At 39.9% G+C, this 126,174-nt stretch overlaps 1 protein-coding gene across 4 annotated transcripts; it reads left to right on the top strand.

The window, feature by feature from the left end:
• The first annotated feature begins 32,971 nt into the window (after window positions 1-32,971).
• Window positions 32,972-114,641, top strand: PIK3R1 (phosphoinositide-3-kinase regulatory subunit 1). 4 transcript variants are annotated; one of them, XM_036887690.2, is made up of 16 exons: window positions 32,972-33,142; window positions 43,090-43,808; window positions 87,563-87,655; window positions 88,094-88,168; window positions 93,131-93,262; window positions 94,021-94,222; window positions 94,419-94,498; window positions 105,878-105,980; window positions 106,718-106,816; window positions 106,925-107,105; window positions 107,316-107,441; window positions 108,188-108,330; window positions 108,572-108,748; window positions 108,847-108,915; window positions 109,566-109,736; window positions 110,686-114,641. In XM_036887690.2, exons 2-16 carry the CDS (start codon window positions 43,475-43,477, stop codon window positions 110,873-110,875), a joined length of 2,175 nt encoding a protein of 724 aa, XP_036743585.2. In that variant the 5' UTR covers window positions 32,972-33,142; window positions 43,090-43,474; the 3' UTR covers window positions 110,876-114,641. The 4 variants fall into 4 exon arrangements, with proteins under 4 accessions (XP_036743585.2, XP_036743588.1, XP_036743589.1 ...); XM_036887693.2 differs by lacking the exons at window positions 32,972-33,142; window positions 43,090-43,808; window positions 87,563-87,655; ... (2 more) ...; window positions 94,021-94,222; window positions 94,419-94,498 and adding an exon at window positions 101,815-102,349; XM_036887694.2 differs by lacking the exons at window positions 32,972-33,142; window positions 43,090-43,808; window positions 87,563-87,655; ... (2 more) ...; window positions 94,021-94,222; window positions 94,419-94,498 and adding an exon at window positions 103,977-104,173.
• The last annotated feature ends 11,533 nt before the right edge of the window (window positions 114,642-126,174 follow it).

The following is a 126,174-nucleotide window of genomic DNA, read 5'->3' as shown; positions in this document are numbered from 1 at the left end:
GAGCATCAGAACAAAGCAAAAAGTGAAGGAACAAAACAGCAGCAGACTCACAGAACCCAAGAATGGACTAACAATTGCCAGAGGAAAAGGGACTGGGGTGGGGGTGTGGGGAGAAAGGGAGGGAGAAGGGGAATAAGGGGCATTACGATTAGCACACATAATGTAGTGGCAGGGCACAGGGAAGGCAGTATAGCACAGAGAAGACAAGTAGTGACTCTACAGCATCTTACTATGCTGATGGACAGTGACTGTAATGGGGTATGTGGTGGGGACTTGAAAATGGGTGGAATCTAGTAATCACAATGTTGCTCATGTAATTGTACATTAATGATACAAAAAAAAAAACCCTGAAATTCGTCTCAGAATAATAGAGGGAGGAATGTGTGGGAGCATGGAAAAAACAAGAGTGGACAGGAATTAATGATTGCTGTAACAGAGTGATGGCTGTCAGGGGCTCATCAGGTTATTCTCTCCCCTTTGGTGTATGTTTGAATTTTCCCCTAAGAAAAAGTTTTTCCTAAGAGATTGTCAGTGAGAAAATACATCATAAAGTAGTAGGTAGGCAGTAGTGATTCAACCGACGGCTGCTGGTAGCTAGCTGTAAACTGGTGGTTATAGCAGTAATAGCTGTTAACATCCTGTTTATTTTTATTAGTTAAACGGTCAGAAACAAAAGCCTACAGCAAGGCCATGGATTAGCAATATATGTGAGGAAAACCATCACTTCTGTTTGATTCTCCTGATGAAGTTCCCAGCTTTCTGACGTTTGGGGAGACACCAGCCAACACTCCCACTCCCGTCACAGAAGCATTCGGACACAACATTCACAGTTCTTGGGCAAAGCCAGACCCTGAAAAATGGAAGGCTCCTCACTCTGTTGTTAATGGTAGCAGCCATTTTACCACAAAACAGCTTCATTCTCAGCTTCAATTTTGAGCTTAAACAGTCCTAAGCAAAGCAGGTATTTTTTTTTATTAATGCAAACATACCTTTACAATCAAATACCTTATTGTCAGCCATTAATCTTGAAGAACTGGAAGAATATTTCAGTTACTGATGTGTGGCCAGTTTTAACTTGGACACTTATTAGTTAGTATTGGAGGAGCAGGGGTTTGGAAATACTGCCTTAAGAGAAAAGTTTCCCCTTAACTTATTTTTACCCCACCTCTGTCTCCATGGAAATAGGGTCAGAGGCCAAAGGGAGCTCACAGGGAGCCAGCAGCTGAGAATGAGAAGTCTCACTTAGAGATTTCAACTGAAAGCTATAAACTCCTTTACAAAGACCAGCTAAGTCTTCTGGCCACTATGGTCTCTGGTTTTTTACACTGATAAATAAGGTGGCTTTTTTTTTCCTACATGGAGGAGGAAGAGATGCTATTAAGTAAAAGCCATTTTTGCATTTATACTTCAACTTCTGTGCAATAAATCAAGTATAGAGACATTCCTTAACAAATTATTTTCAACTTAAAATTTTTAAATGATAGTGTACATTTGGAATTAAGTAGTTATCACTAGTTTGATCTGTCCTTTCAAGCTTATGACAATACTGGATATTTGAAGAAAAACATATGTTAACTTATTCATTGCATACTATCAGTGATGAATGATTCTGTCTAATGAATAACACCATAGCACAATTCAAAGTCAGTTGAATAAAAATAAAAATCTCAAGATTATGTGCAGTCAGTACCACTCCACAAAATGTTTTATGAATTAAAGTATAATTCACTATTGGCTATTTGTTTTTCTTGAATTGTTAATACAATTTTTTTTTTTGCACATTAAGTATTCAGTTTCCTTTCTTAAACCATATGAAAATATCTGAGAAGGCTGGACTCAAATACGCCAAATATTTGAAGTTATTTTTATCTATTATACATTATTATTTTATTCATTAACAGCCAAGTAAGTATTGAAACAATATGAAATATAAATTTAGGTTTGAAAAAGCATTGGCAGGTTAAAATTACTACATTTGCCGATGAGTAAGCCTTTCAGGCTATTCTTTTTTTTTTTTTCTTTTTAATATTCTTTTTCTCTTTATACCACACATCTTTACAGTTCAAAGTTTATATACTCAGCATTATTTCCATGCACTTTTGCAAAATTTCATCATTACTCTTACATAAAACATTCAGTTATTACTTTTAATCATTAATCACACTACTGCTCTGAATTTTCCAGAACTTAGTTTCAGTAAACATTAGAACCACAGCACCTCTCTCAGGGGCGCTTTAATGCCCCCACTTGCCCTTAATTTTGAGGTTAGCAATCTGACCAAGTTGCCTTTATTCTTTAGTATTTCCTTTGTCTCTTGGCCTCTTGCACATCTGTGCTAAGCCTTCCTCTGTCCTGGGCTGAGCCCCTCCACTTAGCTTTGCTCTCAGAGTGAACCAGAACATCGTGTTCCGAAGCTGCCCCAGCACACATGCTTCATGACTCTGCCAAGTTTGCAGCTGACCAATTGGCCTACTTTAGAGGACTTGCATTTATAAAATTTACAACCTTTTATTTCCACCACCCCATCACACCCCTTCTAAAAAGAGTGTGCCAAATGTACTGATAAATCAAGAGTCCTTTGGTTTTGTTGCAACAAAATGGGCAGCCATTCCTTCTCCCTTCTTGGCTCTCAGCCTTGCCATTCCCTCCTGAATAGATGGAAACAGCGATTGATGTGTTACACAAAGACATTTGATAGTGGCTGCCTCTGTATTAATAACTAGTTTTAAAAGAAATGTACTCGTGAAATGATTTGTGCTTCAATTTCTGAAACACTGCACTTCTCCATGAATTCCCTTCCAAAAACCAATCGAGGCAATTTTGTCCTCTTCCAAGTTAGGAAGACGGAGTTGGATCCTTGCATTTTCAGTGAGGTCGGGTCAGGCAGGTATTTTGTATTGAGATATTTTGAACACTTACTGGCATTTGAACATTCAAAGCTTTTTTTTAGTAGATTCAAGACCAAGTATGAGAGGGTGAGGATTTGATGGAGTAAAGAAAAGCTTTGGGAACTGGTTTCTTGTGAAGTCAGCGATATCTTCTGTTCTTTCTCTTGCTCACTTCTTCAGAAAAAGGTGCTCCATCAGAGCAGATCCAGGTTTTCATGAGGCTTGAAGCTTATCAAATACAGAGTACTCTTTATAAAAGAGAATATGAAATTAGGCTCAAGGGTATATATCCATTTCAAATGACAAAGAAACCACAACAAATTACAAATTTTAAAAAGCACCAGAAAAATAGTATTATCATTAATAGTAATTAACAGTTTTTGTCACTATTACAATCTAACTGCTTGACCCACCTGTATAATACATCTTTCCCCTATTTTTTTGGCTTTATACTCTTTGATCCTTCTTCACATGGTAAAAATTGTGTCATACCATTTTGTGTAGAGACAACAGGAAGATAATTTTGTCTTTCTTCTGCATGGTAGATAGCAGTGCATTTTTTTTTTGTTATTGGGGGTTTAGCAAAAAAGGTTCTTTCAGCTTCAGAACTTGTTGGTCATGCCACAACTGCAACAATTTCTTACTCTGGAAGGTGCCTGGTGTCCTAGGAAAAGCCCTCAGAGGCTCCAGACCTTTGAAGTCCCTGGTCAGGACTCCAGCTGGCTGGCTGGTCATTGCCCCAGCAGCTGGTCCAGCTCAGCCAGGTACAGCATCCTGTTGCTGGTCTTGGGCAGGGCAAGAGGGATTGCAGGGCACAAGGTGCTTCTGACCAAGCCTCAGATTGGAGGGCCCTGAGCAGAGAGTGGGATGGCATCTTACTGAGAACCTTCTCCTTGATGTCAGAGTTGGATCCTGGGTACGTGAGGAGGCCTCACATGGTGCTGGGTGTTGCAGGGTGTCACTGGGGGCCAGCAAGAACAGGAGAGGTTACTGGCAGTGCACTGACCTCATGCTTAGACCAGGCATGTAGAGGGCAACCCTCTGGCTGGGCAGAACTCCAAATGAACCAAAATCCCTAGAGAGGAAGAGGCCTCTGAAAGTAAACAGCCAGGAAGCTTTAAGTTCTTTAGTTTTACTGAGAATCCATCTCTGTGCTCAGTGCTCAGCATACAGTAGACATTTGTGGAAGTGAAAATGGAACTGAGTTCTCTGGCCAAAGTGATCCCTACTTAATATACTTAAAAGTATAAGCAACACAGGCAGGTTCATGGCTGTATCCTTACCATTTAGAACAGTAGTTGGGGTTCAATAGATATTTGCTAAATGAATGAGAAGCTGCTTTCTCTGAATAGTTTCTCATTTATGGAGGGGATCACAGTTATTTACCAATGCTTTTTATTTTCCTGGGTTAAAACAAGCCAGTCATCTGGAAGCTGCTGAATATTGCTTAGTTTTAAAGTCTTCATCCACCCCTTGAGATACTCTTTCTTACATCATCCAAGCTCCTCCCTGCTCCCCGCCAGATGAGTGGCAGGGACTTTAAAGCATAGTTTCAGCATCATGTCATTTTCTTTTCACTTTGTGTGCATGTTCTATTACTGCCAGAGAGTCAAATGTCAAGCCTTTTATACTAGGAGTCTTCCAGTTATAATGTCTGAACTTTCTCAGAGTCAAAATCTGTTTACCCTTTTTTTTTAAACATGTAAGCTAAGATATTGGGAGACTTCTAAGAATATGAGCATCTTTTCTTCTTGTTTCTTAAAGACTCTGAGATGCTTCCTTCGACCTATAAGGAGAAAATAATGCAGTCAATCTGTGGATTATTTTGGCCTTTTCACTTTTTGAACCTGCAAGTAACAAAATGGCATCTCCATGGTGAGATAGGGAGTAGATGGAAGGAACACGTGAGGCTCATAGTTTACATAGATATGGTTAAGAGTGACATAATGCAATCTACTTTATTAGAAAATTGATGGTTGGAGAGGTTACATGGATCATCCGAAGTTATCTTCATGAGTAGCACTAATCAGAAGTTCTGTAAGGCCAGCATAATAAAGCTATTCCTCAAAACAAGTTTTCAAACTTTTCTTATCTGTATTTTCATTTCCCCATCAGCTCTTACCTCTAATGCCACAATAACTAGGTCTGCATGAATAATGTTTGACAGCCCAATATTTTATAATAAGGTGCAGTGGGAGAGCAAGATAATCAGAGATGTTACCTTGGAGGAACTTGACATTGGCATTGGTGCTGAGTACCTCGTGGGCATTTGAAGAACCTTTACTGATATAAATTGAGTAGCTTGAATCCTTATCTCTGCCTATACAGTACTGCAAAATGCAGTCCTTCTAGTAATGTATTTGTTCAACAGACACTTATTAGACCACTGCTCCAAGGTGGGGCACTTTGCTCAGAGGGGCTATATTGATAATTAAGCCATGAACCCTACCTTCCGGATCACAATTCAGTGGAGAAGACAGATGAATAATGTGTGAGTTGCTGTTGCTATGTAACAAATCATAAATGCATCAACTTAAAACAATATCCATTTATTAACTCACAGTTTTATAGACCAAAAGGTTGGTACAGCACAAGTAAGTTCTCTGCTCAGGGTCTCACAGGTCTAAAATCAAAGTGTCGGGTGGGCTGCATTCTCATGTGGATCAGGGATCCTACTCCAGGCTTACGTGCTTGTGACAGTATTCAGTTCCTTGAGGCCATAGAACTGAAGTTCCTTGCTGGCTGTCAGCCAGTGTTCTCAGATCCTAGAGTATCCCTTGCCATGTGGCTCTCTCCATCTTCAGGAAAGCAATGGGTTATCTCCCTTGCATCAAATCGCTCTCACACTTCAAGTCTCTTTCAAAGAGCCTCATCTCTCTTCACAGCTGACATGATCAGGTAGGTCAGTCCCACCAAGGGCAATCCTACTATCTTAAGGTCAACTGATTTGGCACATCTGTAAAAACCCTTTTGCCATGTAATGTTACATAATCATGGCAGAATTCTCTCCTCACAATCACAGGTCCTGCTTAAATGTAATGGCAGGGGTTATACAAGGGGCTCATTGGGGTTCATCTTAGACTTCTGCCTACCACACACAACAGAACATTACCAGCCACCAGAGTAAACCATATGTTGAAGATAGCCACAAAGAGCTTTGAGAACCCAGATGAGGGAATAACCCTGCCTAGTGAATTCATAGAGTTAGGGTAAAAGAAGTTAAACGTTTGAGGTGATCAGGAAGTCTGAATAGGGGTGCGACAGACAAGGGCAGGCTCTCTTATGTGTCTGTTCTATTTCTTCCTTCAGTTCCTGGAGTGTGCCACCTCTGGGAGCTCCCTCCCTTAACCCCCTGGTACTAAGCCTAGTCATGGATTCATAACTAATGTTTAAGAAATATTTTGATTATCTGATTTTTGAGCATCATATTATATAATCTTGAACCTCTCACCTGCCTTATTCTTACCCATCAGAAGTTTTAAAACTGTACAATTTAAAGGCATTTGACAGTTGAGAGATCTGATGCTGATCTGATATTAAATGATATCAAGAAAGTAATTTTTTAAGTGTGATAATACTATTGTGGATTTTTTATCTTTTTTTATTGAAGTGTAGTTGATATACAATATTGGTTTCAAGCATACAACGTAGTTATTCAACAGTTACTACATTATTAAATGCTCACCCCAATGAGTGTAGTTACTGTCAACACAGAAAGACATTACAGTATTATCAACTATATTCTCTATGCTGTACTTTCACCCCTATGACTAATTATTAAATTGAGATTTTGTGCCCCTTTATCCCATTCACCTATTTCACCCACACACCTCAATCCCCCATCCCATGGTAACAACCAGTCTCTTCTCTGTGTCTATGAGTCTATTTCTGTTTTGTTAATTTGTTTTAGATTGCTTTTTAAAGAGAGTCATTTTATCTTAGGAATACAGACATATTTCTAAGTGAAATGATACAATGTCTTGAAAAAATAGTCAAATTTGATTTTATAAAAAGTTTTGAGATCTTTGGAGATAAGCCTTTATGCATACATACACAGAAATATACAACTGATTTTGTTAATTAACTTCTTTTAATTTCAGTATTTTTCACTTTTGCTTATTCTACCATTTTATATTAGGGATGTTCAGGAACATATTAAAGATATTTTGGCTTTAAGCAACAGAATTTGACTCTGTTTAATGCAAGGGAACAAGAAAGGAAATTACAAGAAAGATAGTGCTTGTCCAATTGCAGTAGCTAATCTCCAAAGCTGGCCCACAATGAACCATGCCTCCTGGCATTCATGACCTCATGTAGACCTACACTGAATCTGGGCTGGCCTTATGACACTTTGTTGTTGTTTGTTTTGTTTTGTTTTCTGGTTTTATTGAAATATAATTGACATATAATGATGTGTAAGTTTAAGGTGTAAAAAATAATGATTTGATATATGTATATATTGCAAAATAATCACCACAGTAAGATTAAAGTCTATCACCTCACAGTTATAATTTTTTTTCTTTGTGATGATTACTTTTAAGAACTTTTAAGATATTTTTAAGACTACATTTAAGATTATATGTCTATATATACACAACACAGTATTGTTAAATATACTCACCATTCTGTACATTATACCTCCAGAACTTATTTATCCTATCACTGGAATTTTGTACCCTTTGACCCCCTTCACCTAATGCCCCAAGCCCCAACCCCACCCCTGGTAACCAACAATCTGTTCTCTGTTCCTGTAAGTTCAGTCTTTGTTAGATTCCACATTCCCACTAACAGTGCACAATTCCCTTTGCTTCACATCTTTAATAATACCTGTTACTTGTGTTTTTGATCATTTTTCTTGCCAATTGCTCTGGGTAGGACTTCCAATACTATGTTGAACAGAAGTGGTGAGAGTGGGTATCTGTGTCTTGTCCCCAGTCTTAGAGTAAAAACTTTCAGCTTTTCAGTATTGAGTATGATGTTAGCTGTGAGCTTGTCATATATAACCTTTATTACGTTGAGGTGTGTTCCCTCTATATCTACTTTATTAAGGATCTTTATCACAATACTAATAGCCATTCTAATAGGTGTGAGGTGTTATCTCATTATGGTTTTGATTTGCATTTCCTTAGTGACATTGAGCACAGTTTCATGTATCTGTTGGCCATCTGTATGTCTTCCTGGAAAAATGTCTGTTCAGATCCTCTGACCATTTTTTAATCTGATTTTTTTTATTGAGTTGCATGAGTTCTTTATATATTTTGGATGTTAACACCTTATCATATATAAGACTTACAAATATTTTCTCCTATCCAGTTTAATTTTCTTGATGATTTCCTTTGCTGTACATATATTTTTAGTTTAATGTAGTCGCACTTGTTTATTTTTGCTTTTGTTGCCTTTGCTTTTGGGGTCAAATCGAAAAAACTTAATGCCAAATCCTTTGTCAAGGAGCTTAATCCCTATATTTTCTTCTAGGAGTTTTATGGTATCAGGTCTTATGGTCAAGTCTTTAATCCATTTGGAGTCAAATTTTGTGTATGATGTAAGATAGTGATCCAGTTTTATTCTTTTGTCTATGGCTATTCAGTTTTCCTAACACCGTTTATTAAAGAGATGGTCCTCTCCCCATTGTATGTAGTTTCCTCGTAAATTAAGTGATCATGTGTGTGGTTTTATTTCTGGGTTTTCTATTCTATTCTTTCTTCTATGTGTCTGTTTTTATGCTAATACCATACTGGTTTAATTACTGAAGCTTTGTAATATAGTCTAAAATCAGGAAGCATGATGCCTCCAGCTTTGTTCTCAAGATTGCTTTGACTATTCAGGTCTTTTGTGGTTCCATGCAAATTTTAGGATTGTTTGTTCTATTTCTGTGAAAAACACTATTGGAATTTTGATAGGGATTGCATTGAATCCATAGATTGCTTTGGGAAGTATTGCATTTTAACAATATTAATTCTTCCAATGCATGAGCATGAGATATCTTTCCAGTTATTTGGGCCTTCTTCAATTTCTTTCATCAGTGTATTTATGGTTACAGTGTAGAGGAATCTCATCTCCTCAGTTAAATTTATTTCTAGGTATATTTTATTCTTTTTGATGCATTGTAAAATGGATTTGTTTTCTTAATTTCAGTAGTGATGCTACTGATATTTGTATGTTGATATTGTGTCTTGGAACTTTATTGAACTTGTTTATTCTAACAGTTTTTTGGTAGAGTCTTTAGGGTTTTCTACACATGATATCATGTCATCTGCCAATAGCAAGTTTTACTTCTTCTTTTCTAATTTGGATGCCTTTTGTTTATTTTTCTTGCCAATTGCTCTGGGTAGGACTTCCAATACAGAAGTAGTGAGAGTGGGTATCTGAGTCTTGTCCCCAATCCTAGAGTAAAAACTTTCAGCTTTTCAGTATTGAGTATGATGTTAGCTGTGAGCTTGTCATATATAACCTTTATTATGTTGAGGTGTGTTCCCTCTATATCTACTTTATTAAGGATTTTTATCACACATGGATATTTAACTTCTCCAAAAGCATTTTCTACAGCTATTGAGATGATGATATAATTTTTATCTTTAAATTTGTTAATGTACTATATCACATTGATTTGCAGGAGTTGAACCATCCTTGCATGCCTGGAATAAATCCCATTTAATCATGGTGTATGATCCTTTAAATGTATTGTTGAATTCAATGTGCTAATATTTTGTTGAGGATTTTTGCATTTTTGTTTCCTGGGAATATTGGCCTGTAATTTTCTTGTCTTGTGATGTCCTTGTCTAGTTTTGGTATCAGGGTAATGCTGACCTTGTAAAATGAGTTTGGAAATGTCGGCTCTTCTGTTTTTTGGAAGAGTTTGAGAAGAATTGGTGTTAGTTCTTTAAATATGTGATAAAATTCACCAGTTAAGCCATGTGGTCCTGAACTTTTCTTTGTTGGGAGGTTTTTGATCTGATTCAATCTCTTTACTAGTAATCAGTCTGTTTAGATTTCTACTTTTTCCTGATTCATTCTTGGTAGGTTGTATGTTTTTAAGACTTTATTCACTTCTAGATTATCCAATTTTTTTTATGTATAATTGTTCATAGTAGTCTTTTATGATGCTTTGTATTTCTGTGGTATCATTTGTAATGTCTTCTCTTTCATTTCTGATATTGAACCCTCTTTTCTTGGTGAGTTGAGTTAAATATTTATTTTGTTTATCTTATCAAAAAACTAGCTCTTAGTTTCATTGATCATTTTAGTTTCTATTTCATTTATTTTTCACTCTGATCTTTATTATTACCTCCCTTCTACTAACTTTGGTCTTAGTATTTTCTTTTTCTAGTTCCTTGAAGTGTAAAGTTAGTTGTTTATTCGATAATCTTTCTTGTTTCGAAATGTAGGCATTTATCATTATGAACTTTCCTCTTAAAGCTGCTTAGACATTTACAACCAATACCACAGAAATGCAAAGGATCATAAGAGACTACTAAGTACAATCATCTCATAAGTGTTGTTAGATTGCATTTACATTTTCATTTGTCTCAAGAATTTTTTTTTCATTTCTCTTTTGATTTCTTCATTGATTCATTGGTTGTTCAGTATCATGTTGTTTTATCTCCACATATTTGGAAATTTTCCAGTTTCTTCCTTTTAATTGATTTCTAGTTTCATACCACTATGGTCAGAGAAGATGCTTGATATGATTTCAGTGTTCTTCAATTTATCAAGACATTTTTTTTTGTGGCCTACCATATGATCTATCCTGGAGAATGTTCCATGTGTGAGTGAGAAGAATGTATATTCTGTTGGCTTTAGATGGAATGTTCTGTATATGTCTGTAAGCCCATCTGGTCAAATGTATCATTTAAGTCCAGTCTTTCTTTATTGATTTTCTGTTTGGATGATTATCCATTGATGGAAGCAGTGTATCAAGGTCCCCTACTATTATTGTATTGCTATCTATTTCTCCCTTTAGGTCTATTGATATTTACTTCATATATTTTAATATGCCTGTGATGGGTGCCTAAATACTTACAAATATTGTATATTCTTATTAAATTAACCCCTATATGTAAATAGTTTATTTTTTCTCATTACAGTCTTCATTTTAAAGTTTATTTTGTCTGATATAAGTATAGCCACCCCACTTTTCTTTTAGTTCACATATGTATGGAATGTATTTCTTCATCCCACCACTTTCAGTTTATAGGTGTCTTTACATATGAAGTGGGTCTCTTGTAGGCAGCGTACAGATTTAAGGCACCAAACTATGATGGTCCTTATGGCCCAATCTTGCTGACTTCAGGGTTGGCATACCTTCCAATGAGATGGGGATTCTGGTGGTGTAGGCATTAACCAGGAATAGCACCAGGACTCTAGCCAGGTCGCCCCTCAGCCCACATGGAGTTCGCTCTGCACTTACTTCTCAGAGTTCTCTACAAATGTGATGAGGAAGTGGATCCATTGAAACTGGAAGTCCAGGTGGAAAAGCTCATCTATTAGAAGAGAAGACTTAGGTTAGGAACAGAGGGATGTACAAGGGAGGTATTTGGGGTGGGGAGCAGAAGTGTTCCTGGGGATTATTACAAGGCTATATACAGCAAGTTCTGCCTATATGTTTTCAGACATATATGATGCTGGTTTCTCAAATGTATATGGTAGCTGTAGTGTGCTTAAGTGATTGATAGCCCTAATTTGTAAGTCTTTTTCAGTAAATGGATAGTAAAATACAACTACTCTCATGAACTACTACCCATGAAATTATTTTGACTTTCAAAAGAACTTTGAGTTCTTGAAACAGTTGGAAACATTGGGCTATACCACTGCTTTTTAATTATCACTGTCATGTGCTTCAATCATAGGTTTATGAACAAGATCCCTTTTCCCACCCCCTTCACCACCAGGAAATATATATTTGATGTCCTCTTCGGAACATTGGACAAAACAAATCAAACAAATATGTTAAAAACTTCCTTTAAAATATCCTTCAGTATATTTCCTTTCTGTTCTTCCCTGGAGTGAATTTGCCTAATCCATCTTGCCTACCAGCTGCTGATACAGATTTGGGGGCAGATTCTTTTAGGAAAACTGGTGCTATGGCTTTCTGAATCTTCCCTCTCACATACACACAAAAAATATTTAGGCAATTGTGACCTACAGGCAAGATATACCTAAATAATCTGGGACCTTGATATTAAAAGGCTTGCCACTGCTAATATTGCTAGCTTGATGCAGTTTCCTTTCCACTAAAGTAAGCCAACTGTAAGACAATTTTTAGTTAAATTTCTAGTATAATTTTTAATTGTTTCAAATTTTTTAATTTATAAAAATATGCTGTAAAATATTTTAACAAGATAGAAATGTACAAAGAAAGAGTACTCTCCTAGCCCACAGACAAAAGTGATTAAAATGTGAAGTGTTTAGGAAAATAATGGTTGTGTTTACATCTAAGGTTATTTTATGGTTGTTGATTTTTTCTTTTCTCTTATCAATACTGTTGATATCCAAACAAATGCTTGTGTATACAATAACAGTAAAGAAATGAAACTTCCTCCATCTCAAACTTCTATCCTCCTCCGTCATCTTTGGCCTCCTCCTCTTCTTCTTCTCTCTCCTCATCAAAGATTCATCTATCCTTTGCATTTTGTCAAGAAATATGTGTGCACAGTAGATGTCTGTTCCTATAAGCAGAATTTGGTTCCTTGAGTTGAGACACAACATACGTGACCTGGGACTCGCTTCACCTTTCAGTCTCCTCTGTAAAAGATGAGGGGTACTTAGGACTTTGATACTGAAAACACTATGCCACTCTGGTATTATTCAAGATAAAAACAACTGGTCCCTAAAATAAATGTCAGGACACCCAATAAATTTCTAAATGTTCCATGGTGATTACCCCCTTGCTTTTGGGAAATATTAAACATGAAAGTCTTTCAATACATGTGTGTATTTCTGCTTTATCTGGTTATGAGATATCCATTCCCAAAAGGGCTAGGTGCACTTTACACTCTCTCCAAGCTCTGAAAGTCTGTGACTTGATAGTTATAATTTGGAGAGTAGAAGCAGAAGTGAACTGATCAATAAACATAAATGGTATCAAGTCAGACTAAGGAAGAAGAAATCTCTTGAGAGATGGGGAGAAATTAATAGGATTGTTTCAACAGTCAAGGAGCACCTCGCTTAGGTGTGGACTGTGCATGCTGACTTCCAAAGAGCACAGTACGGAAAGTGAGGGGAAAAGTAACTTTCTAGTGAGGAAACCTCACTACCAGTACCTCAGTCACTGCCTCAGCAAGCTGATCAAAGTCAACTCCAAAAATTGATCTGATACCCTTCATATGATGTGATGAAAATGACATTTTGCATCTGAGGTCCTCTACCTAAAAACCGATTACCCCAGTCTAATCAAGAGAAAAACATCAGACAAATCCCCCAATAGGGGCATCCTCTTACCTCTTACAAAGTCACTAGTATACCTCAAAGCTGTCAATGTCTCCAAAACCAACCAAAGCCTGAGAGACTCCTAACAGCCAAGAGGAGCTAAGGACACGTGGCAGCCAATTGTCATGTTGTGTCATGGAGGGGGTCCTGGAATGGGAAAGGACATCAGGCAAACACCAAGGAAATCTAATAAACTATGGACTTTAGGTAAAATGTGACATTAGCTCATTAACTATAACAAATGTACATTATTGGATGTTAATAATAGGGGAAACTGGGTGCAGGATAAATAGAACTCTGTGCTATCATCTCAAGTTTTCTGTAAATGTTAGGCTGTTCTAAAAAATGAAGTCTATTCTTTAATTAAACTACTGAGAAATTATTTAAAATAAGAATAATGACCTGATGGCATTGAAAAAACTTTTATAGACTCACCAAGCCCAGACTGGAGGGTTTTTTTTTGTTTTTTAAGAGTCAAGCAGGAGTCCCTCTGCAATTTTGCCTGATTCTACCTCATCTTAATCTTCCTGGAATTCAATAATACTGTTGAATATATCTACTGAGTATATAAATTGTTGACTTACCCTGTACTCCTATGGCCAACCTGCCTGCTTTAGGCATAGCTACCTGGCACCTTGAATTAAAATTGACAATGTATGAACTATGTGTGCCCCCAAGGAGTAAAAATTATTCTATAGGTCATATAAGATTAGCTATCTGGCTGTACTACTTAAAAGCTGTGTAATAATATTACTTATTGCTTTCTGAAACTCAGTTTTCTCATTTGTTGAAAAAAGAAAAACAACAACGTTTAGAAGTTGTGGTGAGCAGGAAAATGGACATAAAGAACCTGATCTGATACCTGGCACTTGAAAGTTCTCAGTAAGTGATAGTTAATAATAAACTGGGTTATCAATCAAATCACAAGCCCATCGCCTGCTTTGGTTACCCAGAAATGTAACAGCTCTTTCCTTCAAGCTCTCCATCCACTCTAAGAGGTCACACTGCATCAGGCATCTCGAAGGCGCTCTGCGAGCAGCTGTGCAGGTCTGTTATCTAAGTGAGTCTTGGTCATTAAGCAAAGTCAGGGTCTTTGTTACTGTTTTCATCACCACTGGCCGGGCAGGGAAAGACCAAGCTGCAGGGTACATTCTGCTTGCCAAGGTCCTGTATTCCTGAAACAAAAACGCAATGAAAACGGCAGTTAGTGTCAGACACTGAGGCCGGGCTTGGGAGCGGGTGGGAGGGCTCCTCCGCCTCCTTCTCCTCAGCACCTGTCAGGAGCCCAGGGATGGCCCAGGCTGGGGGCAGTCCTGCTTCCTCCTCCCCCAGCCAGCTCCCGGGTGGCTGCAGACCCTCAGCTCCCAGCAACTCCGCGACTAGAAAGCATCCATTGAAGGCTTGCAGCTGCCGGTGCCGCTTGCCCGAACACTAAAGAAAGCCTCAACTTCAGTTCCTGCGAAGAAGTCACTACTGTGCTCTTCCTGAGCTTCAGTCACGGCTATCACACATTCAAAGCAAACTGGCCGTCGTTAAACGATACATGTGTTTACACCCCGAATCTTGAATCACAATGGGGCGGCTCGAGCTGCCAAAGCCAGGGTTCTCTGACCCACCGACAGTAGAGCTGAGCACTTTGCTTTGAATGGGTGTTTGCTCGCAGAAACTCCAGTAGGATTTCTCTCCCGGTGGGGATGAAAGGCACATACTTGCAGAATCGAGCTGCTGTCTCCCGTTGGTGAGCTTTCAGAGGCTTTGCAAGCTGTCCCCAAAGAGAAAATCCAAGCTATATAAAATTAAATATATCCAAACAAACTAAAGGATACCTGGGATCCTTTAAAAAAAAAAAAAACCTCTTTGAAGAAAAAGTGGGGACAGAAAACTAGAAAGAATGATGGCAGTGTGGTTAAGGGGGTACATGGTGGATATATGGACCTTATCACACTATCGTCTATTCTTGAGAAGTAAAAATTGTATTCATTAAAAAAAACCTACAATAAAACCCCTTTGCACTCCCCTTTTCCCAGCCAGTAAAACAAAACAGAGATTTTCTTTCAAACCCCAGTCTACTCTTGTGTTTTTAACTTTTTCAGTTTTTTTTCCTTTAAATAAAATGTCAGGACTTTGTTTTTCAGGTTATAAAAGAGTACATTATCATTGTGGTAAATAGAGAAATACAGAAAATAAGTATTATGAAGAAAATACAAATCCTTTGACATTGAATTACTACTTGTTAATAGTTTTATACATTTCCTTTCAATCCTTGAGCATGTGTGTGCGCTTGCATGCGCGCGCGCGCGCGCGCACACACACACACACACACACACACACACACAGGAAGAAAGAGGGAAAAAGAAGTTAACATACCTGAATGGAATCCAGTTTTATTTAGCTTTATACCAGGCTTATCTTCACCTCTGGTGCCCATTCCCTGTGCCCTGAGACATTCTTAAAAGAATAACTTTTCATAACTTTGGAATATTTTCACCCTGTTTCTTGAGACCAGAGAAAAAGTTTAGAACACAGTTTTCCTTATACCATATTTACACACACAAAAAAAAACAGAACAGGATTTTTATAGCTAGAGATTACAAGGAAATGTATTTTGTACTAGATGTGTATCACTTTCTTCAGAAGAATTTGAGTTGCAGCTGGAGTCAGCATAGTATTTGGCAAGTACAAATATAGTAGTAAGATGAAGTTTCTCACCTTCAGCTGTGATCCAAAAGGGAATGAGAAGGAGGAGTGAAAATAGAGCAGAAGGGTCGGGTGTGGATGTGAGGAGCAGAGCCAGAAATGGGTGGCAGTGACTCAGCTTGCAGGTGCTCCAGCAACAGCAGGTCTTGCACCAGCTGATGTGATCTCTAAAACACTTTGAAATCAAGACTCAGAGGGATCTGGTGAAAACCACAAGGATGAAGAAGAAAAGACATATGACATATTAGAGGAACGGAGGAAACAAAGTGATGGCAGACAGGCTCAAAGATAGGCCCTCGAGCTTTGACTGAGTGGTGGCTACCTGCAGAGCTGAGCACTGGATGTGAAGAAGAGTGAATAAACCACAGCCCATCCTGGAGGAGACAGGATATAAGCAAGTTGTTTCAGCTCACCTTTGGAATTGCATGCACAGAGAATGCATGGAGACCAGTGGGAGCCCAGGAGAACAGAGAGAAGGATTCACAGAAGATCAGAAGGTCTCACAGAGGAAGTAACTTTGGACCCAAGTTGAGAAGAATGAGACCTCACAAACAGGGGGAAAGGATAAATAATGGAGGAAATTTGCACAGTTGGGTTAGCCAAGAAAAATGTATTTTACCACGTCTTTTGCTCATGGGCTTGGGGCCCAGTGTTATTTGATACAGACTTGCCCCTTTTTTTCTGTAATAGAAATATCCCTGAAAAGTTCTTCACAGGACAAACTTTGATATTTTTAAGGAACATTACAAAAAATAAAGGGACTTGCCGTTTTAAAGAAGCCTATTGTAAATTGGTTTATCTAGATTGCCCCTTATTTGTCTCTTTTTTCATATGGGACTTTACATACCACCTGTAGTTAGTGCAGCAATGAAAACAGATGTCTCCCCACTTGTTCCATTCCTTAGTTCCAAACCCAAATGGACCTTGAGTGAATTTATACTTATTTGCAGACCCCCAGCCCTTACTGTACACATTTGCAGATTCTACTTCAATAGTGAATATTAAAATTCAGGTGACAAAACACAGGGAACAACACAGACAAATGTGGTCAGGGTGAGTGCAAATTTTAAAGAGTAACCTTTTAAAAAAAAAACAAGTTTAGTTGATTTTGAAAACTACCATGTTAATTTTCAAATCTTTTTTTTTTTTTCGTTTACTAGTTTGCAGCCTCCCATAACCAACAAAGGGAGTGTGAAGGTTAGGACTATACTTACAACTTTGCAAATAGAGAAACCAAAACAAAGAGGCAAGGTTAGCTGTTAGCTGCTCTCCCAGGCAGGCACTAAAATTGTCACCTGTTAAAATGGCGACATTCTCTCCAGGAACTAGAGGCTGCTCTCCAATCATCAAAGTGTGAATCGGTCGTTAGGAGATGGATCATGCTCTACTCTCCAGTTGAATTCAAGCACTTGAGTCTTGATGGTGTTGAAACTATCTCTAAGTTTATGATGGGAGGATCACGTGCTCTGAATTCTAGCTGAGGGGGTGGACTGCAGGAGTCTATTCTTATCTTCCTTATTTTTCCTCTGATCACCAGGCCAAATGTGTTCCACTGTGGTTAGAGTAAATAAAGACTCAGGATGACTTTTTTTCTTCAAACAAAAACAAAAAATCCAGTTGTCCTGAAGAGCCCTGATAATGTGGAATAGGACAACTGTGGTGGCTTTTTAAAGGATCCTCTTGGTTTATTTCTCTTAAATGGAATTTTTGTTTTTCAGAATATAATGTCCCATGGATATGTTTCTAGTTTGAGGAAACTTAGACTGGTTTTCAAGGCTAACCTTTAAAAAATATAAGACATTTTAAAACATGGCATAATTCTGTTTGCGGGTTTTAGGTCGCTTACACCATTATTATCTCTCTGTCCTTGAGCATGGACCACATAACCATTGCAAAACAGTATTAGAATAGAAATGTTTCGATGGTAACTTTGATTCTAGACTAATTATCTTAAAGATAATTTTGGTGACGACGGTGTTCTTGTTACTACTGCTGCACACAAATTACCCCAAAACCAGTAGCTTAAAAACCAGTATTTTATTTTGTTCACAGTTTTGTGGATTGGGGATTCTGGAAGAGCTCAGGCTGGGCAGGCCACGCTTGGGCCTTTTATGTGATTGCAGTTAGAGGTCAGAGGTCGGCTGGGGCTCCCTCCATCCGGGGCTCCACTGTGCTCTCTCACAGGTGCGTAGTTGTGGTGTCCCCTGGGAGCTTGGCAGGGATAGTTAACAGCATGGCAGTCTCAGAGTAGTCAGACTTCTAACATGGTGGATGGCTTCCCTGAAAGCCAATGTCCCCAAAGAACCAGGCAGAAGCCATTTCCCACCTAACTTCTGATGACCCCACCACCACCACACACACACACACAATCGTAAGACTCAATTGGTTACAACAGAGCTGCTAACATTGGCACTCTCTTGCTGGGAGGAATGCCAAAAAATATTTTAAAACTGCCATACATATGTTATTACGTGTTTCTTTAAAAATAGCAATTAGTGCATGTTGTCTTCAGCAAGAAACCTGGATCCTTCTCAAGTTTGTGATCCCCACAAGTTTGTGAATTCATTTTGTACTTCCAGAGTCTATCAGAGTCTGCATTATAGCAAATGCTCCAAAATATCTGTTAAACTAATTTGAACGAGACAAGCTAAGAACCCCACCATCTGAATGAAGGAGAAGGGAGTTTGTGGTTGCCAATTTTTTACATTTGATAAGTTGGAAGGCTTATCATAATACCACACTATGCAGAGATAACAGAAGAGCTTGGGTTTTTAAAGGTAAAGGAATAGGAGAAATGCTGCGATCCCAACCTTTCCTTCCAGCACTCTGCACCACATCCCAGTTTTTCAGAGGAGGCCCAGATAAGTAAAGGAACACAACTGAATAACAGAGGTAGAGTCTTAGTCATAAATTCTACTCATTGCTCCTTTTTTCATTGTAAGACATTTTGCCAGTTACCACTTGCTGTTATGGCTTTTTCAGAAGTTTTGCAGGGTCACTGAGGTTTACATCTTTTTTACATATGAGGGTGAGTGAGATGAGTGGGGGTCCTTTTCCTCTTCGGCCTTTCTATCCATTCCACTGGGCAGAAAAAGCAAAGTGCCAGAAAGATCCATCAGAAGGCCACAAGACTCTCAAGTTGCTCTCTTCAAATATGTCAGAAAACAACTTCCAGACCCTTTCCTCTTGTCTTGCAATAAAATCTTGTAGTTTCTACATCTGGGTCAGTGCTGGGTGTGGAAGGCTTCTTGTGATTACAAAAAGCCTGTAAGGAAGTGGAGATGTCCCTGAGCCTGCCTAACCTATGACAATGACCTATTGTTATTTCCAGGTGGTGACCACCTCATACTATGAAAGGCATCCTAGCTGTTTTGGGTCCTGAAGGCAAAATGTCAAGCCACCTATTTTGCATCACAATAATGCATGCTGGTTAGAAAGAACAGTATTTTTTAAGTGACCGCCCAGTTAATTAACACAAGGAAAGAACTCCTATCTTCTCCTTTGAAGTTTCTGCAGCTTCCCTTAGCAGGAGTAGGACCTTGCATTAGCCTTCTCTTAAATCAGGGCCATGTTGGAGGCTATTTCGATTACTAAATCCCATGTTTACTGGGCTGGCAAATGATAGAGCTAGTGTCAGAACCTTGTTCTTAAACTAATTTCTTAGATCTTAATATTCCTTTAATTCATGAGACTGATGTTTATGAAAATGACTGGCTTATCTTGAGCACTCCATACATGTTAATTTCCCCTTTTTTCTCCACAGCATTGTATGACAAGTGGCTCATGTTCACAATGTTCAGTGTTTCTCTAAAATCCTCTGAATCTTTGTTAGCAGTGAAAATGTGAATAATATTTTGCCTTCTGAATTTACTAAGGCAGAAAAATCTGGCTCCTTATATTAGTCAGGGTTCTCCAGAGAATCATCAGAATATACACGTATGGAAAGAAAGTTATTATAAGGAAATGGCTCATGTGATGACAGAGGCTGGTGAGTCCCAAGATCTGCCATTGCCAAGCTGGAGTCCCAGGAGAGTTGATGGTTTAGTTCCAATCTGATTCCAGAAGCCTGAGAACAGGAGAACCAATGGTCCAGTTCCAATCTAAAAAAACCAGCAGCCTTGAGACCAGGAAGAGCCAGCTTTTTGGTTTGAGTCTGAAGGCAGCAGACAACTAATGTCCCAACTCAAGGTGGTCAAGCAGGAGGAAATTCCCTCGTACTAGTGGGAGGGTTGGCCCTTTTGTGCCATTCAGAGTTTCAGCTGATTGGACGGGGCCTGCCCACGTTAGGGAGCGCAATCTGCTTCCCTCGGTGTGCTGATGCAAATGTTAATCTTATCCACAGACATCCCACAGACATACCCAGAGCAATGTCCGACCGAATGTCCGTGCGCCCATGACGCGGCCCAGCGGTCACATGAAATGAACCACCATGCTCCTCCCCCAACAAGTGTTAGTCAGACTGAAATTTCAGTTACCACCTGGATGGGTCCAACATAAATGACTTCTGGGTTAAAAAGGATGTTTTACCAAGGACATGTAAGGTATCCAATTCTCTGAGCCTCCAGGTGTTACTGTGTGCCCGGAACCTTCATGCCAAGGCACATGAGTAGATGGGATGCTCCCTTATCCCTGTCCCTGGGAATGCATTTACATTCTTAACGCAGGGCCGAAGGCTGCTCTGCACAGCATAGTTGCCTCTGTGAGTGTCCTAGGAAGGGATGCCAGCACAACCTCTGTCTTCACTCCAGGAAGTGACAAACCTGCCCTTAGAGGTATTACAGGGCATGATTATAGCGCAGCTTCACAGACGCTCTCAGAGAGCAATAACATTTTAGTGTACACAGCTGGAAGGCAAAATCAAATCATATGCACAATTAGGATTTATCTAAAATTCAAGACTCATAAATATGCTGCACTTCGGTCTTATCCAGAAACGAGTAGCCTTTGCTCATTCAGAGGTAGAAAGTCCAGCAAGCACAGTGAAGACAGTGAGCCTCAACGGTTAAGAGCGGGCAACTGCCAAGGCTCCAACTACAGATCTGCCAACACAGAAGCAGAAATGGGGAGCCTTGTACAGTTCTTGGAGTAGGAATGAAATTATAAAAGCAATGGCTGAAGAAGGCTTGCATTAGGTAGAATTTGTGCTCACATTAGCTTGAATTCAATATATTTGTAATTACCATGCTAAAGATGTTATATCTATATAATCTAATATAAGATACCTGCTGTGAGATACATACTGTTACCATCTCAGTGCTAGTCTGAAAACAGAAGCATAGAGAATGTAACTAATTTGTCCTAAGGTCACACAGCAAGGAAGGGTGAGAGCTGCCTGCAGGGATCTGCAACTGTGGAGTCTGTTTCCAACTCTCACCACCAAACTAGATGTCTCTGGTTGGGTGAATTCTCTCTCTGCCACCAAAACAAACCCATAATCAGCCCCTAGTGACTCTACAGGGTGTGCTATCAGACCCCAGGCAGGGGTCTGTTGGGATGAATTAGAAGACCAGGGCTGGTGGGGTCAGAGACCTCTCTTTCAGACCCTTCACCTATCCTGACTTTTTTTTACACCCTCCTCCCCTCCATCCTACAGCCCACCATAAACCACAAACCCTTTAGAGTTTTGTACTGTCCCTCCCATTCAAGACTTGAGCTTCCCTTTGAAGTTTTTGTTACTTTTGTAACAAAAATACTGGTGCTGAATTTTAATTCCCACGGCCAGTTGAACAGCCTTGGGTATAAGTATTGCCCTTCTCTTACTTGCTCATCACTCAGAAAGGGCACCTCCTCTTCCAGACAGAAGCTGAGGACTGGAGACCCAGCAGCGAGCAAGGCAAATGTAGCCCCTGCCCACACAGAGTTTATAGTCTGGGGAAAGACAAACCTTAGTCAAAGAATCACCCGAAACTATACTGCGGCGGGTGCCATAAAGGAAGGGGGAAGAATTCAGTGAGCCAAGAACAGGGAGCTGACCTCCTCAGGGACGCCAAGGAAGTCCTCCCTAAGGAGACGGTACAAAATGGAGATGTGGAGAACAAGGAGAGGGTGTCACAGGAAGAACCTGCTCAGAGGCCCTCTACCCAGGCAGGAAGGAGTGTGCTGGTTTTGAGGAACTGAGAGAGAAGGCCAGCACGTCTGGAGAACAGAGGACGGGGATGTGGTATATGACGAGGGAAGAGAAATAAGCAGGGGCAAGACTGTGTACAGCCCAGGTGAAGGATTTTGGCCTGTACACCTAGAGCAGTCCTTGCAACTCTGCTTATGAGAATCACCTGGGGAGCATTTTAGAAATACTGATAAGAGGATCCCCTATCTACCCCGAGACAATTAATTGAAGCTAAATTTCTGGCAGTGAGACCCAGGCATAGGTATTTTTTTAAGCTTCTAGGTGATTTTATTTTGGAGCCAGGGATGAGAATCATTGCCCTGCAGTAAGGGGAAACCGGAAAGTGTTTAAAAGAGAACATGTGTGTTAAGTGCACTTAGGGGGAGATGGATGCCATTGTCCAATCTACATTTCCTAGAACATGGGGTTACGAATGCTGGGAATCAAGAAGCTTCACAAAGGAGACCAATTAAGTGACTAGTAAATGATGCAACTTTGGATAAGGGTAGCAGCAATGCAGATGAAAAGAAATGGATAAGTATGAGAGATTTCTATTGGGTTAAAACACTGGGACTGGTGGAATGATGCAATGATGGACTCAGTAGAAGGGAAATGAGAGAGAATGCTTACCAGGGTTCTGCTTACACAAAGGGCTGGAAGCCTGTGCTGTGTGGAGGATACAGTCATTTCATCTCATGCTTTACTTGTCTTTTCTCTAGGTCATCACTAGGACTGTCACGTAGCATTCCTTGCTGTTTGCTATTCATTGAAACAAACAGCAACAACAAGAACTATTGAGTCCTTACTAAGGCCGAGTCACTGGCCTGATTGATATGCCTTCTACTGTAACTTGAAGAGGCTCCTGGTGAATTAATAACTTTCCTGGCAAATACACATATTTCCCTAGCATTGTCAGCATTTCCTAGTTGTTTTTGTTTCATCTTCTCCTTAAAATTTTTCATGTTGTGTACTTAGGACATTTAGAGCCAAGTGACAGAAACCCCACTCCAATAAGCTTACACGAAAAGAGTATTTTATTGTAAGGGTATAACGGTATCTCATGGGATGCAAGGATGAATCTGCAGCAGGTCTGCAGGAAAAACTAACATCACAAACACATGGCTTTATGGTATCTCTCCTCAGTTCTTGCTCCCCACACATCTGCTTTGTTCTTTCTCTCTTCTCACAAACCAGCTTCCAACACTTTTCTTGTCAACATAAAAGAAAACATGGCAACTGACAGCTTTTGAGGTTTTGGTTTTAGAGCTCAGACATCTGGGAGGCTATCCGGACTCTCTCAGTACAAAATCCAAAACCCCAAGAAAGGAACTCTGTCTCAGTTTGGCCAAGTGTTCTCCCCTGGATCAATCAACAGTGCCCAGAGGCATGACCCAAGCAAAAGGTTGTGATCATCCCACATTGATTCATACACCCCACTGAATGGTGGCCAAACTGGAATGCTCCGTGATTGTCCAGGGGACTGTGTTGGGGTTGGGGTTGCAGGTCCTGGAAAAGCTAAGGTGGGGCAAGAGGCACAAGTTTGCCATTACATTCCAACTGAGAAGTTAACACATGTGCACCACAAGATCTAACTGAAAACAGTTCCAAGAAAGTTGATAATTTTACAAAATATTTCATCTATCTGAACTGGTGTTATGATGGCATCTGTAGTTTCCAAAACTTCTAAAATTTCATATTAGATAGTGCTGAACTTGAAAGTAATAGCCAATAGATTTGTATTTGCATATGGTTTAAATTGATTCAACAAAGCAATGCACTAGTATTGAAGTTATGGTTTTAAATATTTTTGTACTTCTTGAAGGAAAATTATATAACAAACCCTAGCTCTTTGATTCTTATTAGTATTTGATTAACACTAAGACTCCCCAAAGCCCTGAAAGAAGTAGGAGTTGAGATTTAGGTTGCATCTGTTCCCGTGGATGCAAAGGAGAACACGTGAGGGGACAAGTCACAGAGAAGCTGGTTTGACAGTGTATTCTTTGGAAACTCCAAGATAAAAGGAAGGCTTTGCAAATTACCAGTGATGAAAATGATCATAAACAAAGATCTCTTATGAGCTTTCTGTGGATGCACATTGAAAAACACTAGGAAATAATCAGGCCGGTATTTCCATCCTTACTTCCCAGAGTGTGGGCCCCTTTGCAGACTCTGTTCCGCATGTGTTTGTGACTGTGGAATGTCCCTCAAGGACTTTACAATCCAGCTAGATCTAAATAAACACATGGTTAAAAACATTTATAAAACTCTGCGTGTCCAGGAGGCAGTCTTCACTGGTTTAGAGACAGGTCAGGGGCTGGGAGTCAAGCAGAGCTGAGCAGCCCCACCAGGGCTGGCCTGGACACAGCCCGGAGGTAGGTGCACTGGGCGCTGGTGCCCTGGCCACCCCTCCGTCAGGACGGGCGGTGCTTGCTCCCTTTGGGCTCTCTGTGCCTTTAACTTCCTTCTCCATCTGCTGGATGGTACCTATAATTTGGTCCACTCTTGTTCTCAACTCATTTTCAAGTAATCCCTGCCAAGGTGTTAACTGAACACTGAGGTATTATCACAAACCTAGCAGAACTGGGATTGGGGGTTTGGATTTTAGGCCTGGCTCTGCTATTATCCCTCACTGTAATCGAGGGGTCATTTTTCCATGTCCCCAGTCCTCAGTTTCCTCATCTTTAAAACAATGGGAAAAACTTAGACACAACTATCTTCCAGATATTAAATTGTTAATGTATATGACAACAGCTTTCAGATGTGTTTGTATTTTTAAAAGGTGCAAGAGGAACAGTCTCTCTTCTTCTCCAGTATACTTCAGAGCAAAGGTCAGCAAACCTTTTCTGTAAGGAGTAAATATTTTAGGCTTTGTGGACCATACAATCTCTGTTGCAACTACTAACTCTGCTTAGTAGTTCATAATGGTATTGTGAAAGCAGCCATAGACAACAGCAGTTATTTATAAAAACAGGTGACAGGCTGGAGTCAGCCTGCAGGTTAGAGTTTGCAGACCCTTGGTTTAGAATATGCTGTCTGGAACCAACTTTCTTAAGTTCAAAACTCAGCTCTACCACCTACCTAATCTTTTTGTACCACAGCTTCCTTATCTGAGAATTGGAGAAATGGTACTATGTCTACGTCATGGGGAGCTGTGGGGACAAAGTGAATTCATATGTGCGAAGCACTTGGACCAGTTCTTTTGATTCACTATAAGTGCTGTTAACTATGATTATTATTCCTCCTCTTTGCAGCTGCATTTTGTGTTTCTGCACACTGTTTTTCTGTTGATGAGCTTGGCCCAATGACCTTTTCTTCAGGGGGTGGTACTAGGGCAAGAGCCACGCACCTGCCTGGTGAAACAAGACCTCTCCCTTCTGGGAAATTTCTCTGTTTGTGAACAGAAATAGATACCAGGTTTTTGTTATTACACAGGGATTATTGAGGGACTATTCCCTGAATGAGGGGAATATTAGGATATGGTTTTAATGGGGTCCAACATGGATGGTGGAAAGGAGGTGGTCTGGGTGGGCATGGAGTGGTGTGTGCATCACCATTCGCAGTCAGGTGAAATGGCATGGGAACAGAGATGTATTCTGTATTCCCTTCAAAATGAGTGACTGAAAAATAGCAGCAATTGTCAGCTCCTTTGCTAAGGAATTGTGTGGTAGAGTATTTTATAAGATTTCAGGTTTAAAGGAGTTTTGTTTAGACCTCATCTTCGGCCTGCATAGTTCCTCCTGTTTTTCATATGGCACAGTGCCTAAGTTATGTGCAAGATTATTAATATTTTACAAGGGAATTGTTGACAGACCATAATCATGTGTAAGAGTCATAAATCTTTTCTTCAGTAAGTCAAGGGTGCCTGTTATATTTGGCAAGTATTTACCAGGCACTAGCTAAAGTGGAATGGTGCCAGGGAGGCCACGGGCTAGGACAGCAAGGCCAGCGCCTGCATTCTGGAGACTTGGGGTCTTGTGCTTCTGCCACTAACTAGCTGTGTGACTTGGAGCATCACCTAACTTGGTAACAGAGAGACATTGACCAAACTTCTCTGAGACTCAATTTCCTCATCTGAAAAATAGAAGAGTTAAAGTACATATGCGTAAGGCATTTACCAACTCCATGATTTGATTCACTCACCCAGGGGGAGAGATGAGGTGGCCCTGGAGGTCTGAAACTGTGTACTGACAAATCCTTTTGGGCCCTTTCAGAGGTTCTCCTTGATTTGTGGTGATGATAGATTAGTTGATAATTACAGTGGTTAGATTGAAAGTTGCCTAGAAGTGGCATGTCACAGATTCAGCATACGGAACACACTAACTGGAAAGAAGGTATCATTAAATAAAGAGGCAGCATGTGCTACAGTCCCAGAGGCAGAAAGGCCGTGTGGAGATTTCATTCTGCTGCTTACATTCTAGGAGACTCAAGCCAAAGCACAGAGCATCATCCTCAGGTCTGTTTCTTCATTCATAAAATGGAAACCATGATGTGTGCCCTGCCTACAACTTGGGGCTGGTGCATCAAATAAAATAATTCATGTAAGAGCCCTCTTTAAAGTTTAAAATCCAATACAAAAGCTATCACAAGCATGACTCCCTTCTTAAAACAGAAAATATAAAATACTGGTGGTTTAACACTCTAGCAACCTAAAAATATCCTAAATTATGAGTAGTCATTCCTTCAATATGCATTTTACTCATAGCAGAAGAAAGGAACTTCTTGTTAACATTGTGATACATCCCCCCCAACAAAGATTTTGAGTGTTGAAATAAAAGATCCAAACGAATTTTAGAAAAACTGGTACTGTCAGAAAAGCCTTACCTGATCGAAAGTGTTGTCTTTGCACACACAGCTTGGCAAACCCCAGAGAAAAGGCTGTGTTGTAGGAGCTGGACTAGGGAGGCTGCTGGTAATAATGTGTTTCCTTTATTCTGTGAGTCAGGCTGAATACTAGGGCTAGGTTCTGTCAGAAGCACTGACAGTTCTGGATCCCCTCCAGTGGAGGGAACAAAGGCTGGGGTTTCTTTTGAAAAATTCTTTCTGAGCAGTGAGATTGTCCAACACAGTTTCCTTGATAAAGGGCTCATTATCTATCGGTGTGACTTTGCCCTTAATTTTTATGCTGGCAGTGCCAACCCGAGCATATTTAAGCAAATCCTTTCCCCCAGACAGCTGTAATAGCACTCTAACAATTTGTGCCAGTGCTCATAGCTTGGGTGTGGAATATAATTAACTACAGGCTAAATTTCCAATTAGTTGGAACCACTAAGAAATACAATTTCTTAGCTTCCTTTTCAATGTATTTGCACTTCTTGTCAGTTTTCAAATGCAAACTCATTTTCAAATAAACAATAGTAGAATGCTTCAAAATTGCTTTCTTAGCTCAATTGACACATGCTTATGGATCTAAGTGAGTTGCCTGTTTGGATTGGATTAAGGTGGCTCCAGAAGTTTGGGAAAAGGTGGCCTTCTCAAAAAGAAGTCAGTATTAACAATACATGATGAATCAGTCTGAGAGTCTGTAAATGGGGGAGAAAATCTTGTATCACCCAAGTCTAAACAGTGACTTAAGTTTTAGTCTGTAAGAGGCAGGATTGGAATATGATATTAGCTCAAGGAGTTGAAAACTAAGTATGCTGTAGGCTTTGTAAAAGATTTTTAATAAAGTGCAGTAGCTTCATGGAGTCCACACAAAGGGCAGTCAGAAAGTAAGAGTGAGAGGGTGCCAGGGAGAGAGTTCCTGAGGTGGGGGGGATAAACATTCTGCTCATGAGGGAGGTGTATCCACTGGGTGCCTGGGACACTTTAACAAGGTTTTCCAAAGCCAGCATGAAATATCCTCAAGCCTTCCACCACCATTTGTTCTGCATGTTTTTAAGATTCATCCATGCTATAGCACATATCAGAACTCCATTCCTTGTCGTGGCTGAATAATATTCCATTATATGTATGTATCACAATTTGTTCATCCATTCATCTGCTGATAAACACTCATGTTGTTTCCAGCTTTTGACTGTTGTGAATAATGCTGTTATGAACACTGGCATCCGATATATATTTGGGCCCTTCTCATAGTTTTCATTTCCATTTCCCTAATTACTAAAGATGTTAACTTCTATACATGAGCTTTTTTGCCATCCATGTATCTGCTTTGATAATGTGTTCAAATCTTTTGTCCATTTTAAAAACTGGGTTTTTTTATTGTGTTGTGAAAGTTCCTAATAGTTCTAACTACAAGTCCTTTGGATATATGTTTTGCAAATATGTTCTCCCAAGATGTGACTTTTTATTTTCATAACAGAGTCTTTTGAAGAGCAAAACTTTTTAATTTTGAAGAGGTTCAATTAATTTTTTCCTTTAAAGTGTTTTCTGAAATTTAAGAAATCTTTTCCAACCCTATGTCTTCTTTTAGGAGTTTTGTAGTTTAGGGTCTTAAATTTAGACCCATTTTTAGTCAGTCTTTTACATGGGATATCAGCATCACAGTTTATTCTTTCTTGCACACTGCTTTCCAGTTGCTCCATGCCTGAAAATGTTTTAACACCACATGTAGATTGGCAATGTGGGTGGCCTGTTGCTCTGTCCCCAGATCTTGATTTATTCAGACCCTAAGAGTGTTCTATCTCAAAGCACTAGTCTTCTGTTGTGTTAACAGTCACAGTTTCTTTAATCCTCCAGACCTTTCTCCCTTTCTGAGTGCTACTGTGTTCTAGGAAATCTATTAGCACTTGAGTTATACAAAAGTAAGAAGAGGCTCTTGCATTCAAGAAAGAAACTACAAAAAAATTCGCTTCTATGTTTCGTATTTTATCAACTGAATTGAGATTACTGTATTATAACTTTTTTAAAGTCCAGTGTCTTATTATAGGGGATTTTGAGAGTAGATATTGAGTAAAATTTTATGGAAACTATCACTAAGACTGAACATTTACTTCCATCTCTTCCTGATTAATTTATTTAACCATATTCCCAAAGAATGAGGACTAAGAGGTAAAAGAGACAGAGATGCCCAGGTCATAGGTTATGATTGGAGAACGTGGTGTGTAGGTAATCATGATCTGACACATCCTCTGGGGCACAGTCAGGAGTTGCACTCCTAATACTTCAACATGGTTAAGAGCTTGTACAACTCAGAAACAACAAAATGAGAATTATAGTACTGTTGGCCTTCTGAATTCCCACCCTGCTGGGAAGCATTCCAGCCAATCATTTTTTTTGTTGTTTTATGTCTCTCTTAGTATGTATTTAACCTGGTTAATTCACAGAAGTAGAAGATTGTAATACAAAGATTGATATTTTCTTCCTCCCAAACATTTCAGTTATCAGGGTGGGATAGAAGGAAAATAAAAATATTGGGCAAAATTCCATAGCGTTTTGCCCCCGGATCACTAGCACTGGTATCTTACCCATTACCAACTCAGAGCCATTGAATGCCTGCAATGTTTGCTGCTACAGAGAACAGAAGATTCAATATACATGGGCCTCTAGACCAATAGCTTGACATTCTAACATGCTAGTTGCCTTCTTGGGTTTCTTTTTTTTTTAGGCTAACTTAATTTTTGACACAGAGCATTATAAAACATAAACGTGTTCATCATGCTTATGTAGCCTAACTCAGATTTCAGAAAATGTTGAATTGCCAGTATTTACTAATTGGAAGATTGCCCATAAAGATATGGATTTCCAGCTTCTCTCTGAAAATTGGAAGATTTGGTAAATCTGGGCTCACATTCCTGTGAGGCAACAATCAGCTAAACTCTAGTACCAGCCACTCCCTAAAAGACCAGCCATTTGGGTTTTTACTCTCACTCCAGCTGACTTTCCTGATGGTACCTTTCCTACCTGGATTCTCATAGGCAGTGGTTCTTAAACCTGGCTTTACACTGGAAACAAGTTAGGAACTTTAAAAGCTACTGATGCCTTTATTCCACCCTTGAGATTTTTAAATATTCCACTGGGGTCCAGACCAGGCATTGGAATTTTTATAAGGTCCCCAGACAATTCTAAATGTGTAGCCAAAATTGAGGACCCCTGCCTAAGACAGAGTACCTCAAAGTTTAACTTGAATGTCAGTCACCTGGGGATTGTTAAAATGCAGATTGCGATTAAGTAGGTCTGAGATAGGGCCTGAGATTCTGCATATCTAACATGCTCCTCGATGGTCTATTGCTGCTGGTCTGAGGACCTCTCTTTGAGAAGTAACAGGCCATGGCATTTGCATTTGTTTTTTGAACTCAAAAGTCCATACTTAGGTTTCGAGTCTAATGGAAGTATATTCTTGCACTTAAATGTTATTAAGTAGCTGAAACCATGATGGCTAATGAGAGTATCCTACCAGCCCTCCTTTGAGAGGGCACACCTTAGCTTGCTATGGCCACTGAAGGCCTGTCACGGTACTGGGGGTCCTTGACTCCCTTGGTCTGACTTCCAAACCACCTTTACAGTCCTGTCACCAACTGGACAGGACACCCTGTTCGTCCTTTGGGAAACTGTACATCCCTCACATTTTGAGGTCCTTGATGGTAGCACCACCTGTCAGCCAACAGTTTGGCTGTTACTGATTGGACTGTGGTATTTGTGCATTTATTTGAGCATTTTATTGCAGTGATTTCAGTCTGTGTTCCCAGATGCCCTAGGCCTAGCACAATGTCTCTCAAACCCTAGCATGCATATGACCACTTGGAGGGCTTCAGCAGATTACTAGGCTCCAGCCACAGCATTTCTGATTCAGTGAGGACAGAGAATTTGCATTTTCAACAAATTCCCAGGAGATACTGACCTGGCTGGTTCAAAAAACCTAGAGGTTCTATTGCCCTCACCATAAGCTTCTCATTACAGTTACATTTCGGGTGCCCAGATAGGAATTTTATTAAAGAAAAAGTTTTCTTTTTTTAAATGTGAATACTGCTATTTAGTTGCCTTTTGCTTTATTATTTCATAGAAATCAATGGAAAATGAAACTAAAAATGCTGATATTAGTGATATGGGGGCAGGTATCAATTTAATACAGATGAAACAAAGACTGAAATCAGCTTATAGAAAAAGAACGCTATTTGTACTTCTATGGGGCACTCTGGCCTTAAGCACTCAAATGTGATGGGAAAAATACAGAAAATACAACACTACTAGAAATAAATTGCTGAAGACTACCAAAGAAAGGAAGCTTGATTAAAGATTTCATGCTATTTTTAGGTCTGGGGAAAGGAGAACCCCATAGTAGCAGTACCTAAGTCCCTTTCCAGGGACTCATCATGCACAAAAAAGGAGACAGCTGGAAAAGTTTCTTCAGACCCCAGCCTAAAGGAAATACTGTAAACATGACAGCAGTTACGTATGACCTTATTGGACTGGATCAAACTAATCTACCACAGGGTGGGACATCTCATTTCATGTACAAAGCTCAAACAGTATATGAGGCCCGTCATTTCACACAGGTGGGAAGGATGTGGTTTGGTAAACTTCATATTTACTTTTAGATAAGGTGGATTCTTCAAGGTATAAGTAGTTGTCTGCTTCTGTACTGCACTTCAAGAGACATGTTGGAATAATAGAAATGCCAGTGCCTGAACAGCCTAAAGTAGAACTTAACTTTTCCACTGGAATGTGAGTCACCTTTAAAAATGATTATATTTTCTAAGGACAGTCAATAAGCTTCAGGATGTTCATTCCTCTGTTTTCCAACGCCCACAGGAATAAACCAGCAAATTCAGTCTAACAAAAGTCTAAGTGCTTGGTTTTTAAAAAAATGTAATACCCTTGCAAGGAAATTGGGAAAGAGCTCTAAAAAAGGGCTCGAGGGCAAGCAAGCAGGCAGGGCGGATGCAGATCTCAAAACCGCTGAAAAGGAGTATCTGGGAGCTTTTCAAAAAGCGGACTTTTTAGATGTTACATAGTGAGGTGCAGAACACAAGTTGCTGACATTCCATTTTACCTCTCAGTGGAAGGTTTGAACAAGCATCAGATTTTTCTTGACCAGCTTAATAACTATTAAAGAATCTGAATTTGAAAACTAACAAATTTATGGGACGTCATTCACGTGAGCTTTCTCTAACCCCACGAGCACCGACGGGGCCGCGATGTGCCTGAACGACCTACATTTGTTCCGTCATCTCAGGACTGGAAGGGATCAATCAGCCAGCGTGCGCCCTCCTCCTAAAACTCTCTACCTTCTTGCGGACCCTCCTAGCTCCCGGTGGCGGCGGTGCTAGGTTCCTGGAGTTCGCGGCAGGCTGTGGGCGCTTGTCCCTCCGGTTCACCCTTTCACCCTTCCTTCACCCCCGGGAGCCTCGCGGGGTGGCGTGGTTTTTCCGCCCACTCCCGAGCCTGTTCTGCCGAGGCCCGGAATTGCAGGGCCTCTCGACGTTGGCGAGCCCTGGAATCCCAGTCCACCGCACCGCAGCTACTTCGCTGGGACACTGCGCTAAGGGCTCGTAAGAGGCTGGGGTTTGTTTCAAGACACAGCGCTTAGAGACGCAGCCTCTAAGTCTGAACTTGTTCTCGACCTCCCCAGGCCCGTCACCCTCTAGTCCCGGAGGCGGGCAGCAGCCTGGCCGGCCGGGCGCGAACCCCGAGCACTCCGCAGCGGAGGTAGCGAGCGGCCCGGCAGCGCAGGGCATCCCCGCGGCTGGGGGCCGAAGGCGAGCCCCACTGCAGGAAGGGTCCGGAGGGCCGGAGCTCCGCCCCGCTGGCAGCCGGGCCTGGAGGCCGGCGCGGCGCCAGAGGAGAGGGGCGGAGACGCGGCCGCCGGTTGGCGCGGGCTCGGGGGCGGGGCGCGCAGGGCGGGGCCGGAGGCGGGGCGGGAGCCGGGCGCCGGAGCTCCGGGCGCTGGCAGAGGAGTCGCGAGCAGCTGGAGCGGAGTTGGAGGAAGCGACGGCTGCGGCGAGCGGATCGGAGAAGTGGAGTGCGGATCGGGGAACAACCGGCGCGTCGGAGCCGGGTCAGAGGCGCGTGGGAGCCGTGCGTGCAGGAGGCCGCCGCTGCAGCCTGGGCCCCGCAGAGGAAGGAAGCCGGCCGGCCGGCGGGGGAGGTAGGCGGCGGCAGCGGGTCCGGGTGTGTGTGTGCCCGGGAGGGAGAGGCCGTGCGTGCGTGCGCGGCTGCCGCTGCTCTCTTCCTGTCACCAGCAGCCGCTTCTCCTCCTACGGAGCCGAGCTGGGGGAAAGCGGGCGGGCCGCCGTTCCTCCCAGCCGCCGGCATCTCCCGCGTTCCGGGCAGCCGCGGGCCCCGCTCACGGCCGGCATTCCGCATGCTCTTGGTCACCTCCTGGCTCCCGTTTCCCCGGTCCTCTTCCGAGCTGTTTTGCACGCCGCCGGGAGCATTCGTCGCCGGAGTTGCAGGCGATCTCGGGCTTCTCCCCAGCCCTTCGTCATCGCACACTTCTGAGGGTCTCCCGCTGTCGCCTTGCTGCAGTTTTCCGGGGCCCTTCCTCGGAGGAGAGAGCCCTGACCGCTGCTATTGCGTTAGCGGTTAGGAGCAATGCCTTCCCCGCTGCCCTCCAACTGCAACGCGGGTTGGTGCTCGGGCCCTTCCCCGGGGCGGGCGGGGCGGCGGGGGTCCCCGGAGCTCGCCCCCAGCACCCGCCACCGAAGTTTGCCTTCCTCCTCTTCCGGGGTGGGGGAAGTGCGCCTCGGGGCGGCCGGTCGCTGGTGCCCTAACTCGGCGTCTATGCCCGCCGGGCCTGTGCAGGTTGATGGAGGCAGGGTTAATGGGGTCTTGGAACAGCCCGGAAATCCAGCTTTTTGTAAGGCGGTCGGAGACTGGAGGGACTTGCTCTGCAATATGGAGCCGACTAGGGAGAGCAAGAGAACGTGCAAACCTGAGCTAAAATATCGTGGGGGAATTGCCTGGAAACCACAGGTCTAACACTTCCCAAGAGCAGAAACTACCCCGCCGATCACGAGACAAAGAAAACAGAAAAAGCTCAGGCCACCAGCTCCAGTACAGAAATGTACTTTGATAACCAGAATCCGAGCATGAAACGTCAGGGTGTGAGCGGAATGGCTGTTACATGTTGAACGCAGAATGTATGTGAACTGGATTTGGGGAAATTCTTAGTCTTCTCTGGGCGCTGTTAATAGCGGAAAGGTCTACTTCCACCGTTAATCGCCGGTGGAGCTGCAGCACTGTCGGTATCTGAATGAGTTTACTCTTTATTGGTTTTTTTTTTTTAATGACTTTTTTTTCTGTTCTTTTCCTCTTTGTCAGTGCGAAGTACGAATGGATAAAGTAGTTCCGGGTTTTGAATGCTGCATAAGATTGTCATTTCAATGTGATGAGGTTCAAGTTTTAGTTGTTAGGCAGGATATTCACAAAGCTTATTGAGGCAGGCTTACGTGAAATTGTACTTTAGTATTTCATTGGGAAGGTGGTTGTGTTGCGTTTTGGTAACTTTGAAGATGGTTAGATGTTAGCTAGAAAAGATCGAAGTAGGTGTGTATAGGAGCATTTATGAGGCAGGCTTATCACAGTAATGGGTCTTCAAGGGGCACTTCATTGGGAAGTTGGTGAGCTCTGCACAGAAGGCCCCAAATATCTTTATCATTGAAAAAAGGGCACCCCATTAGCTATAGTTTTTTGACAGATTAAACTGTTCTAGAAATAAATAGTTTAAAAGCAGTAGATAATAATTTCCTTAGAAACAAAGTTGCTTAAACTTTGGGAAGTGTTTTGGTCATTACCTAGAAAATGGCCTAAGAGTGTTTTTGGGGGTGGGTGGGTGGGAGGTGTGTTTGGTTCAGAATCAAGGTTTAAATTGGAAAGACTAGTGAAGGAGGCTCCCTGCCTGGTGGGAATGTTGGGCTATGTCACTGCTTGCCTCTTCAGCTTTCCTATGCCAGTTGCGAGTAGGTACTATAGAACCATACTTTTAGGTAGAAGTATACAGATTTTTACAGTTGAAAGGAAGTAATCTGTATTTGATATTGGCTTTCAGAGTGTTGTATGCATTTGCTTTCTAACTTTCATCTTAATTTGGGACCTGTTCTTGTCAGTTGCATAACAGAACTCTGCAGTGTCCACACTACTGCTATTTTATCTGCTTTTGTGGAATGATATCACTTTGGCTTTTCACATCTGTGATGCTGATAGCCAATATGAAAAAGCATTTCACTTCCCATCAACTAATTATATTGTCTTTCCTTAGTTATTTCTTGAAATATAAATTTATTAAGATCAGGAAATCCTCATAGCTTAAAATTGGTTTTGGGAAACAAGCAGCAGAGTAAGTGATATAGGTAATATGTATTTTGGTTATTGACAGTGGTGAGGTAGTTTGCATTTATTTTCTAGAAATGTCAATTACACCTAAGCTGATTTTTGAAGGGTTTTGTATCTTATATGCAAACCTACTCCACTTACCCAATTTTGTGCTGTTAAAAGTGTTTGCCGCACCTTTAATTAAACATTTCCATGAATGCTATGTAGTTTTTAGGTTAGTATGTTTGTCAAAATTTACTTTTTTTCTTAGTTCAGGGCAATATTCTAAAAAAAGCACCCACTCTGAAAGATTTTCCACATGCTCATTAAAAAAGGGACAATTTTAGTTCATTTTTTATTGTGCTTACATTTTATGATTTGCAAAATGTGTTTTATTGAATACAGAGATGGTGAATGAGCAGATTAAAAAATGATTTTATGGTCATTTAGGATGTAGAAAGCTGAGATAATGTTTGCATTTGCTACTTTGCTTTTAACTGTCTCACATCTGAGACATGCACAATGCAGAAGAAAATGGGAAGTTCTTTTCTCAGTGTATTACACATTTTAGTCAGATCTCCCTCTTTTGGAGGGCACAGGGATTTGTCAGTAAAGGAAAGAGAATAGAGCATCTTAGTAAAGTCCTCAGAAAAGTTGCTCACCAGTGGAAGGAAGGGGTTATCAATTTAGTCTTTACCTTAGAAGGTATAATATGAATTGTATATCACCTCTAATAAAAAACTTAGGTTATACTAATTTTTTAAATATTCATATTATATTGCTTTTTTCCCCATCTTCTCCACCTACACCCTAATGTGATTACTTGCCATGATTCTGCCAACACTCTTATTTCCTGTACATTATGCCAAATGAGCTGAAAAACTATGTAATTATTCAAAAACTTGTCTGTTTGACTTATGTTAGTATTTTTTTCTCTTTGAAAGGCTATAATAGTGTAGTACAGCTTTTGCTGAAAAAAAAAAAATCCTACTATAAAAACATCATTGGAGATTTTATCTTCCCAGCATTGTTTCTCTTAAAGTAAATCAAATACATACTCATAGGCACCTGTAGTCAAAAAGGTTTTCAAGTTAATGATCACCAGAGAGTATTGAGGTCAGAGCAGTCTGGCCTCAGTGTGAGGAGACTCCACCACTGGGCGGAGGAGGGAGTTAATAAAGCCAGGTGCCTGGGCTGGCATACCCTGCCCCTTGCCTTCCTCGCGGGACACCCCCCACCCCTTAGTCCCAGGAGCTAGGGGTGTAACCTGAGGAGGCAGCTGCCTCCAGTCCCTGGAGGATGGCATTAGTGCTGTCATCTTCTCTCTTTGGGGGCTGCTAGAGAGCAGCCACCAAAGCCTGTTGGAGAGGAGTATCAGCCCCTAACTCCACCTCCCGCCTCACACCACTGCCCCACATCCCTGGTCCCTCCCAGGGTGCCTTTGCCCTGACCTCTGCACAGCCACCCTCTATCTCAGGTAGGGAGAGAACTGGATAGACACATGCAGGCTTTATTTATTTATTCTGGAAAGGGGCTTAAGGAGACAGAGTTTTATTTGGCTACCTTCAGGATTCACTTAGAATTGTTTGCATTTAGAGACAATACAAAAGAAAATTGCAGGCAACTGTTCCTGTTTTAAATATGAATTATATAAGTGGCAGTAATGGCATGCCATTCTAATTGTAATAATAGTAACAACAACAATCATTATAATACAGTCACTACAATTTAAGAGCTGCACAACTTCTTTGTGCTCGTTTCCTCATCTGTAAAATGGGGATAATAATTGTACCCAGGATGGTTGTAAGGATTAAATGAGGTGATATGTGCGTGGCCCATAATAAGCAGTATGTCGGTGTTAATCATATTAAGTTCCAATTATTAAGCTTGGAGCTGAGTGCTTTATTTATGTAATTTCATTTAATCCTTGTAATAAACCTATGAGGTGTAGGTTTTGCTTATTGCATCTGTCTCACAAATGATAAAATTGTGCCACAGAGACGTTTAAGTAACTTGCTCAAGGTTAAAAGTCTAGGCCCTTAAGGGGACAGCTGCCTGAGTCTGAAGCTCACAGCGTATACTACCTTCTGTTGAGAATTTTACAAAATAGCATTGTGCTTTCACAAGAAGGACTTTAGATTTCCTACTTAAGTCCTCTCATTCCATGGCCACCGCTTCACCAAGAACCGGAATGGTCAGCCCCCTGGCCATTTGGGTGATAGACTGTTTGTCAGGCCCCGGAGGCCACCCTATGGGCCGGGGCACCACCCTTTCTCGCAGCTCCCAGGGATGACTGCTGAGCCTCAGTGCTGCCTCCAGTGGCACCTGGGCTCCCTCCCCTCCGTCCCTCCTGCAGTGCTCCCTCGCTCTGCTTTATGGAGAGGCCTGTCTCCTTGTTTCACCTGGGCTTGTCCTGAGACCCCAGCACCCTCCCACCAGCCCCAGAGGGCTTGTGGGCAAGACTCTGGCCTACAGACACCCTGCTTCCCCACAGTAGAGACTCTGCCCTGAGCCTGGCTGGCCGCTGCACATTCTGGTTGGTTTGAAAATGAAAGGAGATGTTTGATGGCTGTGACTTTGGGCTTAATCTGAGCCCATCATTTTTATTTTAATTGAGATAACATTCACATACCATAAATTTATCATAAGCCCATCATTCTAAATTGAAATCTATTATGTTTACTAGAAAATTTTAACTTTCTTCAATTTGACTTTCATGGTTTCCAGAATACCATGTTTGAAAGGTGGAAAGAGTTTTAAATTATGATTTTTTTTTTTTTAAGCCTGAGTGAATTTAGGTGGGCAGCTTAACCTAGACTCAGAGCTAGCACACTGAGGATAGGGAGAATACAGGGAGAATGGTGGGGGCCCCAGAAGCCCTCCGTAGCCTTTGTGGCTGGGTTGAAGTCCTGCTTTGCGCTGGGACCTAGAGCCAAGCTGCTCATTTCACTGTAGGATAGAATCATACGATCAGGAGAGACTCCTGATTTATTTAAAGTGAATTTAAAATATCCTTTACGCCTGCCTCACCTCCAAGTTTGCTAAGTCCTTGCCCTTGGTAAACAGTCATAAGTCAGTCAACAAAGTCAGATGAGTTTTCAGAGAATTTTGTTTGGATCTTTGCCAAAATGCCTGCAGGTTAGAGGGTTAAACTGAAATTTTACTTTTGAGCAGTTGCCTGGTAAGAAGTCATGGATTGCTACTTGTCAGACATCAGACATGAGTTTATTTTGAGGAACAGAGTGAGAATTGCGCAGTGTCTTAGCAGAGAGAGAAAATGGTATTGCAGGCAGTCTTGAAAAAGAATTCAAAGACTCGAGCAGTATAATTCCCATTAAGGAAATTTTGAACTGTTGCGTATGATTTTATATAAGAGTAAGTTAATTTGTTATTTGTTCATAGGATTGTTTTATACCTTTTGTTGCAGTAACTTAGATATGTACTAGCTTGGAGCCTGTATTATGAAACGGCCTTAGTTATTTGAAAACGTAAAATTATGGACAGTGGATATTACCCACTTACTAAAAAAACCTTTCTTATGTGAATAATTATGTTGGAGCTGGGTGAAAATAGTCAGTGGACAGGTATATGTAGTCAAATAGATTGGAGGCATAATCTTGTGAATGTGCGCAACATATATCCTGTCAGTTTGGATAGTTTGAGCTTCAAATGATGTCAGGATGGTTGCCTGGGCACTTGCAGAGCCTTAGGCTACTGTTGTCTTCTGTCCTGGGGAGGATTTGAGGGTGAGAGAAGAGAGACCTTGCCAGTCCTATAGGTGTGATAGCCCTTGTGACTGTGAGTTGACACTTCAAAGATCCCTTCTGGGAGGAGCTGAGATGTTAAAAATTGTGCAGTAAGGGACCTGGGACAGTGGCAGGGGCACAGTTACCAAAAGGGACACAGGTGGCAGAAGCTTAAGCTCATTGAGCAGAAATGGGCATGATTCCAGAAGTGGGCAGCCTTCCAGAAGTGATGTGCCCAGTATTCTTTTATTTACTAGTTTATGGACTTCCTTGGCAGGGATTAATTTAATGAAGTCTCTTTGGAAGAAAATTTACATGGTCCAAGCTGCTGAGTCTTGGACATGATGGAACTGCAGCCAAGTCATAATGACTTCTTTTTGTGCAGGTGTGTTTGTGAAAGAGTCACAAACACTTTCAGTAAAGCTGCTGTCACAGAGAGTAAAAAAGAGACATTCAAGGTTAATCTGAAAGGTCAGAGCATGCTGGCAAGTAATCTGCATCTTGACCCCAGGGACGTGTGTGGGCTGCCCTTGGGCACTGAAGCAAGTTGAGTTTAGGTAACAGGGTCTAATGGTAGTAAAAGCGGTGACTCTGGGAGGACGGTAGTACAGCATGGGGAATATAGCCAGTGATTCTGTAACATCTTTATATGTTGATAGATAGTAACCGCACTAAAGGGGGTGAGGATTAGGGGTAACTGTTGAACCACTGTGTTGTACATTTGAAACCAATGTAAGATTGTATATTAAGGATACTTCAATTAAAAAAAAATGGTAACTCTAGAGTCAGACTACCTGGATCTGAATTCTGGATCCACCTCTCAATTGCTGAGTGTAGTCATGTCTAAGATACTAGACCCTGCATCTCCATTTCCTACTGTGTAATTAGAGTATATTGATAGTATCTGCTTCATGGTTACCTTGAGTATTAAATGAATTGATATACATATAGTTCCCAGTAAATATTAGATGAAGATGATTGAATGGGTTAATACACACACAACTCCCAGTAAGTATTAGATGAGGAGGGGGGAGAAGTAGGATTGAATGGGTTAATACACATACAGCTTCCAGTATCAGATGACCACGATGGCCACAGTGACAGCCACAGTCACTACATTGGGCACGGCAGTCAGGAGAAAGTATGCAGAGTGCAGTAGGCTGCAGGTGTCAAGGCCTCTCTGTAGCTCACCACAGGACGCGTTCCAGCTGCTGCCCAGTTGGGGAGTCAGCTCTCCCTCAACTCCTACAACACGTGATTGGCACTGAATCATGGGCGACCTTGAATTGTTTTGATCGATCTTCCTGGACCTTGATTTCGGAGTCCTGGAAGGCAGGAATAGTGTGTTCTGCTTACAATCCTAGAGTCATAGGAGTTGGGGGTTATTTTTACCAGACAAGGGCCCAGAGTTCTGCATAGGATTCTTCTTAGAAAGTCAGGCTCTCCTTAGAACTGGGGAGGGATGCGGAATTTGTGGAGAGATACAGGTCTCTGGTCCATATGGGGGGGATCGTTAAAGCCATCAGCTTCCTCAGGGTTCTTTTTCTCATTGCACAGATTTAGCCTCAGGCCAGCATAAGCACAGTTTTCAGGTTTGTAAAACCTTAACCAGACATGGAGCCTTTCTTAACTGCAGTGGCACCTGGTGAGAAATGTGCATAGTGCTACATAGGTGAGCTGTGATCAGGGGCTTGGTGGTTGCTGAGGGCTATATAGTGGAGAGAGAGAGAATGCCAGAGGGAGAGAGAGCTGCACACATTGTATTCCCATTCTGTTAAGAATCTCACCAAACTGGCCCACCAGGTTGTTGAAATAGAGGGAGCCATAAGCAGCAGCTGATGGAAAGATCTACCCAGCCTACTGGTTAGGGTTTTTTTTTTCCCCCCAAAAAAGACATACATTGCCAGGAAAAGCCAACAAAAATTTCAAGGCAGATTTGGAAGAATTAAATTATTCTTAGGCATATTGCCTGGTTTCCAGGCATTTAGGGATATGTAAATTTTTATGTTCTTTCGAGTTCTGTGTCTGATTTGTACAGAGTACATTAGTACTAAAAATGAGATTTGTTCTACATTTTTGTGTGAATTTATGCAGTGAATATTTAATTTGATTTCAGAGCTATCATAAGGAAAGACTGTCTTTAAACATAATATAGTTTATTTTTCTCATACACTCTGCTGGTTGCTTTCATTTTTTTTCTCTGATGACTGAAATACAAAGTAGAATACTACCACAAATTATATTCTTGCTACACAAAGGTCTCCAGTGTTTGTTTTTGCTTCTTTTAATATGTAACTCTCCTACCAGTGTTACGGTATTACAGCTAAGAGGTTTTAACGGTATAATGTTGAACACTCTACACTTCTGAAAGCCAAATGACAATTAATCTGTGATTACGCTTTGCTTCTTAAGATGCCTACCCTGAAGAGTGGCCTATAAAACCCTCTAAAGTGTTTCACTCTTTTAAAACCTAACAAAAGCTCTCTTTGATACAGCACACCGACATTGTGTGGCTATTGTTTTATGGCTTTATTGTTCAGCCAGCTTAACTGAAACCCTTAGGTTGCTTTTGCTCTTTATGAAAAGAAAACATTGAGGAATGAATGGAGTTCAAAGTGTATACGTGTGCACACTGTTCTGTGGGTAGTCCACATGCTGACTGACTAACTCTAACTCAGAGAGTCTTTGACTTTCTAATTCCTCTGCCTCTACTATGTTACTAGAAAGAAAAACAAAAGGCTTTCTTTACCCATTTCCCTCTCCCAATAAGAGGAATCTCTGCTGCATCCTCAGTTCCTTCGCTCCTTCAATTCTAGCTACTATCCTCAATACTTCTAGACTGGAGTCTGCTTTCTCACAAGCCAGTCATGATTCCACGGTGGACAGAGCCCCAGATTACCTGCGGAGTTTCCCCTGCAAGGTTTAGTCTTAGGGATCACCTTTTCCTACCCACATCCTCTAATCCCTTGTTTCTGGGACATTGCATTGTCTCCAGACCTTGACTTTCCCATCTCCATTGCCTTCAATGAACCTCAGTGTTTGATCCTTGGATCATTTTTTAAACTTTGAATATTTTTCCTTGTGATTTCCTGCATTCTATTGCATCTAGCCTTGCCTTTCTTTTCAGCTGGTGACCCAGTCTCTGGTGTGTTCCCACACCTGAATTACACACCGGGTTTCAGCCACCCACCAGCATGACCTTAAGACCATCTTAAGGTCTCCTGGTTTCCCTTTACCTGCTACTAGTAGTAAAATTCTTCTCGAAACTCAGGATTGGGTACCTTTTGCTCTTGTCTTTCTTGACCCATACATAAGCATTGCCACCTACACACATGCTTCCCTGCAGGGGCCCTTACTTCAACCCTCCCTCTCCATACCTTCTGCTACCACTTTGGTTCATGCCCTCATGGCCCTGTGCCCAGACCACAGCAATACATGTTCCACAGCTTTCCTTGCTTCTTCTCACCTTCCTAGGCACCATGATCTCATTGAGATTCTTCAAGGGCAACACTGATTCTATTGCTCCCCTTTCTTTAAGCTTTTTCAGTGGCTACCTATCTTCCTAACCTGAATCTAATGCCCCCTCTTTGGCTTCAGATGCATTGGACTGCCTGTTCTAGCTCTTCCCAGAATAGGACATTTGCTTAGTCATATTTGTACCCAAGATCATGCCACTCATTCCATTCTATCTTCAGAGTCCTGCAGTTAGATGTGGTGTCTCCCTCATTGGAACCCAGTGGTGTTGAGTGTATGCCCGTCTTATGGCATTTACCTAGTGTTATGGTTCCATGTGTACCATTCTTATCTCTGATATATTGCCACATGCCAGAACCCCTCCCACCCATGCCTAGTATTCTTAGAAGGCAGGGACTGCCTTACTAATCTTTGTTTTGTATACTGAGTTGAGCAATAGAACGCTGGCTTGTGTACATCTGCCAAATTGATTAAGTACTTGTTGAATGGAAGTACAAATTCAGATTAACACAGATGGCAAAGTGTGATGTTCATTCATAGGTTCTTGTTTTTCCTTTGCTAGGTGAAGCTTGCATGTGGAGTACAACAGGAAAACCAGACGACAGATGGACAGCGTGACAAGAGTGTCAGAAAGGATTGGGCCTCGCTGCGAGAGTCAGTCTGGAGTCCAAGTGTTGACAAGTTGCTGAAAAAGAAGCCAGTGGGAGGACTGTGGGCTGCAGCCGAAGTGGAGCCCTGTCTTCAGTCGTACCATTGATGGAGGACAGATGGACAGCCGAATGGCCAGTCCCTGCTCCTCTTAAACCTTTGGAGAGTTGTCCTTTGTCCTCTGCTGGACACGTATTAGGAATCTTACCATACTCTCCGAATTCACTTTCCATAAAAACATAAAATAGACTCCAGTGTGTAACCAGACTCATCTGTTCCATGGTCACAGACCTGCAAACATGAGTGCTGAGGGGTACCAGTACAGAGCGCTCTATGATTACAAAAAGGAACGTGAAGAAGACATTGACCTGCACTTGGGTGACATATTGACTGTGAATAAGGGGTCCTTAGTAGCTCTTGGATTCAGTGATGGTCAGGAAGCCAGGCCTGAAGAAATTGGCTGGTTAAATGGTTATAATGAAACCACAGGGGAGAGGGGGGACTTCCCAGGAACTTACGTAGAATATATTGGAAGGAAAAAAATCTCACCTCCCACACCAAAGCCCCGGCCACCTCGACCCCTTCCCGTTGCACCAAGTTCTTCAAAAACTGAAGCAGACAGTGAGCAACAAGGTCAGTATTAATGAACAATGGCTTAATGACTCTTAATTTTATTTTTTTAAAAGAAAAGTCTTAGTTTGGGTTGGGCTGTAGTGCTCTGGCAGAAGTCATTTTAACAGCTTTACCTGAATGTATATATAGTGTGTAAAAGCTTGGACAATCATTCATTATAAAGCTAATTTGTGTTTGTGGGGTGGGAAATTGTAAAAATAGGGAGATGGTATCTGAGAACCTGTTTAGTGAGTGTCTTTAAACACTGTTACTATAGTTGCCATTGTATTAAACATCTGTGGCATTCTTACCCTTGTAATTGGTATTAATATATCCAAATAATAATTTTGAAAAAGTGGAGGGTAGGTCTAATGTAAGTATATTTAACATTAATAAGATTTATGTGGAAAAATGTAGAGTAATAAAGTGACCACAGAACTCAGTGGAGAAGAAACCATTGTTTTTTTAACCCAGTATCTATGTCTTGGCTTCCTGTCCAGAAACACTGTGGCTGAAGCTGAAACCCAATCCTGTAGTTAATATGAATGTGGAGAGAGTTTTCTTCCTTCGTGGGCAGTGTCATTTGTAGCATTAATGCCTATAGCATGCTTGGCCTTCAGGAGAAAAAAAAAAATCACCGATTATTTTTCTTAAATGGAACCGCCTTACTTTAAAAACCATTCATTGTTTGTTGGAGATGGTCCACACTCAAGCTTTGTGTATAGCTATTTGTTTAAGGGTTTTCTTCTGTTCAGTTTCACAGACACAAACCTTTTGCTCAGCTTTGCTGTTACCAGCTTTGTCAAATATTCTTTTCCTCATTAGAGTGAATCTCAAGCATTTTCTTTCTTATGTGATTGTTTTCTTCTTCTCTGAGACTGAGAAAGTTTTGAACAGTATATTTAACCCACGTGGACCCAACTGCAGTGGTTACATGTTGAGTAGAACTGACGGCAGCCTCACAATATATTTCTGGAAGAGATTCTGGTACTCTGCTGCCTTCTTTAATGTTGGCTTATTCTAGCACAACTGAGTGAGGGAAAGAGAATAAAGAAGCAGGAGACATGGGGGAATAACTGCCTTTCAGCATTGGGTAATAATAGGATTGGGAATATTTTGTAAATGTCAAGGACACCAGACTAATGATACTAAGGACACCTAAGGGAAGTGCTTTTCCTTCCCCACCTGCCCTATAAGGGACACTTGTTTCATAAACATACCATACTTTACAAATAATGACCAAATAATTTCTTTTCCCTGCAGTTCAGAAGCAAAAGCTCAATTTTCTTTGCCAGTGTGTCAGAAAACTTTGACTCTGTACATATATATGTAATTCTGTCAACCATTGTATTTTTTGCATAATCTTACTTAGCAGATTGAAGGTAGATACAGAATTGTTTTTCCCACCAAACTTCATGTTTTCAATTTGACTAGTTTTTAAGTTAGAAGCACTTTGTTTAGTGGGCTAATTCAGAAGGAAAAATTATTTAATTTTTCCTAGAATACAAAAGATTACAGAATCATAAAAATATCTGAATTGGATTAGAGAAGATTATTTAAAAGGTGAAAAAAGGGTACCTTGACAAGAAGATTTTGGAAGAATAATTTCTAAACAAAATTGTATTTGATAACTGCTGTCAGGTGTAACTTCTTTTAGATAGAGAAAATCAAGTCTTAGAAGAAAAGTGATTTCCTCTTTTTAGGTCTTAAACTATTTTATAATGCTTTCTTTCTTATGTAATGTGACAGTTGAGATTTTTTACAGCTTTTTCATTTTTCTTTTTAATATATGGAAAGGTAGGGTAAAATGAACATCTTTAGCAGAATTTAAGGAAGAGATCCATGACAATGTGCATTAATGTGTCATAAATAGCTGGCCTGAATATAAATCAGAGATTAGGAGTAACTGTAAGGTCTAAAAGGCAGTGTGTGTCAGGCTTATGTGGGAGAGTATAATTCTAAACATTAGATTTCCTAGAAATGTTAGCCTGGTATTCTCAATTTAAATATGATTCCTATAAAATGAGAATTGAATAGCTCCTACTAGCTGCATGTCAAGTTGATATGGAAAGAAATTCTAAGGACAAATTTGTATGTTGGAACCTATGAGGCTCTGATTTCTTTTGCCTAAGGGCATATTTATTTGAAAGGCTTTTGCTATGATAAATTGCAACCACAAGAAAGGGTAGGTCTTTTCTTACTGTGATTGAATTCTTTAGCCCTTTTTTCTTTTTACTCCCCCTACATGATTTTGCCTGTTTTTCGTATTTGACTGTCTTTGTTTTATTTAGAAGGTTATCCCTGAGGTCTAAGGACCAAACACAGGTCTCTCTTGTTGAAAGAGTGTGATGTGGATGGTCCACACCCCCGCATGGAGCATGGGGAAAACGGGGCTGGGGCATGGTGGCAGACCTGCCTGCGTGCTCATCCTCCTTCCTTTTTCCTGCTCTTGCTACCTTCTCTGTTTTTAAAGGAAAGTTGTAGTTCGACCCTGGCCAAAAGTAGACTGTATGTGATGGGATGGGCTCATTCTTATGTAACAGAACCTACTTTTCCACTTACCTTGTACATTTCTGATATTAAAGCCCTGAAGTTTAACTTTTGGGGGGAAAGAAAGTCAAAAACCCATTTGAATATCTGATAGCTCCCCTCAGGAAAATAAACTTTCTAATTCATTTTGCATATGGTTTTCTTAGGAAGCTGTGGCTATATATTGAATTAAATTTGTTTATTGAACATTTTTGTATTTATTGGAATTAAAGTCATCCAGTAGATGTGAACTGCATCCCTGTTTTGTGCTAGGAAGCAGGGATGAAAAATGAAATGAAGACTCTGGAGATGGCATGCCTTCTGAGGCCGTCTCCTGCCCCCTCCCACCTCAGGGCTGTACTTCCTCCCCTTCGCTTGGACAGCTCTTCCTAAGACACCCCTTCAGCTGATCCACTCTAACGCCTTTGCTCAAGTCTTTCTCTTGAAAGCTGGCTCTGCTCACCTATTTCATGTGGCAAACTGCCCCTCTGCTTTTGCAGAGCACTTACTGTCTAATCTACTCTAGAATCTACTTACCACATTGACTGATTATTGTCATTCGCTCTGGTGGAGTGTAAGCTCCTTGAGGTCAGGCATCCTGATTGTCCATTTTCCCAAGTATCTAGAATAGTGCTGTAGGTTCTCAGCAAGTGGATAAATGCTTGCTGTTGAAGCTCATCATCTAGCTATCTCATGTCCCCCATGGCTTTTGGGATTAGCCACGTGCTTCATATGTCATGTGCTAGTATACAAAGCTATAACAACCCATCCTGTTTTGGGAAATTATAGTTTATTTGTTTACATCAGTCACTTAATTTGAGGAATCTTGCAGCCTTGGTCTTGACCATTATATGCCATTATCTCCAAAACTGTTATTTTCTGTCTACCTCTTAGAACAGGAAGTTCTGCTGCTGGGAAAGTGTGTGAAGCTGATAATGCATTCTATCAGCCACTTGAGCAAAGTGAGGAGGACGTGTGTCATGATCAGCGAGTGTCCCCTGCACAGGGTTTACACCCTCTCTCCCCTCCTTTTATCTCCCTCCCTTTGTATGGGGGCTAAAAATGCCAACATGAGTTCATATTTCGATTTCCCACAACCCAATAAAGCCCCATTTTATCTTTTTTGGAGAGAGCTTCTTGCATGTTTTGTACAGGTGAAAGGTGTGGTGGGTGTTCAAATGGGTATTATGTGCTCCTGAGGAGAGGCATGCTATTACAAGACAATGCTCTAGCTCTTTCTGCAAGGGGCTGTTCAGACACTGGCGCTCCACTCCCATTCACACAGCCCCTTTCAGCTGTGGTTCCATATTTCCTCTGTACACAAGGAAATGAGTTGATGGAGGTGGGAATTTAGGGACGGGGAATGAAAATATATTCCTTTCTTTCATAAGTAAGCTGTCCACAGTTGGGCTCCTTCTTGAGATAGTACTTTTGAGATACAAGTCATGCTAAAGCAGAATATCTAGACTAGTGAGATTCTGTGACCATGTTAGTTTGATAGAGTGCTGAAATCTGCTAACTTGAGAGATACTTCTGAATCTGACCTCACATCCACCTCCATCCACCATCCACATACACCTCCCCTAGCTCCCAGTTCAGACTCAGCCAGTGGGTCCCAGGTCCCAGCTCTTCCACATATAAAACATAAAGCAGACATTTGGTGTGGCCTCTGTTTAAAATTTTGATCAAAATTTTTCCTGAACACAAAAAGAAAAAAAGCCTGCAACTTGTGTTGGTTTTCATGCTTTCCCCAGCCATATTATTTCTGCATTTCACAGTCAGCATTTGAGTGTCCCTGCAGGGTTGTCGCTGTCCATCCAGAAAGCAAGGCTTCTGACAACTCACACAGATTGACCATACTGTGCAGAGGTCACAGAACACAGCAACCTGATCCCAAATCACACACCTTTGCTGAGCGCTGTGGTCTTAACGTATCACTGCTGTTCACAGAAACAGCACCTATGAAAGTAATTTGCTTTGCTTCCAGATCCCTGCTGTTATGAATTCTGTGTTAGTCCAGAATATGCCTTGTCATAACTTTCCTCACCTTTCCTCCTCCTTGAGTGAGACTTGGCTGTGAAGCTGAAGGGTTGTCTTGTTAAACTAAATTTCCATTAACGGCAGGGATCTGACTTGGGGTACCAACTGCCTGCTCTGCACTGACTACTCTGCTTTGGTGAGGAAGCAGGGCTGGTTACGGGATGTTGGAAGATAAGGGCCGTTGGGCCCTGTCTCTGACTTCTGACCAACTGGAAAAATCAATGAAAGCAATTGAGATTTTCATCAGATATAAAAAGATTTTGCCCTTTGTGTTTTGGTGTAAAATAAGATACATTTCCAAAGATGTCATCAATATTACTGAACAAAAGAGTAGGTCTGGAGAAAACAAATGTGATCCTTATTTTTGGTAAAATCAGACGAGCCTAACCACTTCTCTTAGGATCACAGAATATATTACTCATGTATTAAATTATATAGTATAACCCAGTTCCTCTCTTTGGAGTAACAGAGTTTCTACTGTTTACCAAATTATTGATTCTTAAGACATTTTTCCTGTTTTTTTTTTTAATTTAATTATTTTGTTTCCCCAGAGATGTGAAAGAGTAACCCTGATTAACAATTTGTATATCTGAAAGACAGGTAACCCTGATTAACAATTTGTATATCTGCAGTTATTGGAAAAGGAAATTGAGTAGAAGAAGAAAGGATTTTCATTGTTGGTACTTTTTAGCAGGAAGGCTCTGCCCTGGGCTGGCCTGGCTGCTCTGGGAGCTTAAGGCAGACCCCAAGGGGGTGAGTAGGGAGCTCCCCTTGGTAGCCCAAAAAGGAGAGGAAGATACTCCTCCCGCTTTCTCTAGTCTATTATTTGACTGCCAGGACTTGATTTTCTGTCTCCTGAAGCTGTGGTGACAGTTAAGTTCAGGGTTACAGATAAGACATTATTTAAGGAAAAGCTTTCTGCCTGGTTATCATGACCCATGTCATTTAGAGCTGTGCAACGCATATTTCCTATTTTCTTACTTAAGAGAGAAAGATATTCAGATGCTTTCTTTAAGGCTTCTGGCTTTAAATGTGTCATTCTGTCTCCTTTTTCTAAAATGGGTAACGGGTCTAATGTCCATATCTGTACAATCTAAATAAAGCCTTCACACCTCTGGTTAGGAGTCATGTAAGTGGAGTGAACCTATTTTGTCGACTAGCAACCAAGCTAATGTTGATGTTCTAATTTTCTTTGCCATAAAAGTAGGACTCTGTATGTTAAGTGTTTCTTTTGTAGCTTAGTTGCTGGGAGATGCTCTGATAACTTGGATGTCAGTCTTCTCTGGTTTCTAGATGAATGCATCTTTGTCTAAAACAGGAGAAATTCTGATTAATAAGTACTTCTTCATTAAGACAGGGTTTGAGAAAATAATCAAATTTCTGAAATTTAACAACAAATGGTACCTTACACCTGCTAAGTAGCATCCGAAGAGAGGAGAATTTTGTACCTCTGGCAAAAAAGAATACTAAGTATGTGTTGCCATTTACATGTTTTTCTTAGAGAAAACAGATGTTAGCAGTACAGCTGTGGCTATTGCATTTATGTATGTCTCTGTTGATAACAAATTTCCATGAGGAATGACATCAAATTGGTTTGAAGGGAGAAGTAGAAAATAACTTGGTGTGATAGCTAGAAATGAGAAGGATAATTATATGATGAATTTTTTTTTTGAGAGGGCATCTCTCATATTTATTGATCAAATGGTTGTTAACAGCAATAAAATTCTGTATAGGGGACTCAATGCACAATCATTAATCAACCCCAAGCCTAATTCTCAACTGTCTCCAATCTTCTGAAGCATAACGAACAAGTTCTTACATGGTGAGCAAGTTCTTACATAGTGAATAAGTTCTTACATGATGAACAGTGCAAGGGCAGTCATCACAGAAACTTTCGGTTTTGATCACGCATTATGAACTATAAACATATATGATGGATTTTTATCTTAATGTTTTGAGGTCTTGATGGAGTTTATAACATTCAATATCAAAACAGTTCTTAGGCTTTCATTGAAACTAATCTCAATAGAGGAGGTCAAAGGGAACTAGAAACTGGCTTTATTTTAATTACTTGGGTGCAATTCTCCTAAAATGTCAAGTTTAACAAAATACTGTCAGACTACTTTATAAATGTGTTATTCCTACTTACTAATTTATGTAAACCACCACAATATTTTGTTTCTACTATGATAATTCAATCCACTATACACTGTTAAAATGTTCAGATAAAATATAACTTTGCAATTAAAAACAAAAACAAGCAGCAGAGCTTTCTGTTTAATTATGTATGCAAAACTTTCTCCCAGTGGCTTAATGCCACCTAAAGTATGGCTGTCATTTTTAGAAATGCCTTCTCAGGATTTCTGTTTCTTGCTTGGAGGTGTTTGTATGCCTCTGTTTATCTCTTCCCAGTTTGGTAGCATGTATTATGCAATGCCTATATATTTTTCCATTCTGTCACAGTTTGATGCATATTGAAGTTCCAGCTGTGAGTTTATTACAGTGTATTGCAGGCGACTCTTTGTAATTTAATGATCAAATCTGATATCCACAATAGTAAAGATGTAGGCATAAGTGAAATATAAATCTCTGTGATGTATTATTTGAGACAGAAATTCCGCTCTGCTTTCCTTCCTGTGAATTCCTTAACTCTTCCAATCCCAGTATTCTCTAATTGGGAAATAGGAAGTAGATGCTGTCTCTTCTGCATTTGGGCTGTATTTTTGTTTCAAAGTCTCACTAATGCTCGATTGGTACATGTTTCTCCATTCCTCCTACATGTAAGAATTGTTGGAGAAACAAAATCCAGAATACTGAAGTTCTCACTAGTAGTTTTCCCCAGTAGCACCGCCTAGAAGCGAGAAAAAGGGAAAGCAGTCAAGGAACTTCATAGAGAAACGAGATGAGATGGCTGGGTAGATGCACCCACGTGACCTCATTGTGAGATCTGAGTAGAAGTTGGTCTGCAGGATTATATGGGATTATTGTTAAAGTTCCAAATTGGTTCCAAGCTTTTGCACATCTGTGTACTGTATGATCTTAAGATACATTTCACCAGTGTGAGAATTTACACTCTCTGGCTGTTGGTGGGTACTCCGTGATCGCTGACATCTAAATTGGTTTGAGATTCTTTGAGTGTTACACGTTCCAATTCATGAGTTAATTAAAAAATATTCAAGGAATGCCTCCTTTATACTGCATCTGTGTAATGTAACTAAATTTGTGACATGGTATGCGCTCAGAGTTCCCAGGGATTTGCCTAGTGGGTTTTTTGTTCAGTTTTCCAAGGCAGGTAGAGGGTGCTGGTTATGAAGGTTTATTTATTCAGGCTTCTTCTTATTTATATGATAGAAGTATTAAAATCGGAACACATTAATGCAGGCATCAGGCCTTGCACTGTAAAGCCAGCAGGACTGTTGGGTGGCCATCATCATATTCCATACAGGCTTTCCCCTGAGAAGGGAAACTGGCACAGTGCCCCCAGACACACAGGGTACCATTGCCATAGCAAGAAAAGGTCAGCATTGGTTCCAACTTGCTACTGGGTTCTGGAAAAGGCAGTTTACAAAATTACTTAGGGTTGTTAGTAAGATAATCTATTGTGACTCTGCCTTAAACCCTGCTGGTTTTATTTTTATCCTATTTTTAGAAATAATTTTTAATGTTTAAGAATGTTGCTTAACCAGTAAACAGATCATTTGAATTGTGTCTTTCTAGCTATGTGTACCAACTATAGAAACATAGTTGAATATTTGTATCATTATTAATTTATAATTTCACAGTATTTCACATCATTGCTAACTCAAGCCGTACCATTTTTTTAGGTAGCAAAAGGTACATTTTCCATTTTTGAAGGAGGGAGATTCAGAGAGATTAGAGTGAGGTGACTTTATTGGTAAATATACTGATTATCTCCTGAGCACCAAGGAATGAGATTTAATGAATTTGGTTAGAACATGTCAAAATATGTATTATAGTCATTGTCCCACACTTCCGCATGGGCCTATTTAAATGTTGAAAATGCCTTATTCAAAATGTACATCAAAAGCTAGGCATTTTATAGACATTTTCCATTTGATCCTTACAAACCACTTTGCAAAGATGGCATTATTATAATCATTTTCCAGATTAAGACACTAAGGCTCAAATGATTATACAAATATTTAAAAAGAAGGAGGCTCCATAGAAGGAGCATTCAGAGGGTTCAATTATATGGATCCTGTTAGGCAGTTCTTAGTGAAGTTATCAGTAACTGAAGAAATCAGCTATTTTCTGCCTTTTGGGTGGTCTTTAATTATGTCTGTTTTATCCGTCACGTTTCATTGGCTGTTACATTCATACAACCACACAAGTTACCTTCACATGCAGTTTTACATATGGCTTTAGATAGGACTTAACATTTTCTCAGCCTGCTAAATATATTAAAAGGTTGAGTTACTAGAGACCAATAAGGCTATGAAATGAAAACAAAGTTTTGGATACATGTGTGTATTTGCAGTTTTTTCTTGGGAAGAAATGTAACTTGATCAGACACTCAAAATTTATGTACCATTGATAACAGAAATGGAAGGAAAATCATTTTTCTTTGAAGAACTTAAATGTCTTCTCCAAGTGCTTCCGTAAATTCAAATTTTCTTATTTCTAACTCATAATTATATCATTTTGATTAAATGGAGCACAGGCTGATTATTACCTGCTTAAAAGCCCAAAGGCTAAGGGTGTCCAGCTTAAGAATTACATGTTTCAGCATGTGGATAGTGGCTGCTTGAAATCCCTAAGTAAAAGATATCGTTAATCGACTCAAATGAATCTGAAGTCTTGTAACTGAATTCCATCAAAGTTTGAGTAAATGTCATTTTAAAGGACTGGCTAAATGACTAAATTCCTTTGAATGTCAAACTTTATTTCTCAGGAAAGTCATTCACTGCCAAGCTTATAACATAAACATTGTGTTTCTGTTACCTGAATTCCAAGGACAGGAGGGTAGATGAGGGCAAGTGAGAGGCACAGGTGAATTTTATTTCTTGGTATTTAAAAGGACACTGTGAATAGTCCAGAGGATAGTCTCTCAAAGGTGGAGGGTACAAGCAAAACTTCCTGGATGCTTTATTTTTGCCTATTTTTTTTCAGTTGAAAAAAGAAACTTACTTATAAGTTTCTTGATTTAAAAAGGTCTTTGCCTACAAGTCCAGACACAGCCCTTTGAGATTTCTCACTACAGTCCCTAAGAATAGAGAAAAGCATTCGATTCTAAACAGAAACGAACTAGTGGAAGAAATGTCTATTGCAAACTAAACAGAAACAGGTTTTAAAACAGGCAGAATAAGTTTTGACCACCTAAAAATAGGTAGGCAAAGCCAGGTCTCCCTCAGCTCTCTCCCTGTAATTCACCAAGAGCCTACACAATTCTCCCAGAATGTTCTTCCCTTCCTTTTTTCTAATCTCCCATCTTTTTAATCAGTTGAAAATCATAACTCAGAAAATAAGCAGGCCGAGCTGGGAGGGTGGGATGGGGGATATTACTATTAAATTCTGAGGATCCTGCTCCACAAAGTGAAGTGTTGGAGGTGGAGTGGAGTTCGAAAGGTCTGTGTTTACTGAGGATTTGAGTATCATTTGAGTTCTCCATCATTCAGAGCCTCAGAAGGCCAGGCAGTGAAGGCAGGAGGAGGTTTTCTTTTAGGCTGGCAAAACTACACTGAAATGAAAACCTCCCTGGGAATTGGCCTGGGAACATCTCAACCTGCCAACCAGCTGTTGGGAAACCAGCACCCAAGTGAATCAAGAGTAGCTCAGAGCAAGCACCAGGTCTGGGTAGATCTCTCCTTGCTTAGTGATCAATAAACAGGAAAAATGTAGCTGAGCCGACTGAAAAATGTTGTTCCATAAAGGTAAGGAGAGAGCATATTGAAGATTCAAAGAAAGAGCAGACCTCCAACAATGATTTATTACTCAAAATGACAAGTCTTTAGCAAAAGAGGGGCAGAAAGCATTAAGATGTTTATAAGCTGAAAAAACAATAGGGTGGGATGAAATGAGAGTGAAACCATACAAAGAATGATTGTAAAGAAATTAAAAATGTGACAACACATTGAAACCCATATGAGAGGCAATAAAGAGTAGAATTAACACAGCTGAAAATTAGTGTTGGGAAGGAGAAATGCAGATAAAGCTCTGCCAGAATCCAGAGAAAGAGATAAAAATGAGGGAGAAGATGGCTGAAATGAAGAAGATCTAACATGAGAATCATTAAGTGTTGATAAACAGGAAATCATATTAAGTGAAAAGGACAAAATAATAAAAATAAGTTTGCAAGCTTGTGCAGATTTTAAAGCATTCTATACATTGTTCTTATGAAATCAGTGAAAGGCCACCTATAGATAGATTTTGCCATGCTTTTTTAAAATTATAAGACTACTGTAAAGCATCTAGTCAGATTATCTAGTTAACTACCAAGAAACAAAATTCAGTTTCCTTCTCTTTTGTAACAGTAAATGCAAAAAGATAGCCAATTGTTTTCAATGCATAGGGTTTTGAGGAGAAAAAATGGTGCTCCCTTATATTTCATATGGAAATTCAGTTGAGAGACATTCTCTGATGAGCAGGAACTCAGAAAAATATATTAAACTTCTTGTGTCACAGGAAGGGAACTTAAAAGTTGCCTTTTTTTCCTTAAACCTTATAATTAAAAAGGCATAGGTTAAAAATACAATTCATTTTGATTACTTTAAAGAGTAAGTACCAGCAGAATATATTTTCCAAATACTTGAAATACAATGCATATTCCAAAATGTAGACTACAGAGAAAGTGTAAAACTATTTTTGACATGGGGAAGATGCTTACTATGAAAACTTGAAAGAAATACATACATATCTATATATGCACATATATATAAAATATAAAATGTAGATTTATACCAACCTATACTTGTGTGTTCAACAAATATTCTATGTCAGGTGCTGTGCTAACATTTTACTATATTAACTTGTTACTTTTCATAAGAATTCTGTGACACTGGCCTAATTATTATACCTGTTATAAAAATAAAAGAATTAAAATTAGTTAAGTGATGGCCCAAAGTCACACAACTAGCAGAGGAGTTGGGACTGACTGAGTAAACCATCTGATTGGCCCAGTGTTCTTAAGCAACTGACTGTACCCTACTGGATAAGGACACTCGGGTGGTAATGTTCATGCTGTGTGACACTGCTTTATTCCTAGACACAGCTGATCAGGCAGGAAGGCTCCCCTGAGCCCAAGGTAGATGATCCCCTGGCTTGCGGGTGACCTATGATGCAGCCTGATACCAGAAAATGAATTAAACAACAAGTTTTCCATTCTCAGGAAATAGCCCCAAGAAAACTAAAGAGAATGAAGCAGATGTGTGAGTTACTCTTCCTTCCAGTAAAAAGAACCTCTTCAGAAAAACAGGCTGGGAAGAGGTGATTAACTTAATGGCATGTTGGAACCTACGGTACTTCAAAGGTTGAAATATTAACCTTCTAGCTAGCCCTCCCTTGGCTAGTGCTTTGCAAAATGTTATATGTGTATACAGATAATACATTATGTATTTATAAAATGGCATAACATATATATAAACATTCACATAAAGTATATATAAATATATATCTGATGATACAATATATAAGGACATATAGAAAAGTCATTGTTCAGGAAATTAAGTAAATGCACTTTTATATTTGAATTTGTTATTCCAGTAAAATCAGCTTTAAAGGATTGAAAGCTAATTCTAACTTGCTACTTGACTATCCATCATTGTTGGTAGTTACATGTGCAGTTGTATTTTAACTGTCATTTGTAGTCTAATCTCCCCCTTAAGGGGAACTTGAGAAACCTGGTTAGCTTTAACATTTAGAGGAAGTTTAAACATATGGGAGCAGAAAATTCACAGTTGTTTAGGTTGAAATTCCATTTCCTGTCAGACCACATCTATCTAGCTCCTGGGTGATTGGAATCATCTAACTTTGGCCCACATTAAGGAAAAGTTTCACAAGATGCACAAAATATTTACTCTTGTGTTTCTTTTGTCAGCTTCCAGTCTATGCAGCAGACTCTGAGACCTCTTCTATCTCATGCCAGTGTGATCAAAAAACTGAATTGTCATTAGTTAACTTTTTTTTTTCTTTTAACTGCTTTTGGTGAATTCCAACCTAGTTGTTACATCCCTTTAATATTTTGAGTAATTTATATTCCATAACTAGACGGATGAAAATGTTTCTTGTTTTTTTTGGCAAGGGGAGGGTTTATAATTGTTTAGCTGTGAGACTAGTTGCTTTTTCATATACTCTAGAAGAGAAGAATGGGGTCAGTCTCATAATGATCTTTTTCCAAAATGCAAAAGTGCTGTCCTCTACCTCACAGGCAGTCCCACTCAGTTTTCTAACACACATTTAATATACACCAGAGGCTTTTGCTTAAGAATTCCTTAATTTGCAGATCCCTAAGGGACCATCTTTTGCCAGTGTTGGATGCTATGTTTAGTTTCCATTTTGAAATGTTTTAAATTTTTATATCCTAGAAAATGTAATCTTCAGATTATGTTATCTCACATTTCGCATATTTCCTAAGAGAAGGAAATGGAGAGGGTGGGAGTTAATAGTGACAATAATTAGATCTTCTTAAAATGAAGGGAAAATATCTTGTGTTTATAGTAGTTGACAAAAAGAGACCAGTACTGATTGATTGGTTTTAGCCTTTTCCAAGAAATCCATTTCTTGGAGTTGATGATATTTACTGTTTAGGCAAAGGCAGCATAGATTCTGATTAATTTTGTTACCTTACTCTGGATCTTTTATTTATGGGCATGTACCTGAATGTGATTACATGAATTTTTGATTGACTAAAAAGGTTTTATTTGTAATTTTTTTATATTACCGTTTTTAGTTTATTGCATCTAGATTCTATGTTTTTCTTGCCATAAATATATGCAATATTAAATATTTTACCTCTGAGATAAAAAGTTTGAAATTTGTTCAACATGAGTCTTTATTAATATGTTTGCTGGCATGCATTGAGCAAGCATGTTCTCTGTGCCAGGCGCCATGCTGTGTGCTCTGCCTGCATTATCTCAACCCTACTTACAAGTTGAGGCTTAGAGAGAAAAGAAAATGGGCTGAGAGGCAATGCTAGTAAATGGTGGAGAGCTAGGATTTGCAGGTAGGCTCTGACTTCAGGATGTGTGTGCTTTCTAGCATCACAATGAACACCCTCAAAGTGAAATGGAGGAGGAAAGGAACCTATAGCAGTATTTTCCCCAGAGGTCATGTCATAGCAAACCAATTACAGATTCTGAAAGCAAATATTAAATAAATAATAAGTAGTGGCCTATAAATTGTAGACTTTTAAATACAGTCTCATATCTCTGTAATCCTTACCTATATTCTAGTTACTGTCAAACTGATTTTAAAAATTTAAAGGTACAGATATTAAAAATGCTTCATTGGCCAATATCTTGTTTCTGTCGAGATTATATGCTTGAGTCATATATCAAACCAGAGACTTATTTGAGACAATTTTTGTGAAGTCATTAACTTCTTTAAAAGATTTCTTGTAGTAGAGAAGACTATGAAATATTGTAGGTTAAAGCACTGACCTTATACCATTCAGGCAAAAGTGTTGTACTCTTAGAACATTATCAATGTTTGAACCTAGGGTTGGACTCCTTTCTAGCAATTCCAGTCTAGAAGAATGTGCTTTTAACTGCTTGGTTAAGTAAAAGTTTAATCTTTACTTAGAGAAGAGAGAAGCTCTGACTGATTGCAGTTGAGGCCAGAACATGCATCAGGTGTCTGAACTTCTCCATGTGGCTTCAGGTTGAATCTTGCTCAGAGAACACATCAGTCAAACCTCAATTTGTATCACATCATGATGTATGAATCCAAAAGAAACTCTTAGGTGCTAGATGATTCCATTAAATCATCAAGATGGATTTAACAATTTTATTGGAAGCACTATTTCTGGTGAGTCAAGGTAGGGGGTCCCAGAAAGAGGTCTTTCAAGTGCTTTTCCAGGCCTGCCCCAGCAGATGGAGTGAAACCATACTGTAGTAATTGACATGAAGACAAATCATTCTACCCCTCTTAGGACTTACAGTATCCTCTGTAGCTGTGACTGGAGAAAACTCACTCCTGTGGAATGGGAGATGTGCTGGGTTGACAAGATAGTCCAAGGCTGAGCTCTAGCTAAGGATTTCTCAATTTGGGAGGCCATTCCTTGAGCTCGCCTTCTTTCAGACTTGACCCTCAGTTCCTCGGTAAGTTGGACTGTGTCTATAGGGAAAGCCCCTGGTTTGGATTCAGTTAAGCTTGCCAGAGAAAACTCAATCTGAGCGAGCGGGAATAAAATTTGCTGACCCCCGTCTCAGAGGTTAACATTTTCATTTATGTTTTACATGACTCATTTTAAATTACAGTGCTCTACAAATATAGAAAGAAGCCTTCTTCTTCCCACCTTCCCCCAGACACCACATAATGGAAAAAGCAAGAATTTTATGCAGAAGCAGGGCTTTTTTTTTTTAAACAAAAGCCAGTCTCTAATGAGACTGATGGAACTTTGTTCCTGCCAGAATTCCCACTGGTCTACTGTCGCAATTTTTACAAAAGGTTCCACAATGAAAGAGGAAAGCCCATTTTGAGGCCTTTGCCTCTGTGTTATGTGAAACATAACTTATATTTGTGTTTTCGGTATCAGAAGAATTATTCTTTAGCCTGATAGGCATGTGAATCCTAGGCTGTCTAACTGTTAAAGTATAATTTTGATTAAGAAAAGATTTATTCCGGCTGCTATGACTAGACACATGAAACTTTGAAAGGTTTTGATGCTCTGTTTCCTGTTTTAAAAAAGTGTGTCCTCTCTTATGAACTCCAACTAGATGAGAGGATTTTCCTCAGAGAAAATTCAGCTCTGGGAAGCACCATCCATGGAGGTCATAACCTAGAACATTTTTGAAGGTTTCAGTGAATTAAGACAAGGCAGAGTTAGGAATCAAAGTTCTTGCTCTGCCACAGATGTAACTGAAGAAACCTTACACTCTGGAGCCTAGGCAGTCCCATACTTTGTAGCAAACACGTCTGCAGAAGTCTCCAATGTCAGTTCATAGTGGAGGACAGAGGTAGCCTGGGGCCCCACTAGGAAATTGTACTAATAGTTGTATCTTTCTTTCCTCCCCAGAGAATTCACTGGGGAAAACATATGTAAACCAACTGGCAAACACACATATCCCTTTGCAGCCTTTCTTTTGCTTTAGAGGCATTTCAATCTGCTAACCAACAAGAAGTTAAAGTGAGACTAGCTCCTAGCCCAGGGCTTTAGCACAAGTGCTCAATTAACTTGGGTGGCTCAGGGGCAGAAGCAAGTCAGCTTTGGGTTCCAGATCCTGGATAGTCTGCCATTGAACGATCACGTGGACCAGATTGACAAGGGACTATTTAATTGAAACTACATAAAATGGTTCCTTAAGCTTCATGGACAATTGAGTAACTTCAGTTTCCTCTCTTTACTCTTGTTTACTTCCTGCTCTTCTATAATCAAACATTAAGTATTCTGGTCTCTTACAATGAGAAGATTAAACAGCTGTAGTTTAAATTAAAGCATTTATCTGAAGTGTTCTGTGGCTGCATTAATTATATCTTTACTAAGGTTACAGTCCTGTGGATTTGACAGATGTATATAAGCAACAGTATGGCTTATGCATGGCAAACCAAAATTCTGTTAACCACTGATCCTTGGTGATCTTTTTTTGTAAATAGACACCTTTTTAAAATTGAAATAATTTGACTTGATTTTTTGCTCCTTATTAGGTAGAAGAAAAAAATAATCTGAGCGCAAAATGCAGTTGTGAGAAGTGTATTTGCAAGGGCATAGGACTGCATGATGGGAAATTCTGTTCTTCCGTTCAGTGGGACTTAGCAGAAAGTTTGTGTTGAAAGTTTCTTACCTAAATGGGTCATACTTAAAGACTTTAGGATTTATTCCGTTTAATTCGAATATTAAGCTTACTCAGTGGTCCTTGTGAAAACTTTTCTTCTAACTGCATATTTTATATGGAGTAGTAAGTTAAATTCCTGTGGTGCATTGAAGAGTTTTTGCTGTAACCATAACTGTAACTCATGCTGACTGTATTAATGCTGCTATTCGCTGAATAGTTGCCTGGTCAGATCCATTGTTAATTTTAGGTTTTCTTCCTTTGTTTTCTAATAGTAGTTATTAAGACAACGTATGTTTTAGAAAAGTGCACCTCTCTGAACTTCTCAGATCTAATGTGGCAATCAGTAGAACTGGAAATAAGAAATAATAACTTTAACTGAACATCTAAAATTCTGTAATATTCTACTGTGTAACATATCCCATGGGTTTTATAGACAATTTCTAAGAAATCCAAAGTAGGATGCAGTTTTATCAACCTCCCAATATCCCTGTGGCACAGGAATTATTTTGGTATCAAGGGGACAAAACAGGGGTAAAGTGACTCATAGTTAATTGCCGGATTAAATTAGGCATCCAAGTCACTCTGCTTCTGCTTGATTCTCTCAGACTCAGCTGCTGTCTTCAAAAGGAAGAAATACATTTCAGCATCTGAAAAGAACACAGTGTGCAATCTGCGATGGGTTTTATTAACTATGTCTTGTTTACTAATTAAAAGAGCCTCCTGGTTGGAGGAAAATTTGAACTACTTTAATACATCAGCAAATCCTTATGTGTATTTCGTAATTGCTCACTGCATTGTAAATGAATGTATTTAACAGTGGTTAAACCTCTTAGATGTTTAGGAATTCTGGTAAATATGCTTGCTTGCTTTTTTAATTTTAAACTGGTTGAGTTTTGAATATGCTAAGTTTGAGTCCTTGCATGCGTGTGAAGGATATATGGGAGAAAGAGTTTGTTACTGATGTTACAGGAACACCCAAAGCAACAGTTGCACTTTTGTTCAGTGTCCTCCTGCATTGTTCTTGCTTAGGTGAAGCACTTGTGAACAGGCCAAGCTTCTTGGGACTTTGAACAATGCCTGTAACCAACCGCTAGCCCTAATTGCTGTGACTAATTTGCTGTGTGACCTAAAGACGGTAACATACTTAACTTTGGTTTTCTCATCTGTAAAAGAGAGTTTAATGACACTCCACCAAGCCAAGGATTTCCAATGACGATGCTTCATGGTCACATGCAAGCCCCTAAAAAACTAAGTCAAGTACCGAAAGCCAAACAGTCATTCAAAAATTTAAAGAACACATTTGGGGCTTGCACGCTTACACACACGTTCTTAAATTTAAATGATACGTTTAGACCTGAAAGACATGAAAGGAATTAAAATTGTTTAGCCACAGGAAATAAAGACCTGGGGCCAGTTTATAAACAGTTGAAGATTACATAAAGCATCGTTTTATGGAAATGGAAGTGAATTCTTTTTCAGTTCCTTTGAGTCTATCCAAAGAAGAAATGAGGTTAAATTACAGCAGAATTACGTAAGTCAGACAGCAACAGTGATGATCCTGACCAATTCTTTCAAAAACATAGACTTCAATGTTGTCTTCACTTTCAATGAAAGGGGCTCAGAAGTTCCAGACAGCTGTGTACATGTTACCTCAAAGGAAAGAACCACTGTCACAGTGCTCTGTTTCTTGAGACAGTATATTTTCATTCGTATTTATTAGTCTCGTCCCCTGGAAGATGTATTCTAGTTAACTTACATATTCTTTTTACATTTTGTGTCTTCCTTACCTATACTATTGGGATGAGAGCTATTCCACAGTCTTCAGTGTACCATGCGAGCGTATTTTATTCTGTACCTACGCTATGCCTTAGTTGGAGGTAATAATACTGTTAAAACCACTCTAGAGAGAAAAGTCTCATTTTGCTTTGCCACTTTATGTATTTCTCGTTAAGATTTTCAGATCGTCTTTTTCTCTTTACAAAGCCAAAATTACAGTGACTTAGTAAATTATAAGTATTTGGCTTTTGTGATTACTAATCATTTATCAAACAGCTCATTAGTGAAAGAAAAAAATTCTGAGCCTTGACAGGAAGGAAGAAAACAATCTTTCTAAACTGGATCTTTTGCCTCAATAGTCTTAGCAATAAAGATTGCCACCTACTGGTTAAAAGAAGAACTAAAACTAAAAGATGTTGGCCAGGTTTATAGGTACTGATTGTGATCAAAACAATTATTTTGCTGGTGTTCTTTCTTGGTTGAGGTATTTGAAAATGTACAATTTGATGAGGAACCTTTATTCCATGCTTTGAATTTCTCCTGGCCAGTCTCAGTAAATCACAGCAGATATTTAAGAAGGGGAGGTGGGCTAACTCTTGTGGTTGCTTTTAAGGGCCCATTTTTGAGACTGTCAAAATTCCATTTTAATAGAATATTAAGTGGATAAGCACATTTTTCATTGCACAAATGTTGGAGGCTTCATTTTAAAAACATTTTTTCTAACTCTTTTGTTAGTTTGGGCTTTCCTTCAGTCCAAGCTTTGAAATCCAGCATTTCCTCTCCAGTCGAAAAAGAATGGGGCTTAGTGACATTGGCCTTTCATGCCTCTTGCTGCCAGGCTCTGTTTTTCCAGATCCTGAGCACTGTATAAAGAGAAATGCCCGGAGAAATGTCACCTCAGAGTCATTGAATATCCTTAAGGTGAATTTGATAATAAAAAAACATTCAGATTTTTTTTTGTTGAAAAGTCTCAAATGGTAACAAATTGAGAAAATATTCTTTGTAATAATTCTTTCCCCAAATTCAAGTACTAAGAATACTTTTATTTAAATATAAAATGCCAGTATAACAATTTTTTATTGTTACATCATCTGAAATCCACCTCCTCTCTGTGTCCCCAATACCTAAACACCCTTCAACTCTTGAGAAAATTAAAATTTACATAGATTTGTCTTTTATCTGTATGTATGTATGCATGTGTTGGAATATATTCTAACCAAGTTAGGAAGAAAGCCACCACTATTCCTATACTGTGTCCTTAGTTTTTGCTCACATTTCTGTCCATATTTGGAATTTTAAGCTTTTTTATGTCAGGCACATCAAATAATCATTTGATACCTTTTGTTGGCATTACATTGGTTGTTAATTATTTTGGTAAAGGTTATTGACAGTCCCCTCCCTCAGTTGGAACCCTAATAGTAAAGAAAGAAATAGTACAAGGGAAATTGGGAGAACCATATGTTACTTGCTTTTTAATTTTTACATAGATGACCTATATATGTGTGAAAAAATATATATAAACTGTTAAAAAGCAACATATGCAGCATTTAAGTGAGTAGGCACAATAAAAGTAAAAACCAAATAAAAGAATGGTTGGAGTGAGGCTATAATAAATCAAGGAATGTTTTTTGAAGAAAGTTAAACATACTTATATTTTCCAGCCGATTCCTATGGATATCAGCAGTAAGCTTCTACCTGATGTTGCCGTATGATTTGAAACACTCAGCTAGAGGAGAAAAGGTAGCTTTGCAAATATTGTCAAGGAATTCAAGACATGAGCATTTTATGTAGAAAAGTTGAAATGCATTGTTATAACCAGTCTGTGTAATTTCCTTCTGTAAAGACCTGCCCATTTACCAGTAAATGATACCTTCTTTCTCTTCTATTTTTGTCGCTTCCTTTAGGAAAAGGAATATATGCTTACTCATTATTTAAAATTCAGAATCATTTTCCTGTTTCAGTTGGTTTTGTTCCTACCATTGAAGAGTAGAAATAGGTACACGTGAAATTTGTATCCCTTTTGAATTTCTTTTTCCAACTATGCGACTGACTTGTATACCTTTTAAAATTATACTCTTTCAACCATCCAGTCTCATATAATGGTATCTCTCTTTGGTCTGTTTGTAGTGAATTTCCATAAAGGCACATGTACTGGGCTTTTGAAATGCTGCCCAGACAAATTATCTACCCTGACACTAAGTGGTCTTGTTAAAAACTCCATTAGTTAAACACACATGATTGAATTATTTAAACTCAAATTTATTGTTAAAGAATATTGTATTGGGCAGTTGGTCTTTGTAACTTTCTCCAGATGACAGAGGTTAGTCCTACAGGCCATTCTAAGAATTCTGTTACTCCAGTAGCTCCTCTTACAGTGCTACTGTGATAATGACTTAATCCCCCATAAAGCTGTATTTTAATAGGTGTTTATAGGCATCACTTGCCAAGCATTTCAAGTACCTTTTGGAAACTGTTGGGAAAAGTTAACACAGATAATTCCCAATCAGGCCACCATTTGAACATTCCGCGTGGAAGGCAGCTAGTGGGCTTTTTGTTCCGTAAATGAGTAAATGGCTGACACCTAATCTCTTGCCAGTGACTGTCAGTTGTTCTTGTAGAGAACTGGAGGTGATTGCGTGGGCATGCCCGTTCACAGTCATTTATCATATGCTTACTCTGGGCCACGTACTGGGCCGCATCCTGGGGTCACTGTGATGAATAAGGCACCTTTCCTGCCTTCAGTAAAGCTCAAGACCTAGTGGAGGGAAGCAGACAGCATGGTCCCCCAGCTATGTGAGCAGGCACCTTGCTTCACCCTTATCAACCACTCCTCTAAGGCATTCTGCCTCTCTTCTCTCCAGGGTTGAGGATTCTGGGACTGTAAGGCCCCCTCCTCAGATTGCTGGAGCAGGAGGAAGGAGTAGGTGCCTCCCACGGGGTCAGGGGTCACTGTGACAGGTCCCATCTTGAAACCCAGGTGTTGGCGCTCTGGCAATCCAGACCTGCTCTGTGCCCTGCCTCCTGCCCATTTAATTTGCCCCTGCTCTGTCACTGCCCTTGCCTCTGGCATCAATTGCGAAGGGAGGCAGATTGGATTAGTCCCATTGGTCTTGACCTACTTAGATAACAGAAACTATCTTAAGTGAGTTAAGTTTCCATATTTATTTACTAAAATTTATATTACCCATAAGGTCACTGAAATAGGCCCATTTGCAGTCATCCCCAACGTAGTTCTTCAAAGTAACTGGAGTGAAATAGACTTTGGTGGTCTAATCCGGGGACCTAACCATCTTTTATAACATTACTGTGGAAAATGTGTTCTGAGTTTTGCATAACCAACTTACAAATGAGCTTTGGAAACACAATCCCCATGTAAGTGGGAGACCCTGCACTGACAGCCAGCCATGCTAGGGGAGCCCTGGTGTTGTTGGCACTTGTACGTCCCAGCCTTTGGTACTGTATACAGTGCCACTTGGAGATGTTGAATTGCCTGTCTTGGAGATCTCCTGGCTCAATACCCGATTTCAAAACCAGCTCACCAGTGCCAGTGGGCTAAAGGAAATGTAAGCCTTCATATCCTAAAAGGTCCTTTAAATCTAGAGTGTGTGTGTTTACCTTTCATGCATATACTACTAAAATTAACCTGGTGCTCAATTTGTTGCCTTGGGACTCCCCAGGGGAGAAGGGAAGTGATTAATTTCCTGACACAATAGTCAACTCTTAAGTATTAAAGATTTATCTTCAAAACTAAGCAGCATTCAGTGAGTTACTGCTCTTGCTTTCAGATAAGGATCCCATTTAAACTATCCTAGGACTGATTTATTTTTTAATTTTTCTGGTCAGGGAGATTCTTCAAGATAGACAATACAGTGGTTCTGATGGCTAATATTGCCTTTGTCATTATGGGAGTTAAAATTTCCAGAATCTAGATCTGATTTTAAAAGTTATTTAACATGTATGGTGGGAATATAACTCTTGATAAAAACTTTACAACACATCTCTGGTGGTCCTTGCTGTGCAAGAGATGACTCAAATTTTTGGTTCAGAAGATAAAAGGTATAAACAGTGCTTCTGAGTTAGTGTTTCAGCATACCCTGTTACATTTAAAAAATAGTAATTTTTATAATGAGCATGTCTTTATGACCTCTAATGGCCCTTGGTTTTTACTTGTTTGGCAGAACTAAAGGGACTGCTTCTATCAGCCATTCACTTACACAGGAAGTGCATAAAAGGGTGCTTAAGTCTGTCCTTAAGATACTTCCAGGTTGGGGTTGGGGTGTGCAGAAAGAGAGGTTCCTTTAGGCCTGAATTAATCAGCTGCTGATTTCTGGTGGTAGACCCAGCTACAAAAAGTAGGAAGCTCTTCTTGTGGGCTAGAACTATAAGTCCATTCTTTCAAATCTTAGGACCTTTTCATTAGTCCTTTCTTCAGATGATGCAAGTCTTGCTGTGTCCACAGAAAGCTCACAGTTGACAGTGCTGTGAGAAGGGGAGCGGGAGCAATCTAGGTGTCATCCAAGGAGGGACTCAGATCAGAAACTCCGCAGGCCTTCCTGCACACCCCAGGTTGGGGGCTGGTTGAGTCTGGGCTGTGTGTGGAGGGGATGGCTGACCCAGCCTTTGTTCTGGTTGGATCATGGGTTTGGGCTTGGAAAGCACTTCGTCAAGCTCATCAGTAGGAATGAGGCAGAACTCACGATTTGGTGTCTGAAGACCTTAGTGATTGCCAAGTCTGAGCAATCCCTCTCACCCCCACACTGAACTGAAGAGCTGTGACTTGTTCCACAGTGAGTCCAGCAGAGATGAGAAAGGTTGGCCCTTGCGTCTCTCATGTGCTGTTTAGACAAAGATCTAGGCCATCCTAGACCACTCTTGACACATTGTTCTGAACCCAAGGATCAGCAGAATTTTAGGCCCAATTTCAGGCTGACTTGAGTTTGTGTCTGATGATGGGCAAGTACCTACATGTGTCTTTCATTATTCCGTTGCCTTAGGAGATGCTGTTTAAGTTGGCAGATACACTTATTGAAAGCAAAGCTTGTCACTGGTAAGATTACTGATTTCACACACACACACACACAAAATGGATCAGCTGCCAAGGGAGAGAGAGGGAGAGGAGTGTATAGCATTTAAAAGTGTGGTGAAGCCATCAAGTTAACAAGAAAAAGTAGAATAAAATGTGGTTTCAATTTTTTGTACTGGGCTTGGGATGATAATGTTTCAGCAGTCAACTGTATGGGGAGAAAGGGCTGGGAGGAGATCTCTGAATTTCAACACCCTACAAGTTATTTAGAAGTTTTGATTTGTTGCATCCCCAATTCCATACTCTGATAGTAAATTAAGTTTTTTTCAAGGGACTTGCTGAGAACCAGAAAAAAGATTTATAATTCCTAGGCCAGAGGCCCTCAAACTCTTCTGTGGAGAAGAATTGGCTTTGAAATTTCCTGAAGCCTTTAGTTACTGCAGCAGAGCATGCAGAGATTGCAAGTAACCCATCCTGACTCTTAGCAACTTACCTTTCTGTGCAATGCCCGCTGCCATCCAGAGAAAGCTGCCTATACAGCATAGCAGTTACAAAATGTGTCTTGTTCTGCCTTTTCTTCTTGACCTTCCACCTTCCCACTGCTCCTAATTTTGTTTTGTTTTTATCCCTCCCAGATAATTCCTGACACAGTATTTGATGGGGCAGTGTGAGTTTGTTTACCTTGTCCTTTCTTCCTGGCAATACTAATTATTATCTTCATTGCTGATTTTTCTCCCCAAATTGGTAATTACATGCATACTTTTTCTTTGAATGTTTCTGATTCCTTGACTAAAGAATTAATGGTCAGTGATATTTCTGCTTGTTCTACTTTTGATTTAAAGTGGTCTTCATTTATATCTTTGTTTATGCTTTGAACTGTGGTTCCCCAGGTTCCATGTTTCATGACACTCATCCTACATTTCAGACAAGAATTTATGTGTCCCATAGGATTCGAGCTGGACCTGGAGGAAGAGCCAACTAGCAAATGGAATTATTCTTTCTTGTGAAAGGTTCCAGCCCTTTTAAGCTAGACCCAGAGAAACAGAAAACAAATATTCTTGGGAAGAAACTGGGTTTGTTAGTACTTGGCTAGGAATTTTAGGAAAGGAAAGAACATTTCCTCTGGCCTCAGGCACACATTCAGTGTGAAATATGACTGTTTTTAAAAGGGCTAAACTTAAATTTATCTTTGGGTCATTTATTTGACTTGAAAATAAATGGATCTAGTCCTTATTTTATAAAAAGGTTCAGAATCCTATTTTAAGTGAAATGATAGTTCGGTAAGTTAGACAAGAGACTCTCAACATTAGTTATTAACTAAAAACAGCTGTGACTTAACAGAGGTGTTTGCAGATATGTGCCATGAGCCAAGGATTGGCAAAATGTGATACAGGTTAGTTCCAGCTGCACACATTTGCCTTATTAGAGTTCTTTATGGTAGATGAAATGAATGCTTCTTACATACTTTCGTGTAGTCATCCTTGCCCCACTTGCTTAAGCAGGTGGAAAGTTTAGTCAGAGGAATGACTGAAAATAATGAACTCTAAACCCATGTATAGCCGTTCCAAGGAAGAACTATTAAATGTCTTCTTTTTATTTTCCCATGAATCCCATTTTTTGTTTTTATATTTTTATAACCTTTCCAGTATCTTGAGTGATTTTTAAATGTTTGCCACATTTGGTGATAAATGTGGCAAGTAAATGAAAGCCTGCACACTTGAATGTTATGTAAATCCCTTGGCCAGTCAGCGTTCAAGCAGATTGCTGATGGTGGCTTGGTGAACCCCCTATTCTTTGGGCACTGTCAGCAAATATAAAGCTAGAGCAGGGGAGATTTGTTCCTGACCAAAGAATGACTCTGCATCCTAAATGTAAACATGAACTATGTAGATGTTTCATTGTTTTGTATGGCCAATCCCCTTTTCTTATCCTTTCCCCTCATCAATTAGGATTGGAAAATTGAAAATTTATTGAAAAGAATTTTGAGTGGGATTTTAGATTTGAAAAGGACAAAGGGAACATCCTGTCCTACTTGGAAAAAAACAAAATTCAAAGAAGATGCATGATGTAGTGTCGGGACACTGGAATCCCTTCAGATATCGGGAATCATCCAAAGACATTTTCATCTTAGACCTCCACCCAAAAGAGCATCTTTAAATTTTCCACTGGGAAACCTCTTTACAAAGATGCTGTTTTAGTGACGTCTTCAATTTAAAAAAATTACCCCCATGCCAGGAATTCTAAGGATAGGGTTATGATGTTTCCAGAAAAAGTTGGTTTAATATTTAAGTCATTCTTACCTCGAAGCTGCCCTAAATGGACTAAGTGTGTTTGAGTTAGTCACCGTTTGCCATTTGTAACTCAGTTTTTCTGGTTTTGATGTGATTTAAGGAAAGACACCCTTGGAAGGGATTAGCTATGGTTCATACCCATCGTCGTGTTTCTTTTAGGTCTCAAAACTTTATATAATAAAGGGGAGTAGATTACATAAATATTCTTTTTCCTTTTAATAAGGTAAGTGAAGCAGTATCTTAAATTAAATCAGGTTTCCTGAGGTTCCAGAATCTTATTGCTTAATTTTCCACTGGGAAACCTCTAAATCCTTCTCTTGCCTTTGACCCTGCTTGACATGAGTCTAGCCATGATTTGTGCTCTGAATGGACACACACTGTCCTGAGTCTGTACTTGCTGAGAAGGAAAATCCTTTAAGGGAAATAAATCTGGAATGGCCTGGAACATTAGTAACTGGGTCGGTAGCTCCAGAAGCTTTTGAGAGTGTCTGAGATTTCTAAATGGGTGATGAAATTTAACAGCATCTAATTTTCTGAAATTACCAAAGGAGAATTGTTTCAGCCCATGATTTGCAAAGTACTCATTTTTTAGTCTTCTCAAAATTTTTGTCCAATAAGGATGTTTCCATGCCATGGATATGGAAGGAATAACCCGCTCTTGCTGATAAAGGGAAGTTAGTGTCATACAGGAACAAATGGTGAATTCAGGGCTTTTCCGGCATCTTTGGGAGTATTCATCCTTGACCAAGCTATATGCAAAGAGCAACTTTATCTGGGTCAGCCTCTGATGCAGCCTGATCATCTACTTCAGCAGTGGGTGATAAAAATGTCACTTGTTAGCGACTTCTTCATGACCCTATGGACCAAGCATTAATTTGAAGCCATGCTCAGGGAAGTAGTCCTTGGAGAAAGCGGGTTGGTAAATTCATAAAGATAATGGGGACTGGGGAAAACTCTTAAGCATGCTTAGAATGAGCTTATCTTCATTTTAATGCTCAGCTTCACTAGTCCCATGGCATTTTCTTAGGATCTAGCCTGATTCGTCCCCACTGCCCTTCTTACAACTTGGGAGACAGAAATGAAACCTACTGGCTATCAGCATGAGATAGCCACTCCCTCTCTAGTGTCAGTATCTGTGGTCACTAATCACTCTTGTAATGGAGAGATTATAATACGCACATGCATGAATGTTCTTCTGTTGTTTGGAACATTATTTGTGCTTTGGAAAATACCCAAGAAGTGGTGATCATTTGGGACTCAGTCAGCAAGACCTTTCACGTTAAAATGCTGATGACATCTTCAAAACCACAGACAAGGGCTTCGCAGGTTTAGTGACTGAGTGCCTTTGTGGTGTGGTTTTAGTCTTTTTTCCGAAGCACCTGGTTGCAAATAGTAGGACACTGAATTCATAGCGGCATAGTCACAGAAATCTTTAGAAGCAAGTATCTGTTCATTCAAAGTAGCTCATTGCTACCCCAACTCATAGTTAACCCAACTAGTTGCTTTTCTGTTCTTTAATGGAAAACAGCCTGCACTTATTTATTATCCCTGGTCTTTCTCCACCTTGACCACCCCCCCTTCTCTAACTAGGTTTTTTTTCCTCTCTCTCTTATTTGTGGATCAAAAAAAGTATAGAAATATTTTGTAGTCTGTTAGGTGCTACAGAAATTTAAGGTGTTATTGTTACACTTCTTAAGTTTACTATTGTGACGTGTGACTGTTGCTGAGGCACTAACGGGGCATGGTCAGGTGTCCTGAATCATCACCCAGTCTCAGCTTTGCCGGATCCACTTCTGACTAGAGCATCTTAATGATCTTAATTAGATTCATTCACAGCAAAGTACTAATGAGCTATAGATGCAGGTATATGTTTTTAGAAAGGATTATTCCTGGAATTCTACAACTAGGAAGAATTTGGCTGGAGAGCTGATTAAAATCAATCCCTCTGATATGATAGTGCATGAAGCTTCATTGGTCATTTCCATTTCTCTGTGATTGTTCATCAGACCTCTTCCTAAGAGGCTGGTTTTTGAGCAGGGGGAGACCAGAAAGACCACAGGGCACTGAGCAATCTCATGGACTGGGGAGGGGGGTTAGCAAGAGAGTAGAATAATGGAGGAAAAACATATTATAAGCTTGGGGAAAATGTGTGGGAAAAGAAGACGGAGATGCTAAGACAAGCCTCCTGTTCTTCAGTCCTGCCTGGGCCTTGCCCTGAGGAAGAAGGTACTAAAGATCTTGGTGGTATGTTATTTCAGGCTTTATATTCAGTATTGTTAGCAGAAATGCATAACAATTGCTCAATTATTTTCAAACACCAAGTTCAAAATAATTATTCATAGAGTGCTTGAAAGGATCTTAGCAATGATAACCCAATCCATGTCATTCATGTCTAAGAAAACTGAAGTCCAGAAAGATTCAACTTAAGAGGAGTTCAACATTCATTTAAAAAACTTCCCTGTGTCAGACAGCCCACAACGTGATAACATCCCCTCTGCAGACACTTACCACCAAGTGGAAAAGCAGCAGGTGTCATTTGCACCAGATCAAACTAAGTCCAAAGTGATTTCTCTTTCATTTACATTAAGTAAACTACCTCAGGTCTCTTAATCTCAAATGGCTCATAATCTGTCATAAATTTCATCTTCAAATTGAACTCTTAGACCAAGAGTTCTTAAATATTTGGGGATAAATGGACCCTTTATCAAAAGCATTGATTCAAGAAATATTCGTTGATCACATTGTGTGTCCTGCCAAATTGAGTGGCAGGAAAAATTCCACAAGTGACTTCTCAAAGCTTAGATTCTCTGGGTGATCTGGAGCCACCTTCTCAAAATGTTGGTTACATCTGAAATAAATCTTTTCTAGCTGTTCAGTGCAGTCTGTGTGTACCCAGTTTTATAGACCACACACTTCATCCTGAGAGCCAATTTCCTGGGTATCATCCTTAAGGAGCATATTATACCAAGGTGTGACCTGCATAGTCAGCCCTAAATCCATTAAAATCAACACCTTGAGAGCTCTGTTCTCTGTGTCACCTGTCTCATAAGGGGAAAGCTCCTTCAAGCCCCTCCTTAGAAATTCTGGCACAGTGCCCCCCACTGCCTTCAGACTCACAGGCTTCCCCCTCAGAAAAAGCCCAGTGGTCTAAGGAGATACTCACTGCAAATCTATTCTTTTCTTACTGCCTTTCCTGAGTAATAATTTTTGATTCAGTACCTTTTAGCTATTGATAATGTTATTATATAATCTGAGTTGGAAACTGCTTGTGCATTCCAGTTCTGCCACCCATAAGACATTTTACATTTGGAGAAAACAGTAGCAGCTTGACTTTATAAAGTAAAGAGTTCCTCTTCTGCTTCCAAATCGGAAGTAGGTATTTGAGCTGTGAAATTCATGTTTTTCTTAGAAGCATCAGTGAGGAGCTGGGTTTAAGCTTCCTATTCCACATACTTGGAAAGAGTCACGTTGTAGAGCAAGCAGCACGGGCATCAGCTGCAAGGGAGAAAGCACTGGGCAGCACGAGGTGTCGCTGAAGTCACAACACCCTCGAATACAGCCCCATGTCATGCTGCCTTTGTAGCAGGAGCTTGAAGCCCAAAATATACTTAATATTTTTACCAACATAGTTGAAAATGCATATAAGAATTCATAAATTGCATGTTCTGGAAAGAAAGATGTATTAGAGACTTTGAATTTGAAAATGCTTTGCCATAAAAATATATACTACTGAACCATCTCATGAGGAAGAAAGAACACTCCCTAAGGCGCCTGCCTCTGGCCCTGATGCTAGGTAGACATTTCTACCACCGTCCCTTGTACTTTGACTTATGTTCATTTGTCTTGTAGCCAGTATCAGGCGTGTTAATGATCACTAATTTGATAAATGAAATTATTACAGCTCATACTGTCAAGATGTGAATGTAAGCAGGCCTTAGATTTTCTAACTTAATAGCTGGACTGTGGCAGCCTTTCCCTCATAATGGAACCTTCTGTCAGCTACAGTCAGGAGACTGTCTCTAGCAGGAGGTACACAGACACATTTAATGCTCACTTTAAGGGTAGCCAGTAGCAGATGGCGAGCCATCACATGAAACAATGTTACTAATCACAGCATTTCTGAAGAACCGACTGCTAGGTCTGCCTAATGTCCTTGGTCCTGTCTTCTACCGGCCAGTCACTCATTCTGGAAGAGAGACCAGATACACATGAAAAGAAATCCAACATACAGCCAGCACAATACAAAGTAGTCACTGAGTAGAGCTGACTGAAGTAGAGTCAGGGACTGATTTAAGGAAGATAGGAGAAGCCCACCCTGAGACAGACCTGGGATTCTGCTTCCTGGCAGGCTTACCAGCTCCCAGAGCACCTCGACTAAATGCCTTCACTCTAGGCTTAAGCTTACTGCACACTAAGAGTGAGGAACACAGAACTCTTAGTTAACCCTCTTGGATTATAAGAAATGTGCTTCCTTTTTGTATATCTTTTCAGTTTTAATGTCAAAACTGACACACTCTACAGATAACCAAATTCACACTGACAAAAACTGAAGACTGTGTCTTCCAAGTGGTGCTGCCAGTACAGATCCAGCAGCCCCATGCCGCAGTCACAATGAGCCCCTGCAGTTGTGGCTGGTCTGAATTGACGTGTGCTATGAGTGTAAAAGAAATTAATGGGAAATACCTCATTAATAACTTTTACATTGATCGTATGTTGAAATGGTAATATTTTGGATATTAGGGTCAATTAAAGATTACATTTTTACCTATTCTTTTTTAGTGGTAATGTGGCTACTAGAAAATTTTGTACTATGCATATGGCTTACATTTGGGTCCTGTCATTACAGAGTACATAAAATCATCCTTTCTCTGAATTTCTAGTATAAACTCTACTTTGTGGCTATTTTGTATTGTATTAGCTGTATGCTAGATTTCTTTTCATGTTTATCTGTGTCTTCTAAAATGAATGATGAGCTGGTAGAAGACAGGACCATGGAAATGGTCATTCTCATACCATAATTTTCAAGATGGAGAGGCCTGTAGATGGCATGGCTGGCAAGTTCTGCTCTTGTGCAGTGGGCATAGGTCAGATGTGCTCGACATCCATAGAATTTGAAAAATAGGGAAATAGGCCAATCAAGGGTTGGCTGTTCTTGAGCTCTGTACTTTCTAGGGCTGTTATTTAACTAGAGAATTCTTTTCTAACTTTGTGGCCTGACTCTTGACATTCGGTTTCCACAGCAGTGTACTGGCTGCACCAAGAAAAGATGCAGTCTTTAAGGAAACCCTACGCCCTAAAGGAGCTCAGTGCAGTGACACTCAGTTCATAACATAAGGATCCCTTGGAAGGGAGCTGCCTTTGTATCTTCAAGACCAGATAACTACTGTCAGTTAAGTCCTGGCTTTGACTGGTACCGCTGTGCAAATAATGACAAATCACTTAAACTTTCTGAGCCTCAGTTTTCCCCTCTGTAAAATAGGGAAGGTGAAAGAAACTTCTTATATTGAGATCAGCTCAGTGAAGCAGCTTAGCACAGTACCTGGCACATACTATGTTAGCCATTACTATTAGCATCCTGGTAATGAGAGACTCAGATGTGAAGGGCAGCCCTTGGTATGTTCTGATCTTGTATGATTTGGAATTATTTCCTATCACCACATTTAAAAAAATGTATTAGTTTCTGAATGACTGCCAAGTCCTCTCAGAGGGGAGTGGATACACTTAACAAAGATCTAGGGTTGGGAAGCAGAACAGTTTCCTCTGAGGGTTATGACTTCTAATGATCCCCTTTACCTGTTTTATCACAGACATTTGTATTCACTGACTGTGTGAATACAATTTTGCACAGACCCTTACTCTTACTGTCCCTTAGAGCCCAGCCTGCATTGAACAGAAATCTCAAAATGTGAAAAGGGACTGCATTTACAAGCAACCTAATTCAGAACTCAGAAAGAACTCAATGTGGGAGTGATTGAGAGTAAATGGAAAGGGCCTTTGGGTTCAGACATATGTGGGCTGTGGCATCTGCCCTGCCAGACACTAGTCAAGCCACCTAACCTCTCAGTCTTCCCTATGTGCAGAACGAGACCAGTGCCCTTCACAAGAATGTTTCCATGATGAGAGCAGTGTCTAGGCTGGTGACCACTCACCCCACCCCCTTCCTGCCTCCTGTGACCTGCCTTTAATGCAACTCTCAGTTTCATGATCTCCACCCCTCCCTCTAAGTCATGACAAAGAGAACCCAAGTTAGGTTATATTCTCTGATTTGTAGCATCGTGACTTTGGAGTACATTTAAGAACATGTAGTCAGTTGCTTCCTTGAGGTCCATATACAGAGAAATAGAAATGTTTTAATCCTTTTGAATTTGTTCATTCTCACAAAGTGAAAGTTTCTCTCTCACTTGAAAACACTACTTCAAAAACAGCTTCCCATCCCCTTGTTAGAAATTAGAGGTTAAAGTAGCCCAATGAAATATAATTAAATTTGCTGTTTTCCTATTCATTTAACTTAATTTCATTTAATTTATCCCCCTACTTCCCATATTTGAAGTGGTTTTTTTGCTTGGTGTAAATTCTAGCCATGCTCCAGGTGCCTTCTGTGGTGTTCACTAGATTTGCAACACCACAGTGCCTAAAGAGAATAGAGAATTATTTTAAAGTAATTCCTGATTAAATATAATTTGGTAATTTTATATAGGCCATGTGAATTTCTTGATTTTTATGTACTGATCATAGCATTTAAGAACTAGAAATTATTTTAGAAGTTCTTAGCCACACCTACCACTTCACTGATATGAAAGCAAAGGTCCAGAGATGGTAAACGTTTTCTCCAACATGTTATTGACTGAGAGATCTAGTATTCATGTCCTCACCTGTTGTCTAATTCTTTTTCCTCCTACTGCACAGTGGCTTTTCAATTGTTTCTCATATGGTACAGTAACAGTCATGCGGAAGCAAGGTCTTTATTAATACTTTTTTAAACAGAAGTCGAAGGATACAATCTTATAAACCCCTTTCTAGTTTCTCCAATAGGTTACATTAAATGGCCCCAAAAATATTTTAGGGGCTAAAATAAATTGTGCCTTCAGCAGGATAATGCAAAAAGTGACCAACAGGGGGAAACCTAATACATCCTTTTGGATTAATTCACTCAACTCCTTGTCCCTTTTATAAAATTACCCAAGCTCCTGTTGAAGCCAGCAAAACACATCTGTTGTTTTATTTATAGCCACAATTTCTAAGAAGCATATTCTATAGCAGATGAAAAAAGAAGTTGACAGGTCATAATTCTTAAAGTCACCGAAGCCCAATCTAGTAGAACAAAATGTACAAAACTCCCTCCCCACGGTTCAGGCCCTATCGCTTCCCTTTCAACTGTAGACAGAAGTGGTGCAATCGAGAAGCAGAGCACAGGTTGTTATGGTTGTTAAGAAAGAGGCAACTCTGAGATGAGAATGCAGAAAGGAACGCCCTGCCAGGGATCCAGGTCTGCGATTACTGCGTTCACCACTGGGCTGTCCACCAGCCTGAGTCCTACTGGGTCCTTTGTCATTAACAACATCACCAGCACTTGCATCATTTCCCTTTTTGCTGGAAGTTTTAGCAGTGTGAGATCTACCAATGGTTACCGATGTATTTTCTCCCAAGAATCTCAAGTGTTGGTTAAAATTACTGATTGAATAATTTCATGTCTGGATCCAGCTTAATTTTGGACTTCACTCCTTTCCTTTCACCAGTTAGCTCTAGTGTATTTGACATTGCCGCTTTTTCCCTGCTGACTTTTAAGCCATTACAAAAATACAAACATCACCTATCTATATTTTTTAGCTTATTTCTGAGAGTCTTTTTGGGAACTTGGTCAGACTTCTTTGTTCAACATGTATTTTATATTTTGCTTCTGCTCTGTCTGTAACACCTCCTGTTTATCACAGGTTTTTTTTTTTAAGGTAGATTGATCTGTCACAAATAAGCATAATACTATTTATTACCCCAAGTTTATTTGAGACATAATGCTATGATCCAGTTGCTCCCCAGAGTCAGCCGTGTAAAATCATTATCCTTACAAAGAAAATCATAACCAGAATAAGTCTGTCAAGTTATTCAGCTGAGAGGTGAGCAGCCTCTTGTTCATCTCAGCAGTGATCAGAGTATATTGCAAGATAGGAGAATTGATTAGCCCACCAGAATTAATCACATTCTTCTGAGGTAGTGAAAAGATATTGCTTCATTTTTTTACAATTCCGATTTCTCACACAATTGTTAAGGGTTGTGTTTACTTTTATCTCAATATTACTACCCTTTATTATATATGGATAGCTTAGTTTTATATCAATGATTTTAAAAAAAAACTTCTTTTAATCAAAAAGCATTAGACTAAATACTACCTAATTTCCTTATGTAAGTTTTCTGCACTAGTTGATAGGGAATTTTCTGTTTACTACATTCTGGCTCCTTGTCTTTTTTTGCCTTTATATTCTTTTTCTTCCTGTCCCCACAGACAATTCATCTTTTTTCCTTTTCTCTCCCTCGCCTGTCATGAATGCTTTAACTCCCTTCATGTGTCTATTAAGCATATCTTAGTAAGATTCCACTTGGGAACCCTTTGATATGTGTCACAAAATGTATGTATTGTGTAAATTGTTTGCTGGGAATAGTCCATCTGTACCTTGCTGAAAGCGATGTTAGCCAGCCATATTTAGCTGACTAAAACCCATTACGTCCTTGGGGAAGAATGTGCTTAGTTTAGCCTTATGAGAAAATATTTAATAAATGCTGTCCTGAAAATATTTAGGCTGGCTGAACTGACTGGCCGGGGTTCAATCCTGATAAAGTGGAGGTGATGGCAAGATGCTGGCCTGCCAGGCCATGATCAAGTTGAACAAACGCTCCTGTTTTCACTCTGGGTTCCTGCTGTTGCCAAGTGCCTTTCCACTGGTATCCTACAAAGATTTTCCAGCCCCTTCCTGTGGCTTTGTGACTTGCAGGATAGCATCATGCAGTTGTCTGCCTAAGGAGGCACCTGAGATCCATGAGTGGTCTCAGCTGGATTTGAAGTTGCTCTGTTCTCTAAAACCCTACCTTTACCATTTATTGCTGGCTTGACTTTTGCTTCACTTTTCTTAACCTCAGTTTCCTCATGTGTAAAATGAGGATCATCATGAGACCTCACAAGTGCATGTGAAAGGAGACAGAGCACACAAAGCACCGAGCACATCTTCTGATACTGAGTGTTCACTATGTGAGAACTATCAGAAGCACTAGGAGTAACTTGTAGATCAGCCTTTCTGCTATTTCCTATGTGTCTCCACTTCCTCACCCCTCCACCCCCACCCCAAATTTCAACAGCCAAGTCCTCTTAAATGTGGAGAGGTGGAAGAAGCTCTGGTGCAGGAGAACTGAGTGCTAGTCCACAGCCCTTAACTGTGGGCCCTTGGCAAGGTACGACCCACGTGTTCCCTCTCCCCACAGCAGTGCACTGATGCACAGAGCAGCAGGACCGCTGCCAGTCTCACTGCTTTGCTGTCTAATCAGGTGTAATATCAGATCTAGTTAGATTGACAGCCAGAGCCTCTGAGTCACCCAGAATCCTCTGGCCCATGCATGTTTAGACGCCAAACTCCTGGGATCTGGTGTAAGACTGGCCCATGAAGCCCAGGGCTCTTAGGCAAGAAGCACAAAGTATGAAGGAACAAGTGTGAGGAGTAAACGTTGGAATTGCCTCCTGCAGTGATCCAGATTTGCTCTCTGACTGGTGGGCTCATCCTGAATCCTTGCTACTCAAAGTGCGGTGTGAGGAGCAGCAGCGCGGGCATCCCCTGGGACCTGGTTGGGAATGTGGAAGCCTGAACCCTCCCTCAACCTACTGAAACAGGTTATAATATGCACATGAAAGTTTAGGAAGCACTTCTCTTAGGAATCCTGTGACACACAGAAGATGTGTACTAAATACCTGCAGAACTGGTATTTGATACAGACTTTTTCCCTACACCTCATATTTCTTTCCTCTCTTTGGGTGTAGTCTATTGATGTATTAGGCAGTGTGGGCTGCCATGACAGAACACCATGGAGTGGCTTCAACAACAGAAACTTGTTTCCCAGGTTCAGGTCCCTGGAAGTGCAAGATCCAGGAACCAGCATGGTGGCGTCCTAGTGACGGTCCTTCCCTGCAGGCGGACAGTTGCTTCCTCTCTGTGTTCTCACCTGGCAGAGAGGGAGAAGCTCTCTGGAGTCTTTTCTTAGATGGGTATTAATCCCACTGTGATGGCCCTACCCTCATGTTCTCATCTAAACTTAACTACCTCCCAAAGGTCCAATCTCCAAATACTGTCACACTGGGAGTTAAGGCTTCAATGTAGGGATTTGTTGGGGGGCACAGTTCAGGCCATAGCAACTGATTTCTGCAGCTTACTTTGAAATACATCAGAAAAAGTAAGATGGCTTAATGGGTAGAAGTGTAATAAGACAAGTACAGATCTTCCTCAACTTATAACAGGGTTACATCTCAATAAACTCATTGTAAATTGAAAATGCTTTCATTTGAAAATGCATCTAATACACCTAACCTACTGAGTATCACAGCCTAGCCGAGTATACCTTAAACATGCTTAGAACACTTACATTAACCTACAGTTGAGCAAAATCATCTTAACACAAAGCCTATTTCATAATAAAGTTTTGAATATCTCATGTAACTTATTGAATATTGTAGTGAAAGTGAAAAGCAGAGTGGCTATATGAGGCCAGAATGGCTGATCGCAGGCCTGAGGGGAGCTGCCCACCATCACCAAGAGACGCACATCAGTAGCCTGGGGAGAAGATCAAAACTCAGAACTTGAAGTACAGTTTCTACAGAACGCATGTTGATTTCACAGCACCAGAAAGTCAAAAAATTGTGACTCAAACCATCATTAAGTCGGGGGCCATCAGTACTTTTGCCATAAGCACCTTTGCTACATAACTAATGGACCGTAAGGCGATTTTGCTGTAAAGATAAAATAACTGGTTGACAGTTTGGTTTCATTTCTCCATTGATGGAGTGCTCCCACTTTTATGTTATATAAATCTTAGCACTTAAGCGTGATGGTCTGTGCAGTGGCATAGTGTTTTGCACACGCATTTCCTGTAGAACTTTGGAACATCTATCAGTGGACAAGCAACAATATGCCAAGAATGAACAGCAGTGTAGAAGGCTTTCACAACACAATACAAAGGTCAGTTACAAGTATGCATCCTAGCATTTGGAAGCTTGAGACCTCTCTTAATGAAGGAAGAAATTTAGCAGAAAAAGAAAAAGTGTGATGCTGAACAAGGAGATAATGAAGCAACAAGCAAAGTGAAACATATAATACTATGAATGAAAACACTTTGAAGATAATGGTTTAGGTACAAGCCACAAAATAAGATCAGTTATTTGCGCAGAATGGCAATGAACCTACATCCATTTTAAATGTATTCAAATATTTTATATTTCACAATAAAGTATTTTTTAATTTGTTACTCTTTTTTTCATGTTTCATTAAGCCCTTTCTAATGAATGTCCCTCTTTTATTTTTTGTGATTTTATCTTTTGCAGCAGAATTGCCTTATGGCAAATTAGTTAGGTAGCAGAGATACTTGAGACAAGGATGCTTACAAGGAAAGTAACAGCCCCAAACCAAATGACTTTATTTCTCTCATTTCAGTTTACTCAGCTTTAAATTGTAAATGAGAAGGACTGTTTGTCTTTGAGCTGCTATGAATAATAAGTGAAAGCATGTCTGTGAAATACTTAGTATGGGAGTGTGCCTCCTAGTTGATGTTCAGTAATATTCTCTTACTCCTTGAACAGATGATCAAGCGCCCATTGTATGTGTGTCAATGTGATTTTCCCTTCTTTTCTTCCCTTTAGGGCCTGCCTCTTGCTCAAACTTCATATGCAATCTAAGCCAACAGACCAAACCAACTTGTCTTATAAATCTTTGGCCTCCGAAATCCCATGGACTCAACTGTAAATTATTTCCTGGAGGATGTGGGGAGTCTCTTTCTTCCCCATTTACCTCCTGCCCAGTGTTTTAATTTGCTAGACACTGTAAATTGTAACCTTTAAATGAGACTCCAATTTAGGTGATAAGAATCACAATTAATTAGGCTAGTGTGTCAAAGATTAAGTGAAACCTTGCTTCAGTTATCTCTTAACTCCCAGGTTTTAGCTAAGGCCCTCAGAAGCCAGGATGGAATGTCTGCTTTGTTTAATAAAATCTGTGCCTGCTGTTGGTTTCCTATGCTAGTCTGTTGTCTAGAAATAAAACTAAATGGGCAGAGGATCTCAGATCCCTTTTATTTTTAAGTTGTGGAGCAGAAGAGATAAGTTGGGAGAAGATAAACATAAAGATATTGAAGACTCATTAGTTGAGGATATCTGAAAAGGAGTTGCAAACTTCTGGATTAAATCTGTTGACAACTCTTTGAATTCCCTCTGACTAGTTCACTCTGAAAATAATGCAGTTATGACCGAAATTTTATTTTCACATCTACTCTTTTAACTCCCATTTTCACTTCTCTATTCTTTTTTCTTCCTCCTCCTTCAGGAAAAAGTTCATGTTTCCAACAAGTTCAGTAACATTCCAACTACATTTTTTTCTTTTATATTCAGAAAGCTGAAATATAATAATAGCTCAATAGTTATATAAATAATAACTCAGATTAGTATGATAGTCCTTATAGGGGAAAAGTGTAACATATTGAAAGTAATGTGATCATTTAGATAAAACTTCTGAAAAGATACTATTGAGTATATTTATATATAGAATGAAAGGTAAAATGCACGTGTCTACCCTATCGAATATGCTGCTGGTTCACCACCTTAAGAAAGTATTGAGAATTCCTTCTGTCTTAATTATAGTTATTGGTCTTAAAATTTGCCATTTCAGTTGGGTTTTTAAAATTCTGTTAATAATGAAAAAGATTAATGAATAATTCTGGGCACTGTGCTTACCATATTTATTTATATTATTCATTTAATCCTTATTACACTCATAATTATTCCCATTTTACAGCTGAAAACTGGGGTTCAAGTTCATTAACATGCTCAAGATTACACTCAGTAAGTGGCAAAACCAGGATTAAGGCCCAGATCTCTTTGGCTTTAAACCTGGCACTTCTAATAATTCTACTGCTTATGAAACAGGTGTGTTCCAAAATGAAGGAATCTACAACTGGATTTTTGCTCTGTTTTAGTTTGTTAGCTGTATTTTCTTAGCCAGCATTTGTTATGGCCTTGGCCATAGAGCTTACAAAGTTTAAATGTTCAAGGTATTAACCATGCTAGGCACCAAATAATAATGTGCTTATAAGATTTATTTAAGAAAGAATTGAGATATGTTAAATTTTTGCCTACCAGATTGTACACTTTCCATTTGATATAATGAGAGAGATTATTTCAGACAGAAATAAAAGTTTTGGGTCAGCAACAGTTAATAGACAAACATCTTGATTTAATATTGATCCCCACTTTGCATATACACTTTCTTTTCTGGTATTTGTGTTACAGTTTTTAAAGCTAAGTGGCAGTTTTTCATACACTTCCAAGCTGCTTCCATCAATAGTGAAATACTTGGCTTGGACAGTCTCTGGAGTCACAGAATTTCAGCTTAAACTTTCCATTTGTCTCTGCCAAGCACTAACTCTAAAATGTCTTTTTTATGGAGAAGGCCTCCAGAAGGTGCAGCTGTGTGCTGGTTTCATCTTGCACTTTGTAGCGGTGTTGGCAGCACCGAACGTGAGGAATGCCACTGTCTCCCACACACCGCCGGTGCCTGAGGGCTGTTCAGGCCTGTCCGCATCAGTGATGTGGGACGAGCCCATGTTTGGAGGGAAGGCTCTCTTATGGTTCATGGTTGTCACAGGGCAAAGGGGGAAACAGAGCTAGTGGGAAATGCAGCATCTGATGCATCATCAAAAATTCTTTCTACAGCCTGGGACACCTAGTTGGTTGGTGTTCTCGTCAGTGTTAAAGACCGATTCCTCTTGACTTTTGAACAATACATAGTTTGGCTTTACCAATTTTATACCTTTCTGCTGTTCCTTCTTGTCTTCTTTCTCCTTAAGTAATACTGATTTCTTTTGACGAAAAATGATTCAGCTAAGTGAAAAGCTGGTATTAGGATTGTAGTAGAGGAATTGAATCTACAAATTCACCCAGATTCTTAATGGACTTGGCTCTTCAGATTTATACACTGGCCAGAGCAGGATTCAAAACCAAGAAGCATTCCTCATTCAGGGATAGAAATCTGTCTGAAGATGAGACCTACTGAGAATTTATGTGTAAACTTTATGAGGATCCTGCTCTGCTTGTTTGTGTTTTGTTTGGTATTATCTATAAAGTTTTTTTTAGTTCAATTATGTTTTGGTTTATTGAACTGTATGATGTGCTTTATCACAGACTTTTTAAAGAACAACTTGCCGAATTTGGTAATTCCTAGCAATTGTCATTTCCTGTTGGAATTTCTTAAAGGAGATCTAATAAAAAAGTAAATACTGACCTTGTGTATGTAATAAAATTAAAGGAATAGTTGATTTTAGGATTGTTGAAATGATCATTTTGCTTTAGAATACCCTTTAGACTTTTTATGTAAATTGATCCTGGTGCCCGAAGTAGATGTGTACTTTAAAGGCTTCATGGGTAGGGTTTCCACATTCCTTACATTTAAATATTTTAAAGGAGAAATGGATTGAATCACAGATACTGTACTAGAGAATAGGAAGTCCTTCAATTGTTGTTTTTTTAAAAATCATCTCTCCTTGTGAAATTTGCCTTTTTTAAAACTCCCATTGCCAAACCTTGATCTGCTTCAATGATTATACATTTGGGTAATAAAGCTCCTTTCAATATTAAAACATTCAGTGGGAAATTCACTCAACATAGGACAAAACGAACGGCTACTTGTACTTCCTATTATGTGCATTTTTTTCTTCTTTTTAAAGTATTCTGGTGTGCACTTCGAGAAAAGTTCCAGTGTTGCTGCAGATACCTGATAGCTATCCCAGTGCTTTTCAGAGACTTCCTGTAACGTGTGTGAGTGAAACACACGACAATTTGTAGCTCAGGATACTGAAGGTAAACTACCATTTTGTGGCAAAGAAAAGTTGAAAGGACTAAGGAAAGAAGGTTTTGCTTTTTTCTTCTTCTTCAAGCTGAAGTGAAGAAAGAGATGGAAGCCCTTTTACATGCAGTATTTGCCAACCCAGGAATATAGCAAGTGCTGGGTGCATATTTCAGTCACAGTAGGTGAAATCTTTATCACTTAATTTAATTTTTATATTTGTCTGTAAAACTGATTGTGTTAATAAGATTCTGGAAAGCGATAAACCTTTAATAAAGTAATTCCATTTTCAGTTGCCAACTTACAGGGTTTTTTTTCATTAAAAGAAAAATGCCTGTGTAACTCAGGAGGTAAGGGAAAGAGGATCCAAGCATGTTAGCCGGACGACTGTTGTGTGGATTTGTGGGTTCATGTACTTACTATTTAATCTTTAGCTTTTTGCATCTTGGCATTAAGACCTAAAAGTTTGAGAGGACCAGAGAGAAATGCTACAGTGAATCCTAATTAATACATTTCTGCACACCATTTCTCCACCTTTATTATGTTTTCCTTCTGTTACATATGCTGATAGGATGATACTGTCTTCATTGTAGAAGGGCATTTATGGGGAAGGATATTTTTGTGAGCTGATGATCTTCAAAGGCAAAGGGAAGTTTTACAGTTTATCAGAAGAAAGGAAATGGTATGCTCTTTCATTTTATAGTACTTACTTTACAGTGTTTTTAATGAGAAATATTATATGAAACTTTCAAGGCATTTGTATTTTAAGTGCTCTTCAGATATATTTACATTTTAACGTTTATAGAGATTCAGGATATATCATTGCTGGTGGGTTAACCACATGAAATTGTTTATCATGAAAGCAGGTCCTAAAACTTACTGCTAACCCAAAACAGATGATGGGCTCCTTTCCTGGCTATTCCGATTCTGGGGTTTGTGGTAGTACCCTGGAATTTGTCTTCCTAGCAAGCTCTTCAGGTGATCAGTAGGCTCAGGCAGGTACGGGAAGTACAGGAGAGATCAAGTTCCCACCCAGCTGTCTGCATAGTGACTGGGAATTCAGTGGCACATCTGTCCTGCCTCTATGAAGTCCAAAATGTGTTCAAGGATGTTGCAGTAGGATACTGAGTGCAGTAGGAAATTAACACCCAAAAAATTGAGTAATAAGCTTTGCATGCCCTGAGCTCAGGTGCTGATTAGCCCTTTGTCCAGATGCCCTGTGTTCAGGGATGGCTTTATAGTGGGGTAGCACAGAGCCAACTCAGGAATCTTTCATCTGCTTTTGACACAATTTGCCCTTGCATAAGCCATAGGACTGCACTCTCCAATGCGGTGGTCACTCGTCACATACAGCTATTTCAATTTAAGCCATAAAAATTACAAATTCAGTTCTTCAGTCACAGTAGATACATTTTAAGTGCTCAGTGGCCACATGGAGCTAGTCACTGCTTTATTGGCTCGCACAGCTACTAGAACATTTCCATCACCACAGAAGTTCTACTGGGCCGTGGTGCTGTAGGGCTTTTTTCCATGATGTAGTTCTTCTCCTTTTATCCTGGGTAGTTGCAATGGCTAATTTAGTTAGGTGGCAATATCACATGTGTCTGTCTATTGCAGGGCACACTGCAATCTAAAAGGGTCTTAAATCACAGGGTTTAAGGTTTGCAAAATGACAGAAGTCATACTTAATTCTCTGGTCATATTTAACAGCAATTTTACTTTACTTTTGTGTCATGAATCTGTTGTTTGGTGCTGATTCTTAGTATTAGAAAGATGGACTCATTAGAAATTGCTTAACATGATATATGGCTTATGCTAGAGAATCACACCACCAAAATCTCACTGAAACAAAATTATAAATATTTAGTCTTTTGTAGATTATATAAACTACTCGTAGAGAAGAATGCACAGTGATGAAACTTAAGTGTCTGAAAGTCTTTTATTGATGGCTAATAAACAGGTTGCACATGTAGATATTTTCATAAAGACTATCATTTACCTTTATTTTGCAGTTTGATTAATTTAAGATGAGTATATTTAGCTCCCTCTTCTGGTGTATCATGAGAAAAATGTTTTCACTTAAAATAATTTCATATATTCTTGGAGTGAGACTACAGTTATCAGTGTAATTTTGAAAGATGTTATTTGTATCAACCAATTAGATGTTTTTTTTCTTTCATATCATTACAGTTGTTAAAACATGTAAATAAAACTCGGGAAAACAGTTTGTGAAAGCATTACATTTCTTAAGATATTAACTGACCAAAATAATATGTAAACAAGCAAAGCTTCAACAGCAGGTACACAGGCACTTAATTTGAGTGTCAAGCAGGCACTGATTGTTTGCACTGCCTTCCGCATCTGATACTAGGCCCAGCCCTGACATTTGTGGGGCTCAGGGCAAGAGTACAAAAAGAGGTCCAGGTACCTTGTGTCTAAGTTTTTTGAAGTTACAAATCATGTTAACAAACTGTTCGATAAAATGCGTCAGTCCTCCTACCTGGACAGGTAATTATTCCTTCCTAATGACCAGCAAGCCCGATTTGAATTTCGGTGTCTTGGGTTCTGAGTAGCACCCCAGGGTATGGAGGTAAGCGAGCCCTCACTCCCCTCCCTTGGCCCACCCCTGGCCTTGCCCTGCACTGCCAGGGGCCCCCACACACCCAAATTCCATTCTATCCTGAGCCCTTCGACTCAGTCCCAGGCCACTCCTCTGCCCCGAGGGCCACCCCAGCAGGGAGGTCTGCCTGGAGAGAATGGAGCTGGGGAGCAGTGCGGTGGCCATTTGGGCAAGGTATTGGGAGATTCTGGGTCAGTGTTCTGTGTGTCCCAGGAGAGAAGAAGTAAGCATGTCCCCTTGCCCCCGAAACTCCTCACGCTGTGGGAAGAGGCATAGCTGGAGGAGGGCCAGAGAGGAGCCTGTGAAAGTGCAGGGCCCAGCCCCGGGTGTGCTCTGGCTCAGGCCTGGGTTTGCTACTGTCAGATTGAAGTAAATTACTTTGTATTTAAGGTTTCTTCATTGTTGTCTAGTGCATTTGATTACCCCAAATTGAAACATAATCAATCATAGGATATTGTTTATTTGCAGCTTTGACTCTTCCGGATCTTGCAGAGCAGTTTGCCCCTCCTGACATTGCTCCACCTCTTCTTATCAAGCTAGTGGAAGCCATTGAAAGGAAAGGTAATCCAGGAGGTAGAGGGACTCAGTTAACTCATTACAACCTTATTTCATGGTGTTATGATTTATATCTTTCTCTTGGTCATTTACTAAATACATTTCTTGCTACCTGTGCTAGACACACAAGCTATTTATTGCTGTGTGCTGGGGAAATAATCTTGGTCTAATTTCTACCTCCATATCAACATGTAGTTACTGTATGGAAACTATTAAATTCTTCATAATTTAATAAATACAATTAACTTTCTCCTTAGTGACCAGATGATTTTGCCAAAATTATTGACATGCCAGATAAGATTAATAGTAGGAGTTGACTTCCAAAAATATTTGGTACACATCTAGAATAGATACTGGATGAAAACTGAAATGTTTCTCTGGCTGCAGGCTCACAGGTTCTCCAGAGAGCTGTGTTTTGCATACTCAGTCTGTTTTGTGTCCTAGGTCTGGAATGTTCAACTCTTTACAGAACACAGAGCTCCAGCAGCCCAGCAGAATTAAGACAGCTTCTTGATTGTGGTGAGTGTCATGGAACTAGAAAAATAAATGGGAAAGATGATTCTTTTCTGTTTCAGGTGAAGCACAAAACACTTGAACTTAACCCTGCAGCATTCTAAGTTTGAAGGGAGCTCAGAAGTCATGCATGATTCCCTCTGCCCTATTACGGTAACAGTGCAAACCAGAGTAGACCTCTGGGTCCTTTAGGAATCGCAGAGGAGAGAAACCACCTCTTGGGATTTCTCTTGCTCTGCACATCTTACCATCTTGCTCTGATCCTGCAGCTGGCTACATCCAATGCATCTGTATCAGTTTTAAAAATATTTATTTCTTTGTCACTGTTACAAACATCCCTTGTGACATTTTCCTTTTCCTTCCTCCCTTCGCCTCTTTTTCCCTTGTCTTTTTCCTTCCCCATTTCTTTCCTTTCTTGGCCTTGCTCCCTTCCTTCCTTCCTTGCTGTCATTAAGTTATATCATGATATTGTTAGATTCAGTAGTGTGCTGGTAAACCCACTGCCTGGGGGAAATGCCCAGATTTGTTGCATCTGCCCATTTTGGTGTTGTAAATATTGCTACCACGGGCAAGTTCAGGCTACCTATGGGTCATCAGTCAGCTCCAACTTGGGAAGAATTGAGCTCATTTGGCCCTTGTGATTTGGTACAAACCAGCCCTAGCACCATTGGTTAAATGATATCAATTAATTCAACCAGGTGGCAGCTTCCTTATTTATCTGCTCCCTCCTTTGCCATGCGGAAGATAACTATACAAATGTGAACAGATGTATTTGCCACCATTCCAGCAAGTCATCATCCATATCACCTTCTAGAATCTCTCAGATCCCTCGTTCCGTTCCAATACTGCTTCCTTTTTTATTTTTTAAGAAAAATAAATTTATGCCCCACATTATTTTAATCAAATACAAATGTCTGGACCAAAAAGAATGAAACCAAGGTTTGGAAGAAGCTCTTTCAGGCATATAATTGTACAAAGAACACCATATATTTAGTATATGAAAATTTCAAGTGTGAGGCATCTTCAAAATGAGTGAGCTTATGAAAATTTCTAGAAAAGAAGTTTCTAGGAACCAAGAAGGAAATTAGATCTTTGTCAGTAAATAGTTTCACTTAAAATACACCACCCAAATGTTTGAAGCTTTAAGAGAATTTTTTGAACTTTCATTTTTCCTTTGGACGTGGCAGTCAGTCTGAGACCCGCACAGGCATCCCGTTTTTGCTTCTCTACCTCCTGTCTTACCCACAGAGTAGGTCATTAGAGGTTGACTGGCAAAAAAACTCAAGGTGAAAAGACTTGTTTTTCTTTATTTCTGACAGCTTTACCAGGGTATGAGGAAACACTGAATATTGTCCTTAGTCAATTGAGATAGAGAAACATGTTTTGGTCAGAAAATTGGTCAAACTGAACACGTTAAAAGTCACGGGAAATGTTTAGACATCAGAGACCGATGCAATGAGAGTTATCTGAGAAATAGTGGTGAAGTTTTTTAATGTGACCAAATACGAAATGATGCAGTTTAGCTTTTAAAGAAAACTTCACACTACCTCTGAGGTGGAATAAATAATCCGGATTCACGTCAAAGATATATTTTGACAGACAACTTTCCTTCACCATTTGAGATAGAAACACACATGTAGAAAACTGGTTTCATTTGGATTCTGTGCTATAAAAGTAGATTTTGTGGCAAAAAAAAAAGGGTAAACATTATTTAAATTTAGGAGTGGATCCTCCAGGACTGTTTCTAGCTTGAGGATTTTTCAATCCATAAAATTACTGTAATATCCTGGAGGAAGCTCAGAGATAAGTTATTTACACTTAAAATAAAAAATCAACCAACCTATGAATTTTTAACCAACCTGTGAATTACCAGTGTCTGGAAAGGACAGACATGTGGGACAATAGCCCATTTTTATTAGCACCCACGAAGTTATTTTATTTCACCCACATATTAACCTTCTGATACAAGTATTAATTACTGCTGAAGGCAAAGCTATGACTTGCACCCAAATTGTTTTAACTAAAAATCCTTATTCTTTTTCTTTTTCATTATATTGCCCTAAAATGAATTATTACTTTCCTGTCTCATTTGAATGTTAATGGTGTGAATTTTCTCTTGAATTTTTTTGTTTGTTTTGTTTTAACTTGAATCAGACTTTTTCTTTCAAAGTTCTTATCACAAGAAGAAAAAAATTAACTATGTAGTGTGATAAAACTAGATTTATTGTGGTGATCATTTCACAATATATATAAACATCAAATCATTATGTTGTAAACCTGAAAGTAATATAATGTATGTCAATTATATCTCAATTTTTAAAAAACAGGCTTTTCACTATTGACATTTTAGGCTGGATAATTCTTTATTGTAGGGGGTCTATCCAGTGCACAATAGGATGTTTACCAGCATCCCTCCACCTGCTAGATGCCAGTAATATCATCCCTGAGCTATGACAATCAAAAATGTCTCCAGATATTGCCAGATAGCTCCTGGGGATAGAGGTGGGTAGGGAAAAATTGAGAACTCCAGTTGAGAATTACCCTTCTAGGTAGAGATCACTTGGGGAGAGGACTCCATTCCACTGGGAGGAAGGGTGAAGTGTTGGACAGTTTACTGGTTACCTGTCATGAGTAGATTCAGTGAGAAGTCACTGGGAGAGGATCTAAACTCCCCAAGCCCAAATAAAGATTATGCAGCCCTCACCTAACTTCAAAAATCATCACATGACGGCTGTGTAGGACTCTTCGAAGAGCCCGTTAGGATAGTTGAATGCAGAAAAGGAGACTTACAGAAGTCAGAAACCCCAAGGAGCTTTAGAAGTTACATTCAAAAGATAAATAGAACATGTTATGTCATCAACTGTAGTGGAATTTGATACAGGGTAAGCTTATCCAAAGACCTGAAATAAAGTTATGTCATTCAAAGGCTATATGGGCTCTTTGGAATACACCTCATGTGCTAGAGAAGGGCTTCAGGGAATTAACATTATTCTAAGGGTTTTTTATAGTTAAATCCACAAACTTTTAACAAGCATATTCTATGCACTGGTGGGCACTGAGGGAAGGAGGAAGAGCAGCTACGAGCCACATGCCCACGAGGTGGTCTGTGTGGGAGGGAGACATATAATTACCATACTGTCTGGGAAGTGTCATGGTAGAGGTATGGCTCATCAGCCCTGCTCTTGCACAGAGAAGGCAGCAGAAACCCTGCCTGAAGGAGGGACATGTGGAATATTTAGTGTCTTAATGCGTATGCATGTTTCAATAGTTTATCACTTTTTTTTAGGATGAGCAAATTAAGTAATAATTTGCTAGACAAGAAAAACATTAAATGAAGCATACAGGGGGTGAAATATATAGGGGCTAGCAGTTTGCCAAATAGTCAGTGGCTAAGAAGTTTCCTATAGTGATGCACACACAATTCTGTTTGACAGTGACAGTCACACTAGCAATCGCATTACTTTCAGCGTGGATCCTTTGTGCAGAGGCTTCACGTTGCCTTTCCCATGTTCGTTAGGCATGTGATATGTCCCTGGTTAGTTCTTTGTAGGACTTAAGTGATCTAACCCTTTGCCTTGCCACCTTTTAAGTTTAGTCATTATTTTCCTCAAACTAACCTATCACATTTTCTCTCAGATGGGCTTTCCTGAACTTTCTGGTGTTACGTGATTATCTTTTGTAAGATCCACCTTGTTAGTGGGACAAGTTTGGCTTATGATAATGGTGTGTCGAAAGAACTTTTGCAACTTCAGGCTCATCCTGGAGTAATTCATAATATTCCCACTTCGTTCACAGGTAATCCAGGCCCCATCTTTTCCTACTCATGCTCAGACAGCTTAGATAAACTTTCTTCCTCATTCTCTCTGAGGTCACAACCCAATCCAGTCAGTCACCAAGTTAAGTTCGTTCTTGATAATGTCTCACACATTTCTAACTGCATTAGAATTCAAATTACCAAAAGGGTTATCTTCACTTCCAGCAGTATTCCTTTCCAACTTATTTTTAACACCATAATTAATAAACCTGTTTTAAAATTTAGCATTTTGCTCACCAGCTCACTCTTTCTCCATTGATTACCCAAGTTACAGATAATTTTCCTCATATTATCCTTCACATCACATCTTTCAGCAGCACCCAAATGCATCTCATTTCTAGATGTCTGTCATCATCCCTGCCCCACCAGCATCACATCTTTCTGCCAAGGGCTGTGCCTTTCTTTACCCTAACCACTCAGAGAGTGTTTTTGATTAGTATCACCCCATTAGTGAGTTGCCGGACTTCTTTTTAGCTAAAGGGTTTACTAGAGAGACATGCTCATCTTAGCTTTCTTCTGAGATAGTTAACTGCCTACAGGTTAGATTAGTAATACCCTAATTAGAATCCCCTGTCAGAATTAGGGGCAAGCACTGTAAAGAGGTTCAAATTTTCTTTATGGATATTCTTGAGATTGACTGCTAAAAATGTATATTATCTGCATATACCCCTGGTATGTTTTTGTGTGTCCAAATTTCCTCTTTTTATAAGGATACCAGTGAAACTGAGGTAGGGCCCACTCTGCCCACCTCATTTTAACTTAATCACCTCTTTAAAAGCCCTATCTCCAAATGCATTTGCATTCTAAAGTACTGGGACTTAGGGCTTCAATATATGAATTGTGGGGGACACAATTCAGTACATAATGCCATTATTTTTTGTTGCTCCAAAGTCTGGGATGTGCTCCTGGAATCATGGACAGGGGCCATCAAGTTAAATGCTTCCAGTGTGAGGGACAGACCTAAATGAAAAGAAATTGTTCTGTTCAAAATACCAAGAGCAGCCCCTACAAAAAAAATGCTAATAAATACTCAATTATCTTGTATTTGCCCTAGGTTGCATCCTTCATGTGTCACATTTAAGTCAAATATTCAGAAAATTGGTCCACCGATGTATAAAATGTCTGAAGCATTTTTTTAAATGTTTCTCTGATAGACGCCGCCTCCATGGACTTGGAAATGATCGATGTGCAAGTTTTAGCAGACGCTTTCAAACGCTATCTCCTGGACTTACCAAATCCCATCATTCCAGGAGCTGTTTACAATGAAATGATTTCTTTAGCCCCAGGTTTGTATTCTCTGAGAACTTCATTGAACGTTCAGATGGGGATGTGCTTGTCAACTCTAATAAGTGCTGCATATAAAGAGATATTTTTTAGAAAATATTAGTAGGAATCCTCCTTCCTTGATCAGAGCATCCAGTAGAAGACCCAGATTCTCGTTTACTTAGAAAGACTGTCCACATGTTAAAATGGCTCATTGTTGACCTTTTATCAGTATTGGCAAAGTTCAGTATGTCAGCAAAGACCACAGGGTGCCAAGTGCCATCTTTGGATTCAGGGAACCAGGACTGGGTCCCAGTGACAGGGGATGTTCTTATTTTCCTCGAGTGGCCATTAACAAAATGTGTTGAGGGAAGAGGACTCACAGTTTTAAGAGCTAATGCTCAGTTAAAGTACTTTGGGGACAGGAAATTGTGGTTCGTAACCTTCAAAGTTGAAACCTGCAATGCTTATCTCATGCTCCTCTGAATTAGCCAATCATGCTCAAAGCTGCTCAATAGAAGGCAGATTTCTGCCAGTATACCCTGAACCTCTGTGGTTTTTCACACCATGAGTTTCTTGCATTTCTATCTGACTTGAGATTGCTACTTTCTTACAATGCCTTTTCTAATGAGAGCTGCTTCTGATGACTTTGTTTTAAATGACTCCTTTTGTAGGTAGAACAATAAAAATTTTCTAGGTGCTTATTCACTGATACCTAGAAATAGTCTCATTTTTTTCTCTTTTCTATCTATCTTTCTTTTTTTTTTTTTTTGACTTACAGAAGCACAAAGCCCCGAAGACTATAGCCAACTGTTGAAGAAGCTCATTAGATCGCCTAACATACCTCATCAGTATTGGCTTACGTTTCAGTATTTGCTAAAACATTTCTTCAAGCTCTCTCAAACCTCCAGCAAAAATCTTTTAAATGCAAGAGTACTCTCTGAACTTTTCAGCCCTTTGCTTTTCAGATTCCCAGCAGCCAGGTGAGTAAAAGAATGGAAACGTGTATTTTTGGGTGATGAGGGTAGTCCTAAATTGGGTTGATCATTAAATTTAGTCTGAAGGTACTTGTTCACAGATGCATGTGTATACATCTGACACATGGTCTTGAATGTGTGTAAGTGAAGATGAGTTTGTTGTTTAGAGAGAAGGTTTCTAATAAAACTCTCTTTTCTGTAGCTCTGAGAATCCTGAACACCTCATAAAAGTTACAGAAATTTTAATCTCAACTGAATGGAATGAACGACAGCCTGCACCAGGTAATGCCTTTTGAACATTTCAGATTCTCTCATTCATTTTTTAGAGCCTGAGAAATGATGACTTTAGACTGCCTCTCAATTACCCTAAGTTTATTGGAGAATCAAGATCCATACTAACATGTCACCTCGTGATTTAATGCAAAAATATCTGAGTGGTAGTATGTATGGTAAATATTACCCTGATTTCAATATTTGTGCATTTTCAATGGTCTTGGATTTAGCTGAGGGTTGTTGGGGAGTTCCCTATTCCCATCAATTTCTACCCTTCTGGTTGTTGCATAAATTATGGAGTTCATTTTAGTTGTTGACATTGTGTTTTTCTTTCTAATACTTATAAAGTAGGGGATTTATAATTACTATATAATTTAAAGTATTTTGGAATGTGTTTTTTGGAAACAGGTATGCTGAGAAATGTCTGTCAAAATAAACATTTTCAATAATCCAAGCATTATGAAACTAGGGTGTTCGCTGCAGCAAGTTAGAGCAAGCCAGGTACTTTTTTGAAAGCAGTCTGGCATTCAATTAGCCATTTAACAAAGCAGGAAATGTAGACCATGTCAGCAGTGGATTTAATTTAAACTGATGTATTTTTCTTCTCCTGTGGAAAGTCTAAACAACCTTACTTTGCTATATACTGGTTAATGGTGCTGGTCATAGAGAATGGTGATTAGGACCCTACAAGAGAAGTAAAGTGTTTCAGGACTAGTAGATTTTGCTTGTAGTCTTAATTTATGCCTAGAAGTTAAGGAAGATGTCAAGAATTTATTCTTTATTCTAAGTAACTCATGCAAATTACCAAATTTGTATGATCAGGTACAGAGACCCACTTGGCAGTGTCACCCAATGGAGAGTTGTGCTTCTCTTTTTTAGGTATCACATAGCCAGGCTTGGTTGTTTGTATCTGGATGGGGCAGACTGAGAGAGGTGAGGGTCTAGCCTTAAAATCCACCTGATGAATGGGATACAGGATGGGAGAAGGTAACCACTTGTAATGTGGGTGTTGGGAAGGGCTTCCATGGACAAGCCCACAGGATGGTATCCAAAGGTGAGAGAAGTTGGAGACATAGTACATAAGGCAAGAATGATGAGTTCCAAATCACAGCAGGCAGGATGTTTAACAGGGATACCCCAAATTGTAGGTACACTACTTCAGAGAAGTCTGTCAACAGGTATGGCCTGGGACTTTTGAGTCCAGTAGGTTAGCCACAAGGTTTCATCTCGTGTGACTGCTTCAGTCATTTGTTAGTGGATTTTGGAGCTCTCTGTTGGTGTTTGTAGGCTGCCTTTGGGTTCAGTAGGAAAAAATGCAGTGATAGAAGTGCCCTATGATGAGGAGATGGGGCATGTGTGGAACATGGCACTTGAGTCATTTATCGACTACTTCCCTAGATAATCACCTGGGTGGGGAAGGAAGAGGACTCGCAAGAACAAAGCAGGACCCTGAGCCAAGGGGCCGAGCTATGATTTTCACTTCCTCCTGACTCAGTGGAGGTATACCTCAATAACCAGGGAGGACTGGGCCCTGCTTGCTGCGAATGGTGAAGTGGTGGGGCCTGGTCCTCTCAGTGGGTAACCCTGGGAGCTAAAGCCAGGCAGGATTTGATAGATACCCACAAATGAATTTATCACGTGGAGTCTTTGAGAATGTGTATCAGAGGTATAGTAGGATCAGTGATGGAATTCAATTAGACTGGTGTAAACTAGTTAAACATCTTTCTCAGTTTCAGCCTAATTCCACCAAAGGAAAAGTTTATCTGCAAATCGTTTTCATAACGCACACCCGAAACTCCTTTATATGTCATAGAGCCTGCATTCATTCTTCTACTAAGAAATTAGTGTGCCAGTTTCAAACGTGAATTAGTTCCATCAGCTCTATTGAAGAATGATAAATAAAGCTTTGAACATTTACCAGACCATCCCAGGATTCATGCAGCCTCTTCAAAAATACTGAATCTGAGCAATTTTTAAACCCTCATTTGAACCATTTTTCCCTTTGTATAATACATCTTAGCTATTCTGGTGTAGACTGGTATAGGCCCTTTGGAATTAAATGGATGCCTCAGTATCTCTCATTTATAGAATATACACTGTCCATCCCAGGAAAAACGGCCTCATCCTGAACACCTTTGTATTCGGGAATGGCTGCAGCACAAAAGATGAGCAGGTCACCCTGGATTAGAGAAGTGATTTCTTGGGCCTGGCCGGAATGCAACATGTCCGTGGAGTCCTTCATCACTGCCCCAGCATGTGCTGTTACCAGGAGACTTTGGAGGCACACCACCAGCGCATCTCCACCGAACAGTCCTAAATCATTAATTTAAAGTGACCTCATTGTTGTGAATTGAAATGAGTACTTGAATGATATTTGAGGGGGCCAGGGAAGCAAGGCTATTATGGGGCAGATAGACATCTTTTCTAGTTTTTACCAGGTGGTACTTGAGATGATAGGCTAAAGTGCTGATGTTTGAGGCAATGTGTCAGTTCAAGTAAGACCCATTAGTACTTAGTATCTAATTAAATAATAGAGGCAGGAAGGCACTTCCTGCAGGTATGCAAAGAACTTTTAGAGGCATGATTGGTGTGGTGACTTTTTAGGGTAACTGAGTAGACAGAAAAAACTTACAGAGAAATAGGACTGGAAATGGGCTTTGAAGAATATGTACAGTTTGAAAAAGGGAAGGAGAAATAGCATTTCGATTCAAGGAGTTTCAAAGATTTACTCAAAATAAGTTGCAGAGTATGAAAATACTGATTGGCTATTTTTACTAGATTTTAAAAAGCAGTAAATATTTTAATTGACAGTATCACCGCTTTACAGTGGAAAGCTCTGACCAGTTCTTCATTTGCACATGAAGAAACCGAAGCCCACAGAGGTTGAGAGTTTCACGTGCTGCCCGGCCAGCGTGTGCTAGCACTGGGTCTGTGAGAGGACCTGGTTCTGGCCTCCAGCCTGCTGCTCTATCCACTGCATTGCTGCCTGGGTTTGCTTTTAGTGTTCACTCAAAAGGTCCTCTGAAGTTGCCAGCAAGTAATTAACTGAAAATATGTGATATTTGCACATATGGGTCACATAGAGTAAAGAGCCCCAGTCATTTTTCACAGCTTTTGTGGGAAGGGCCACAGCCACTCCATACTCCATGCAGTGGAAAGAACAGTGTGAGTCAAATAGATTTGGGTTTAAATCTCAATTCTTGCTGCTTACTTGCAGAGTTGATCATCAGGCCTTTCTAAACTGGTTTCCAGTCTGTGAAATGGGAATAAAGCCTCTCTCCTGGGGTGGTTGTATGAATTAAATGAGATGCTAACCACTGAAGCCAATGACCTGATAACATGTCTCTCCTGTCTGTGTATCCTCTCTAGTTTTTAAGGCCCTGCCAGAGCTGGCCTCATTCTGCAGCCCCAACTCCTCAGCCCACCATTCCTAGTTAGTACTGTCAGGCCATTCTCACCACTGAGCCCACATTCCCAGCCAGCAGAGCTAGGCCACTGGGGGCTTTTAGGGGCTTTAATGCACTGAAAGAGACTGCCCCATAGGTACATTGTTTGGAGAGAGCAGAGTGTCTTAGTGATGCCCTTTCCTCTGTGTGCAACTTGGGGAGTGGAGGGCCTGGGTTTTCGGTGCCAGGTGCCTTTACACAGTGCACAGACCGTACAGCCGTACACAGCAGCCCCACACCATCCCCTCTGCTCCATCTGTACCCAATTAGGTCTTTCCCTACTTTATGTGCAGATTGTCAACCCAATCAATGTTTATGCCCTGAAGCCCTTGTCCTCTTAATTATTCTGCATCTCTTCCTATAATTTTCATCTGTCCGTCTACATTTCTCAGGAGCAAAGGCTTCTTTTGAACTCTTCCTAGCATACAGCATAGAACTATAATCATCATCCAAATGAAGTTTTTAAAATTCTTTGATAAGCTTTCCAACTTGCAAAGAACTTTCACGCACCCAACTCACTTAATGCTTCCAGCAAGCCTGTGAAGCAAGGATTTTCCCCTATTTGGAGGAAAACTAAGGTTTGAAAGGTTAAGCACAAAGTTAGTTCTCAGAACTTTGTGGATGGTCTGCTGTTCCCTTTGTTACTAAAAGTCTTAAAAATATTTAAAGCCAAACAACAGGTTTTCTTGAATGATTTTGCATGATGTTTACCCTAATGCTTAGGTAGCCAAAGTAGATTTCAATAGGGCAACGAAGGTAAAAACAGGACCATTTAACACAGGGTGCCTTTGAATGAAACCCATTATAAGTTTATTTACATATTTCAGATTTCATGGAGATATTCAGAAATATTAACTAGCATAATTGAAGTCTAACATTGCACCCTCAAGCCCAGAGTGGAAAATAAATGACTCTTTCTCCCTTCTGGCCTTCTACACCTGTCAGAGTTAATGTTTAACCACTGGCACATTGCAAAACATTCATCCTGAAGAGCCTGATTCATAAATCTTGTTTTAAATGCTTGGGCTTGGTTTTCAACCAAACTAAAGCAAGCGCTAAGGCAGAGGGAAATGACTTTCAAAGAGTTTTACTTTTCTCTGATTTATTTTTTTTATTGGGTTTAAAATGTGGTCTGACATTAGAGGGTTGTTTCAGAGGTGAGACATGAAACCTTGAAAAAAATGCATATATTTAGATGGCTAGGAATAAACAGAGGTAAGCTGTGCTAGGTTCTGTTGAAAAGTAGGAAGTTTTATTTGTTCTCTGAAAAAAAGTCCTATTTCGGAGTGCATATAACAGTGGGATATGGCTCAGTTTTGCTATTGTTTTCAGAGGGCAGCTGTCCCTTTCAATGAGCAGCATTTGAGAGGGACATGACTGGGAAGAAGCTCTTTATTCCGCTAAGCAACAGGCGCACCTTTTCAGATACATTGAAGCATGTGTCATATGTAAACCTGGCTTTATTTGTAAGTTCAAATGGACATTTTGCCTAGCCACTAAGAGCACTGGATATGGATGGAGTAAAGAATTTGCATCATCCTGAAAGGCCCTTCTGTCCTAAATTGTCTTAAGTTAAAACTATGAAGGGAGGCATTCATTTAACCCTTAAATGAAGATTTTGGTTCATTTATTTTTTTCCTCACTGCCTTTTTTTTCAAAGCAGTCTTTTGTCCATAAATGAAGGCCCACAAAAAACATTTCAGAAGTTGTGCAGGGTGAAAGTCAGTTGTAGAACATTCACATTCTCTCTTTGGTGGTGATTTGCACGTATGAAACACAGTGTGTAGTCTATAACATTCAAAAATATTTTAATGAGTAAAGGACATTTTCCTGACTAGATCACACCTGCTGAGAAGGGAAATGTGGCCTGTTTTTGTGTCTGAAATGAGTTTTGCAAAACTCCGAGAAAAGGAAACATAATGAGATACATGGTTTTGAAGAACCCAGAAGGTAAAGTTAGTTTTCAGTTTGCGGGTGAGTTTCCAGTGTGGCTGAGCCTTTGGGTCTCAGATAAACACTGAAGCTAGAATGCAAGTTTCCCTTAAAAGAGCTTAGCAGCACATGAAGAAATATTTCCCAAGTTGCTATGACACCTATGCATTTTATTTATTAGTTATTTGTTAGTGAATTATATGGATTAAGTGACAGTTGGACACTTAACGTTTCTTTGTGTGAAATTTTGGACGTGGTGTGAGATGAACAAAATATACATTGATTTTTCTCCTGAACTGAAGTTACTGAGTTTGTTCCACCAGCAGAGGGCTCCCTGTTTAAGCTAATAAAGAGCATGTGTCTTGCAGATGACTTTTCAAAGACAAATTGAATGGGAAAAGACTCAGCTCACACTTTCAGTAATATAATAGAACCTCTATGGTAGCTGATTGTACATATTGTAAGAAATTTGAGGCAAAGTTCCCACATCCATTTTAAGACTGGCTTTCTGTAAGTAGAGGGTATATTGCTTTCCAGTGGATAAATCTCTTCTAATACAGAAAACATACTGTTGGACTAGAAAGCATTTTAATCTGAGAAGGTTTTGACATGAAATGTCTTGGGAAGCTAGGAAGGTATGCTTAAGAGACTGATGCTTCCAAGTTTTCTAGCTTTAGAAAGACTATTTTTAAAAGTAGGGCAAGATTATGCAGCTCAGGATACAAGGGTATTCTCTGAACTAACCATATGTCCCTGTGATCAGCTGGCTAGATCTAGAAGATTCACTTCCTGCCTTCCCCCACCCCCACTGGAAAAGTAGTTTTCATATTATATCCATTGCACCAAAGGAAAGTTTGTAAAAGCACTTCCATCAGGAGCTTAGCAGGACTTCAGATACTGCAAGTAATCCTGAAGCTGGTTCCTGCCTGTGTGGATTTTAAGTAGGCACCTAGATCTTCCTTTATCACTGATTCTGACTCCTGGGTCACCTTCCCATACAGAGTCTAAGGGTACTATAGACAGAACCAAAGAAAACCAGAAGGTAGCTTTTTTTTTATTTAAATAAACATAGAAAACAAAATCAGTTTTGTTGTAGGTGTGAAATCTTTTGCATGTGGCTTAAAAGAAATTAACTTCAGTTTCATTTGTTAATTTTTACTTTCTCTGGCAGAGGGAAGTGAGGAGCGGGGCCAGTGGGGTGGAGGAAAAGGAGGTTAGGACCAGACATCAGCAGGCTGGGTTCTGCTGCAAACCACTTTACCCCTCTGGATCCAGGAGAGAGAGAAAGTCAGTCAGTCAGTCATGAGGGAATTGCTTGAAGTGATCTCTAAACTGCTTCTGGCTTTATAGCTAGTGATTCTGTGTTACAGTTCTTGGCATAATAATAAAGTCATCTATGCTGACGCAAGTGAAAATTTTAATTCTTAAATAGTAGCCAACAGCCCTAAGACTGGTCCATTGTAGCTTTCTCAAAGGACAGAAATCCTCTAGAGAGAAATGCCATTATCCTTGTCCTCCTATCCTTTGCTCCTGGTAGCTAGCACCCTGTCATGTGAACCTAAGGCAGACACACCTTTTAATTATCAGTCTTGTGCGCATTTTAAACGTGAGTTGAAATCTACTTAATATAGCCAGAGAGTGGTTTTCCTTCTTAATCTCGTGGTCGTGAGCATAGTATCCACGCAGTTGCAATAATTTTCCCGAGGAGCCTCTTCTCCTCCTATAGAACATTTTTCAAACCGTTCCCCGCGGAGCTGCTGCCCCACAGGGCTTTCCTGAGACACCTGCGGGGCTGTCTGTGCTAGTGTGTGGGAGGGGGTGGACACGAGCAAGGCACGGTGTTCCGGGCTGTCCTGCGAGGTTCAGGCCTTCACAAGCAAGGCTTTGATTCTATTTTTTGCTGAACTAGCTCAGCCACTTCCTGTGTTTGGCTGCGCATAGTGCCTCGCTTCACTGTGGCCACTTGAGCCCCGCGAGCCGGCGAGCGCGCGCCGCCGCAGCCGGTGAGACTATTTTAGGCCCCCTCACAATGGCCTTCTCATTTCCTCTGCGAAAATGAGCGAGAGGGGCTGGCTTGGCCACTTGTTAGCCGGTGACAACTTTGACTTTGACTCGGGCTCCCCTCCCCCACCCGAAATCCCTAGCTCAGCAAATATTTGAACCTGCCCAAGTTAATCATGAAGCCGCGATCCTTATCTAAGAGCCGTGCGAGCGCCTGGGCTTTTTCCCTGGCGAGCACAGCACCGGCCGCCAGTGGGTTTCTCAATGGGGAGCCGGCCGTGAGCGGCGCTGCCGGGGCGGCGCGCTCGTCCTGGCCGGCGGCGCGGTGAGAGCCCGGGGTCCCGGCGCTGCGCGCGCTCGGCAGCCGGTCGGCCCGCGGGGCTGGGCCCGGCGCGGGTGGAATAGCTCTGTGGATTTTCCTTTTTTCACTGTCGGATGCAGGCATTTCAAAGGGAAACCGCTGACATGCATAACCTGCAAAGTAAGTTGCCTTTTATTTGTGTACTTCTGTGCCCCTCGCTGTCTCACTGTTCTGTACTAATGTGAAAGAAAGGGTTATTTCTGCAGTTGCCTGCATGCGTGCGTGCCAGGGAGAGGGAGAGCATTGCCCGGGGAGGGCAGATGAAAGATTAGGGGATACACTCCCCCATTTCCTCGAGGGTCATAGTGTGAGGGAAGGATGGGGTTCAGGTTGGAAATGGGGGGTGGTGATTACAGACTGGCTGGACGTGGGTGCCCTGCCAGGCCTGGGAGAGACGTGGAAAATCACTTGCCTCCCTGCCCCCCACCCCGGGTCGGTTTGCCCCACGGGACCCACCAGCGCGACTGGTCTGCACCAACTGCTTCCAGAGGCGTGGGGTGGCCCTGGGCTGTGAGACCGTGTACAGTTGCTCGGAGGACTTGTCCCCTTCCCTTTTGGGGAAGGATCAACATTTTTCTTATACTAAGAATCTTTTTCGGAGTCGTCTTATCCAAGGCCATACCCCACCCCCACCCACCATTTTTACCATTTTTATGTGAATTTGGGTGTAGGTTTACTTAAACCCTGAGGCAAATAGAAAAGTGTGAGAGAGATCCGGAGGGTGGAGGTGGAGTCGGCCTTCCCTGTAAAACTAGAGAGGGGACGCAAATGAAGAGTGCTCAGAGAATGGCTTGCCTTTGCTCTGCTATTTTATATGATTTATGATTCCAAATTTGATAGAAAGTCTGGGAATAAATTGTAAGAGCTTCTGTGTTCGGTTGTAACACAAATGTGTGGCACGCATATGCATATAGATCACAAAGCCCACTATAGTTTTTTAAATAAGCCACATTTACATGGGAGGGGGTAGCTTTCTCCCCCTTCCCTCCTCTCTGATAATATTGTAAATGTGAAGAGAGACTGGGTCACAATGGACAGGTATGTTAGGCTCCAGTAAAGGTGACAGGATTATAGGTAGAATGGCTTTAAAGAATGAAAATTAATACTTAGCTTTATAGGGGACTTGATTTTTTTTATATTAAATGCTATGAAGGAGGAATAATCTTGGTTCCCAGAGTGAGGCATTTGGAGATGGAGGGGGAAAAGCGCCCCCCCCAAAGTGATTACATCACTCTGCCCCTCAGGGAGCACTCACACAGAGTGGGTTCATCAGTGAAAAATATTTTGCAAAAGATAACTACCTCTTGCCCACATTCTCAAATATGACCTCTTTATTTTGGAAGATGCAGCCAGTGTATGGTGGCCAGTCTTGTTAGGAAATACCACTAAAAGTCTCACTAATGGTGACAATTATGTTTATTATTTCTGCTAATAATAGACATCTTCAATCCTGTAAAGAATTTTCGTTGTCATTCCATAGTCTTATTTTGACTTGGCAACGTTTGGTAGAGAAAGAGATTTTGCCTATACAGTGTCTTTTAATTGTGCTTTCTAATGTGAAGCATTTGTGGCAGTGTTCAAGTCCTGAGTGTTTAGTGACTTACATAGGACTGAAACTGAGTAGCTAGAGTTCTTGATCCTTTCTGCTTGTAATGTATATGGGATGTAGGTAAGGACTGTAAGATATACCTTACATATACCATTTTGATGCTTCTGTAGGATTTTTAGACCAAGAAATGACCAGACTATCTGTAAGCCCAGATGCACTAGGGGGAAAAACAGCTCCGTGCTGCAGCATACCACCTTTTGTCACCCTGCCAACAGCGGAACATACCAAGCTGCAAGGAGTAATAAAGAAGGAATTAGAAAACTCACTGCGGAGAACAGTCAAATCAAACACCTTTTTCAAACGATGAACACATACACGTTGCAATTCTATTAAATGTAGGTTCTTAGTGAGGTGGGACTGTGTTAGGGCTGGTACAGAAGAGAAATGATGAAGCAGGAGTGGTCTGGTGACATTTTTCTGACTTGATTGGCTGGAGTGTGTGATGTAATAGGTTACAGTGCAGCCCCTTATAGGTTTTAAAATGAATTCCAAGACACCATTACAAAGAAAGCCGGACTCTTTTCTTGTAACTGAGCTCAGCCAAGGAAACTCTCGCACAAATGTACAACACTGTGTGGACTATGGAAGACCTGGATTTAGAATATGCTAAGACAGATATAAACTGTGGCACAGACTTGATGTTTTATATAGAAATGGATCCACCAGGTAATACTGCAGTATTCTTGTAGAAAGCTAGTTAATTTTTTTGGCTTTTTTTTTTTTTTACTTGTTGGCAACTGCTATAACAGATCCTCTTTAGAATACTATTTTTATTAAGTTCTAATTTTAAAAAATTAGTTTGATCATAGCTTGAAAATTGAATTGTATGACTGCCTGTGGAAGCAAGCTGATCAGGCTGTGTGTGGTAAATGCTTATTCTTACTTGAATGGATATGAATTGAATTCCGGTGACTTTTGTTAATCTAGGTCCTTTGATATTTGGATTATTGTATGTCTTTCCTTTAATTAAAATGATGTATCCTCATGCTGCTTTTCTCTGTTGACAGTGGATAAAAACAGTGTGGTACTTTGCAGTGAGAACACTTGGTTCTTTAGAAAGCATGTAAAATGTAGCAGTGATTGCAACTCAGTTCTCGGTGGCCTGAAACTATTCTAAATCCAGTGTTATATTCAGATACTACACTGAGAAAAGAAGTTTGGCTGTCCATTATCTGGTCCTCATCTTTAGAAAATATTCTTGATAGACTCCTGAAATAATATTTGCATTAATTAAAATAGTAACAGTGCTTCGAAACTTAAAATAAGCCTAGAGTTCTTAGCAAAATTGTTTTCTAAATTATTTTATTCCATTGTTAGCCCTACACCCTGTTAAACTCTGCAGTCGTTTATTTGCCACCACTTGGTAGAGGAATACTGATTTGACATTGAGGAAGAAGGATATGGTTTTTAATCAGTCTTAGCATATAGAGCACAGTTTATCCAATAGAATATTAACATGAATACTAAAGAGATTTAGGTCACAGAGGAGTGTCTTAAATTGGCTTTTGGCAGAACAGTGCCTGAAATACTAAGACTAAAGAAACCCAGTTCCTCCTCTTAAAACATATTGCTGTGGATGAGCTTTTTCATTCCCTCCACAGCATTTGTGGAGGACAGAAAACTAAATTTGCCTTTATAATTAAATAAGAGGAAATTTAAGCCAAGTCATGTGACTCCCTCTGCTCGTATGTCTCTGATTTCTTACATTAGAAGGATGTGACCAGGCATGAAACTTTAAGATAACCAAAACCTAGAAGGAGAAAATGATTTACTTGGAAATTCATTCACATAGCCAGCTCCATTTATCACTCAGTCTCTAAGCTAGTCTCCCTTTTTCTTTTGATCCATACTCTGATTTTTTTCTTAAGAAAACTATCTTCCATGTTTCACAGAATTGTGAATTATTGCTCTGTTTCACAGTTAACTGTGATCTTTTCTAATGGAAATGTTATTTAGCTGAAGAAACTTAGGTCTAATTTTCAATGTCCAACTGTAGTCGGGATTGCAAGCAACTTTTTCTTTCTCCTTAATCTCTACAGCACTGCCCCCGAAGCCACCAAAACCCACCACCGTAGCCAACAACGGTGTGAGTAACAGTATGTCCTTACAAGATGCGGAATGGTACTGGGGAGATATCTCGAGGTAAGGCTATAAAAACTCAGAGTTTTCACTTGCAGTAGAAAAGCACCAGCTTGCTAAGTTCCATTTTTAGGATATCAGCCAATGTAAGCATGAAGCATACTTGGTTCTCCTCCAAAGACGACCAGAGAAGTCGCTCAGCACATGGGACTGGGTGCTGGGTGCCACAAGAAATCAAACAGCTGAGAAGTTTCGTATTGACAGAGATGTCAGGGAAGCACCAGGGTGAAGAGGTACTGCCTACAGGCAGAGTGTTAAGTCACTCTCTATTAGGCAGAACTCTCTAAGAACTAATGTTATTACTTGAAACATAACAAAATAAAATGTCATTTTTATTTAGTTTTTTGTTTTTTTGTTGTTGTTAAGGGGAGTAAGGACTTGGGTGGAGACCTTTTTGGGACCATGACTTGCTTGTGCTGATTTGTCAGAGTGATGAGTTAAAAAATAGAATTTGTGACATAGACACACCAATAGGGAAAGGGGTATGCTTTTTTTTTCTTAAACTCCCATGTACCTGTCTGTATTGACATGAAGGTCATAAAATTTCTGTATAAACAAAGAATAATTATTAAGCTCTGAAAGTGCAGTTAATAAATGTAAATCCATACGGCCAAGGGGTATTTAGGAGCTCCACTTTGTTTAATTTTGCTGTGAGCCTACAACTGCTCTACAAATAAAGCCCATTCAAACAATGTTCAAACCCTGGAAGTAAGCATCATCTTGTGTTCTTTTCGCTTCAGGGAAGAAGTGAATGAAAAACTTCGAGATACAGCTGATGGTACCTTTTTGGTACGAGACGCATCTACTAAAATGCATGGTGATTATACTCTTACGCTAAGGTGAGTGAGTGAGATAATGTAGCTAACATTGGGGCATTCAGGTTCATGACATTAAAACATTTCTTTAAGGAAAATTGTAATGCCACTATTTTTATATTGTAATTACAGGAAAGGAGGAAATAACAAATTAATCAAAATATTTCACCGAGATGGGAAATATGGCTTCTCTGACCCGTTAACCTTCAACTCTGTGGTTGAACTAATAAACCACTACCGGAATGAATCTCTAGCTCAGTATAATCCCAAACTGGATGTGAAATTACTTTATCCAGTATCCAAATACCAACAGGTAATCAAAACTGAAACAATCATGTTGTTATAATATTTAGATAACATTCTGAAGCAAATGAATTGCATGTAATGGAGTTTGAAGAACTTTACACTTGTGATCAGAAAATTAACAAAAATTACCTGACAGAAAAATCCTTTCACAATTGCTGTTGATTAAAGGCCTTATCAACTGAATTTTTCTTTTTCTTCCAATCTCTAATCCCCTCAGGATCAAGTTGTCAAAGAAGATAATATTGAAGCTGTAGGAAAAAAATTACATGAATATAATACTCAATTTCAAGAAAAAAGTCGGGAATACGATAGATTATATGAAGATTATACCCGTACTTCCCAGGTGAGTTTTCTGCAAAAATCAGATTAAAATTTCAGAACTCTTAGTTAGAACCAAGCACATGTTATGTTCAGCTTCAAAGAAAATAGAAATGGTTGAGTTTCTGCAAACTCAGTTGGGGGAGAAGTCATTCGTTTATGAATTATTGTTGATTATTCTAGTAATTATTCATAGTATCTGCAACCCTGTCAAATGAAGCCTATAAGTATCAGAATAACTACATTCCCATGTTAAATGAAGATGTTGCTGTGAGTTTTAGTTCCTGATTGAAGATTTTTTTTTTAGATTGGAAGCTAATAATAACTGGAAGTTCCACAAACTTGTCTAATCTCTGAAATGGAGACTTAACCAATGTATTACCCTGCCATGAAACGTAGAGGCTACACTTACTGCAGTGACTTAATCTTCTCTAGGCCCTCATGGATCTGGGACCACCAGAGGGAGCAGAGGACAACCTGATACCATAAATTACTGATAGAGTGGAGTGGCATTTTAAAAAGATGAAAACTATAGGAAATTGTCAAGCAATCATCTTTCATAGACTGGGAAAACTCCCAAAGGAAATGTGTACTTCTGTGATACTATTTTAATGGGTTTTTATGAATTAGAGTTCTACCTTGCTAATAGTACTTACTTTCTAGCTTGCTAGGTAGCCATGTCAACCAAATGTCCCAGTTGTAGTGTCTTAAAATAAGAGGTGACCTATCCTGTCAAAGTTATGACATTGTCTTATTAACATTGTGTTGCAGGAAATCCAAATGAAAAGAACAGCTATTGAAGCATTTAATGAAACCATAAAAATATTTGAAGAACAGTGCCAAAGCCAGGAGCGGTACAGCAAAGAATACATAGAAAAGTTTAAACGTGAAGGCAATGAGAAAGAAATTCAAAGGTTGGTGAGCTATGAGTGTTTTTCCACCCTGCTTGTGCTCGAGATAACCAAAATCCTCCAAAAATGGTTTAAAGGTGACCTTGTGTTGTTCTGTGGTTTGAATAATTAAGAAACAACAGCAAAAGAAAACATTCTTTACCTGCGGAAAAAGGCTGGAAATCCATAGTGAAACTTGCCATAAACTTTGGGAAACCTTCACGATGAACCCAGGTAATTACAGATGCATTTCTCTTGCCTGTAGGATTATGCATAATTATGAAAAGCTAAAGTCTCGAATCAGTGAAATCGTTGACAGTAGAAGAAGATTGGAGGAAGACTTGAAGAAGCAGGCAGCAGAGTATCGGGAGATTGACAAACGCATGAACAGCATTAAACCTGACCTCATTCAGCTGAGAAAGACAAGAGACCAGTATTTGATGTAAGCATTGCAGGCAGAAGCCCACAGGGAACAAGTGGGAATTGCTGAAAGTAAGGAAATGTTATGAATGGCATTTTCTTTTTAAAACTATTTTGCAGGTGGTTGACTCAGAAAGGTGTTCGGCAGAAGAAGCTGAATGAGTGGCTGGGCAACGAGAACACTGAAGAGTAAGTATAGTTACTGCAGCTGGGAGGCAGCACAAGAGGTTTTTCAGTTTAGGGAAATGCATGAGTTGCTTTGTTTGCAGAACAAGTGAGGAATTTTACTGAGTTTGGAACATCTTACATAAACTCAGTCTCATTATCCAGAATTTTAAAAAAGGAAAGTTTAGCGAAGGAGGATACAGATTTATTTTTTCCCTGTAGTGCTATAAAGTGACACTGGTCATAATAACGTCCCTGAACATCTGAAAAATCCCAGCATATTTTTGGAACAGTCAGGAGGGGGAAAAGACAATTTTCTTTCTTATATTTTTAAAGCTTAAGTATATGTTTTGTTTGAATTATTTGAAAACTGGCATTCCTCCTAGTCAATCAATTTCCTGATCTAAACTGGACAAACAGGATTGTTTAATACCGTCCTCTCTGCCCACACCTAACTTAGAGCAGCTCTTTGTCCAGGGAGGTTACATTGAAGGCTAAACCTGAGAGGAAAACTCAGGCCAGAGAAGCTGGCTGGGTCTGACTAGTGAACAGGGCCCAACTTTCCCGGTCAGATGGGCAGAACTCGGGTGAAGAGGACCCTCCTAAGGGGGCAGTGGGGCGAGCTGGAGGCTCCCATGTGCTGCATTAAGAAACCTTGTCCCCTGCCCCCACAGCCAATACTCGCTGCTGGAAGATGACGAGGACTTGCCCCACCACGACGAGAAGACGTGGAACGTTGGAAGCAGCAACCGCAACAAGGCTGAAAACCTTCTCCGAGGGAAGCGCGACGGCACCTTCCTGGTCCGGGAGAGCAGTAAACAGGGCTGCTTCGCCTGCTCCGTAGTGTACGTAGTGCCAGCAGACCCTTTCTCCTGTCAGGTACCCCTGCTGGCAGGTGTTTGAGAAAGTTCTCATCTCGGAGACTCTTACAGCGTAGTAACATAGTAGTGGACAGATAGCAAATATTTTACAATCCCAGCAGCAGTATCCATTAATAGGGCCCAGTAGGGTTCAGTTGGAAGGCTGGGGTTTGGGGCCCAACTCAGCAACTACTTAATCATGAAGGTCTTTTAAGTCTTTTTTTTTTGTGCCTCCCATGGCCAATGGAGTTAGAATCTGAGGTAATTCATAGGAGAGCACCACCGCAGATAAGGGATCCTAGTCACTGTCCTGGAGCTGAGTATACACAGGAGAAGACATTGCCATCATATGGCATAAATAGTTTGGGGAGCACTTTGAAAAGTGATTCTGGATCCCTAACATCATCAGAAAAGTAAGTATCCTCTAGGAATGAATGGTTCTAAAAAGGTACATACTCTGTGATGTACCTCCGTTTAAGCAGAGGAATATTCCTACAAGAAATAAAATGAGAACAACTTTGAGTAAGGACAGGGAAGAGAAGAATACAGAGTAAATGCAAAGATGGAGAGGTGTGTGGACACTTTGAGGCTAGCTTCAAAGAAGGACTCTTATTGGCAGTTGGAAGCCTGTGCATTCCAGGCATTCTGTCAAGCACATCCTGGACGTTAGTTCACTTCTCAAAGCCTCCCAGTAACATACACATTCCAATAATCTTCCTTTTAAACCATTTTAAAAACACTCCGTGATGCTGAGCTACCTCCCCAGCCGGTAAATGACAGACCCACGGCCACAGTTAACCCAGGCCTGTTCCCCACGTGCAGACAGGCCTGCATAGTGTACTTTCTCATGATGATGATTTCATTAAAAACACTTTGCAGAGTCACAAATTGTCCTGGACAAGCTTGACAGGCATTTGTTCTCTCTCCTCTCTAGGGTGGACGGGGAAGTAAAGCATTGTGTCATCAACAAAACGGCGACTGGCTACGGCTTTGCTGAGCCCTACAATTTGTACAGCTCCCTGAAAGAACTGGTGCTACATTACCAACACACCTCCCTCGTGCAGCACAACGACTCTCTCAATGTCACACTAGCCTACCCGGTATATGCGCAGCAGAGGCGATGAGGCACTTGCCGTCTGATCCTTCTCCTCAAGTTCAGCCACCCTGAGGCCTCTGAGAAGCGCAGGGCTCCTCTCCAGCCTGACCTGTGAATTGAGCTGCCGAAGCAAAGCCCTCTGACTTCAGATGGGACTCCAGCTTTCGAAAAAAAGTAGTAGAGGAGACATGCAGCCTCGCACTGTGCGATGACCACACATTTCTTATCCGGAGTGCTTATCCTTTCTCTCTCTTTTTTTTTTTCTGGTTTAATTTAAAGCCACACCACCACACAACACAAAGAGAAAAAGAAATGCAAAAATCTCTGTGCGCAGGGACAAAGAGGCCTTTAACCATGGTGCTTGTTAATGCTTTCTGAAGCTTTACCAGCTCAAAGTTGGGACTTTGTAGACTGGAGGGTGGACGGGCTGAAGAGCCCTGGCCCAGGGACACTCGGGCCGGCCTGGGTGTTGCTGTGCACAGTGGACTCAGACAAATCGCACTGTGGATTATTTCCTTTTCTAACAAATGAACGATATGTAGCAGAAAGGCCCTTCGGCTCACGAGGGGCACTCACAGGAGAACGTCAGCTCACGTACGTTCGGAGGAAAGTCTGTTGTACCAAGGTGTCAGAAAGTATTTGGTTCAAACTTTTAGAGGAAAAAAAACAACCGGCCCCACTAACAGAAAAATGGAGCTTGGAAAACAGGACTGAAAATGACATTCAGTATATAAAATATGTACATAATATTGGATGACTAACTATCAAATAGATGGATTTGTATCAATACCAAATAGCTTCTGTTTTGCTGAAGGCTAAATTCACAGCTCTATGCAATTCTTAATTTTCATAAAGTTATTCTCAGTTTTAAATATCATTTCAGAATAAGCTTCCCCCGCTCCAGTTTTTGTTGCTTAAAAATATTGTCCCTGATTTTTTTTTTGTTAATATTCATTTTGTTATTTTTTTTTTTAAGAAATGTACAGAATGCCAGTTTAAAAAAAAATGGCTTCAGAATTAAAACTATGAAATATTTTACAGTTTTCCTTGTACAGAGTACTTGGCTGTTGGCCCAAGGTTAAAAAGTTCATAACAGATTTTTTGGACTAAATGTTTTGTTGGGCAGTGCCTGATAAGCTTCAAAGCTGCTTTATTCAATAAAAAAAAGAAAGCTATATGAATATGACAAAGTATTGCTGAGTTCAACAATGTTGTTTCAAGACTCATAAAATACGGTACCTGGAAATGTTTGTTTCATAAAGAATTGTGAACTTCTTGAATCTAGGGAGGGGGGACGTGGCAAAGGGCTGTACAGGTGGGGTGGAGGGAGGGGCAGCAAGACTGTATGCACTTTCTCATGATTACAGAGACGTGAGTAACTGCAAAGTTAAGTTGCTTATACTTCAGGCTTTTCCCACTTTGCTAGTTATTATATATTAATAATTACAAACCTACTGGAACTCTAACACAGTGCAGCTGGTCAGATATTTCAGTTCTTAGGAAGTTAGGCTCCCGGAACAGTGTTCCCCTTCGTTTGGAACACTGATTTGAAGGTATAATTGCTACATTTAGAAAATGTGTCTCATTTTAACTTTAGACTACCCATTATAACCAATATTCATTTTAGAAAAAATGTGAGTTGAATATTTTTATCTGGATATTTGTTATTTTCCTAGCTTTCCATTTAATTTAGATCATAAAGCACATAGACATGATCATAACTGTTACTGCTCTGGGCTGTGTAGAGCTCGTTAAAGTCATGGCCATTGCAGGAATCATAACAGCTGCCCTTCTGTTCATCCGAATAATTGTATGTGTACACTTCACTGTGGGGAAAAGGGGTTTTAGAGCATTCTTTCCAATTTAGGGCAAGAGTGAGGTCTTACTCCCTGATTTCCATGTGGAAAGTGTGTTTGTTGGAAGGAATAAAGAATCATTATAATCATGGTCATTACCCTAGGAGATTAAAATGGAATCTTACAATTTCAGTTTTCCTTTCTCAACATTAGATTTCATTTCTCTTCCTTTAGAATTCTAGGGTGAGGGTTTTTTTTTTAATATTACTCCTTTTAAATTTCTTTTGCAAGAATCAGCTTAGCAGCTGACTTAACTAGAGAATGTATTTTTTTCCCTCATTACATGAAGCTACTCATATCTAGAGCAATAGTCTTATAGCCAGACTGTCAGCCCTCAGATTTGACTGTACTGATCTGACCATCTCCCTCTCATCTCCAAACAATTGATGATTTCCATGGTTTTTGTCTGCGAACATCTGCTTTGGAACTATCCTTCCACACCACTAAGTATAACAATTAGTTATTAAATAGTTTATATAAACTAGGGTTGGTTTGGGATTTTTTTTTTTTTGGTAGCACATCTGTGTATACTATTAAGTATTTAATTACTAAACTATACAATCTGAGATGGAATGTTTCATTGAAAGCTAATTAAACATTTTTGCTCCACTCTTCACAAAATGACATATTTAGGCACTTGTCTTATTTTTGCATCTTAGAAGCATAAATGCAATTGATTTTTTTTTTAAACAGGAAAGGCAGAATTCATCTTTCCATATCACAGTAAGTTCCAAGATACCTCTGATGTCACGCCTCTGCCAATGCCTTTTTGTGTGTAGCATGCCCACATTTGCCCTAGATGTTTGACCAGCAGAGCTCCGTGGGTTCAGTCATCTAACATCATTGTCTGAGTGGCTCACAAGTATGAATGGATACAGCAGAGGCATTCCTAAATACATGCTTTTGTCCATGCATTGATATTCCCCACCCAGTGTAGCATCCTAAAGATAAAAACCAGAAGCTAAGCGTGCTGCAGAGAGACTGTGATAGGGCTGTATAAGTGGGAGCTGATACCACACACGAGAGAAAAAGTCATAACCAGGTGAAAAGGCAAAAAGCACGTGTTGGCAACATCTGACTTCACAGCCCTTGATATATGTATATATGTATATGTGCATGGACTGTGTTTCCAGTACACCTTTTCAGCCAAAACAGATCCACAGTCCTTGAGTTCAAGTACATAACAAGCATATGTCTAGAACTATTCTCGTATATGTGTATGGGTTGTGTTTCTTTGAAGTTGCTTTGTTTTGTCTTATAAAGGTGAAAATTGCTTGCAAGTGAAGTGAGAAGTTCATAATTCTTTGGCTTTTTTTGTTTTTAAAAGTACTTTTGAGGAGCTGGTCTGGATGACTCGCTTAACTTGGAAATCCTCGTTTTCGGTGTGCTGAGTCAAAATGTGTTTATGTGAGCTGTCACTGTGGGGAACCAATTGCTTTGTCATATATAGCTGGTTATAAACGTAATGTGTTTGGGAAGTCCTACTGATATTCCTTACTGGGAGAAAAATTCTGCTGGTTTTAACAACTGCTTTTGCTATGCATGGGATCCAAGTAGTTGGAAAGCAGACCCTGAAACTTGAGTTCAGGGTCATTTTGAGAAAGGGGCAGTTTAAAGCACAATGCCTCACATGGGACAAAGTTTCAAAATGCCAAATTCTTATTTCTTCAAAATCTAGTTATATAAAATACTAGTATTATGAATAGGGAGGGAACAGAATTGGGCTCACTGAAAACACTATCCAACTTAACATTAAACTTGTCACCATGAGATAGCATTAGCTGCCCAGGATGCTGCTATTTAAAAAAAAAAAGGGCGGGGGGCAAAACAAAAAAAAAACATTTATATATGTGTATTTTTTAAAGCTACAATCTGTTCAATGTTTTTACAAATCTGTTTATATGACATTGTTAAAATAAAGTTGGTCTTTTGACGAGAGGGAGGATGTCATGGTCAATTGTAATTTTGCCTTTACAAGGCAATCAGGGTGGGGGGTGGGGGGGATGTGCCTCCTTGACATTTGTTCAAGCTATAGATTCAATGGAGCTATGTCTTGTTGTTTTAAGTTGCTTTAATGCATTGTATTAGGTCTTCAAACAGAATAAAGGTTGTTTTGAAAGTTAAGTTATGGTTTGAAATTTCAGTTATCACCTCAGAAGTATTTCTAAATGGCTCTTACTCTTTTGGTTAATAAAGGTCACTGCTGTTGCTATAGCCTCCCACCCACCCACCCTCTTTCATTCTGTTGTCACATCATCTCATTTTTGTAAAGTGAGAAAGACACAGAGTGGTCTCATGACTGACAGCCCAACATTCTTTACAAAATTTCACTGCATCTTTAATGAAGAAGAGAAATACCTCTAGGTGATGTCATTTCAAGGCATGAACTTACTCTAAGGAAACAGTAGCCACTGTCCCTCAATCCCTCCCACTTACTATCCAACCCCAAACCAGAATTGTTCTCTACAAACTGGTTCGTTCAGTAGCTGATTTGGACTCTGTTCTGCAGCCTGCATATTTTGAACACTCAGTGCGTAGATGGTCTGAGGCACTGGGCAGCACCCAAAGCTGTGACATGGGGCTGTAGACAGGGAGCTAAAAAACACTCCAAATTCATAGTCTACACTATAGCATTTGGTCAATATACACGAACATCCCTAAAAGGGAATCATTTCCCCTTGTTTCTATTGCTGAATAAATTTATGAGGATGCCACTTTGCATGTATATGGTACTCAACATGTAGGCACAGTGAGGGTCCGAGAAGGTCCACTAATGGAGATGAGAGAGGCACATATATGTAGTCATGGCAGGACTAACATACAGAGTATGGTAGTAACTGAGATTTGTTTCCTGCTTTTCCCCGGCTCTCTTCTGTATTACACAGAACTATATTCCCAGGGCCTTTTGCCCTCTGGCTTCTAGGTACTGGGTCTCCTCCCTGGCTCCAGCTCCTGCCGACAGTCCCTTTGGGGTCTGGGCGGCCGCCCCACTGTGCTCTCAGTAGAAGCCTCTGGTTTCTGAGCTCTCACAACAGTGCCTCCTGTCTTCACTCTAGGCCAAAGGGTGGTAGCAGCTTTCTGCTGTTGGGAACGGTATGGTTTCCCTCACCACCCATTTGGGTTCTCAGCCCTTTTATCCCGTGAGTTACCCATTCTCTTTATTCAATCCTCTCTATAATAGCTATACTAATTTCTTTTTTCCTGACTGGTCTCTGATTGACAGACCAAGTGAAATCATTAAACACTTCATATGTATTACCTGATTTAATCCTTCCACAATTATGAGTTAGAAGACAATATCCCCATTCTATGGATAAGAAAGCTAAAGCATTGACATTAATGGCTTACTAAGATCCTGCAGCATCTGGAGCAGAGAGTAGAATTCCTGGGCGGTCTGGCTTATGCCAGAGTTCTTCACCCCAATGCTCTAACAGCCTTCTCGTGGGAAATGCACTAGAAAGTGAAGAGGAAAGTTCACTAGTCACTCTTCCTGCTGCAGATCTAACCAAGTGTCTCGCAACTGGTAGACAGCGCACAAGCGACCCCTAATGAATGGCAGGAAATGGCATGGGTTTGCCCTAGACCGGGGGTTCCCAAAATGTGGTCCTAGAATAACAGCTTTGGAAAACTATTAGAAGTGCAACTCTGAGGGCCCCACCCCTAACCTAGTAAGTTCGAGAGACGGACCTAGCAATCTGTTTCAATAAGCTCTCCAGGTGATTTTAATGCACACTGAAGTTTGATAATCACTACTTCAGATGACCTGATTATTGAAATAGTACTTGTAATATTTTAATTAAGAGCCACTACCATTAATGAATAATATAAATACATTTTACTTTATGATATAATTAAACTCATAGCATAGACTCTGTAAAGATAATAGACTGATGTACAGTGTAGGAGATGCAACCTGGTCTTAGCTCTGTCTTTAACCAGCTCTGGGAACTTGACCAACTCAGTCCACCTGTCTAGGCCTATAGCTCCTTATCTGTAAAGTAAGGTTATGAGTCTAGTCTTCAGGACTTCGAGAACATATGTTCAGATTAGGTGTAATGAATGAGACTACTCAATTACCTAGTTCTCTATTCATAACATGGCTACAATTACAGTCCATAACATGACTGGTGACTGCAGACAACTACAGGTGATTAAGTACTGGTCCTTTGTGTTGTCAGTGACAATGGCCAAGAAAGCATTAGCAGAACTAGGGGCCACTTAGCTTGCTGATATCTCAAAACTACACTTCAGGTAAACAACTTCAGTGTTCTAGAACACTGGAACACCCCTCCCCCCTCAGCACACATGCCACAGGGACCAAGACAGACTGCATTAGGCAAGTAAGAGTAATGGGTGCACACCAACCGCACTGCCCACTCCCAGGCCAGCACAGCACCACATGAAGCTCTCCCAAGCCTGTGGTTCCTTCAGTGGGAAAAGAGAGCCTAGGAGTGATATCCAGCCTCCACAGCATTGTAAGTTGTTTCTTGGGAGCCTCTACTCTGATTTTGCCCTGTGGAGATCATAGGGGAATCTGTGAGGCTCAACCACTGGGAATCTGGCTGTGACAGAAGATGGGGACGGGCTTCAAACAACCAGCACTTGGATATTGGCAGACTGATTTCTACCTCCAGAGCCACATAGTAGTCCAACCACTGGCTTTGCTTATCTGAAAAACCATGTCCCAGGCGCAGTTTGACCAGAGTACTTGCCAGCGTGTAGGTCTGCCTATTTCAGGTCCTCAGACAAGACGTCTTGCAGGCCCGGAGCTTGGTCTGTACACACCCAGGCAGAAAACCTGAGTCACAGCCCAGTCCCTGAAGAAAGTGGCCTTCAGGCCCACCTGACAGGAGAGGCTGGTGAAAACACCTGAACGCTGTGTAACCCAGCAGCCCTGCACCCAAGAGGTGGGCAGAGCTGACTGCCCACAGAGCAGTCTGTAGTCTTGTTTGCCAGGGAGCTTGGGGGGCACAGGTCACCTTGTTTTAAGCCCACAAGCAAACAGCCATAGTGGCCGTGGAGCTACTTCTGCCACTACTCCAGGCCAGGAAACTATTCATAACCCCTCTTATCCTGAACACAGCCTTCAGCCTATCAAACTAGGGAAACCTACCAGAGCACACTGTAGTTAAGCCCTTGTCACAGCCCTGATTATAGTAGCACTTGAACAGAGAGCACAGCTGGTGGCCTCACCAGACCAGGATGTTCAGTACATATTCTTGCCCGGTTCAGGACCGCAAACAATGAGTTGTAAGGCCCTGGGTCCCATCCTGCTACCCTTCCAGAGCCAACCAGAGGATCCAGGCAGCCGTGGAGCTCATCCCACAGCCTCACGTGGGCAGGAAACCAAGCCAGCAGTGCTATCCAGCTGTTCTCAGCCAGTGGCAAACACCCCTGCCCTGGCCTCACAGCTCAAACAGTTGCCTCACCCAAAAATAAACCCTAATACCAGGCCCCACCTGCCCAGGGACATTACTATCAGTCATGTCCAGAAACCCAAACTGAGCTGATTGGTAAAGAACTGTCTCTGCCAAAGAGAATCTGTAGTTTGGAAGAGGAGATCACTACTCAAATGTGCAGACACCAATATAAGGAGGCAAGGATCACAAAAAATCCGGTGAATAAGATGCCACCAAGGAACCCCGTAAAGCCCTTAACAACTGACCCTGAAGAAACAGAGACCTACAATTGTCAGAAAAGAATTCAGAATAATCCCCTTAAAGAAGTTTAGTGAACTATAATAACACAGCTAAATGAAATTAGGAAAACAATGCATGAAAAAAAAATGAGAAGTTCAACAAAGAAATAGAAACCATCAAAAATACAAGCAGAAATCCTAGATCTGAAAAATACAATAATTGAAATGAAGAATTCAATAAAGACCTTCAAAAGTGGACTTAACCATGCAGAAGAAAGAATTAGAGACTTGGAAGACAAGACATTTGCTCTAGTCAGAGGAGCAAAAGAAAAAGAAAAAGAGTGAAGAAAGCCTATGGGATATAATTCACATTGTGGAAAGTCCAGAAGAAGAGAAATAAGAGGGGACAGAAAGTATACTTAGAGTAATAATCCTAAAAATGCCCCAAATCTGTTGAGAGAAATAGACATCAGGACTCAAAAGGCCCAAATGGCCTCAAAAAGGTTGACTCTAAATAGATCTAAAATGAGACACATTATAATTAAATTGCCAAAAGCCAAAGATGAAAGAATTTTAAAAGCATCAAGAGAAAGAAAGAAGTTAAATACAAGGAACACCCATAAAACTATCAAAGGATTTATCAACAGAAACTTCTCAGGACAGGAAAAAATGGGATGATATATTCAAAATATTACGAGGAAAACAACTGTCAACAAATACTATACCTGGACGTACAAGCAACACTGCAGAAAGAGCCTGAACTCACCTCCTCCTATATACACACTATTACTCCTGAAGAAGAGCAATTGCTCCTGAAGAACTGAGGGCTCAGTGAAACTTCTACCCAACAAAGGTTAGAAACCACATAAAAAATGGAAGGAGACAGAGACGTGACAATAATGAGAATCTCATCCCCAACACAGTGACTGGCAGTAGAGACCTGCATGCAGATTTGCCTGCCCTGGGACACAGGAAAAACAAACATGGTTTAAAAAACAACTAGACTATAAGTGAAAGCAGCTGATTTACTAAACTAGAGCACCTGCCAAATGGCAGGCGAACTGTTGGAATTCTCTCCAGGATTGGAGGGGATGGTAAGCACCTTTGTTTATGTCCCCTGTCATACTGATAGCACAAATTCAGGGTCCAGACACCTAATTCAGTGAGCCCAAGGCCCCAATCCCACACCAGTTCCAGATGCCCCCTGAGGAACCCCCATCCCCCACACCCAAATGTTCCTGCCCAAGATCCCACACTCCCACCCATGCAGTGCCAGCAGAGTGCACAGCAGGACACCCTTGGCCCATGCTTTCTTGGCCTCCAGCCCTCCTGCCAGGGTGCCCCATGCCCAGGGCGCACCTGGACATAATGGCCAATGTCCATCCAGCCTCTGGCCCTCCTGACAGGGTGCCCTCTGCTGTCTACACCTGTCCAGCCTCCAACAAGGTACACACCATCTACCCAGGGGACAGTCCTACATGAGGCCACTCCCTCAAGACTGGGAGAGGTAGCTGTTTCACCTAATTCATAGAAACAAACACAGAAAGATGAACAAAATGAAGAGACAGAGAACATACTCCAAATGGAAAAATACAACAAAACTTCAGAAAAAGAACAAACTGAAACTAAGTTAAGCAATCTACCTGATAAAGAGTTCAACATAATAGTTATAAAGATATATACCAGACTTAAGAGCAGATGAATTCAGAACTTCAACAAAGACAAAATATAAAAAAATCAGACTTGAAGAATACAATAAATGAAATGAAAAATACACTATAGGGAATCAGCAGCAGATAAGAGGATGCAGAAGAATGAACCAGCAATCTGGAAGACAGAGTAATAGAAAGGAATCCAATCATAGTGCTAAAGAAAGTCATCTCTCACAAGTTGGACAGCAAAAAGAAAATTTTTTAAATGACGGTAAGGGACCCCCTGGGCAACATCAAACACACTAACATTCACATTATACAAGTTCCAGAAGTAGAAGAGAGAAAGGGGTGGAAAACTTAGAAAGTAGCTGAACATGTCCCTAAACAGGCAAAGGAAACAGACATCCAGGCCCAGGAAGCACAGAGTCCCCCAAACAAGATGAATCCAAGAGGGTCCAAAGCAATAAGAATTAAAGTGCCAAAGATTAAAGATAAAGAGGGACTCTTTAAAGCGACAAGAGAAAAAGCAACTAGTTACACACACGGAAAACCCCATAAGGCTATCAGCTAATTTTTTAGAAGAAACTCTATTGGTTAGAAGGAAGTGGTGTGATTTATTCAAAGTGCTAAAAAGAAAAAAAAAAGTACAATCAAGAGTACTCTCCCTGGCATGGTTATCATTCAGAACTGGAAAGACAAAGAGCTTTTCAGATAAACACAGATTAAAGGAGTTTGCCACCTAAACCAGCCTAACAAGTAATGTTAAAGGGACTTTTTTTTAAGTGGAAAAGAAAAAGCCAGAACTAGTAGAAAATTATGAAAATAAAAAATTTAACTGGTAAAAGCAAACATATAGTAAAGGTAGTAGATCAATCACTTAAAAACTAGTATGAAGATTAAAAGACAGATGTAGTGAAGTCAATTATATCTAAAAATTAGTTAAGGAAATTAAAGTGTGAAACAATGCATTATACATAAAAAGGAAGGAGAGGAAGATGTAGTATAAGAGAAAGGATTCCAACTGTAACACTGAAGAAAGTCATGACTCACAAAGGAAGAGAGCAAGAGAAGAAGGAACAGAGAATGACAAAAATAAACGTAAAACAATGAACAAAATGGCAACAAATACATACCTATCATAACTATTCTAAATGTGAATGGTCTAAATGCTCCAGTCAAAAGACAGAGTGACTAAATGGATAAAAAAAAAAAAACAAGACCCATCTGTAAGTGATTCACTTAAGATCTAAAGACACACACAGACTGAAAGAGAAAGATGGGGAAAAGAAATTCCATGCAATTGGAAGTGAAAAAAGCACTGGGTAACAATATTTATACCAGACAAAAGAGACTTTAGAATAAAGACTGTAACAAGAGACAATGATATCACATAATGACAAAGGATTCAATCCAGCAAGAAGATAAAACAGTTGTGAATATCTATGCACCTAACAGGTGCACCTAAATGTATAAAGCAAATATTAACAGGCATAATAGAGAAATTAACAGTAATACAATAATAGTAGAGGATTTTAACACCCCACACACTTCAATGCATAGATCATCCAGAGAGAAAAATCAATAGAGAGGATCACTAGATCAAATGGAGTTAACAGATATATACAGAACACTCCAACCAAAAACAACAGAATACTCATTCTTTTCAAGTGCATGTGGAACATTCTCCAAGATAGACCACATGTTGGATCACATAACAAGTCTTAATAAATTTAAGAAGACTGAAATCATATCAAGCATCTTTTCCAATTGCAATGGGATGAAGCTGGAAATCAATTATAAGAATAAAACTGAAAAAAATGCAAACATACGGAGGTTAAATAACATAATGAAAAAAATACCTGGGGACTAATGAAAATAGAAGCACATTTCAAAATCTTTGGGACACAGCAAAAACAGTTCTACGAGGGAAGCTTATAGTGAGTGACACAGGCCTACTTCAATAAACAAGTAAAAGCTCAAATAAACAATCTACTCTCACACCTAAAGAACAAGAAAAACAAAGCCCAAAGTTAGTAGAAGAAGGAAATAATAAAGATCAGAGCAGAAATATATGAAATAGAGACTAAAAATAGATCAATGAAACTAACAGCTGGCTCTTTGAAAATATAAACAAAATTGGTTAACCCTTATATAACCAGACTCATCAAGAGAAAATTCAAATAAAATCAGAAATAAAAGGAGGCGTTACAATTGACACCACAAAAATCCAAGGATTATAAAAGATTATTATAAATAATCATATGCCAACAAATAGGACAACCTGAAAGAAATATAGATTCCTAGAAACATGAAACCTCCCAAGACTAAACCAAGAAGAAATAGAAAATAAAAACAGACTGATTACTACTAACACATTTGAATTAGTATCAAAAAACTCCCCCAAAGTCCACAACCAGATGTCTTCACAGATTAATTCTACCAAACATGTAAAGAGTTAATACCTTTCCTTCTCAAATAGTTCAAAAAAATGGAATAGGAATGCTTACAGATTTATTCTACAAGGACAGCATTACTCTGATACCAAAACCAAAGGCACTACCAAAACAAAGAAAAATTATAGATGAACCTAGATGCAAAAATCCTCAACAAAATATTTGCAAACCACTGAAAATTTTTTTAAATAATTCAATTAAAAAAATGCATAGAGAACCTGAATAGACATTTTTCCACAGCATACAGATGGCCTATAGACACATGAAAAGATGCTCAACATTGCTAATCATCAAGGAAATACAAACCAAAACCATAATGAACTATTACCTCACACCAGTTAGAATGGCTAGTATCAAAAAGACAAGAACTAACAAGCATTTGTGGGGATGTGGAGAAAAGGGAGCACTGGTGCACTGCTGGTAGGAATGTAAATTGGTGCAGCCACTATGGAAAACAGTATGGAAGTTCCTCAAAAAATTAAAAATAGAAATACCCAGTAATTCCACTTCTTGGTATTTACTCAAAGAAAACAAAATCACTTTTTTGAAAAGATACATGCACCCCTATTATTATGGCAGCATTATTCACAATAGCCAATATATGGAAGCAACCTAAGTGTCCATTGATAGATGAATGGATAAACAAGATGTGGTAGATACAAACAATGGACTTTTATTCAGCCATAAAAATAATAAGGAAATCTTTCCATTCATAACAACATGGATAGACCTAGTGGGTATTATACTAAGTGAAATAAGTTGAGAGAAAGACAAATGCCATACGATTTCACTTATATGTGGGATCTAAAAAATAGAACAAACAAATATAACAGAAATAGACTCATAAGGAACAAACTGGTGGTTGCTATGAGGAGTGAAAGAGGTTAGGGAGATAGAGGTATGATCTTCCAATTATAAAATACATAAGTCAATGGGGATGAAAATAATAGCATAGGGAATATAGTCATTAATATTGTAATAACTTTGTATGGTGACAAATGGTAACTACACTAATTGTGGTAAGCAGTTCATAATATATTTGTTGAGTCACTGTTGTATACCTGAAACCAATCTTGTATATCAACTATACTTGAGTCAAAAGTTAGGTGGGACAGCCACTTTGGAAAACAGACTGGCAGTTTCTCAAAAAGTTAAACTAGAGTTAACATTTGACCGAGCAATTCCAGTCCTAGAGATCCAAGAGAATTGAAAAAGCGGCAAAAATTTTGTATACAAATGTTCATAACAGCACCATAATAGCCAAAAAGTGGACAGCCCAGATGTTCATAAGCTGATGAATAGATAAACAAAATGTGATACATCCATACAATAAAACATTACTCAGCCATAAAGGAAAATGAAGTTATATATGCTATAACATGGGTGACCCTTGAAAACATTATGCTAAATGAAAGACACTAGTCACAAAAGGCCACATATATGGTGTGATTCCATTAATATGAAATGTCCAGAACAAGCAAATCCAGAGACAGAAAGTAGATCAGTGGTTGCCTAAAGTGGGCGAAGATCAGGAGGTGATAATCAAAGGAAAACAGGTTTTTTTTGGGGGGGGGGGAGACAATGAAAATGTTTGAAAATCAACTGTAGTATGTGATGATTGCTTAACTCTGTGAATATACTAAAAACCAGTCAATTGTACACTTTAACTGGGTAAATTGCCTGCTATGGGAATTTTATCTCAATAAAGATGTTTACTAAATATAGTATACCCAGCAAAGCGGTCCTTCAAAAATGAAGGAGGGATAAAGACTTTCCTGCACAAATGAAAGCTGAGGGAATGCATCACCATTAGACTTGCCTTACAAGAAATACTAGAGTTCTCTGAGTGAAAATAAAAGGACACTAATTAACACCATAAAAATGTAAGAAGGCAGTAATGGTAAACATACAGTCAGAATTGGTTTCTGTAATGTACTAACAGTTGTGCATTATTTTCCTTACAACTCTAGTTTAAAAGTTAAGCATAGTAAAAATTACCATAACTATGATAATCTGTTATTAAATACACAATATAAAATTATATGTTATAACCTAAGTAACCTAAAATATGAGGGGGTGGGAGAAGTGTAAAAGTTAGGAATTCTATTGAAGTTTAGTTGTTATTAGTTTAAAATAGGGTGTTATAATTTTAAGATATTTTATGTAAACCTCATGGTAACCATAAGAAATAAACCTATATTAATTAAACAAAAGAACATGATAAAGAAGTTAAAGCATAGTGATCCAAAGACATGAAAACACACAAAAAAAGAGAGCAGGATAAGAAATGTGTAACAAGGGAGTTACAAAACAACTAGAAAACAATACAGCAATAGTAGGTCCTTACTTATCAATAATCACTTTAAATATAAACAGATTAAATCCACCAATCAAAATACATAGAATGGTTAAATGTATAAAAAACAAGATGCAATGATATGCTGCCTGCAAGGGACTCACTTTAGCCTTCAAGACAAGCTAGACTGAACGTGAAGGGGTGGCAAAAGATAATTCAAGCAAATGGTAACCAAAAATAAACATGGATAGTTACGCTTATACCAGACGACATATACTTTAAACTAAAAATTATACAAAGAGACAAAGAAGGTCATTATATTATGATAAAGGAGTTAATACATCAAGAAAATATAACAATCATAATTATTTATGTGCCCAACCTCTGAGCACCTAAATAAAGCAAAACAAATACAGCCAAAGAAGAAATAAACAGCAAAGCAATAATAGTTGGGAACTTTAATCCCCCTCTCTCAACAATGGATAGATCATCCAAACAGAAATCAGTAACAATGAACTCGAACATTATAGACTAAATAGACCTACAGAAATATACAGAACATTTTCTCTAACCACATAATACATGTTCTTCTCAAGTGTAAATGCAATATTTTCTAGGATAGATCATATGTTAAGCCACAAAACAAGTTTTGCCAAATTCAAGAAGACAGAAATCATATCGAATATCTTCTCTGACCATGATGTATGAAAGTAGAAATCAATAAGAGAGGAAAAATGGAAAATTCACAAATACATGGAAATTAAACACTTTCCTGAACAATCAACGGATCAAAGAAGAAATTAAAGAGGAAGTAAAAAAACTATCTTGAGACAAATGAAAATGGAAACACAATGTACCAAAACTTATGGGACAGAAAAAACAGTTCTAAGAGGAAAGTTCACAGCAACAAATGCCTACATTAAGAAGAATGGTCCCAAACAAATAGCATATCTCTATAGCTTCAGGAACTATAAAAAGAACAAACTGAGCCTAAAATTATCACAAGGAAGGAAATAATAAAGATTAGAGCAGAAACAAATGAAATAGAGAAGAGGAAACAATAAAAAGGTTAACCAAACTAAGAGATGGTTCCTTGAAAGGACAAACAAAATTGATAATCCTTTATCTAGCCTAACCAAGGTAAAAAAGGAGAGGTCCCAAATCAACAAAAATATGAGAAAAGGAGACATTACCACTGATAAAACAGAAATACAAAGATCATAGGAGGCTACTATAAGCAACAGCATGCCAGCAAACTGGATAACCTAGAAGAAATGGAAAAATTGTTAGATGCACAAACTACCAAGACTTAAGGATGAGGAAATAGAAAGTCTGAATAGACCAATTACTAGTAAAGAGATTGAATTGGTATGTCCCAAGGAAGAAAATGCCAGTACCATGTAGATTCACTGGTGAATTTCACCAAACATTT

The sequence above is a fragment of the Manis pentadactyla genome, chromosome 2 (genome assembly GCF_030020395.1).
Source record: "Manis pentadactyla isolate mManPen7 chromosome 2, mManPen7.hap1, whole genome shotgun sequence".
Classification (NCBI taxonomy): Eukaryota; Metazoa; Chordata; class Mammalia; order Pholidota; family Manidae; genus Manis; species Manis pentadactyla.
The sequence above is the reverse complement of the archived record's forward strand: the minus strand, read 5'-3'. Positions and strand labels throughout refer to the sequence as shown.

What these genes read in the sequence shown, in the direction of transcription:
- PIK3R1 (XM_036887690.2), top strand. Translation starts at nt 43,475, where the DNA reads ATGAGTGCTGAGGGGTACCAGTACAGAGCGCTCTATGATTACAAAAAG. An exon ending in TGAACGACAGCCTGCACCAG is followed by an intron (nt 94,499 to 105,877) that starts GTAATGCCTTTT and finishes TAATCTCTACAG; the next exon opens with CACTGCCCCCGAAGCCACCA. An exon ending in TACTGGGGAGATATCTCGAG is followed by an intron (nt 105,981 to 106,717) that starts GTAAGGCTATAA and finishes TTTTCGCTTCAG; the next exon opens with GGAAGAAGTGAATGAAAAAC.